The sequence below is a fragment of the Oreochromis niloticus genome, linkage group LG19 (assembly GCF_001858045.2).
Source record: "Oreochromis niloticus isolate F11D_XX linkage group LG19, O_niloticus_UMD_NMBU, whole genome shotgun sequence".
In the NCBI taxonomy this organism is placed as follows: domain Eukaryota; kingdom Metazoa; phylum Chordata; class Actinopteri; order Cichliformes; family Cichlidae; genus Oreochromis; species Oreochromis niloticus.
This window is the reverse complement of record NC_031983.2, coordinates 15,474,921-15,615,113: the sequence shown is the minus strand read 5'-3', so window position 1 is coordinate 15,615,113 and position 140,193 is coordinate 15,474,921. Positions and strand designations below refer to the sequence as shown.

The window sequence follows — 140,193 nt, the reverse complement described above, 5'->3', positions numbered from 1 at the left end:
ATATGAGTAACTGTATTCCGTTACAGTTACCGTTTAAAAAAGTAATAATTAGAATACAGTTACTTTGTTGAAATAAATGGATTACACGGCGGTCTTTTCCTGTTTCATATGTTAGGCTATCCCCTCTCTAATTTTGGTAATTCCACACATTGCCGGAAACCCAAACAAAACACGCAATAAGAGGCTCTAATGTAAGCCTCCTGTTAATGTTGGTGGTGTCAGTTACACAGTGGACCCGAAGCTAGCACAACAGAGCCAGCAGGAATGCATTTCTTACTTGGAAATTCCAACACTACTTCACATTTAAAGAAGAAAAGTATGGGTGAAATCTGACCATTCAATGCAGACTGTGTTTGGGACTCCAACCTAAAGAAACATCTGGAAGCAAGTTCTTTTTTAAAAACTAAAGTTAGTCTACTGCAACTACCTTGTTTTAGTTGTGGTAGCTACCTGGGTTATGTGTCACTTCAGTATCTTCGATGTACTATTGCTGTGTGATTTATTACTATTACTGAAGGCTACTCGCCACCAAGCTAACATTTTTAGCTGGCGTTAGTTGAGGTTAGTTCATAGACTGCAGACTGTTAGACTTGATGGATAGCATTGACAACCTGCTAGCTGTAAATAATCATGTGCAGTTCTGAAAGCAATACCAACTAGATTTTTAAATCTTAATACATGAAGTAATCCAAAGTATTCAGAATACATTACTCACATTGAGTAACTTAACTGAATACTTTACAAACTACATTTTGGTGCATGTGTTCTGTAATTTGTAGTGGAATACATTTTAAAAGTTACTATCCCAACACTGATTGTGAGAAAGTGCTTTTAGTGTGAGTTAGAGTGGGAGCTATAGCAGTATCAGTCCATTTACCACTTACCAACTAACTTGTCCTGGCCAAGAAAACCTCCAGCATATTGAGTTTTTTCTACAGAATAAATACAAGATAAAAACAACAGACTTTGTTAAGGTAGCTTGACTGTTTCCCACGTGTTTTCAGTCTTCAGCCTAAGACAGATTTGCTAAGGAGACTACATGCTGGGTCCAGCACCAGCTTTAGCACCTTTGCATCTAATTCTTTGCAAGAATATGCGTAATTGTAGTAACTGTAGTCTAATCTACTTGAAGAAATATATGCTAGTTAGTATTTTAAAACCAATTCATTGTGTTTTGCACAACATTAAGAAAGCAAACTGCACTCAAATTTTAATAACATACTATACAAATATAAATTTTCTTTATTGTTTGAATTTGTAAAATCAAATTCAAAATCATCTCTATTGCTTTTGTACCTGGCAAAGGTTGATCAGTACAATTTAGATGGATTCCATGCAATAAAAAAAAGAAGAAAAAAAAAAAGATTTGTAATCTCCGACAGTCAAGCTGAACCTGACACTTTGACACTTTCCACTCTTGAGTTTTACATTTATATCAGGATTTGTCATGGCTTTCAAGCCTGTTCCCTGATTTTGATCACAGGATTTATTTCTCTGCTTGAATAAATGTGAAGAGACGCAGCTGGATATGTGCACTCTTTGTGACAAGAAATCTATATAGGGCACATCTGCTGGGGAAATCCTCTCAGAAGTCTAATTGAGGGGAGGACTGAGGCGAAGGGCAGATCCGGGGAAGTCACAACTAGAGATGGCACGATACCACTTTTTTATGTCCGATACCGATACCGATATCATAAATTTGGATATCTGCCGATACCGATATTAATCCGATATAGTGTGTTTTTTAATCAATAAAACTGTTTTTTTAATATCTTGCTACGTTTTGTATAAGGTCATACTCAAGTTTAAATAAACAACAACACTAAAGCTATTCTGTTATACCTGTATGTAAAAAAATACACTGCACCCAAAATATTTCATAGTTCAGCAACACTGATCAATCTAATAAACTTAAACCTGCTCCATCCTCCCTATTCTGGTATTTTAAAGAGTACTTAGCAGAAATATTAAGCAACCTAACTAATAGGGTTGCAAACTCCCAGCAAAAAAAAAAAGGGGAACCACCCTCCACCTCATGATGCTTAATCGACGTAATCAACTTAAATTTGATGCAGTATGAAAAAAAAAATGCACAGAAATAAATCATTTTTCAAGAATAATTAAATGGATTCAACATCTTTCTTCTACAGAATTGCAGACTGCACAGATGGTATGTTCCCAAAGGAAAAAGTACTATAGCTTACTAGGGTATATTAGACTTAACAGTTACTATATACAGTAATGGACTTCTATACATTTTACATCAGATTAAAACTTTGGGTGTAAGATTCAGATAATTATTTATTAAAAGCTAGACATTTTAAATGAGAATAAGAAATAAAAGTATGTCTTTGTGCCCCCTTTTCCCTGTTCATGCCCTATCGGCCCCCCTGGCTAAACTTTGCTAGATCCGCCCCTGCACAGTTACCAGCCGTCAGCTACGTAGAAAAAGATCCTGGTGTAGAAAGTAATATTAAATACATTCTAACAACAGCTTATCAAGGTTAAACGTGCTGCTGTTGTTCAGCCGCTGGTTTCCTCTTTCTGGTGTAAAGTGGGCCAAAAACAAAGAAGAGAGACGGACTCCCGACAGAAAAGCCGATCAGCTGATCATTAAGCAGTTTCATGAAGTAGCGGCAGGAGAGGGAGGGAGAGAGAGGCAGTCGCTCCATATATCGGTTGTTAAGCTTAAGGTAGGTAGCTTTACAAACATTCAGAGATGAACTTACACACTTGCTTTACTTCTCTCTGGGATAACTTCCTCGGAGATGAAATGCTGGATTGCTAGCGAGGCTACAAATACACACAGCCGCTCTATCACGTGAGCGCACTGCTCCGACGTGCTACGGTTATGGGGCAAGTTACGCCGTGTCGCAAGTTTTGTGAGGTCCTTTTTTGATATTTAATGGATCGGATTACATTTTTTATTTCTCTCCGATATCCGATCCAGTAATTTACGTCAGTATCGGACCGATACCGATACCTAATATCGGATCGGTCCATCTCTAGTCACAACATCAAAAACCCGGAGCGAACTTCGACCTGGAGAGGCCGAAAAGCCGCTGCTTCCTTTCCTTATTTTAATCAACGATTTGGAGGTCACCTTTGTACTTGAAATCAGTATGACTCGGGTCCTTTTTTTCTTGTCTGTTCTCAGTTTGGATTTGACTCTGATGCAGATACAAAGTATACCGTGTCAAGATATATCATTTCCACCTGAAGTTTCCCCCCAGATGTCCCACTTTTATTTCCTTCAATACATTTCTAGAAATATTTCATTTAAGTGATATTTTTTTTTAACCGTCATGCTTATTCTTCTCTCTCTCAGACTGTTTCACATTCAGTTAGTGATTTCATACATTTCCCAGAATCATTTTTGACAACCACAAAGAATTTGCAATTGTGTGCATCCAGCTGTTGGCACTACATGTGTCAAGGAAAGGGGAATAACAGTGACAGTGGTATTAAGAGATCTGAGCCTTGCCAGTATAGAAAAACAAACCCATATTTGTCTACTGAGAAGAAATATTCTGACTCGGGCCATAAACATTAAACCTGAGTGTTAATGTTTTGTGATTCCGCTCCTCTATCGGTACTGGAAATGTTATTCTTTGTGCCAGACCAATCAAAACAACTGACAAGAGTTTATTATGGCTCTGGGTTTCCTGTTTTCCTTTGTGGTAAATAAGCAGGTTTTCCAAAATGATGAACTATTCCTTTGAATAGAGTCCTAATCAGGCATCACACGCGAGGTAATGTTTCTGCTCCCGGTTACAGATTTCTATTTGGTACCTGTCTCTTAGCTGACATGCCTGAGAGGCGACTATCACAAAAGTGAACCAGGATCAGCTCTGTTTTCATGTTTTCTATCCAAAATCAGATCAGGTGACATCTAAGAAATAACATCAGGATTTTTTTTAATCAATCACTAAATCCATTTATAGGTGGATGTGGATTTGTAGGTTGTATTTAAGAAGAAAATAACCATTATTATTTATTCAGATTTTCACTTTTTCCAGTCGTGCAAAATTATGAACTTGTATTTAAAAAAAATTATCTGTGATTTGTTGATAGGATTTGTGGAAAGTTACTGAGATATTCTGGAAACCGTGCTCTGTAAAGTGGCATTAAATATTAATGCGTGCTGCTGCCACAGGTTGAATTCCCTTTTGAGTAACAACAGAAGCAGCCTGGCATCGTCAGGCATGAGTATGTCGTGTTGATTCGGTGTGGCTCGTGTGCTGCTTGGAGTAATCGTCCGCGAAGCTTTTCTGCAAAACCATCAAAACGGTGTCAGCTCAGCTAGATAGAGATGGGACAATCTGCTCGGTTGAATCATCCATCTGGGATGCGCCACAATCCTGCACATTGTTCGCCAATCATCGTTCAGATACAGAGGACTGTGGTTGTTCCTGAATCCAGGTGAAACAATAGCTTAGAGCAGGCTTCTCGGCATGTGTGAATTTAAGCAGCTGGGGTTCCTCAAACAGCACAGTTCCCGCTTGGTTCGTTGCCTAATCCATTATATTTAAAGAAAAAGCAGAGTCAAGCTGATTTTAGTCCCATTTTTCCCTGCAACAGGATTATTCCACTGTGTTACTCGTCATAGAGCACTCTTAATGGAGTGGAAAATTATTTTGACACGACTCTCTACATGTGACCCAAAAGATACAAACCAAAAGGAGATGAAATAAAAATAAATTTGTTTAGAGGAATATGGTTTCTGTCTTTGTGCTGCTAGTTCTGTGCTGTCTCCATTTTTCTCCATCTTTCAGATTGATTTGCAGCCGGATGGATGTACGTCTCGTAGGATGTAACGCTGTAGACTCGTAAAGATTTAGTTTTCTCATCCATCTCCTTCTTCGAAGTTCTGTTGAAATCTCACAAAGCTGTCAAATGAAAAGACTTTAGATTGTAAAATATATTTTTCAGTGCTGATAAGTGAGGGGTTTCTCTCTCTGTGAGACAGAAAAGGAGTATTTTTTTTTAAAAAAAAGGTCTTAAGCAAGAGGTCTTCAGGCTTTCTGAAGGTTAGTTTTATTTTACATTGGCTACCAGTGCTAGACACTTAGCCCTGTCCTATGAATCACTCAAGCAGAAATGCAACCTGCCCCAGTTGATCCATCTACTCTTTACTGAACCCTCATCAAAAATGGTCTCAGTGGAAGGGCGGTGTTCAGAAAGCCATTCTTAAGGAAGGGAAACACAGAGAAAAGACTGATGTACGCCAAATTACACAAGAACTGACATCAGGTCTTATGGAGTGATGAGTCCAGATGTTGATTTGGTTCAAACTGTCATTAATATGTACAGTGGAGGTCAGGAGACAGGCACAACAGTGTCTACAGCCATCTACAAAACACAGTGGAGGCTCTGTCGTGACGTGTGCGACGTTTCAGTGAGTGCTGTTGGAGAGCTTGTTAAAACTGATGGAATTATGAACACAGAAAAGTAAATTGTCCGATATTCAGCCACCATGCAATATTATTTTGAAAGCAGCTGATCTGATGTTTTCAGCAAACACACTGCCAATGCAGTAAAAGCATATCAGATAAACACACAGTTGAACACTATCAGTCATGGATTGGCCTCCCCAGAGCCTGGACCTCAACATTACTCAAACTCTGTGGGATCATCTTGACAGAGAACAAAACAAAAGGCAGCCAAAGTCTAAAAAAAGCTTTGAATGTCCTTCAAGAAGACTTTTTAGAGCTTACTAGAATGGTATATATTTTTTATCTTCATAGCCTGTGTTTCTGTGTATATTTACTCATATTTCAGTAATTTCCTGCACCAGTTCCTGTTCCTGTTTCCTAGCAAAATTGAAAGAAATCAGGGGTGGCTTAAGAATTTTGCACAGTATCGTACCTACATATTATTTAATATGTTGACGGGATCTTTCAGAATTGATGGATATCATATTTAATGAATGTAGCTGCTTATACCTGAATATTTAACCACTGATCCTTATCCCTCTGCATTAAGATTATACGACCTGATGCAATCACTTTTAGATGTATTTATTTCATATTTTTTAACAAAACTGCAGGCTGAAAAACTGTTAACCCTTCCATTTGTCACCCACAAGAGACTTTACAGTGACTTTAAATAGATTTTGCATACACACAAATAAATCATAAGGATACATCGGGTTACATAGCTTTAGGAAAGATAAATAAACAATAAGAATGAGAGGAATAATCAACTTTTACATCAAATATAAATACATTCATAAGACTCTTCCGTGTGCTTACTAAGCTTTCATTTTAAACCCTTTCTGTGAAACAAAGGAGCCCCTCAGCCCAGACAAACAATGACTGGCATCGCTAACTATGCTATGTGGAAATCCAGTCCCATCAGGACATGTTTTTCTGCAAACCTCTTCCACTCATCTGGCTGTATGACAGGCGATCTATTTTTCTTTCCTTCACCTCTCCACTGGTGAGGTCGAGACATTTCATCTCAGGCACTTTCTGAAATCAAGAGGTTGTTGACTGAAGAGCACAAACATGACATTTTTTCTCATAATAAAGCCTCCTGTCTACCCTTACATTCTCTACAAACTGTACATCGTTATTTGGAGGCCTTTTCTCATCTCTTATATCTAGTTTTATTAGAAGAATAGTGCAACACTTTGGGAACTTACTAGTTTTCTTGCTAGAAGTTTCATAAGAAGATCAATATCACTTACATGTCTGACAGCTACAGCCAGCATCCAGTCATTTTAGCATTAAGATTGGAAGCACAGGAAAAAAGTACCTACCATTACCTCTAAAACAAATTGTTTTTCTCAAATATTTATCTCCCTCCTTCAATGCAAATATAAAAGTGACCAGAAAAAAATTTCTTGAATTTCAGTGCTTCTTAAATTAGGATGTTACAGAAAGTCACTTTTACTTCAAACTGTCACATAACCTGACCTGATTTGATTTTTACAAGCTGGACCAGATCAGTCAGACTCAAAAATGTGGAAAAAAGAAGAAAAAAAAACTTGACACACTTTCTTCTCATGTTTAAGTGCAAAATGATTCTTAATTCCAGTCCTGGGTCAAGTAGAATTAATTGGTTTTTGTCCTGTGTGTCTGACAATAAGCCTGTCTCACGAACATTATGGTTATATGTTAATATCATTTTTTTTAAATGCAGGCGTGTTCCTCACTACAGTCAGCATAAGGAAGTCGATGTAGACAACAGGACCCAAAATTGGACCGTGACACCCCAGCCTGGGGTTTACTTTCTTATTCAGCCTTACTGGCTGACTCTGGGCTATGTCACTGTTTTCGTTCAGTGGTAAGAATCAGAAGATTTTAAACATGAAACATCAAAAGTGTTGACACAGAGTGTCAAAACAGCAGTCTAATAATTTTGTAGCTGGTGCATTTATATATTCTTTTCCCAAGCCAAATATTTTGGTGGAAAAATGAAATATGCTGTCACTACACGTGTTACACTTAAGTTCATTATCAACATTGTTGTGTCATGCTTAAAGAAGATTGTTTCAATAACAGCATTTTTTTGTCTGGGACCGCCTCATCTTTGAGTCTGCGTTTACAAATAGTCATAGACAACGTTGGAGGTGAAGGTGGGTTGCCAAGCTGCTTGGAGGTGCACAGCAAATGCATGCATGCTAAAGCAGCTTGAACTAACTTTTTCAACTGGATGTGCAGCTGACCTCAACTTTGTGTAAACCTGAACTAAACCACTTGTTCAATAAATAAAGAGCATTTCCTTAATATTTAAAAAGAAAACATAAGTCAGTAAGCAACACACTCCCTTCTCGTTAAAATTTTGTTGTATGTAAATATAATTTCTAGGAGACAGAGTTGCTCTCAGATGGAACGAGGCCTTAAAATAGACACAGTGTTAGTTTAGTCAGTGTAAGAAGAAGAATTATACCAAAAGCTCATCTAAAGGTTCTTGCCGCCATGTAAATTTCCTACAATTCACAGTACTATCCAGTGTCGTACTCTGAAAATGGACACAAATGACTCAAGGTAAGCTGTTTTGGCCCAGGTCTGGAAATATCTTGTAGTAGTCACGTTGGTTAAGACAAGAGTAGGATGCTTTTATAAAACATTACCGCCAATAAACCCATAAAATACGAACATTATATGTATGTACAACAAGGGTTTCACAAAGGTTTCACAAAGTCTTTATAACCTGATAAACACTGCGGAAATAGACATTTCCTCATGTTTTAAGGCAAACAGTAATCATGGACAAGTTCGATTTAGTGATGCACAAACTGAGAGTCCAAGCTGTCGCTTTCCCTTTTCTACTTTGAAGAGTGAGCTTTTTATAGTAATAAGTAACATAAAGATTATGAAACATTTTGTACATGTTGACAAATGTATGAAAGGCTTTATGAAGTTTCAAAGCTGCATCGGAGTAAAATATGCTTCTCAGTTCTTCTTTTTCTATATGGATGGCCTTTAAAGGTGGAAGTGATAAATTAAATACTTAAAGGATAATGACATTGCTTTTAACTAATTTAAGTAACAATTTAAGTATTCTTCCATGGTTTAATGTTCGGTACAATGTCAAGTGTAACCATTATGGATTCATTTCAGCACGTTAAACTCATATTATACCATTTATAGACTCAGTTTTGACCTGTAAATGTACAAGCATACAACCTAAAACTCTGCATGTATTTAAATTTCAGGAGTAATAGTCTCCGTAAATGTCGTCCGGTCAATACTTTGCAAACGCTGATGACAAATACAGTCTTAAAGTGAACATTAAATCAATCAGAATAACATTTTCTTCCTTTTGTCTGTTAAAATCTCATAGAAATGGAAATTTGTTGTGTTAAAAAAAGCAGCAAACCAAAAGCTCATTTTTACTTACAGTTTGAACTGTTATCCCATGGATGTAAAACAGAACAAAAAATCATATTTCGTTTAATAAAAACATTTGAAAAGTATTCAAAAATGTCCACTCTGCCTGCTGTTTGAAGTCCGTGTTAGTGAAAGCTCTCATCTTTTCAGTCTCTCGACTTTGCTTCATGCATTTATATACAAGTCAAAATGACCAGAAATTCTGGATAATTTTACCTGTAAAGGGAGAGGAACACGCCAGTTTCTTATAGTCTCAGCTGTTTGAAGTGATGCAGGACTGGTGCCATATGGCAACAGCACAGTTCAGCCTCTTCCTTTCTCCACCCATCTTTTTCTCCTTTTCAGTCAACATAGTGTTGCTGAAGCAGCTCAGATGTGCTCTGCTGTGTCCACTGATGAAGCACAATAAGAGTTCAAGACCTACAAGGTGGTGTAGATGTAGACAAAAATGATGACGACCAAGTTGAGAATGGTCCCAATGATTCCCAGCATGGCCAAGATGGTCTCCTCCTTACTTTCCTTGTCTTGGATTCCCTTTTCCTCATCACTGTAGAGAGTGTTTACCATTTTCCCTGGAAAAGCCTGCAGTTTTCTTCTCAGACCAATCTGGAGCAGGCAGATAAGAAGAAGAGACAAACACAATCCATGTTTTAGTTAATGCAATTGGTTATTCATTTTCCTTGAATAGGGTCCTTGCACAGTGTGTGGCGGACAGTGATAATGGCAATAAAACAGGAGATCTAGTCTTCTGCTGGTGAGGTGTTTGCTGAGGCAACAATAATTTACAATCATTGAAAAACAGAAAGTAAACAAACACCATTCTCCTGTATGTTTTCTCTTTAATACATTAAAAAAAGCTGGAAAGTTAATAATGTCAGATTTAAGTGATAAATACTACAATGGAGGGAAGTAGCTGGAACATTTTAGCTTTAAAGAAAAACATGATTTTGAGTTAAGAATGGGATTTAAAACACGTACAAACGTCTGAGAGCTCATCCTTATTGTGTCTGTCTTCATCTTCTTTATAAGCTTCAGTAAAGTTATGTTTTATTATAAATATAGGAGAAAGTTGTGTGTTAGTGACTTTTACAGTTTTTATTTCTTCAATAAATTACATAAATTATGTTGATAATATACCCAAAAAAATGTGATAGCACACAAAAGGCAGAATATGATTTCTGTTAAGAAACATACAATACATTCTTGCTAATCGAATGTGCCATTGCTTTTAATAATTATTACTGAATGATTTATCTATAATATGTTTTCTTTTGAATGATCTGGATTTTGAATGCTGTCGGGAAATCACAGAAACAAGTAAATACCAATAGTTTAGAAATCTTTCAAAAGAAAACTGTTTAAAATTAAAAGTCGTGTTGTTATTAACTCGGCAAATAACAAACTGAATTTGCATTCTTATACCCAAATTTGAGCATTTGGACTGGACAAGCATACCATTCAACCAATTAAGCTAATTTTTCTGTTCAGGAATGTAAGTAAAGAACTTTAATTTGGCATCTTAATCAAAAAAGTAATTATCATTTTTACTATTTTTTCAACTTTTTTTGTAAAACAGTACATTTTAAATGTCATGGATAACCACAGTAATTATATTTTAGCACTAAAACTCATAATTACTATAAAGACCTTCTGCATATTGGTGGATTAACCATTACACAAACATTGAAAATGATTTTGGTAATTACCAGTGTTGTTAAATTTGGGCAGCTGTGATAAGCCTTACATTGGGGGGTAGTTTAACGAATTTGCTAAGTACTGTATTTTTTTTTTTTTTTTTTTTTTTTTGCAGGTTATTCCAATACGGCTCTCCAGTGAGATGTTCTTCAAATCTGTGTACAAAAATAACACAGTTTCGGTACATTTAGTACACCATGCTTTATCCATTTTACAGATATTATTAATGTACTATAAAACATGAATTCAATAGAAGACGGGGGAATTTTACCATAAATAAAATACTAGCTGCTTTGTTCATTGCTAACATCTGGTTGAACCCTTTCTTTGGCTTGTCTTTGAAGCCTGGTGAGTAAAAAAAAAGACAGCAGATATTCATGCACTAGCCTCTATTCAGCAGTGGTACTTCTTCAACACTGGGACTGAGTGTGCTAGCGCTCTGAAGTGTGAGTTTTTAGTGTGTGTGTGTGTATTGATTTGTGTAGCCTAGGGTGCAGTATTAGATACTAGCAGTATGTTTTTAGCCTGTAGGCGCAGCAGCTTGTGCAACTTGGCATCCAAACACCTCTCAGGAGAAAAGAGCTCCTTTTGCGGGTCAATGGGTTTTATACACCAAATAACAACAGAAAAGCGTGTAACCTAACTAAAAATAAACCTACTAACAGGAAGCTGTTCCTCTAAGTAAAAAAGCTTTGATGCTCAATAAACTACATGTTTCTGACTTCCAGAAGGTAGAGGTTACCTAAAGTTCAACCAAGGTGCACAGTGTACCTCGTTGGCTTATGGTCTTTTTTGAAAAGGAACAGACTTGCAATATTAAATACAGGCCTGAATAAACCTTTATTATTTGTGTGTGGTAGCACTTCCTATTTGGATCAAAGCACACTGCCAAAACAAAACATCAGATTAGATTTACATTGTATTTACGTTTGCATGTTTATTGCTTTTTGTGCTTGAGAAAAAACTAATTCACAGCATCCATGTTAGCAGATATTTATATTTTTGACTGCCATCAACTTCGTCAAATAAGAGGTCATTTGGTGATCACAGTGGTTGGTGTTTATTCATTGGGTTGAATCGGTTTTACTTTCTGTATACTTAAAATTCCAATTGTTCTTCAAATTAATCCAAGTTCACACAGAGGTTTTACTAAATGTAATCCCTTATAATCCATGACTATTATGGCTAAATTACAGAGTTTGTTTACCTCTAAACAGAATTTATGTCCTTTGGACAAAGAAGGTTTTATATCAGTGTTGCAAGCACTGTGCTTTTTTCTCTGATTTGCATTCTGTGACAGTTTGGCTGAGAAAAAAAAAGACCTTGGCAGAAATCATCACCTGCCAGGAAACACTTACAGTATGTCAAAGTCTGTAAGGCTGATGTATTACAAAGAGAGGGAATCTGAGGGAGATTAAACTGGGTTGATTACAATAAAATAAAGTCAGATACTTTTTTTAAGAGGTTCAATTCAATGTACTTGCTACTGTAAAAAAGTTTGATTTTATGAACCAAAAAAGTATGCATGAATGTTTGTTTGGGGGGGGGTTGTACTGCATGTAAGGATTACCTGTTGGGCTTTTTAAAATGCCTTTCATAAACTAAATTTCACATAACGTTTGCTGCAGGATTTTTTATAAGACCATCAAAATGATTGTCTTTTCTAAAGCAGAACATCCCACATGGATACTCTGAATTGCTGCAATCATCCACACGCTGTACAGTGTGCTCTTGACGTACATAAAAATACGTCATGCTCGGTTTCTATGTTAACTTCATCCTCCTCCCCTGACCTGTTACAATGGGATTTGATTGCCTCTCCCGGGGAGCACTATAAACAGGGCTTCCCTCAACCTGAATGGAGATCTTTGTGTGGCACGCTGGATGTGCCCTCATGCATAAAGAAACCTGCTCGCTGCTGATATAAACATGCTCAGCAAAAAAAAAAAAACAGGAGAGAAATGTGCCTGAGGATGATGAGGGAGAAGAAAGGGAAGGCAGATGAGGTGGTCGTGAAAGTGGTGGTGAGTTCGAGGTCCCAGGCTCTGCCAAAACCTGTGTATTAAGGAAAGAGCTTCACCGAAAGGTACAGCTGTGCATAGCGCAGCAAAACCCTCTGGATGCCTTCCAGTGAATCCTCATTCAACAGCTCCAGTCTGTACAGCCATCAACCAAGAGCGTTCTGTTTCAAGAGGCAGCCGGTGCTGGCATCGTGCGATGTGCTATAATCATTAACTGCCCATAATGACTTCCTCTGCCTGTTTAACACTCAGGCCGGGCAGCGTGTTTTAGAGATCTATCATTCAGAACAAGCATGAAACAGAAGTCATTAACAGTATACACATGCTGAGGTTAATATATCAAAATAAGAGATTATCTTAGTTTCTAATTCTCTTGATTATTTTGACTGTGCACTAAGGCGCAGGGCATTCAATATTTCAGAGTTGATTTCTATTCTTATACTCAAGCTCGTTTTATGTGATTATAAAATTTTAACGTCTTCACTTTTGTCTCTGTAATTAATCCGGGCAGGTCTGTCACTGGCAGGGCCACTTAAGGTCCCGACATTATCCAACGTTATAAAAGCAGAATCTCTGGATCAACAAATTTTCCTTCAAAATTTGAAGCATCATTTTGGGAGTTTTTTTCTTTTTTCATTGCAAACTCACACCTTGCTCTTCAGTCGTGCACAGCCAGATACACAGTTGTATAGAAAGAACAGACAGACACAAAGACAGGAACAGAAAGAGGGAAAATAGCAAGAATCCATACCTGGGACAACAAATCTGGACGCTCCTGCTACACCTAACGGAAGCTAACATCCTCAGATTAGATCAGTGAAGAGTAAAACCTTTTGCCACTTGAATAATCCCGAGCATGTCAAACAACTCCAGATGCTAACTGAGTCTGACAGGCAGAGTCGCTTTTGGCATTGTTTTAAAATGGAATTAAATCAAACGGCTCCCAACCCCTCCCGAGTGTGTATGTATACACACGCACGCACACGCGCGCATACATGGGTTTGACACCCATCACACGCTGACAAAAAACACACAAACTAGTGAGCGTCACGTAGAGAACAAAAACTGTTTAACAACGAATGAATGTAGACCAATCAAGAAAGAGGAAGAGTGACAGAGAAAGAAAATCAGATGAAATAGTTTCTCAAGTGAGCGTGACCCATTTTCCGTAACCTGTACTCATTGTTCTGTGAGTGAGAAGAAATTGGCAGGCCTATTTTTGAACTGACAACATTTAAATTAGCTTTTTTTTTCATTTCAAACACAGGAAGTCACATGCCAAAGTGAGAAACAGGAAAGTTTCTGCGTTATTTTCATGGCTTGTTATGTAATTGTCTTCTCCATACCATGCTTTGAAAAGCTGGAATGCTTTATTTTTTAATTATTTTTAAAAATGTAAAGATTTTTTTTACCTCTTTAACCCATTTATTAAATATTTAAACGTGATAACACTATAGATGAGGTGCAACTCCACAGCTATTAACTATTAAGGTGATTTTTCATAGCAAAGGCACAGAGACAAAAAGACAATAGTTCAATTGTTACTCAAGATTCAAGGGGTCTCTGGTACCCTTAATCAATATTTCATGCAAAGAACTCTGAGGCTGTAAATATCTAACATTTATAAAGAATATATCATGCTGCATAATAAATTCCTAGCCATGCACTGTTGTGGAATAACTGCAATGAAATTGTTTGTAGACAGTTTCCAGATGTAAATCCTTTTGAGTTTAATGGATTAGAATGAGAGTGGAACTGCAACAGACCTACCTTGCAAAGCATCAGGAATAACATAGCATTGGACATGCTGGAAGGGGATGCCTTCCCGTAGTGCACAGACATCCCTGGCCACTAAGGTGAAAGTCGACCCCTCTCATCCTTCTGCTGTTGGGGGTGGAAGCGGTGGACGGGATCCAGAGACTGCTGGCTTGCCTTCCAGGCGGTCCAATTTTAGGGCTCTCTTTAGATGTCGTCTCCTCGAGCGCTGCAGCGTCTCCTCTCCAAATTTCATCTCACTAGTGTGGCCAAGTTCTAGCTGCTGTCACTTTCTCCTCCTCAGCCTTGCGAGAGCTGAAAGTGTGCTGCCCACCTCCTCTCCGCTCTTCCTCCTCTTTCCCGTCTGTTTGCCTCCCCACCTCTGCTTCTCTCTTCTCCTCTTGTTCTTCTTCTTCTTCTTGTCTGTGTGAAGGGATGATGTCAAGTTGAAGAATGGAGTCAGTTGATGGGCAGGATGGGGGTGGGGGGTAACAAAGCTGTTTCATGCGAATATTTCCATCCTCCTTTGTCTTTAATCCGCAAAGCTTACAAAAAAAGAGAGATTTTCGGGCTTGTCTCTCCTTCCAAGACAACCTGTCAACCCTTATTAAAAGCTCATCTTCTCAAGAAAACTTTTAGTGCTCAGCGGTGTAAGACATGTTTAGCAGACACCTTGGCTTTTAAATGATTCACACATAAATTTTAAAAAAAAAGATTTTTAAAAAAGGCACCCCCGCTAAAGTGGTGGAAGCCCCTGTTTGCTCTACATGATGTGCAACCTAATATACCTTTTCTCCTGCTACGGTGGCTGTGTGTGTTTCCCCAACTAACTGAGCAGAGCGTGAACGCTGGACGGCTATAAGAAAGAGACAGAGGGGAGGGGGAGGGGGTGCTGAGAGGGAACCAGTCGCCTCACACTGACGCTGTCGTGGCTGCTTTCGCTCCACAGGCAAGAGGTATCCCCTGCTCCTTTTCCACCGCACATATTAATGCAGCCACGGTTGCTCGGCAACCGACTCAGGGGAGTCACACACCGCCTGACGACAAGTAGCGTTTGTGACAGGGGCCGGGATGAGGGGTAAGGGTCTCCTCCAGTGTGTTTTGGGGAGAATTTTCTGTGTGCATGTGTGTAGAGTGTGCGGTGTAAAATAAAGAACGCTGGCCAGCGGTCGGCGTGTGTGTCAGGCGATTATTTTCTGTGTTTTGTGTGTATGCAAAACACAAGCTCCTGCCAAAGTTGGACAGGGGAGTGAGAGAGTTGGTGTCTGATTGAATAATGTAGCTATTCATGCAAGAGGCGTGTGAAAAGGGAGAGGTGTGCTACTTTTAATGCCAGGCATATGTATGTATTTAAAGCCTGCATTTAACCAGGTTTTTATTGTAGATTGTTGTCATCAGTGAGTCTAAATCTTGGGAAAGTGGAAGTTTTTCATGGTAATTGTTAACTGTAGTGAACCAAAAGGCTGTATATAAGAAGCTTAAAGTCTTATTTATTTATTTATTTTTGATTTGAGAGTTTTACTACCTTGTGATTGATGAATGAGGGAACCTCAGAATGAAGGGTTGCCATGCCCCAAATCCTATCCTGCTTCTTTTTTTTTACTTATGTTTGCAGCCAGAGCAATTAAGAGGCCATTAAGAGAAAAAAAAAGGAACTTGTGCATTGGTTTTAAATTTTAGATGCAGAAGCTACGCCCCTCTTTTATATACAGTCTGTCAGTTGAACCATCTTAGCACTGTCCTTTGTGGGTATGGAGAGTCAGGACGATGGCAGCTGTCCTTCTGTTGGAGTTGAAACTACTCTATAGAAAAGTCTTGTGTAATAAGGCTTAAAGTCAATTTTAACATTAAATTCAGGTTCAGTTCTTCTTCCAGACATTTGGCTGGTCTCGATGCTAGAGTTCCATGTATTTACATGTTGTGGCTAAAACTGCAGTCTTCACTGAGACCGTGTTGTGACATAAAACTGAGGCTCCTTGCAGAGCATGCTAATAAGCTATTCTCTCTAAATGTTTAAATTAAAAATTATGAAAACACAGAGATTATGTAGGTTCAGGTTTAACGGCTATCACTTGAGAGTGTGTATATGTGTGTTAGACAATGATTTGTTGTTATGCACGTAGTAAAAACATATATCTGCTTGTGCTCAAGTGTGTGTGTGTGTGTGTGTGTGTGTGTGTGTGTGTGTGTGTGTATTTCCACATCCTAGAAATCCACAACTTATACTGCCTTCGGACATCCGTGACACATCAGCGCCGGCGACAGGAGCGCATAATGGATACACTGATCAAACGTGAATAACCTCCGGGACATTTAATGTGCAATCTGACACCAGGATGACGGACCTTCCCTGAGTGATCCATCCCATCCCTTCCTCTCCCTCTGTTCCCATTTTCTCACTTCACCTCGGCCAGAGGGAAGGACACAGTCTTTCAGCGTTTGAACTGAGAGTAAAAAGACTTATCCCTATGCCTTTTAGAGTAAGTGACTCACCGAGGCCATGCCACCCATTGCTAATTTAAAGAAATAGGCAGTTTTACTACTTGAATATTTATAGTTACTCATCAATTTACATTTCGGCCTTTGGCTTTCTGCAAGTGATATATCTTGCAAGTAAAGAGGACAGAATAAATGTTGCATCCTAATAAGTTTCGTAATGACTTTTGGGATCCCATCCTGCTTTTGTTTTTATTACTGCGGAGAGTGAAGATGTTTTAGATGTTTCTTTCAGCATTTTCCATTCCCCTAATTCTTAGAGGTAGAAACAATTTGAGAAGTTAACAAAAATATCTTGAACGACATAGAGTGTAGTGAACGGTTTATATTTCAGCAACATTGCTGGAAATTCAGAAGAGGAAATTAAATAAAATACTTGGAAAATAGATTTTTATTTGTACAATATTTCATTACGTGGATGAGTTTGGCTGCTAATGGAAATGTTTCGAATGTGAAACAGCCAAGAAATTAGTTTAGGCTTGACGTTGCTTTGCACATGAAATGACCCGGAATGGACAGCAATAAAAATGGAAATGTAAAGAAAACATTCCCTCCAAAGTGAAATGTGCATAATTTTACTGCCGACTCTCTGTCCCTCCGTGCTTCAAGATTAACTAACTTAGACTGTCGTTGCCTGCGTGGGTATTTATAACAATTAATCAGGGCCCATCGAATTTGTTTTTGTCATCTGTTTGAATCCCACTGCGTGATGATCATCTCTGGTCTCACATCAATTTCCATTCAAACAAGCAAACATCAGACTGTGCACAGCCTCAGGCAGTTGTACTCATCTAAACTGTTAGTGTGTCTTCACTCTTTACACCGTCCACAGAGTGAGCTGACAGTGTTTAATCCTCCAGTCAGCTCAATGTCCCATTGTTTAGGCTGCGGTACGAATAACTTTGTGTTAGCAATGGACTGAATAATTATTAGTGTTCATATCCACCTCAATTCTACAATGATTTGAAGCTGTGAGCGTCACACACTTGCTGCTTTCAACTTTGCTTTGTTTCAACAATATAAAGTCTATTAAACCAATGACACTTCATTAGGTAGACAGGTTCAAATGCTCGTTAATGCAAATATCTGATCAGCCAATCACATGGCAGCATTTAGCCTTAAAGATGACCTCCTGAAGTTCAAACTGAGCATGGAGAATGGAGACGAAAGGAGATTTAAGTGACTTTGAATGTGGCACTGTTCTTGATGCCAGGTGGACTGGCACGTAACGATCTCTAGGGTTTACAAAAAAGAGAAAATATCCAGTGAGTGGCAGTTCTCTGGGTGCTTCATTGATGCCAGAGGTCAGAGAAGAGTAGCAGACTGCTTTGCACTGAATCGAAGGTAACTGTCACACAAATAACTACTCAACAGAACCAAATTATGCAGAAGAGCATCTCTGAATGCACAGCATGCCACACCTTGATGCAGTAGGGATACAACGCAAAAAGGTGCCATTCCTACAATTCAAACGTTCATTCAACAAAATTGGAGAAGAGAGATTGGAACATTGGAGAAAAAAAAATGTTCTGATAAGTCTCCATTTCTGCTGTGACATTTAGATGTTAGGGTCATATTTTAGGGTGAATGACATGAAAGACATCCCGCCTGGTTCGGGCTGCTGGTGGTCTTACGGTGCAGGGGATATTTTCGTGGCTCACTTTGGACCCTTTAGTATTAAATGAGGATCTCCTACCTGAGTATTGCTGCTCACCATGTCCATACCTATGACTGCAGGTTATCGATCTTCTGGTTTGGTTTTTTGAACAGGACATTGATGTCATTGTACTCAAGTGGCCTTCACAGTCACCAGATCTCAGTCCAGTAGAGCACTTTTAGGATGTGATGGATCATTCGATTTACATCATGTGCAACTGACAAATCTGCAGCAACTGCTATAACAACATAAAAGATGGACGTAGCCACCGCGATCCAATAGGTCTGACTGTAAAAGCAATCACTCATTGACTGATTGATGTAGTTGACAACTTGTTAGCCAATCGGCATAACAAAAATTGGCAAAAGTTTTTGTTTAATATGAGCCCAAATGAATGATGTGAAAATGTTTTAATTTTCGCATAGACTTCTACAGGACCAAAGGTGTTTTTGCAACCCCAACTATTGCCATCGGGTGGCCCCAGACAGATGGGGGATGCTATCACATCAATATGGACTAAAATCTCTGATAAACACCTAGCTGAACCTACGCTCAGAAGAATTAAGGCAGTTCTGAAAGAAAAGGGCGCGTTCAACCTGGTACTAGCAAGGTGTAGCTAATGAAGTGTATACAGTATATACACAAAATAAGCCAGAAGTTTGTGAACAGAGTAGGGCATTTAACCGCTAAAGAGATCTTTTGCCAGGGTTCAGCCGAGACCCACACGGATGCACGCTGATTAAACTCATTATGTGAATTGAAACACAATTGATACACATCATGTTGCCAAATGTTTTTTGGATGACTAAATAAAACGACCTAAAATGCTGATTTAGAGTGTACGTTAATTAAGGCATGTTCAGCTATTTAAGCAAGTTTCACTTTCACACAGAAAGAAATGACACTGGCAAGTGAAAATAGCAGAGGGTATCATAGCGTTATCTTTTATGTAAAGTCCGCTTCAGACTTCAAACACTCAAAGCCTTGAGAGTTCACTTTAATTAATATCATGCAGTAAAATACTCCAGCTTCAATTGCATGAGGCAGACCTAAGGACACAAAGACCTTGTTGCAAATTGTTGTGAGAACATATCTCACCCACACGAGCTTAATGTTCTTAGTGTTTTGTTTTAGATTCAAGGTTAAAGCTAATGGAATCTGAGGGTCCTCACAATCGAGATTAATGGAGAAGTAATCAGCAATTAAAGCCTTTGGGTTTTTTTTCTTCACCGCGTCTGTTTTTCTCCGTTTGTATTCACTTGTTCAACCTGTGCCTTCCAATTTGTCCTTCAGTGAATGCAGCTCAGTGCTGCCATCTCATTAATTATTGAGGAGCCAGAAAGTTGCTGTATGAACAAAGTTTTCTACAAACACTGAACACGCCACATATCAGTCCATATCAAAGTCCAAAAACTTCAGATTTCAGAAGAAATGTAGAAAAAAGTTTAGTCCAGTAAACCTTTTCTATTGGTGTCAGAAATCCTTGAAGAGACATCAAACACTGGCAGGTTTGAAAAACCACAAAATGTTGGCTGGGCTTGAAAGAAGGATGTCTAGATATCTTCCCTGCTCTTCAATCTCCACTCTTGCTTTTGTCTTTCTTGCAGGGTAAAGAGAAACATCTGAAATTTAAGTGCGATCGTAGGAGCGCATGTTTAAAGAATAGAGTAAGGCAGTATCACGGCAGCTATTAATCCTAATTAGAAGAGAACATGACAGTAGCATATGGGTGTCTTCTAGTCAGAGAGCCTGCCATCCCAGTCCTTCACGTGTTGCTCATACAGATGCCAGAACAAGTGACATAAAAATTCAAACTTTGAATCATGTTTTATTCCCTCATTCTCTGAGAAAGATGGATGGGTCGCAAGCAGAGGCCGGACAATGTAAAAGCATTCCTGTTGAACCTGCAGTAACCTCAAATTGGTGCTGTGTGTAGCCTAAAGAATGTAAAATGACAAGAAAAGCCATTAAAGATTAATTTCAAAAGTTTTGTGATGTGTTTTCTCCTGCCCGGGTGCTCAAAACGTCTGATAGAATAAAAAAATGGAAAATGCTTGACCTACAGAAAAAAAAGCCGAATCGCTACTAGTAGTAAAGCTTTTAGGCTTGATTGGTCAAAGCTTGCTTACTTCTCATTGGCATTTTCATTCAATTATTTCATTGTGCAGCTTCATAATTAAATAAGATCCTATATATTCATTGGAAGTCTGATTTGGCCCCTAGGTCAAGATTTTATCCTCCACATATGGCTTTGAATGAAAAAATTATGTATCCCATTTAAAATGATGGATGTGGTGCAAATGTTATGATTAGGAGCACAATATTTCAATATGAATAAAAAATAATGGTTTAACTGGGACAGTACCACAGACTTATTAGTTATTCCGTCAATGTACACATTCATTTTTTGTTGTTATGACAGAAGTCCTGTCAGAAGGGACGTCGGAAAAAATAAACTGTTCAAAGCATATTTTTTTTGCACAGTTAAATCACTACAGGAAATACTGATTTGATACCAGATGCTAAACTGGTTTGTCAGCTATTTCAATCAGCAAGAATGACTTGATGCAATTTATATTTTCCTCACTAAGTATATAAGGGATGGCATGGCTTAAGTCTCTTCTGTCTTTTAATATAGATATATCATACAGATGCAGATGTATGCAGTCCAGAGCCAGACTTTTCTTATAATTTTTAAGTGGTTTTGACTAATAGTTCTTCGGGCTTTCTAAAGGTCGTTCAAAGTTTTTGACAATTTAGCAAACAGACGATTTTAAATTTTATCATTAGACACTTTGTTACCGGTGGCCATGTAAACATGCCAGCAAAAACGCAGTTTAGTATTTTTTTTTCACAATGGTAATTTCCCAAAGCTAGTAGCTGAAAACGTGACCTATTAATGCAACAGCTTCCTCTTTCAGCATGACTGTGATCCTAAACAGTCCTCAAATGCAAAAAAAAGCATATCTGGATAGAAACACACTGTGGAACACTATCAGACATGGATTGGCCTCCACATAGCCTGGACCACAACATTACTGAAGAAGTGTGGGATCATACAGAGAACAGAACAAAAAACAACTACCAACCAAAGAACAGCTTTGAATGTCTTTCAAGAAGCCTGGCGAACTTATCCTGAAGACACTAGAAGAAAGCTTGCCAAAGAACATACAGGAAGAATGAAACTGATCACAAGAATTGCTGACTTTAAAGCACATTAGAGCTGGGTTCTGTTTTTGTGTATACTGACTGTATTTTCCCATATGTTTGCACATGTTTCAGTTTTGTTAGCAAAATATAAAAAAATGAGGGGTAACTCAAGATGTTTGCATAATACTGTAGCATGATACAAAGTTGTTTTTTTGTCATTTTAAATTGTAATTTTGTACAATAAATGTAACATATTTACCTGTTGAAGTCATCCATATTTTTATTTACCTTAAAAAAAAGAACAATCTGCTACAGGTAAACATCTGCCAGAATTCTGTTCCCATAAAAATGTTTGGGTTTTTTTAAACTTCCCCAAACACACTAGTGTGTTTTTCTCCCCAACTCCCTGCCAGGTAGCTGCATGTTAGTCTCACTGAACACCCATCCATCCATTTTCTTCTGCTTATCCAGTTAAGGGTCAGGGTTGGGCTGAAGCATTTCCCAGCTGTCACGGGCTGAGAGGTGGGGGTCACCCTGAACAGGTCGACAGTCTGTTGCAAGGCAGTGAACATCTGCTCAGCTAGTGAGATAGCCGAGGACAGCCTCAGTGGCTTGGAAACGTTCGTGTTTGAATTTGTGGCCTGCAAACCAAGCACAGCTTCACAATGCTGGTGGTGAAATATGGTGATAATGAAAGTGATGCTGCAGCTGCTAAATAGCAACAGCTATCTTTGAGTTAGCCTAAAGGTGACTCTACAAGGGAAATCCATGAGCTACCAACATCAACTTTCTAACACATGAGCAAGAAGTAATAGACTTTTTTTTACTTGCAGTAGTCTTATCATGCTCCAAGTTACTTTTAAAAGTCACAACACCCAACACCGATGCTTAGACATAGAGAGTGGCATAACACCTTAAAAACCTGTACATGGCTACACCCCTTAAAAGCAATCCCATCTATAAAGGACAGATAAACACGTGCATCTCTCTCTGCAATAAGCAATCACAAACCTTTGTTTTCGTCTCTGTCTGACCTTATCAGTCTTTCTCTAAAGGCTAGCCTAATATCCTCAGAGCCTAATCCCAGACGTACATCAAAAACCTATGAGCCTGTGCACATGAAAGTCAGTTTTTTGAGAGCTTCTCATCATCAGACTGCAACACTCGATGCTTTCACTTTATTCTCAAAACATGAAAAAGAAGAGTGCGCATGGTAGCACAACCTGAGACACCGAAGCCTCAGCACACGCAGGAACATTTCCTAAATGTTTTCTTCTAATGGAAATGCATTAAAATGTATTTCCCTTTATAGATGCATGTATATAGATAGCCCTTTCAGTCTAAGCCAAAACTATAACGTCTGTACTCCTGCGCCGCAAACAAAACCTCCTTATCAATCAGCATGAGTCTTGGGATAAAAGGACACGAGGCACTCAGCTTTGATGTTCAGCTCGTTGAATATTGTTGTCAATTTTCAAAGTCAGTTAAGAAGGCCATCTTTGTTTGCCAACGGGCACGTGCTACATTACGACTTTAACAGATACGGTAAACAACATCTGGCTTTGTGAGAAGTTCTTCTTGCAGTTACGCATGTGTGAAATATTGCGCATATCTGCTATCATATTCCAAACTAATGTAGACGGTGCGCATAAACGTCCTGTGAATCTTGTGAGTACAAACGACTCAGTCAATGAGTATCAAATTGTTAAAATGTCATAATACCACCAGCTGCTGGTAGAAAATAGCCTGTAAATTAATCAGCCTAATAACTTTGAGGCAGCTGATTAATAGAAGAAAAACTAGACAAAAGCAGCCTCCTTACTGGCTTTACTTTGCTGAGAAGAGTTTCTCTAACAGCTCTCGTGTCTTGTGGGGCTCTGATGGTACAACAGAAGGTGCAGTAATAAATCATGTGTTTCATTGCAAAGCATCATAATAGCTCACGGGTTATTCAATATTGAAATGCTGAGGCCTGAATGAGAATGTAGAGAAGAGTCTTTGTTTCTCTTTGAAATCAATGTTTGCCAAACATGAGTTTGATACTCGGGTGGATTTTTCACCAGCATCAGGGCGCGTTTTATTCAACAAATGCCCCATTTAAAGTCTCACATATAGAAATGCAATAAAAATCATCTTCTTTAAGAAAACTGGCCTTAAGCCATTAAATAATAAGGATAACAATCAAGGACAGAGAGGCATTAGCATGGCTAAGAAGCATCCTCCACATCAAGTGATTATTTTTTCTCTCCAACTTAGATAACTAGGCTAAGTAGGACACTGTGGAACTGAGAAATAGATCATTATCTCACTGGAAAAAAATAATGTGTTGAGAAATGATTCTGGCAATTCAGAGATACAAAAGCCTCTTTTATGTTTGGTCTTCTGAGTAGTGACAATGTGATGTTCATCTTGCGCTGTGCACCCTGTTTCAGAAGCCTGGAAAAATGTTCTGGGGTAACTCTCTGGTCCTGCTAACAATGCATCCTGTACCCTATTTCGACACGCTAATGCATGCATTTATTGTTGTACGGGCGATGATTAGACTGTTGAAAAGCACACAGAGATTTCGAAAAGACGTGTTGATACATCTGTCTTTTTCTGAAATGGTTACAAGCCCATCTGCCAAGTCTGTCTGACGAATCATGCATTTGGTGGGAGATATTAACATATTGAACACAGGGATATCTAGCCAAGGGATTACAGCAACAAAATCCTGCATGGATCCGATAGAGGTATTAAAAATGAAATAAGAAAATCGCAGCCCTGCATCAATCTGTTCTGTTTTGCTCCCCTAACTGCGGGTGATTTAGGAGGTTTAGCAATAGTACTGATCCAGCCTCAAGATAAGTCTTCCGCTCGCTCACCCTCAATTTTTTTCACACACACAAGAGAAAAAAACATCTTTGAACCTTCAGAGTTTTTTAGTCAGTACTACATACTTGCTGTATGCAAGCTCAGTATCCAGTAACTTACAGTACTATTATCAAGTTTTGTGTTGAACGGGGATGTCAAACATAAAGCTTGGGGGCCAGAATCAGCCCAGCAAAGACTCCAATGTGGTCTGCTGAAAAGCTTTAAAAAATATATGAAGGAGTGCATTGATTTTAATTGTATTTTCATACATTTTACAGGTTTTCTTTTTGATAACGACCTCCCCCATTCCCATTCATACACAAAACTAGGAGTTGGGATCATGGAGTAAGATATTCTTACCAGTGCTTTTTTTTCACTGTAGTATCCAAACTTATTCTTTCTTTGCAGGTTTACTTTCCCATGTCATTTGGTAAGTACCGCCATGACAAAGTAACTCTTGTGTATAATATATTGAAGAAGAGTCGATATAAAATTCTGCCTTTATAGGACTTTGTCCCACTCTTATTTTAAATGAGCTACTTTGCTTGTCAAATGTCAGCAGTGTTCCTGAAAGAAAATCAACATGTATGAATTTCAACTGAAAGTTTATTCAGTTTCTTTGAATATGAAAAGACAAAATACTTAAAAACAAAAATAATCTATTGTCATTATCCTACTCTGATCCTACTCTGACAGCAAAGATGGAGGAATGAAACTTGAGACAAAGATGAACACATAGGTACACAGGCCACCTTACACCATAAATCTGGAAAATAAGTCATGCTTGTTCCAGCAAACTATAAAGTATGTGTATTTTGGATATTGCAAATGTATTTAACAATTATTTTATGGATTTATATGGATATTATATGTAGACATGAGGCCCCTATGATGGGTTGGTGACCACTCCAGAGTGCATCGTGCGTCTTCCATGTGAGACAGACAAACTCCAGTCGACTCCTAAGCTGTTTAAGCAGAAAAAGGATCAATGTGTATATATATGCTGTTAACAGTGGTTCAGTTTGAGCACCAGTTTATTCCCTTCAAACTCTGAAAAGCAGTTTTTCAGTTTCTCCCTCAGTATCAAAACCATTCTTGTGCTGTTAAGCTGAACATACTGATCCTAGCAGGAAATTACAAATTTTTAGTGACTCCCGATAACAGTCATATTTGAATATCTTCATACAGGCTACATCGACTTTCGTGTGCTGCTCAGTGAAAAAGGCTAATGTGGAGCGTGTCATTTTTTAGATGATAAACTTGTTTAATTCCACTGTACTTGACAGAGCGCTGAGAATATGCATGAGTGAGTATGCATTATTAAAACAGCCTGTTCAGGCACCCCTAATGTAATAAGAAGAGGGGTCTTCCATGTTAATCTTACCGGCATTCCCTGCTGCTGACTGTGCGTGTCTCAAAAGTTGAAGTGGTTTTCCAGATCTTATTTCATAATTATCTGCAGCATTTGCATATTTTCCTGAAGATTTCAGAAGAAGAGAAAATCTCACACCCACTCCTGTTAATTTCTTTTGTAGAGAGATCAGAGAAATAGTCCAAAGTGACAAATGTCAGTCGGCTGAATGTATTAGCAGGAAAAAGGCATAATAAGAGGCCAATTATCCTTGTGTTTATAGATAAAAGCTCAAATGGATGTCTATTAGAGCTAATGTTGCAACTGTCATTTCGACTAATTGGTTTAAAACCCAAGATGCTTCTTTCTAGTCTCAGTAGAACTGTAAATGCTTTCTGCCCCTGCACTGATTCATATCACCGTTAGTTTTAGCAGAAACATATTTCTATGTCTGCCCCTTTTGGTTGCACCTCTTATTGATTGCAAATATTTTTTAACAGTCAGACCATGGACGTATCTAAAACTATGGAGAACAAATTTTGTGACACTTTGTCATATCAAATGTGTTTATCAGTCTCTTAACAGCCCCTGAAAATAGACATACCGCTGGCAGGCTTGGGCTTTGAAAATGTCCCCAATAAACGTTTATCTGATTTGCTATTGTCACCCCTCGTTAGCCATCATTTCATTCACCTAAGAGCCGAGTATCAGCAAATCTTCATCTGCAGGAGTCGCAGCACAGGCACTTGGAGCTAAGGGAAGCACATGTCAATAACAGTCAGCCAATTAAAATCACTCTTCATTAAAGCTGTGATCTCTATTGATTGGCCTCTTCATTTCTCATCTATCAAGTCAGTAGCCTGCCTTGAAGGGTTCACGGGATAGACTGTCTGACTAAATCAGTTCTAAAGCTGCCAATCCACCAACTACAGGAAGCTTGAAAAGTGAAATAACACCAATAAGAAATGTCCACTGTATCAAGAGGAAGCAAACTAAAACTTCTGCCCAGCCAATCAAGAGAGGAGCCAGGCCCCACGATAGCAGCGGGTCAAAAAGCTTGGTTATCTTCTGAAGACATTCCCTTAAAGTCACTTTCAAGAAATTCTTCCAAATAAGGTTGGCCGAATGAAATCAAAAGAGTCAACGTGTCACTTCAACTCGTATAACCATGTCCTCCAGGTCTGCTTCCTGCTTCTACCTCCTCTCACCTGTGATCCATCAGCAGTAATCAATAAGACCTACTCAGACTTCCTTTCTCCACCAGATCATCTGCTGCCCCATTATGTTTCCACTGCTTTGGACCAGCGGTCAAACTCACCCGTTGCTTTTCTGTTTTTTTCGCTGACACTGGTCTACTCCACCATTACGCTACTGCTGAACACTCACCTGCATGCCTCTTCCGCTCAGTGCCTCTCCACGCCACATCTCAACTGCCTGCCCTCCTGTTCGCAGTTTCCCCCAGAACACTGGGAAAGACAGTGTTCTTTCGCTTATTAGTTGAAAGTGAACACACATTTCATTAGCTGACTAACACAATGTACTGATAGCTTGGATTTAGGCTTAACATTCCTCAATGACCCATTAATCTTGCTTAGCAGTGCACCTCTCGGGTACAAGTTCAAACAGGCAGTCTTTACTTGATGTTACAAAGGTCAGGTACAAGGGAATTTAACATGAGGAATGTCTGAGCATTTCATTCAGTCAGCAAAGACAATCTGGCAGAGTAAGGATGTAGTCATAGCACAGTTACACTCACCCAAGTAAGCTTCAGTTTGTCTCAGCAGTTCAACTTTTCTGGCTTAATTGGGACAATCTTTGTAAGTGGTGAAAATATCCTGTCACCTGCTTAATGGATTTATCACTCAAGACAGCTATTTTGTATAAGCAACTGCTGATGAGGAAGTGTCCAAGTTCTATTAACAATCTCCCTCTACCAGGAGCAAAGTGGATTTAGTCAAGCACAGTACGAACCACCTGGTGAGAGTACACTTAGAGTGGATCCCACACACGTCACATCAAGCAGTCAAATGCTTGCAAACAACAAGAGCAAGATCTTAAGTATCAAAAATAAAAGACAAAAGTAAGAAACTAGAAAATTACGCGCAAAAAAAAGGGCCTTTTGTTAGATTCATCTGTACGAGGTGTGGTGAAACCTAAGATGCAGTAGACGAAGGGTGAATGCAAAATTCAGAATTTATTCCATGAAAAGAGCTCGTAACGGGCAGTCCAGAAAAAAGGTTAGGGTCAGGGAAAACCACTGGGAACACCAGAGGTAGTGGGCCAACTTGACAAAAAGCGAGAGGAAACAATGACGATAAACGTAACCAGGGAAGAGGAAACAGGAGAGGAACACAGCTGAAACTAATCACAGCAAAAGCCAGACACTGAGAAGTAAACTAAATACCAAACACTAGACACAGGTAACAAAAATTAAACAGGAAATAACCAAATAAGAGGAAGATCACTCAAAATAACTTTTTCACACACAAAGGGCCATAAAACCTTTAAAAGAAATACACTTATTATTATTACAGAGCAGATATGCTTTTACAATACTTTGGCTGATTACCACAAAAAATCTATTACAAACAATTAAAAACTGTCTAAAATCTTTATTCTCAGGTCTGAACTTCAAGCTCACCTGGATTACTTATGCATATACTAAATAGTAGAAGCATGAGTCAAGTAATATGAAGTTAATTAGCGACACCAAAACTGCTGTTATATTTTTAATCACTGACAATAGTGAGCATGTGTCATCCATCATGCTTTTTTATGTCAAATAGATACTAGAAGCTGAAGCAGTTCAAGCACAGAACAGCTCTGCTTGTATTAGTACACTGGCATCGGCTGTTTCACTCTTCACCATCATTGGCTCAGACAGCAGCTGTACGGCAATCAGCTGACTAGTCACATCCAATCATGTTCACGCTGTGTACAGCATGGCCTGACACTTCTGACTAATATGTTCATGCCAACACTATTTACTACCACATGTCTCTGTTCCACATCTTCCACCTTGTGTACTATATTTTTGGAGCGGCAATTAGATTAAGATGTACTTGTTGTTTTTTAAGCTTACCGACTCTCTTTGTTTTCTTTGAGCTACTTCAAAGAGCAAAGCATTTGTAACCAGAACTCTTTTGGAAGTGTTTCTGACAGAAATTACGGCTTTTCTGGAAACCCTCACTTTAACCTTGACCTTTAGAGCAAATATTTTCAATCTAAAGAATTCCTGTTTTAAGATATCAAATGCAGAGACAAGACTGTTTTTGTCAGTGACATCAAAACTGCCAAAATGTCATCAATCTAAACAGCAGGAAATGTGTTAGGTCAAAGCCAGACTGTGGCCATAACTACTGGTCCACTCTTTTGAACCATGGTGCTGTGCCTTAAGCGAATCGTGATGAATAGAACAGCATCTGTTGACATGACTTCAGAATGGGTTCTTAAATGGTGTCAAAAATCAGTCAAAAACAGTCTGCTTGATGATGACTTTTATGTGAAGGTCAAATAGAAGATCTGCATCGGCCCAAAGGCTTTTGTGTCCTCTTTTTTTTTTTCTTCTTTTGACTCTCTCTCTCTCAAAAAGATGGAGGGGGTCAAGCAGCAGGGTGGGGGTAGGCGGTAGTGACTTGACATGAATTGTAAATGAGTGAATAAAAGTGTGGATGCGAGTGTCCATCTACACAGCACTGCTTCAGCCCTTTTCCCCCTTTTTTGCTTACTTCGATTTTATACTGTCTTGTAAGCATACCTAAATGTTAATAATTCTAGTGCTTGCAGATGCATTTCTACCGAGCTCCCTGTTTTCTTGCAGACTCAAAGGCCTTGAACTGTCAGTGTCTTCCCCCCTGAGCACATATAGCGCACTGTATCAACTTTCTGGTTCAGCAGCTTTGATAATAATCTGACCTCACCTGTTTGGTTGACTTGGGGAGTTATGATTTTCATTCTGCATGCTGTATGAACACCGCAAAGTGGGAGTAAGTATTCATCTCGCGGCCGCATCCTTGCTTTATTTTGCAAAGGTTATATTGTGGCAACAATCCTCCTGTAATGCAGTGTCATCTGATGCTGTTTTGTCCTGGACTGAAGCCATTTTCTACAGATCACTGCCAATTAACATTAAAAGCTAGCAAGATATGGCACTCCGCTTTTATTAATGTCGCCTGATAAAGAGCGCGCACACACACAAGCACACACAATGAACAACACGTGAAAAGGTCACAATGACAAGGTGATAAGCCGGTGATAGATATGAACTTTGGCAAAAAGCAAAAGCCAAAATAACCCCAAATATTGCTGAATTTAATAGAAAGCGGAAGAATGTGCTCGCTCCATACATAACAGTATAGTGAGTGTCATGAAATAATGATATTCCTCAGAAATAAGTCGCTATTATGGATCTGATTTATTCAAAGTGGCATTTCAGAAAATGTGTGCACAGCTGACAGACCTGAAGTAGGTTATTTGTACTCCTACACCTAATACACTGTGAAAGTCTAGGGCACATCTGGCTCTCTTTCAGCTTTTACTTCTGCCTGGAGGCTGCCTTATCATGCTTCATCTTTTGTACACTATGTTTTACTGCCCTGACAAGACACCAGAGGTAACAAGTACATTTACTCAAGTAAAATGTATTTAAATGCGGATCTGAAGTTCTCTAGGTCTTTAATTAATTAATTTAAAAGGAGCGTAAAATATTTAGATTTACTTATAACTGCTAGAAACTTTTACTAACAATTTTCCCTTACCTAGATTTTAAAAAAGAACTGATTGCTTACATCTGAGTATATAATTCTTGGTCAAATGCTGCCAGAGTGATGCAGAGGGAGATTTGTAGGACACAGGAGATACTTTAAACTATCTTGAATTTATTCTTTAAATAAAATAAATGGATGCAAACTACTATATGCCATAAGGCTGAATGCACAGGTTTTGACCTGAGTGCTTTGTGTCTTCCTCCTCTCTCTCTCCCTACTTTCTTGTATCACTTGGTCTAGTCTCGTTATCTAATAAAGGTGAAAATTAGTTATCCATTTTTTCTCACTTATCCAATTCAAGGTCTCCGGGAGTGGTTCACACTTGACACCATTAAAAAAAGACAAAATCAATATAATATTGCTTTATTTGGAAAACTGTCATCTAAATATGGTCATTTTGTACCCTACACTCCTGCCTCTTACGTTTAAGCTCCACCCTGAGATGCCAGCAGATGTTACAGTGGGATGATGGTCCTCCATGCTGCAAAGGTTTCACCATGGCAACGCTTTGGCATGTGCCAACGAGGCCCCTGGCAGCACTCGCTCTCCTCCTCAGCGATGTGGCAGCCCCGGTGTTCCAGGCCACCACATTGTTTCAGCAGTGATTAATTACTGTCCTGATGAAATGTGAAGGCTCTGGAAATGTCACAGGGATGACACGAGCTTGTCAGTGTGGGCCAGCAGGGAGCAGCGTATCGCACACGGACATTTGGAAGGGTACAAAGTACCAACCATTATTATCTGAGTCAGTTTTTTGTAACTTAATTTTTAAAGGTTTTTAATACACGAGCAACATGTGCGCCCAAATTTGAATGGAAGCTCTGAATGGAAGTGAGAGCAGTAAACATCTGATTGTACTGGTTATTTTAATGCCTACAAATACTGAGTACTTTGGTTTCTTTACGCTGTAAGAACACAATACCATCTCATGCAAACATACTGTATGTTTGAGATGTCTGCATAAGTCTTTAATCCATATTTTTTCTAGTGGAAAAAAAGCAGAGGAAGGTATCGCTTGATGAAAAACACAAATGACATACCAAATTTCCCTGATGAATTGGTCCATTTACTGAAATAAATTGAATTGATGCAAAGGATCCCAGAGGAGCAGAAAATTGTTCAGCTATGGATGAAAACCTTCGCCGAGCTTCAGCACCTACAAGCAGCCAAGCTTATTTTGTGTTACAGAGCTACTTATTACACGTAAGACTTGTAAAGATGTGCTGACAGCCCCTGTTTATCCCACTTAATAAGAGCAGATTTTTTTGTCTCTGAGCTAAAATGTTTGCTAATTAACTTGGGACAAAAAGAGGAACAAACGCAATTATTTAAATGAAAGACTCAGATTTCCTTTTGCCATGATATGAAAGATATCATGTGTTGAAGCTCAAATGACGAGCCTCCATCACAACAAGTATCTGTATGGTAAAGAAGATTGCTAGTGGTGTTGAAATGAGTACTTCTGTGACTGAGCAGACACAAGCATTAATTCATGGTTTACCATATGTTCAAAAAAAAGCTGGAGATGCGTTGTTAGACTAATTACTCGTTGGGGTTACAGTTTTCAAAGTCACTTTCAAGAATCTTTAAACGGCAAGGCGCGTATGCTTGAGCCTGCGAGAAGCATCATTGTCAGAATTTATTGATTTTGATCTTGTTTTGTTAGTTTCCTCTTTTGGCAACAAATAGTTGTATATCCATCTCTCGTGAGCGCTTCACCGAGGTTGCGAAACATATGGCAAAGCACCAGAGTGAATGTGGGAGCAGATGCTTTTGGTTAATTGAAATGCATTTGATCTTGAATGATTAGTGTCCATCAGAGCATTTCCTTGTTTGGTGTGCTAATGATCGGGCTGCTGTGGCAGCGTGTTTCCTCATGCTGATTTTATGGGAAATTTATCCACACACCATTACCACTTCCAGATCACTGATGTCAGCATTGTAGGTCAATTTTTGAGTAGCATCAACTCATCTGGATAGACCGAGAACAACACAGTTCATTCAGCAACATCAGTGCTGTATGTTTACTCGGGATGCATCTGTTTACTTATAAATGGATGCACCACGGCAGTCACTCAAAACAGAAGGGATCAAGCTGGATAAACATGTTGTGTTTGCGGGGTTTTAAGGTTTAACAAACAAGTATTTATTTATTTACTTATTTATGATACACCTGTGACTCAAACACATAGACCAGAGATGTCAAACTCATTGTACATTGTAGACCATACACTGTACACTTTGATCTTAAGTGGGCTAGACCAGTCAAACTCCCCTTTATGTCAGTGTAAAGAAGCTTAACTACACGTTTAATCTCTTAAAAGTCTTAATGTGAGGAAAAGAGATGCAATTTCTACAGTCAGTCTCAGTTTTTCTACATGAAAAATTCATGTTTTGTTGGGTGAGGATTGACAGTGATGACTTGTAGTGACTCATAAGCCTCTTTTCCATTATTACCTCCTCGGATCGACTCGCCACGACTCGACTCGGATCGACTGGTTTTCCATTACAATTTAGTACCCCCTAATGTGCATGGTTGTTGTCATAGCAACACGTCCGGGCTTCCCAGGTGGACGTCGGGGCACGAATATACCTGCTGTTCGGTCTGTGGCTTTTCGGCAGCGTCATTTTTTGTAGCCATTTCCCTCATTGCTGGGTTTCAAAAAGGGCGGTTTTGATTTTCGTGAATACTCTCACGACTCATCGAGACTGACCAGCCAATAGGTGGCATGCAGTCTGATGACGTCATATTTTAGTACCTGTTCTGATCGTTTCGAACCCTGGCCGAGCAGGTACTAAAAAAGTACCTGGTACCAGGTACTATGACATAATGGTCAAAGTACACTGTAGCACGATTTGCACGGTTTACGTCATTTATCTTTGAAGAAGTCTCCACTAGTTTGAAAGCTGCCCAGCTATCATCGTGGACTTTAAAACTTAAATTAGTTTGATGTTTTGTTTTTGTTGTTTCAGTGTTCTTTCATTATGCAGAGGTTGAGTGCGTTCCCTTAAAAATGTACAACAGTCAGTTGAAAGACATCAAAAGTCTGAAACAAAAGACAGAAACTATCTAATCAGCTAAATGGCAAATTACCAACTAAAGCAGGTAATTTCAATAAATATCTGATGGAGGATTTGCTCATTAGGCCCTTTAACTGTTACAGACAGCACCCATCTATTTCTGACTTGTTCATTTCTGACATGGAAGAGGTGGAGCGTGATATTGCAATTAGATACAGTGCGAAAGACTTCGAAGACACTAACAGTTTTCACTCAGTTTTCACAGCATCCCTGCTCAGTGTCATCAAAACTGAGATTGGCATCAAACCATAAAGAAAATGAAAAGTCTTCAGTATCGAGTTTTTCAGTTATACAACTGATCAGTCACTATCAACACATGTTAAGCTGTTTGTCAGTCAGATACCGGTTTCCAAAGAAAATTAGGTTGCTGACAAGTGATTTTTAAGAAGACATAAACAGCATACTCGAGGCAGTTGCTGTTACATGTTAATCATTCTCGCTTCAAACCTTCTACCAACATCAAAGATAGCGTGTGAGGCAGAAGTCAGACGGATATCCACAGATCAGAATAGCGCTGGAGCTGATTTACAGGAGGAATATTCCTGCCGAATGGTAATTTGCTGTCTCATTTCTATATTGGCGGTGACCTCCTGCCTCTTGTGCTTTTGAAATGTTCATCTGATAGCGAGGGTGATGCTCAAAGAAGGAAATATGGACTGCGAGTTCTCCAAACACACATAGGATTATACATGCTTCCTGTTTCATCAGCAAATGAGCGGGCCTGCGGTATAGTGTGGTCTCCAGTGGTTTTGTTTAGGCTTTATTTTTTTAGCACGTCTCTTTAAGTAATTTAGTTCAGACTGTGCAGTTTTCTCAGTTTCACGCTGGTCATCAGCATCAGCTCCTCTCATCTTGCTTTATCACGTTGTTTACTTTAAAAAAAAATGTTTGCAACATTTTTTTTTAAAATTCAGACTTTGAGGAATTTGTAATAAAGTACACTGCTGAGTATGCAAACATCAGCTACATTAACACACTTCACCGGACAATTCTAAACAAAGCAAACATCAGCGGCTGTCCTTGGGCTTGGTTCAGGCTGGGCAGAGGGGTAACCTAAAGACTCAGAAAGTGTGTAATGAGGATTTTACTGCTCGTGGGGACTAGAGGAAAACAGTAGTCTGCTGCCCTGGTGGCTTTTGCCGGGGATCAATGGTCATTAATCTTTCTAAAGAGACTCTGGCTGCACTTTTTAGGGGGTAGAAGGATTGCTGACCCAAGTACAGGACGTCTTTCTGGGTCCAACAAGCAAGGTTTTCTCTGTTTGGATGCCACAGCACTTCTCACCTGTTTTGCCTAGCTCAAAGCAGAGCTTAAGGTGGAGACAAAGAATTAAAGCCAGGACACAACGTGAAGTTATTGACGCTTTCTCTTTTTTAATTATGCAGAAAAGGTTTTTTTCATTCAAATATTTTTCTGCAATTAATCAGGTCGTAGAGCAGTTTACTGTCACTGCCACTCCATTTTTGTTTTCAGCTATTTTAGAGGTTAAATCATATAATATAATAAAACCTTCTTGCCCACATAATAATATAATTTCCCCTTTCCAAGAGGATCAGCAGCTATAAGCTTGACTGCCATGGGTTATGGGTGACAGTATGATTGGACCAAAAAGCACTAATATCATTATTATACTCACCCTTAGGAAAGGTTTTTAGAGTGCTGCAAAAAGCAATAACCTGACAACTCGTGCAAGGTTACTAGAACTAGGTGTCTTGGTTTCTTATCACACCATTTTAGGTTTAGGCAACACAATTATCAGTCTGTCCTTTATATATGTGTCCTTTATGTCTACATCACCAGAGAGGCCTCTGTAGCATCAGCATAACACAGCAGTCTACTGCAGCTCAATTGGTGCAGAACTAGATGCCTGCGGCTCCTTATGGAATAGGTCATTGCAACTCCCTAGGTACCCACAGCCCGCCTCAAGCTGGGCAATCCATAGCCAACAGTGTGCTGCCTTGCCACAATCCAGGAACTGACAGCATGTTGCCTCTCCAGCTAAACTCATCAACAGGAATAAATGTCTTAATCGGTCCTCATGAAATTTTGACTTCCTCTACAGAAATGGACCAAAGTTAAGTGGTGATCAACACCTGGTCAAAATGTTGGGATGATTTTGGCTTTGGGAAAAGTAAGATGACTGGGAAACTGCTGGTGGAGCTTTCACTGTGGTCACTGGAAACACTCTGGATTCAACCACTAGCACTAGCATTAACTAATTCTTAGAATGAGCTCCAGGATACTAATTATCAAGCTCACACTAAGCTAACAGACTGCTGAATTTGACACAAATCACTTCTCAGAATGCAATAAACCAAAATATGCTTACTACATAAGTGTCCTCCAGACCCATCCAAATATGGGAATACTTTAGGTATGTTCTGTATAATGCTTCCATGTCTACCTTTAGCAAGAAGATTCAGCCAACAGAAGTGACATCAATCAGGAGAAGAGAAAAACCCTGTCTGCATAATAAGCTTGCTCTAATGACTAAACCTGCAGGGCATCCTAAGTAAACTTCAGCGGCATGCCAGGCGATGCACCACTGGCTATTAGTTCAGGCTCTGCCCCCAGATACAGATCACAGCTGACATAGGCATCACCAGTAGATGTGTCATGGAGTCAAGTAGGCAATGGGTCTGTCACAGAGGAATACTGATCCTTTGAATTTTGCTTTAGGAAATTATTGCACTACTCCAAGTGAGGAGTGCACGAGGAGAACATGGTCATTGAACATGTCTTCAGTGACAGTAACTGCCTGCGTAACCGCCCCCCTAGCCACGGTCGCCCGATGGTGAATGGTGAACTTCTTCTTGCCTGAAAAATAAACCTGCTCAAACTTCACCTGTGCCCAATGTGCAGCAGGCTGTCACTTCCAAATCGGCTGATAGAGCAACACCCATTGCTGCACCAGAATTCAGAGCACAACTATAAATTCTTCTAAGACCTTATTGTAGCCTCTTTTTTTATCATAATAACTGTCCAACAGCATCATGGTTCAAAAAGCTGATTTCATATTTAAACCAGTGATCTCATCTCAGCTTCACATGTGCTGTTATAATAACCTGTAAGTACTATAATTCCTCTGGCCTTTAGTAATGTAACTACAGCATAATAGCAGAGCAGAAACATGAACAGGCGATCACATAATGCATAAAATTACTGATAAACACTTGGGAGGGGAGAAAACAGACCTCCCCACCGCTGTGAAATATATTTGAAGAGTACTTTTCACTCTCAAGTTTAATGACATGAAAGTAGTGTTTAATAGTTTAATGAACTTGCTCGTACAATATAATGCCTGTGTGATTTAGCCACCCACACACGACTTTCACAGAGCAGCTAATGTGACATTATAAAGAATAATAAGCAGTCATGTGTGTAAAATAGAGCCGTCATCACAGAAAGACATAGCAACTATATTTTACAAACTCTCTTGCCAATATTACTGTAATACAGCGTTGGGTATTATACTGCATATGACATTGTACCATTAATGTAACCATGCAGACTATTTCAGTTCACATTCTGTTGAATATTCTACCATAGTCTGCTCAGTAAGTACAGAAATGTACAATGTTATAAGGAGATGTTTCGCAGATAAGCAAGGGACTCGCAATCTTCTTTAGCTGACCTCAGATGAATAACTAAACACCTGTCAAATGAGTTTTTTATTTGATCTTCTCAGCACTGTACAAAGCTGCATTTTAGGGAGGGAGACTGTAAATACAACCCAGACATCGCCAACAGGCGCGGCACTGCTTGACTGGAGTCAAGGGCACTTAGTGACATGATACTAATAGGGGTTGGCACTGAAACATAAAAAATACAAACACATTTAGTTAAGAGGGCTTCAAGGATCTCATAGGGCAAAGCTATAACTCTTTGGCTACAACCAAATAATAGCACCGTTGCTTTTGTGGAATGATAAATTTAAGGTTTTATCTTATAAGGCAACATAAGAAATGAGAGATTTCTCTAAATGATGCAAACTTTGCACCAAATGATGGAAAGAGACATGCAGTAGTTCTCTGGTAAATTCCATTAATTGCATGTAGTATGAACTACATAGTAGTTTTTCATAAGGTTAAATACAAATACAAAATCATCACATAGTTATGATTACTTATTGTCAAACTGAATATTAATGAAACTCTTCAACTTCTACTGAACATTACATTGTGGAATAATAACCTCTTAAGCCCCAAGCCTACCTGATCTCCTGCTGTTTGCCCCTGTATCAGGGGGCGTTGGGGCTTAAGAGGATAACTCTCTCAAACTGACCATATTTAATATGCATTTTATCTGCATTATTGCATCATCTTCCCAATATTATTATAATACAGCATGGAGTATTTTATTCTGTATATTATACTGACTATATGTTTTTGTTCTAAAAGGGCGTGACTTACTTAATTGCAATCATTTATGAGAGATTTCACCTCCTATATTTCCAGTAATTGATAACTTTTATCCTCTGGTTACAGTGAATGTCGGTTTAAAATTGTATCCATTGCACAGTGAGGTATTTCAGTCAGGCATAATGTGCTGGAACTAAAGATTTAATTACAAATCAGTGCATGACTAAAGTTGTATTTTTAGACCTTTTATCTTGCATTATGTTCATATATTTATGCGTCTTTTTCCACTTTTATTGAAATGACATTAAATCCAATGCAGATCACAGTGAACAGCTTCCTTGATTTTATTTATGCACAGTGGCAGATGGCATCCCTAGTCAAAGAGCAAAGCGGGCTTTATTGAGACCTGTTATAGGCAGACACAGGAGCAGCGAAAAGGCAAAAACTCATAATTTAGACCAAATGCTGGGTTTATATAAGCCTTCAACTTTTTTGCTGGCTTCCTCACGACACTCTACATTTTTTTTCCTTTGGTCAGTTTCACAATGGCACCAAGGAAATATTTTATACATTCAGCTCATTATTCACTATGTCTAATTAATGCTACACTAGAAATAAGGAAAGTGCAATTTAGCATCTCTTGCTTGTCCCTGCAGGGGAATCCATTTAGGTGCAATGTAAAATCCTCTTTGATGTAGAAATCTATTTTCATTGGTATCCAGAACGGTTGATGCACAGCACAACAGCAAACTTTCTATTTTATATCCTGGAAGGGATTTATTTTGCCGCACCCCCTGTAGCTATTTATACTTTAATTTCAAGTTCATAATATTTTTCTGAGGTTTAATTGAGTGTATTCGCCTCCTTCCTGTCCTGCATTCACTGCCCCTTGTACTTGTCATCCATGTTGAAGGAATAAAGACTGGAGGAACGTTACAAGCATTGCTGAAAATCAAACTTTCAATATTAATCTGTTTTTTAATTAATCTATAAAGTCATTGAATGTTTGATGAACAATAAAGCTATTATTACAAGTAGCTTCTTCTTCTTGTTCTTCCTTATTTTTTAACCTTCCTAGTCATTCAGTTAAATTTACCCAAATTCTTTTCCCCCAGTTTTAGACATTTTTTACCCGCTTTCTGGTTTAAAAAACACACTTTTTCATACGGACAAAAAATTGTGCTGAATAGCTTTGGTACTACTCTGTAGTTTTTGCTATTTCAAATAAGAATATACTTATTTATTATTGTTTTATAGGTGTCCTTTTTTGTAAAAAGAAAGCAAGCAAACATTGTCTTTTATTTAACTAATTTTATTTATTTTTGACAGTGAGTAAAAAGTCATTGATACCTATCCTAAACCTAAACCTAATTGTAACCCTAATACTATGCCATCAAAATGAATAATCGTGAATAATTGTTGTAACTTACTCAAAAAACTATTTAAAACCACACCCTGCCCTACCCTAACAGGTGTTTAGAGTCTTATGACACTATAGTATTGATATAGGGTTCATAGATGTATACCAGTCACTTATTAAACAATTAGTAAACATTAATAAGCATTATTTATATTTTTTTTTCTTTTCATTACTAGTATAGTTTTTTAAAGTGCCCACTGTCATTGTCTATGTCGTTGTAGATTAAGAGTTACAATAGTTGCCTTCTGGAAATAAAGCTGAATAAAGTGTAAAGTAGACGAGAATGTCCAAATAATTAAGCACTTCTATCTCAAGTAGCACTTGATTAAATGTATTCAGTTGCTCTGACACTTCATTGTTGCAAGCGTGCAGGACGACTGACAGACTCAGTTCATTCAGTGTCTGCCTTTGTCTAGATGAGTTTGATCAAAAAATAATAGTAATAACAGAAAAAAATGAGGCTCCCCACTGAAAGATGAGGGTACGTAAAAAGGCTTTTTGTTACTGCATGAACTGAGCTTTGCCCTGCAGCATGCCACGGTGGTTTAATATTTAATTTTGTTCTCCAACTCCAACAGCAAACCTTGGCTAACTAAACCTGTAAATAACCCCCAAATATACCATATTTATCAACGTAACATCAATTGAAGACAGACTTTTAAAAGATCGTCTCATACGAGAAGTTGGAAAAAAGTACGTCTGGCAAGGTCGACAGCTGTTTCACTTTCAAATTATAAATAGTGGGTCTGTTTGAGTTTTCTTTTTTCTCTGTTTCTTGGCCCTCGGCCATCTGGTAAAAGGTCCAGATGACCCGGATCAGCTGAGCAGAGCAGAAAGCATAGAATCGCTGCGGATCTCATCTGGTCTTCGATGTGGACACATGAAGGACCTCAGCTGGATCTGAGTTTGCCACAGCATGCAATCACAGTAGAGCCAAATATGCTAATTAGTTACATAAAGAGTTGCTTTCCCAAAGTAGGTATCAACCATTATATAAAGCACTGTTAACCCTTTTTAAATGATTGCTGGATCACTGTGACGGCTAATAGCCCGCGCATTTCCTGTGGTTGTGCATGAAGCAGAAGACGCAGGGAAATGTGTGTCTGTCTATATGCAAATTTGGTCACATGTAAATGGTGTTTGTGCGTGTTAGTCTTGAGACTGTGTATATACATCAGAGTGAATTAGCATGTCTTAGGCTTTACAGTCGCCTATAAAATAGAGCTGATTTGTTGTCAGAATAAATATGTTACAGCTGCATTTTCTTGTATAAACTGTCATTTTAAAAAGCTGAGAATCCTATTAAATCTCTCTCGCCGTTCTTTATGTTAATCTTTGCTCCATACTGCAGGTCCTGCCCTAAATTCCTGACAGGCACTATTCCCAGTAATTAGGCTGATGCCAGCTCCCGGTAATGCTCCAGCTTCGAAATTCCCTGTGACAGAACCGCGAGAAAGTGTCAGGTATAAATTATATTTACAATAAACTCAGCCAGTGGACCGTATTCCTAAAGCAAGCCAGACCTTCAAATGACATCATTTAGTCTTTTCTGTCACACAGGCTAGCATTAGCAAGAAAACAGATTTTTTATTTGGTGGTTTTTGGCCTACATATCTCGACTTGAGCTTGAGCTGGACATTTATCGAATAATACTGCCTGTACCTCTACCTCATTTTGCTTTATGTATTATAAGGACACTTCCATTCTTGTCTTTTAATCGTGCGTCTGTTTTTGTTTAAATTAATGCATCATTGGTACTTTGCAAAAGTGAACAAAAGGAGAGTCCTTTTGTAGGAATCTATCATTATTTTTGGACTGATAAACACTATACAAGTAAAACAATAACCTTCCTGATTCGTGTTGCCTCTGGTTGAATTCAGCATTGTCACAAAAAGTAAAAAGAAACTGTGTTATGTGGACTGAGGCCAGAGAGAGCGGTTGTCTTTCAAAACATTTGTCATCCGAGGTAATCAAGTAGAGGCAGCTACATTCATTAACTCGCCTCAGTTCATGCCCACTTGTCTGCAGACTTCAAGCTCCATTATTGTTATGGGGTAGCTCGGTGACATTTTGCTACTGCTCTGAATATTCATAATGCTCAGAGTGCACTGTGAATGATCAGCAGTCCTGACATGCCGAATGTACAAACACTATAGTGACTGTGCTCAGAATTTGTGAATGAATTCCAGTGAATGAATGAATCATATGGGATCTGCTCTTGGAAGCTGTTTACAGTGACGACTACTTCCCTTAAGTCGTGTTTTGTTCTGTTTTTTAGGGGACAGTTTGCCCCCAAATTACATTTGCATACAGTACTAAGTCTTGAGCTACCCCTTGTTTCTTTATATTTTCCTTCCTGACTTTCTTCTTTAGAGTGGTCTTTAGCAATAGTTCTCCAGGTCTTTCAAAGTCTTGCTTTCTTCCGCCTTTTCACTTACCATTTTCTCTGACCATTTTCAGAGGTTTGTATTTTGTTAGTTTGCTTGTTTGTTTTTTTTGTTTGCTTCAAAGTTACTTAACACTGACCTATAAATTATTAAGTTATAAAAATAGATGAACCAGTGTTGTGTCTACACATAAGAGACAACTTAGCAAAGGATCAACTGCAAATTGTATCTTTGGGCACCTCTGAAATAGACAACTGGAAGGGGATGGATGGATGGATGGATGGATGGATGGGTACATAACACATATCTGGATAGAAAAACACACGATGGAACACGCAGTCATGAATTGGCCCCCCAAAGCCTGGACCTCAATATTATTGAAGCAGAGTGAGATCATCTTGACAGAGGATGGAACAAAAGGCAGCCAAGATCTAAAGAAAAGGTTTTAATGTCCTTCAAGAAGCCTGAAGAACTATTCCTGAAGATTGTTTAAAGAACTACAAGAAAACTAAAAAGGGAGCTCAGGCTGTGTTGAAGAAAAAAAGTGATCATACCAAATCCAAGACTTTCAAGCTTGTTAGAAGTCTACAAATTCTGTTTTTGCCTTATTTACCATATTTCCATGTATGTTCGCACATGTTTCAACAAATCATCGCACCTATTTCCCATTTTTTTGGTGTACTGGAAAAGAAATGAGAGGTGGTTTAAGACTTTGGCACAGTACTGTATTTTTCTCTGACTCCTTCTGCTATTTATGCACCTATATGGTTTTGTTGTGAGTTTCCCAGTTTTTTGAGATATTGGCTGTAGAAATGTCGGCCTCCCTCTTGAATTTAATGGAACTAAATGGACTTGTGGTGCTCCAAGCACCGAAAACAACAAAAAGAAAAACATTTTAAAAGCTCAGCAGCAATCGCTCTCTCCAGAAATAATGACCCAGTTACTCAAAGAAAAGTATTCACAAACCTTGTTGTGAGTAGTTTCATTTAGGGGTTATATTTCTCCCAAACGACATCTGCCAACTGCAGAAGGAAACCTGCGTCTACCTGTGATGAGAACTTGTTACACTGCCAAAGGCATGGCATCCCCCTCAGCTGAAGTCTAATGGTAGCTAGCTGCACATTTCTTTTGGTTAGCCGGTGTAGCTCATTAGAAGGACCGATAACGCAATACTTTAGATAAGTGTGAAATTGTACTTTTAAGCGCTTGGAAAAATAATCATATTATCAAATTTTATTTTATTTTGTCTTCATTGATGTTATTTGTCCTCCAAGCCCCCATCTTAAACAGCATCCCGCTGTTTAGTTTAGGGATTTAGCAGGAGACCTAACCTTAAAGCTAAAACCAAAACTTTGTGAAACATACTTAAAGGAAGAGTTCAACATTCTGGCTTTTGAGCATTTTTTGCCATGAGTAAAATGAAAAGATTACATCTTTACATCATAGAATCATGACGTTAATGTCAGCTTATTTAATTTAAAAAAAAAAAAAAACATACTTTAATGCCGGCGCTGATTTTATCCACACACGTTCAAATGATGCATGACTTTTTGGTGCAATCGGGGCATAAAGCTGTAGCTCCCATTTTCCAAAAACAAAAGTAGAGAGGAGGTGCTTGTCAGTCCAGACGTCTCTCAGCGGAGGACTTGCTAAACACAGCAGAAATTCAGAGGTGGGTGGGATGCTGGTAAACAACAACAGTCTCCTTCTCCTCTTGTAGTGAAGATGAAAGTAAGTGTCTCTGTCAAAATAAGGGAAGACAGTCTTATGATTTTCTTAGTAATGATAACTGCAGGCAAGATGTAAAAGATTAATGAGTAGATCCTGTCAGGAGCGAATCAGTCAAGTAAAGCTCATCACAGGCACAATCAGTCTCTTACCTTCTTTCTTTCCTGCTTTTTTAAAAAACATGCTAACTTGTCTTTCTTTCAGTCTGTCATTGATAGACTCAACACTGAAGGTGAACTGTGTGGCTAACATAAAGAAGCTGCTGCTCCTTTATTTATAAGGGGTCACCGCAGCAGTGTCTATTTCTGAACCCTCTTCCTCTGCAGACTCCTCCCCAGTGTTTCTGTACTCAACCAGACGAGGGTAAGCTTTGATGGGGATGAGGCCCACATGTTTGATTTGGTGGATTTTTTACACAGGACCCCCTTCCTGATGCAACCTCAAAGAGGTTTGGTGTCTCCTCCTGAGACCAAACCAGGGAACCTGTATTTGTGATGTAAATATGTAAACCACTACACCATGGATACCATGCAAAATATAGCCAAGATTTCATTATGTAACCTTACATGCAATCGGAGTGATTGGTGTTATCCTGCAAAGTGACAGACAGTGAAAGGTCAAGCACAAAAAGTCCTAGACAGCATGTGGTTGTAAAAAGCTGCCATGACCTTCAGAATTCTGGGAAGAGGAGCACAGCGTTATGATGTGGAGGTAATTGAAACATGGGGCCATGATTAGTGGAAGTATTTATTCCTGGCTTCATGGCAGTGAAAGGTCGCCAAAAAAGCCAGGGTTATTCATTTAGATCTTAGGCCTTGCAAGGCTACAATGTAACGTATAATCTGTATCACAGGTAGAAAAGACTGCAAAAAGTGAAAGATTAAGATTTAGATTTTAGGAATTAAAGATATTGTTGAATTAAAGTGTTAAACATCCCTTAACTTGTCCTGGGAAATTGTTTTTGACCTTATATGGAACTAAAGTTTATATGATCAATAGTTCACAGCTTGCTTCTTATCAAGAGATAGTCAAATGCCTGAATTGCCTGCACTCCTAATGTTTTTAAATGTATTCACTCCTCCAGAGTCATAGCCTTAAGTCAGGGTTAAGTAAGGTTATTCTACAGTGAGTCTATTTTTTTAACTGGAATAAAAAACTTTGCAGGTAAAACCCTTTTCACGTCTGAGAAGGCCAAACATAAAAAACATTAAAAACAAAATTATTTAAACTTTCTGTTTTGGTTTTTTACTTTTTACATGTTAATGTTGTGTTTTCTTATCAGTTTACTTATTTTAATTATGTTTAATGTTGGAGTTTTTTGTTTTGTTTAATTTTTTGCCATAAAGAATAGAAATTTGTGCAAACAGCTAGCCCGTTTTTGCCACTGCCTGCAAAGTACATATGCAAAAAAAAGAAGAAATGTATATTTTTTTGGTATGATGCTGAAAAAGCAGTAGATACAGCTAAATTGTTCATTTTTTAGCCTAAAAATAAAACAAAAAATTATTTGTTCTTTTTTCTTTTATGTCCAACAAGAGAAATCTATGTACAAATCAAAGGCTTGATGAGCTGAACTACAACAGAAGGCTGGCTTGCTGTATTGCTGCTGACACCCGGGGTAATTGCCCTGCTCCACTGCTGAAATGTCATGGCTGCTTTTATCCCAGGTGGGCTGTTCCATCAACCAATAAATGCCAATGCCCCTCTCTCAGCACCAGAGCACCATAACATACTATGACACAACACTCGTAAAAATCAGTGGATGACACACACCTCGGAGGAGATGTAATTACTTATCAAGCACTTAGCACTTAAAAAAAGATCTAATTTACTGACTGCTAATATGGGGACTAAGTTGAATGTGACTGGTCTTTCAGTGGGGTTAACAGTTTACTAGCGTTAATGTTGTCATTTAATGGTTAATACTTTAGAATAGAATCCTATTTATGTAAATATTCTGCCAAGATGCTTTACGTAGTACAGTAGATTCTGCATGTTTCAACAAATAGCTGCAGAATAAAGAGCGGTAATCTAGGAGTCACTTTACTGTAAAGCATCACGATTTCCTCCCATGCAGACAAACTGTCTCCACAGCCGGTCATTTCGCTTTAATTTCAGCCAGCAATTACCACAGACCTTATCTCATTTATATGGTAATAACACCTTTTGATGTGAGCTCTGGCAGCACAGATCAGAGCTAAGCAGGGCTGGCCTTTTGCGGCTGGGGCTCATTCACTTCATTCCCCCGGCTGGCTGCACTGACCGGCAAAGAGGGGTCAGTGTCTGAGGGGCTCAAGCAGCAGCTCTGGCCTTCGTGGATCAGAAATTTAATTTAGTGTGACATATTGTTGGTTGCACTTAAAGAGGTAACATGTCGTCCTTTGTTTTGAGACGTGAGCACAAGGGGTAGTTTGACCTTCAGCTGTGTTTATTAGCAGCAGAGGTGTTGCTGTTCATTATGCCGTCAACCTGCATTGGCAATTGCAGAATAACAATACATGTGAATGGCATTAGCAAAACATGCTAGTTGCAATGCCTGCCAACTGAATTAGTCCTCTCCTAAAATGTTGTTCTTCTTTAATTCTCAATTTAAACTGTGTGTCAAATCAGGTAAAGTGTTGCTTTCACTCATTCTCCATGCTTCCGTGTGCTGTCTGCATTTGAGTCCATACTCCTGGTGGCCACAGGGCTGTGACACTAATGCTTGGTGAATTCTGCTTCACAGCAAGAGGTGACATCAAAAACTGGGTTTGCTAGTCGATTATCCTTGTGATAACTTTTCTGACACCTCCTGCTTAAAGCTAGGTTGACCCTGAGAGGTCAAACACACTGCAACTTAAGAAAACACCAATGAATCAAAAATGCTGCAAAAGCACACAAAAGTTGAATAAAACACAAAGTAGAAAAAAAACAAAATTGTTTTTGGGGCAACAATAACGTGAAAGAACAGCTTGGACACTCTTAAAAGAAGCTGATGATTCATCGGTGTTGTGAGGGCGAAAAAGATGCAGGAACTGTGTGTTTCAATCACATCATTAATGTTTGCTGTTAGCTTTTGACCGTTAACCTGTCACTTCTGCAGTTGTTCCATCACATTATTGTGTCACCAAAAACACTTCTGTTCTGTTTTGTGAATTGCTGTGTTTTTGTTTTTTAGTTTAGTTTTTTTTTTTTTATTCTGTTTTATTGAACTTCTGTTGTGTTTGTGTGCTTTAGCAGATTTTTTCTATTTGCTAGCGTCTTCTTAAGTTGCAGTAGGTTTGACCTCTCAGGGCAAAACCCCAAAAGTCAGAAGGATCACGAGGCCCTGCTTTATAAAGCTGGTATAAAAGGTAACATTTGGTTATGTGAATCTAATCAACACCATCATCTTAACATTTGGTTGTCTGTTACCTTTGATGTAACCTAACACTGACTGTGAATACCACATCCTGTCCAAAAGCCTGTGCATTACAGGAAACTTAATCACAATACGGGAAACTAACCAGTTAAGCCTTCACCAAACTGTACAAACTGCCTAGCTCATTTTCATAAAATGACTAACACAAAATTAGTATTCTTCAGTTTGGCTCTAAAAAGGCATTTTACAAAAGCATTATTCAGCAACATCATATAGATATCAGAATCAGAATACTTTATTGATCCCTAGGGGAAATTATTTTTGGTTACAGAGCTCCAGTATAAACAAACAGTAACAAAGACAGACGATACACTAAGTAAGATAATATATATAATATCTAAATTAAAATCTCTAAAATAAATCAGGGCATTATGTGTAAGATTTAAATTCACAATTATAAAACTTTACTTGGTGAACATCCCTTATCTTTGAAAATTATCTCTCATATAAACTCTATGAAACGCCAGTGAAGATCACACTGTGCCATCCCCACAGTCCAAGGTCGTAGTTTTCCTAGCTTCCTGCTATCCCTTTTATCAATATTTATAATATTGTAATTTATCTTCATTGATTTATTTTATTTTATGTTCTTCTGATTATTATTGTCATTAAAATTAGTAATAGTAGCTGTGGTGGTGGTATTATTACTAATGATATTATTATTATCAGTAATAACAACAATAATAATAATATGTTGTTGAATAATGTGTATATAATAATTGGATAATAGTGTATAATGTATAATATCTATATACTTATATTATAACGTTTGTGTGTTTTTATGTAGTTATTGTTATTTGTGTGCGTGTGCGTGTGTGTGTGTGTGTGTGTGTGTGTGTGTGTGTTTTGGCAAATTGAGGAAAAGACTTCGTTTTTGCCCAGAATAGATTAGCAGACACTTGGCAGGATAGACCGCTCCACCACATTCAAGATGTGATTTGAATATTAACCTGAAGCGTGATATCCGTGTCACACTGTGAGAGCTGCTGGCAACGGGAGGTCAGCCAGAGGTTAAAAGAAAGTGTGAGCCATGCCATGAAATATGGGACATTTCCTAAATGTCTCCAAAAACTAAACATAGTTTGTGGAAAGTCTGAAGTTAAAGGATCGCATTAAATGGAGAAAATATAAATGATGTCCCCAACTGCTGTTTTTGTAACAACAGACCTTTTTTCCCCTTTCCTGGCCTGAAGTGGCTGCCAGGTGCTCTGGTACAAACTGGCTGCACTGGGTTTGATCTTTTTCCTTCAGTGAATCTGACCCGCCTTCTACACAGCAGTATGAGGACAATAATGAGAAGCACAGTATTGATTTTCTATGAAAACACTACACTGCTTTGTTGCATTTCCTTAACCTTGGCTTCCCTGAACTCAGAGCTGCCCAATTCAATTTTTCTCTGTTGGATTTTTATGTCTCTCTCTCGCTCTCTCTCTCTAGGGAAAATTTCATTAACTCTTTTTTTTCCAGTGGTTGGCATCTGCCGTCCTGCCCGCAGTTTAGTTAGGGGCAAAAAAGAAAACACAGCTAAAGTCAGCATAGTTTTTCCGAACTGCACTCTGTCAGTACTCAGAGGGATGTGAGAAGGTTAAATTTACATGTGCAGTTCTGACAACTTCCAAAATATGACTTTTTACGTGACAGATCTGCACTGTCACTTCTCAACAACTCCTGAATCCAGAGCTCGCGGAGAGCAGCCTCCCGCTCGCAGACGAGCGTCGACAGCCTGTGTTTCACGCTGCGTTTTAAGCTCATTTGGGCTCAACAGTCTTGGCAGGTCAAAGCAGAGCTGTAAGCACCATCAGACTTGTCACTGAGCAGAGCTTTTGGGATGTTGGTGGTCTGTTTAACAGGCGTAACATTTATCCTCTGTCAGCCTGGCAGGTGGTTGAACCAACACTGTGCCTCTGGATGGAGCTCAAAGTTAAGTCCTGCAACCTGTTTGCCTTTTGTCACCATGATCGCTATTGTTATATCAACTATGATGGATTCGTTTAGGAATCTTCAGTGTTCCACGGATATGACACATCCAATAAAATTGAATTCTACCTTCTAGCTGAAATTTCCAAGGCTGTCAGAAGAGAGCGGTGAATGCAGGAGTTTCTCCCTTATAGTCCAGACTACAGAGCTGCAAGTGTTCAGCCCCCTGCCCAGTGTGTAAACTCCTGATGTAAACTAGGTCGGTGCAGAGAGAGAGCGTGAGCGAGAGAGATGCTGCTGGGAGCGTTGAATAATTCAGCCAAGTCCACTGAGCTCTGATAACACCAGCAGAACAACAGCAGCGCATGGGCTCTGTGCAAGACAGCCGGAGAAGTGAATCGTTTCATATGGACAATGCATTGCACCCCGTGTGCAGTCAGTTAGCTTCACTTGTGTTTTCAAATCAAAAAATGTGCATGCAAAGGCTCAAAGTGAGCAAAATAAAGACAATCATACTTAGATCTGTATGTTACAGCCTGATTATATTGGTATTAAAATCCTTCCTCCTAATTTTTGAACAAGCAAAGGGCAAAAAGTGAAAAAAAGCTTAAATGTCCTCCTCGTCTAAACCACAGCATAAGGCTTTGATCAGCATAACCTGCCATATGTCAGAGTATGTTTACTGCACTCCTATTATATGCAGAGGTTGTTAACTTTTACAACCTCTTTTGAATGATGGGGGAAGTGCATACGTCTTCACAAAAAACTGTTGAGGAAATCTCCTTTTTTTTTTCTTCATCGCTGACTTTCTGCCATGTCTGCCAGATCCAAGTGAATTAGATGTGGATGCAGACGTGCTCATAAATCTTACAAACACTGAGGTAACGTGTTTCAGACTTGCTTACCAAGTGTAATTTGTCAAGAATGGGTAACTCTATTCTGCACAGAGCGTGCGCCCTTCCACCTCAGTGGCGTGCTACAGCCGATAGGGCTCAATGTTCAGTGTGGCATCTCTACATCAGGCCATGGTAGAGATGTCATCGAGACCAAGACAAGACAATCCAGGCTTTTCTTCTGTATTTTCAGCTGTGATAAGTTGTTATTGGGTTTTTTTGTTTGTTTGTTCGGGGGTGGGTTTGTATTTTAATGATTCGGTTTTGCAGATAATATTTACTTGAGTAACATTTTGCAGATTTCTGTATGTTAAAATGTGGTATTGCAACACGTGCAAGACTGTCTGTGATAACTTCCTGCGCTGCTGCCTTCCAAAGGACTGCAAATACCAAGATTCAAATAAAAAGCTGATGATATGCGTAACTGTGTGTGAATTGTCAAGTATTCTTTGCAGAATGAGCCAATCAGGGAGTCAGTAAGGAGGTAAATCACCCCTATTATCTTCACAAAACACTAACTGTAGGGAAAACATCTTCAGGGTTTAGGGATGCTGCAGTGACAGTAAGGTCTTATCACTGACTTTAACTGCATGCTAATTAAGGGAAACTTTCAGCCAACAATGCTGCTCTAATCTTAAGTAGATTCCCTCCAAGGAGTCTGATCTGTAAGCAGAACACAGCTGAGGGAGCAGAGAAGACTGTCGCTCTGATAAACAAGGAATTACCTCGATATATCTGCGGGCTGCTACCTGATGGTGACGATTTACTGTATGTGTGATGATGTCAGAAAGCAATGCAGAGAAATTACTTTCTCTTTTACTTTCTTTGCAGAGAAATTACCATAAGGTAAAATGATGAGGTTCTAGCTTGAATCACAGGTCAGATTTGCCAAGTTTACCTTTCTTCTTCTTCTTCTTCTTCTTCTCCTTCTTCTTCTTCTTTTCGCTGCTTCCTTTGTGGATTACTACAGCAGATCATCTGCCTCCATCTCACCTTATCCCTAGCATCCTTCTTTGTCACACAAACCCTCTACAAGCCCTCTTTTACTAGAACCATGAATTTTCTCTGTGGTCTTCCTCTTTTCTTCCTGTCTGGCAGCTCCCACACTTAACATCCTCTAATAAACGCAGCTACGGGAGGCGGGGGGACAGTTTACTCCCAGTGCCGAAACCAAACCATGAATAAATAGGGAGGGTTGCGTTAGTAAGAGCATATGGCATAAAATCTTGCCCTAATCAAACATGTTCATAAGAATGAAGTTTGTCATGTTAACACCTAATATTTATGATATTGTGAACAAAACAGAAATATAGAGGTTATCCCTTGTTGAAGACTGGTGTAATCTGGGATACAACAAAATAATGGAGTAGGTAAAAACTGTGCTCTTTGGCTCTGCAAGTACTGTTAGGCTGCTACTTTCCTGTAGTGTTTATCCAGCAAACATAACCTTTAACCTGTATCTTACATCTCTGCTCCTGTGTTTTTTGTACTTTGAGAAAGGCTGAAATAGCAATACACATACAAAATTCACCATCCAGTTTGTGTTTTGGAAAGTTCAATGTCAGTATTACTACCTGAAAATTCAGTAACTGTCTGGATTGCTTTGTTCAGATGTGATTAATGCCTGAAGTGGCCTAGGCACACAACACAGCTGCAGGACCATGGTTCAGCTGATGCTAAACTCTGACAGGCGGAGGAAGTTTCACAAGGTTTAGGCATAATAAAAAATGCTTTACTTGTTTAATCGAGGCGGGGGGGGACTTCTTCATTAGTTGTAGACGTAGATGAAACTAAGAAAAAAAGAAGCTGAATGAGAAAATTTGTATTTGGGGGGCTTTAAAAGCAAAGATTGCAATTTTTCATTTCTTCTTCCTTTAATTTGTGAAACTTTTCTTAGATGTTCAAATTTAATTGAATTCCTCTCTCAATATCTGTGAGAGTAGTATTAGTTTTTAATACACTTTATTGGAATAATACCTTTAAGGACTATAAAATTAAACAGCACGAGGCTGTTTATGCAGCGTAGTGTTGCAATAGATGAATCACAGTTTGAAGAAATTCGCTGCAGATGGGTGAAAGTTTCTTTGCAGGTGGCCCTTGCAGGGATATCTGAAGTGTGCATGATAATGGAGCTGAGTTACCTCCGCCGCCTCCACACCCCCACCGCTACTCTCTCTGTGGCTCTCTGCTCAACACTCTCCCACACACTCCCTCCCGCTCCCTTTATACTGAAGTCTGAATCTTTTCTCCTCGCTCGTCCTCTCTGTCACATCGGCTCTGGACTGTCACAGAAACGGCTTGTGATCCAAACCCTTCTCCTGTTCTCTTCACTTATATAAATGCCACATACTGTTGGAACCCTGAACCATATTTTTAGACTGGCATAGACAGGGCCGATAATGATGCCAGCCATCAACAGTCCTATTATGTAACATGGACAGGGAGAGGCGGTTGCACATGCATGACACTTTTTTTCCCCAAAACCACACTATACTTTTTCTATATCTGGCAGGTTTGTTTGAGGACAGGTACAAGCCTTCGCATGCACAGTAAACACTGAGCTGTGTGTCTGTGTACTGCTTCCACACTACAGTGCTAAAAGCGATCTTTCAGCAACCCACCACATGCTATGTTGTCTGGAAACTCTGCAACAAAGCCCAACATGGATGTTACTTTAGTGTTCAGCCACCTGTGAATGTTTTCTTTATGACAGGTCAGTTAAAAGCCAAGAGTTTGTTTCATAAAAACTTTCAAAAGGCAAGACAATCTGTCAAATATACAATGCACACAAATTTTAAAGGATTTAGGGATCCAGGAAAGTCTGTGAAGAAGGCCTGTGGGCTTTTCCTAAGGCATGAAAGATGTGACATATGTAGCTGTCTGGGTTTTATCAATTAAAGGCTACTTTTTTCAGGACCACGGACAGCATCAAATTGGTGTTGCTTCCTCTACTGGGCATTCTGTACTTTTTCTGTACCTTCAAAAAGTTCTTGGAAGTGAAATACCTGGGGATGGAATCAGATATACTTTCACATTCTCTCTGTTGTTTTGTCAGAGAGTAAAAGAGAAAAGGCAGGAAATCACTGACAGAAACGTTTCGAGGTCCTGTTCAGCAGCTGTTTTTGGCAGGGTGGAAACAGTATCACAGCAATAGAGGCTCTTTCAGTATTGAAAAGGTAGTTACATTTACCATTTAAAGAAGTATTTAAAGCATTGATGAAGCAGGCAAATGCTGATGAAACACACAGGAGGTAAGCAAAATATGAAGCAAAACTGAAATGTTTAAGAATCTGTATTATCCCGGCATCATTATTCCACTGTTGTCTGTAGTTCACTGAAAGCTGAATGAATTAAGTACGAGTTCAATGAATAGAACTATTTGGGAAAATAAAACTTGAATAGAAGTCTACATGATCAAGGACCTTCAAGACTTTATTTCTCCACAGCTATGTGGAGAAATGTGTAGTAACACATTTGGAGTAACCAAGGGCTGATTTGATTTTGTCAACCTATAAATAATAACTTCAGCATTTATAATTACATGTATAAATATTACATTAATATTACAAGACAGTATAAAACATGCATATGTTTCAGCTCATGTTTTTCCTCAGGACCAAATACCCGATCTGTGCAACAAAACGCCACACATAACTCTGTATGAAACAGAATCATAGCAAGAAAAGGTAAATGGACTGACACTTGTGTACTTGTGCTTTTCTCTCAGCTGGAGCATTCCAGTTGGAGTGCTTTTAGCTAACATTATCACACTTTTGCCCTAATGAATGCATCAGGGGCAACTTTAGGAGTCCAAGGATACGTCAACATGCAGACTGGAGAAGCTTGGGATCAAACCGCTGACTTTCCAATTAGAAGGGGTGGGTGTGGCTCAGTGGTTCGGTTCCCCATCTGCTCATACACATGCATACCTCAAATTGCCCCAAACTGCTCTTCAGCAAGTTACGAATGTGTGAGAATGTTAGTTGGTTAATACCATTTTTATTATTCATAGCTTAGCATATTAGGATTTCTCAAACATTCACTAAAATGTCTTGATGCATGTTCAAAACTCCAGGTACGTCCAGATGAACAGAATCAACTTTTTGGGATTCCATAAAATCACTGTAGTCTTTATGCCCAGCTGGGAAGAAGCCCCAGCATAGATCCAAAACCCACTGGAGAGATTATATTTCTTATGTGGTCTGGTCGGGGAACACCCAGCAGGAAGTGGAAAGTCTGGCTGACGAGAAATTTGTCTGGAATATCTTGATTAGTTTGCTGTCACTGCAACATGACCTTGGATAAGTGGAAGAGGATGGATGCTGTAGTCTTTCCACGATGAAAACAAATGTCTGCAGTTAAGTTATTAGCAGTCCATAAAAGATTGCAAAGTTTTTTTAAGATTTTACCTCCTAATTCCCACCATTATGGCCTTGATTTTTAGCCTTGACTGTTTACAGCATGCTAGAACATGACGACAGTGAGACAGTGGAGGTGTGTGGTATGAGTTACAGATAGGCTCAAGGCGGGCATACGGTTACATCAGGGATCATCTCTGAGCTCAGGGATGAATTTCCATTGAAATTTCCACACAGATGAAAGTGCGTATCTGTGTTGAGAGTAATGAGCAGGTGGAAGAGAACCTGGAGAGGTGGAGGTATGCTCTGGAGAGAAGAAGAATGAAAGTCAGTAGGAGCAAGACAGAGTACATGTGAGAATAATAGAAAGAAAGGTGTAACAGTGAAGCTGCAAGGAGTAGATGTAGTGAAGTTAGATGAGTTTAAATACCTGGGGTCAACCATATAAAGCAACAGACCGTGCACATAAGAGGTGAGGAAAAGAGTGCAGGTGGAGACAAGTGTTAGGGGTGATTTGTGACAGAAGGATAGTAGCAAGAGTGAGTTTATAAGATGCTGATAAGATATGCTATGATGTATTCTTTGGAGATGGTGTCACTAACAAAACGACAGGAGGTCGAGCTGAAGATGCTAAGATCTTCACTGGGAGTGACCAGAATGGACAAGATTAGAAAGGAGTACATCAGAGTGAAAGCTCACGTTGAGCAATTTGGAGACAAAGTTAGAGAAGTCTGGCTGAGATCAATAAATAGTGAATGCACTGGACAAAGGAAGTTGACACAGATAATGCTCATGGATGTAGTGAAGGAGGACGTGGAGAGGGTTGGTGTGACAGTTGCAGCATACTTTCAAATGCACAAAGACATGCAATGGGACCATTAAAAACAAGAGTGGGTGTGCAGGGTGACACATTCTTTCCACAAAATACACAATCCTTTGTAGAAAGTAGAAATTTGGAAAAGAAAGAGGGAAAAAAGCACTAAACAAAGGATACACGTAAAACCCATGCTCTAGGGGGAAAAGGTTAGCACTAGCCTGGGAGCAAAAGAGTGAGTAAAAGAAGGGAACCGTAATATAAACATGAACAAGAGGCACATTTAAAAGGGAATTAACAGCAATAAATACAAGATCCAATAAACAGAATGTAGGTCAAGCAGAAGTTAATCAAACAAAACTGAAATGAACAGAGGTTTCAGCGTGACACTTCAGGATGCTGACAAACAAACCAAGTTTAATGCAGGGATTGATTGCCGTGTGTTTCTCTCCAAATGAAGCTTCTTACCTAGCAGGTAATTAGGAAGTGAGCAGATGCTAGTATTGAGCGCTCCGAGCGCCTGAGAGAGAGGCAGTAATTGTTTTCTGTTGATTACATGGCCTTTTGACAGAAAAATGGGTCACTGCAGCAGTGACCACTGGCTTGCCTGAGAAGACCTCCCAGCACACAGTTATAACAGTTAATAGTGGGGAAGTGAGAGGATCTCCAAAGGTGATTTCACATCCACATGTAAAACACATGGCTCTATAAAGTGCCAACATGCTTTGCTTTTAACATGAAGTAGCATTTATGCAACTTATCAACTTTTCCATGCTTATTAAAGTCATGTTTATTTGCTCTCACATGACCAATAGTTTGGTATTTATAATAATCTGACAGGTTACTTGTGTCACTGTTACACTCACATACTTTCACTTTAAACTATAGAGTTCTTTTTTTGTCCTTTCCTTTCTAATTTTAAAGTATAATTTTATGAAATCCCATATAAGGACCTCTAAGCTTTTCTTTTTGTTCTTCTTAAAAAATAAAAAATGCAGTTAGCTCATGAAGAGTAACAACTTGTGCTGTGCATGGATCGGCAAGGAAGACACCCTAATTTGCTTTTGTTGAATACTAGCTCCATCTGCTGGTTACAGTTTCACCACTTCTAGATCTCAGCAGGCAGTCCTCCCTTACAGCGACCTGTCAGACTGTTATGTTAAGGAGAATTCGTTAACTTTAAAGGTTTGCAGGCTTGTCGCAGCTTCATCTCTGTGACGTACTTTTACCTCCATCACAAAAGCAAACGCTTTAATTTATGTTTGGTGATGTAGCAGATTAAGAGCTCAAAGATAAATACAGGCGCTCCTTGTTCTTTTACTGCACTTCAACTCCTCTTGGTTGCACTGACTGTTGCCCTGACAACCTTATGTCACCCTGTGAAAGTTACAATATCCCTCTGTCTCAGCTCCGCTCATCTGCTCAGCTGATTACGTCTACAGTATGTGACCCTGAACGGCCCTTTTATCTGACTGCGAAGGAACTCACTTGGCTTCCTTTCCCTGTAGAAAATCTGTAATGTATCCATGACTTCAGAGGGATTATATGGCCTTGGATTCATTTCCTGCAGACTTACTCTAATATAGGGAACTACTACATCCCTAACCTTAACCTTAAGGCATGCCGTCACCTTTAAATTTAAGGATTTATGTTATAGCGACTTGTTTATGTTCATGAAAGGAAGCCATGTGCCCAGAATGTAACAATGTAAACAAAATGAGGTCCCCACAACATGAGTAAGACCTGCTCACCACACACATACACACACATTTTCTTGTCTATCTTTGTGAGAACATTCAGCAGTGTGATATATTTTCTAGCCCCTTAACCAAGTCTTAGGCATCCAACTAAGAAGTGTGTTTGGTTCACTTGTTTAGGCTATACTTTAAACCTATTAAATTTACTTCTAAAACAGTAAAACCATAACAGTGCCTCTCAGTATTTTGCTTATGTTGGAACTGTTGGAGTAAGCTCCCATATACAAATGTGGATTTTTCTGTTACTGAAGGAAAGTCTGGATCTGATTATTGTGAGGCAAAATCTGAAGTTATATAAAAAAGAGGATTTTTTTTTATATCGTGATGATGAATCAATTTATATGACGTGGTCTTGCCAAAGACGGGTGTGGTCTTTTGTGAGTCTGTAGGGAAATATTTACATAGTCATATTTTTTCGATTAAAGAAAAGGGTCTGATTAAATGTGGTCTCCATTAAGACATCATTTAGGCTAAGAAAAAATAAGAAGGAATAAATTGCTTTACAGTGTTGTGGTGTGTAGATCCTGTTGACCCTGTCCTATTAATGCTTGTCTTCCGAGGAAAGAGGTCCAGGCAGTTTTACTGGGATGCCTATCAGCGGGCAGCTGCCTTGTTAAATACTCTCCAGAGATTTGGTTTGGGTTTTTTTTTACAAACATATGGCAGTTTCTTTCCTTTTTTACTCAAACACAACAACAACAATGCTTTTATTTGTTGTCCTCCAAATGGAGCAGCTGAGTCATAATAATTAACATTTTTCACATATGCTGTTCTGCTGTTGGGAGGGAACAAAGGACGTTTGTATCCACAACACTGCAAAAGCAACTCACATGTCTGCTGATTCAGAGTTTGCATAGGATATGATGTACAAAGCTAAACCGAATCCAAGGTCAGCGTTTCATAAACGCTTTTTCCAGTCTTTCAAACTTCGTCCATACTGGAGGAATATTCTTGAATCTGGAAGAAGTAAGAGAAACCACAGTTATGTAGCGAGCTGGGCCGTGGCTTCTATTTTGTGGCAGATCCTCCCCCTCGTCTGGAAGCTGTTGAATTTTTCTCCAGATGTGGCGGCCCGATCTCTTTAATGATACACCAGAGTGCAGTGCAGGCGGAGAGTTAACAGAAGTAGAGGTTGAAAATAACATAAACGAGACTGCTCGAGAAGCAGGGCTGGAAAGTAAGCTTGTTGTTTAAGTTTTATGTTTGACTGCTGACTACTAGCTCTGAATCTCCATTTTTTCCCCTAAAAGGCAATCTCTGAGATTATCCAATCTTTGGACAGCATCACTGAAATGGAGAGAGTCAGTAGTAGGAGGTTTTCATACTAAATGTGATCAGGATGCCACACAGGCTCTTGCGTCATGATGAGATGTAGCTAACTGCAGCTGAGAGTGTATGGAAGAAGAGCTATTTTTATATTTCAGTATCATTTTACTTTTTAAAGTTTGCAGGTTAAGTAAGATTTGCCGACATGGTGCGTGTGTTTTTTAAAAATCAGTCACCAATACAGGAATTTCCTCAATGAGACATTTGAGACCTGCAGGCCGACTTGCTTTTTTTCCACTCTCACATTGCCAATTTCCTAAACGACAGGTGTCTTTGACTTGGTCATCCTCCAGAGAGAACAGGTTGCACAGCTGTCTGGCACACACTCGCATGTGCACACACACACAAGTAAGAAAAGAAAGAGAGAAAATGAGGCACTTAATGAAAGACGGCAAACAAGTTTTTTTTTCTTTTACTTTGGTGCACTCTGGGTTTTTGTTGGACGGCTTTGGCACTGAGGTGCTCCTGTCATGTCTTTTGTATGCGCAAGTGGACCAAACAAAAGCTTATTGAGGAATCTCTGGGAAGCCCGAGCTGTTGGAAAGGAATGCCCTCTCTCATGGTCCAGCACTTTAATCTTAATCATTCACTGGAGGAGCGGGGCTCCTGCATCAGGGTGACAGGAATTCACTCACTGTTGGCCCCAATAAAATCTATTAGGTGAAGAAGGGAAATAGGCTGGTCATGTTTCTGATACAGACAAATTCGACTAATTGTTCCTGTTAGCCTTTCAAAATGACTCCCTATCATTAAAGGGAACACGTGAATATTTACGTATATTTCCCTTTTGGGGGATTGGTTGCTTAAATCCATGAGACTACACAGGCAGATGTTATTTTTTTAGCAGTAGACACAATGGAGGATGTGTGTTTCCCCCTATAAGAAGGCGGAGTTTTCTCCCTGGGGTCCTGAGCCAAACTTGGTTATGTAAGGGATACACAGTTTCTCATCTTGATTTGGAGTTACTCGAAAGTTTACTGCAGTTTATTTTAACAACCTGTCTGTAGAAACATTTTAAAGAAAAGCTTACTTTTTTGCCAAAGAACTGCCTTCCTATCGTAAAACTAATTGAAGACTGACCTTAACCACTGCCAAGGACCACGCTTTTGTTGGTTAATATTCAACTGCAAAAGCGCTTGGCGTGCCTCAGGAGCAATTTGGAAATGAGACTCCACTAGCAGCCCAGACACACGGACATGGGCTCGGGTACAAGCCGAGGAAAAAGAGTCGCACCTGCTTGTGTCAGCGAGGTAAACGTGACCAAAACGGGGACCGATGTCGCTTCGCCTCAAAAGGACAACCGTCCGTTCAAGCCTCTTAAAATTCAGTCCGTTTTGCGCAATGTGCGTAACCGTGCGCAACCTGACTGCCACAGCGAAGGGCAGGATTCGGACTTTTCTGGGAATGAGGAGGATATTGATGGAGAACTGGACACAGTTATGGCAGATTACACAGAAAGAGAGAGCGCTTCCGTAAAGAAGACCCCTCCGAAGAAGACGTTCATCAGATCCAAAACATACGGACTGTGTCATTTCAGCCAGGAGGACGCTGAAGACGACTTCAGCTCTGCTCCGAGGCTCCGAGCGTCAGGAAGAGACCAAGAGCCACGTGTCGCACACAGTGTGTCAAGAGATGTAAACAAGAAGGGCAACGCTGCCTTCGCACACGTTAAAAAGCACACATCTGGCTGCCCCACCGAGCACAATGTAAGGACTTTTATGTTTCTACTTTTAAGTACTTTTGCCAGGTTGTAATCCAGTTTATTAGAGCAAGTGAACAAAAGTATGCTTTATCCATCCTTCCCTCTCTGATTTATGTCAGTCCTCCTCACAGGGCTGTTTGACAACAGAGGCTTTGTCGGAAGACGTCCCCACATCAGAACAACAACCGTAAGTAGGCAACTTAAATAAATGATTAATTCCTGAGCTCAGTGGAGGAAAAAGGCGCAGAGCCAGATCAAATTAACCTTAAAGGGGTCGAAATACCAAATTTATTATTCTCAGAGCGTATCAGATACGCCAGATGTTTGCAAGCCGGGGAGAAACAGACAAGTGTCTATTGTTGAAGAATGCCAATAAGAAAAACATTCATATTTCCAACTTTATTCCAACTTTCTCACAGCGCCATTTTTGTTTTGTGAGTTTTGTTTTGTTTGGGCCTCTACACACTGAGCGTTGGGTTAAACTGTTAAAATATGTGTCACATACATTTACTGTTTTTAATCTTCACCTTCCTGATGTGGGTCTCTACATTTCCCAGGACGTTTGATAGCTGCCATGGCTCTTCTCTCACCACGCCAGTCATCCTGTACGATGGATCAGAAGAGGAGCTGATGGATACCATTGAAAGAGAGTTTAGCTGACCCTCCGAGCTAAGAAAATTCTTCTTTTAGCAAGCTCTCACGACAGGAAACCGTTTGTATTCAAAGAAAGGGAACCAGGGTTTATTCTGACAAATTTCCTGCTAGCAGGAAAGGCTGCACAATCTGTATTTATGCAGGGTTGCCAGGAAAAAAATAATTAACACAGTCTGTGTTGAACTTAAAACAGCATCACTCCCAGTCTTTGCATTTAGCCAAGTCTTATTTAACAACATGAAGCAGTAATTGCAGAGTTAAAACACCAGCTTGAATATGTGCCAGGAAGCTCTCCTCACACTCACCAGGGTTGGGTTTCTGAAGCAGGTAGGGTGTTACTGTCCAGGTCGACTCCTACTGAGCACTCATTTGTTACCTATTACTAACATGGTTTAACATGTCTGTTTGATGAGACAACACAGACCCTTTCTGCCAGTTCTGTAAATGTCAGCAGGAGAGGCACATGCTTGTGATATTTTAGCAGTAAAGATGAACATGTTTCCACCAGCAGTTTTGTGTGAGCATAAAGTGTTCAGGGCTTTAGTTTCTCATGTAGCAAACCCTGCCAAGGTATGAGCAGAGAATGTTTACCTAACATTTCCTTCCTGACCACAGCTCCTGCACTTTCTCCACCCTGCGAGAATGTGGCAACAGAGAGACTTTTAGTTGGGCAAAGTCTCTGTTTCTGCTGACACAATTCAGCCATTGAAACACTTCAAAATAAAAGCCTGCTGCCACTTAGTGGCAGAACGCAGAAGTTGTGTGCATGAATACAAACGTGAAATTTTAAGTGGATACTCTAGGTATATCAAACTTTTTAGAGGAAATTTCCAATATGAAAATTTGGAAGCAGAGTTTAAAATTTTTTGTGTGTTTGAAATAAAAAAGCAAAAAATGTCGAGTTGTTGGTCATGTGACTACTCTGGGAGAAAACGTGTCTGTAGCTGCTCTGTTCTGCTGAATGAGACTTATCTGTGTAGTGTAATAATCTGCATCAGGCAAATCAAAGTGTCAATCTGTCATTTATTCAACGCAGTCATCGCAGGGACTGTAGGCAGACAGTACAAAATAAAATATTAATTTGTAAAACAATAAAGGAGAAATATAGCACTTTACACATAGCATGGCATTCAAGGTCTTTTTAGCTAGTCATTTGCTTCTTCGAAGGCCTGTAGAAAGAGATCCTTCTCTGTAAGAGCTTTAGTAGCGTGGGAGGCAGGAGAGGAAGTTGATTTCGGAGCACCTCGTTGTTTCTCACATTCTTTGCAATGTAATCCTCACAAATCCTGTCAGGAGGAGAAAAAAAAAGCCTGTCAATTCTCATTTCTATTTTGGGAGACGAATGCATATTTAAAGTAACGTGCCCTACAAAGCAGCAGATACTTTGGACAGCAGATATTTTTACTTGTCTCTAACAGAGCTGCTGCAGGACAAATTTGTTTGTAGCAATAAAGCGAGAATAACGGTAGGTCAGGCAAGGCTGATGGCGCCTGTGAAAACCCCACCTCCATCCCACTTTACTTCCTATTCATTTTGCATCGGACTTAATAAGTGCTGCAATGCTCTGTGTCGTACAAGGAATCTCGCTTTTACTTTTCTTGCCTTAGCTTTTTCATGCAAGTTCCCAAAATTGGGCCATGCTCCCCCTTCTTCTTGAGCTGCTCCCTTTAGGGGTCACCATAGCAGATCATCTCACCCTATGCTTAGCATCCACTTCCGTCACACCGACCCTCTGCATGTCCCCCTTCACTACATCCATCAAACATATGGGTCAAACTCAAATTACTGCAGATGGAAACAAACATCTTTTGACCTCGGTGGTCCTTCCTGAAGTCATTTATTTCACTTTTCTTCAAGTCAGAATATCTGCTGTGCAAAATTGTTAGTATTTACTTTTTTTGTAAATAAAATGACATCTTGGTGGTAAAGGTATCACATAGAAAGTTTTTTACCTAAACAGGGGATATGGTTGCATCTGAAAAACAAGTGCATCATTGCAGTGACCCTGAAAAGAAATACACAAGGTTTACATAGGTTCACATCCGTAGACATATTTGTAGTCTTCATCTATTCACAAAACTATGTTCATTAGATCAGTTCCTTTAACAAACACTCTCCGTAGGTTTTTTAATGCTTCACTGTCAGGTGTAGACTGCTCTGTAGAGAGAGAGAGAGACCTGATGCCTTTATTACAAAGCAAGATTAAGGGCTTAGACAGTTAACTTCATGGTTAACGCTGAGTTTTCAGTGTTAGAAAGGCAGTTCACTTCATGTTAGGGTAAACTGCCATGGCAACTTGTACTTCAGACCTAAGGGGAGTACTACAAATCAGGATTAATGGGTTAATGAGCTGGTTTATGAGTCTGCTAAGTCTCAAAATGGGCTGACTTTTTTGGTAATCTATGTTGAAAACACCCAGACAGGAACATGTTCAGAGTTTCGGTTTGAAATCATCACAAAGTTCCAATTTTTTCCCTATTCTATTAATTCAGTTTGCTTCCGTTTTATTTATATAAGGTAGCTAGAGTACTACAAACAATCCCACAACACTCTATGAGCAAGTACATGGCGACAGTCGGAAAGAAAAACTCCCTTTCAAGAAGAAGAAATCTCCGACAGAAACCAGGCGTAGGGAGGGGTGACCCTTCCACCATGACCAGTTGGGGGAGAGGGGAAATTTAGAAGGGAGCCAATATAGGGCAGCTCATAAGGGAGAAATATGGTCTCTCTTTCAAGTCCCTGTCAGTACACTCTCTGCACCACTTTGGATCAACTCAGGGAGCTTTTAGGGCGACCTGATAATAATGAATTAAAATACACCAGCCTAGAAGTAATAAAGCATTAAGTGAAATGTAAATTCTGGTGATTCAGAAATTTTACAAACATTTTATACTCAATTTTAATCAGTTGCTAACACTCGTTTGCACATTGGAAGCTACTAGAACACAGATCAGAAACTGTTTGAGCTTTTTACAACCAAGAACAGCTATTCAATCAAAAGAACCTGCTTCACTTTGATCTGCAGACAAACTAAAGTGATTTCCATTTGTCCTTTATTTGGCTATGGGACAGTAACCCTTAATGTTTAAATATGTCCAGTTTAAGGATTCAGCTCTAATGTGTAGCTATCACCAAGAAAGCACTCAGTGTTAAAATAGTTAACTTTAATTAAAATGTTTGATTCTTCATTCATTTCTTGTCTTATTTGCAGTGTTGCATTTTACTGTGCTGTTATATATTTTTTTAAAGTTCTTCATAGTCTTTTATCACCATTATATCGTCATTATTTGTCTCTGATTGGAGTAGGTACACTCACAGGGATCATTTTGTGCAGAACATAGAGTCATGTGATGCGTGAGACACCCCCACTTTATGTGAAAGCACACGGTGCCTGAGGCAGAAACTGCTTCTCAACAAAGAAAGTGGATAACCATCTTGGTGATACCCATTACCTCTGATATAGCTGTGTTGAACTTGCTTCCTCATATAGCACTCTGACATGCTCTGCAGGTTATGTTTCAGTTAAGAGATAAACAGTACAAAAACACCACCTGATCACAAATCAATTCTCTGGAAAACAGTGTCACCATTCCTGGAAGAGCCCATGTAAAGGCAGATCTATAGTTTAAAAAGACAGTTTAAAGTCTGTTTTTTCATCAGGAACAAGTGTAGTCATTGCTCTTTTTCTTTTTTTTGCTGCTGGCTAAAAGCAATTTTATCCAAGTAAATTTATATGTTCTTTAAATCTTATTATATATAAACCTTAAACGTGTTGCTCTGGTATAACATTTACAAGTAAACCCACTTACTGGTCTGAAATACAGTTTTATTCTTTACTTGCTCTTCCATCCAACCATTCTCTTCTTATCTAATTCAGAGTTACAAGGGTGCAGGAGCCAATATCACACTTTTTTATCAAACCCACTCACACAGTGCTGCCTCGGCTGCAGTTGTGTCACCTTTAGCCGATATTATGTGTTCAGATTTTTCATATTTTCCTAATATGAAAAAAAAAGTTTGCCCTTTCTTTCTGAAATATGAAACTGTGCTGCCAGTAGACTTGTCCATGTCTATGATTGTTGTCTTTCATGTCATAGCTTGGAAGCCCTTAGTTAATTACCACCTTTGTTTGTGTCAGTGGAAGTGAAGCCAGATAAGCAAACGATAACTGTGCACGTTGAACTTGCTTTGAAGTACAAGCCCCTGCAGTATAAAGTAAACCCTGTTTAAATTTTACATACCATACATGTAAACGAAAACATAGTTTTCATGTTGCACCTGTGTCAGTGCAAAACTGGGAGGCTTTAGCATTGCCACATGATGATTTCCAAAGACGTGGAAAATTAAACTAACTTCACCTTTGTTTTTAGCTTCTGCATGCGTCTCCCTCTGATACTTACAGTGTCGACAAGCAAGATGTAGTCACAACTTCCACCAAACACAATCACATCATCATCTTTGCCTGGATTAGCTGTGTGCCACAACCTTAAACAGGAGAAGGTACCACTTAAAATCTGATCACAGTTTAAAACAATGCTTTATAATGTTTGTTCAGAGTAATAAATATTACATTCATAAGTTGTTACCTTGGCTTATTCTTAAAGGGATGCTCTAACTCTTTCCACTTCTTTGTTTCGACATCAAGCAACCACCCATCACCTAATCGAGAAAGGTTTGTTTTACTAAGAAGAAAACAACTAGAGGACATAAAAGGACCAAAGCAGCGAAGGAAATAAACTTGAACAAGAGGGTACATTTTCTTACTCATTGGTTTGCAGTCAACACTGAGACCTCCAAACAGGAACAAGGTGTTGTCTGATACTGCTGTGAGTGTGTGCCATGATCTCCCCACCGGACTTGGGGACAACGGGATTCTGGAAAACCGATTTGACATGACAGACACAGTTAACTTGAAAACTCAAAATACTGTTCCTCACTGTGAGCTCAGGTTCTGCATATACCACGTGAAAAGGTACAGTTTAGCAGTGACACATGGTTACATACATTTCTGACCATGACCATGATTCAAGGTTTAAGCAATGGATGTCATTTGTCCTGGTTTCCTGCATTTAAAAAACAGCACAAGTAACTTTCTCTGATCAACACAACATGCATCCATAAACACTACATTGAAAACCAACTGGGACTCTTACCATAACTCTACCTCCACAAATGTATCCTCTGCAACCGAGCGCAGCACTGCCATGGGCTGCCCTCGGAGCAGGAGCTCGGCCCTGCAAGCAAAAACAGTATTGTGTATAGTACTGTGCAAAAGTCTCAAGCTACCCCAACATTTCTTTATTTTTTTGCCTCCAGGGACCCAGATGTTCTGGGAATTTTTTTTAAAGTTCTTGATGAGGAGTTCTCCAGACTTTCTGAAGGTCAAAGTTTTTCTTTGGATATTTGTTGCATTTTAACTAATTTTTCAGTCCTTGTACCTGACTGTTTCAGAGGAATGTTACATTTTCTGTACAACATTGAATGTCTACAAGCATTTCAACCAATGGTGTTTTCAAAATAGATAGAATTATGAACAGAAATGTACCATCAGATTTTGTTTCATTTACTTATTTTTTAGCCACTCAGAGATAGACTTTCTAATGTGATCATTGTCCCTACTGCATAACCCAAATATGCTTGAGCTTCAGTGCACAAAACTGATGATCTGACATTCTCTATTCAATCTGCTCTCCATTAGTTTCGGTAAGTCATCCCAGTCCCCAGACCGTCACACTACCACCACCATTTTTGACTGTTGGTATGTTCTTTATTGAAATGCTGTGTTAGTTTTATGCCAGATGTAAAGGAATTCAAACCTTCCAAAAAGTTAAACTTTTTTTTTCATCAGTCCACAGAATATTTTACCAAACATCTTTGAGCTCATCAAGTTTCTCCTTGGAGGTCTCCCATGAATGCTGTTTTTGCCCAGTTTCTTTCTTATTGTTGAATCATGAACTCCTAACTGAGGCCAGTGAGGCTGGCCTCTCTCTAGATCTCTAGATGTTTTTGTGGCTTCTTTTCTGACCTCCTGGATGAGTCATCAATGAGCTCCTAGAGTAACTTTGGTCAGCCGCCCACTTCTGGGAAGGTTCACCACTGTTCCAAGTTTTCTCCGTTTGTTTTTAGCTTCTACATGCGATGAGACCCACGATGGCTCTCATCGTGGGTCACTGGATTCCCAAAGCCTTATAAATGGCTTTGCAACCTTTTCCAGACTAACATATGTCAATAATTTGATTTTTCAGTTGTTTCTGTAGCTTTCTGAGATCTTTTAGCCTACTTCACTTTGTTAGACAGACTCTATTTCAGTGATTTCTTGAGCCAACAGGTCTAATAGTAATCAGTCTTGGGGTTGGATAGTGAAATTGAACTCAGATTGTGGTTTATCACAGTTAATTCCTTCTTAAAAAGGCGAAAATCTTGTTTTTCAGGTAGGTTTGGATAGCTTTTTTCCCTTAATAAATGAAATCATAATTTAAAAACTGCTGTTTGTGTTTACATTGGTTATCTTTGTCTGAAATTACAATTTGTTTGATTGTTTGATTTGTTTCACACTGTACATGGTAGCATTTCTTACAGATTGCACTGGATAAGAACATATTGCATCAGCTGTTTGTGTTCAGCTGTGTAAGCATGCCCTGCAGGAGCTGCAGTCAAAGATGTTCCACATTTCTTATACACTGTCTTATCAAACTGTTGTATAAAGATTGCATGTGCTCGATTTTGGAACACTTTGAGAGCAACAGTCAAACAAGCCTAGCCTTAAGTCTTAATAATAGTCTTTTATTTATATTTCCACTTGTGAAGTTAGTAATTAACGTTTTATACCGTCGGAGGAAAAATCCCACACATGAAATTCCTGACTTCAGTCAATACCAGCATGAATTAATCTCAAACTGACTCACGTGGGTTCGCGGTTCATTCCAGCTGGACTGCATGGGGTCAAATATGTGAACTTCATTGTTCCATCCCCAAAAGACATCTCCCACCTAGCAATAACAAAAGAGCTAAGCAGGTGCAAAGAAGCTAACTTTTCTAACAAAAACTACTGAAAACTTGAAGTAAGTTTAACCAGATGCTGAAATGTGTCAATTTTTTCCTTTTAAAAAATCTCACAGAGACAGCTAAAAGATTTGTAGTGAGTAACAAAAAAAAAAAAACTACCCATGAAGTTTCATCCACAATAAAGCTTCCAGTCCTCCGGTCGAGATCACTCAGCAGTTTGTGACCATAACCACCAAAGTAGGTGAGCCTGGAAAAATATCACACAAAAAGATCATTTCCATATCAACATAAAGTTATACATCCAATCAAGAACAGACGTAACGCTGAATAAACTCAACACAGGTTCTGATTTTGTTCAGATGAAGACTTTAAGATGAAGAATGCTAAAAAGATGTTGAAAGTTTGACAAAACCTGCATTTCACGTCAAATCCAAAACAGTAAATCAAAGATTACACGATTAACTTATAAGCTTATAATTATTGGGGGTTAAAAAGGGAGTAACCGCAAAACTTTGGATATAAATTTAAAGACAAAAAAAGTTAATTGTGTGGACGTCCAATTCTGTTCAGAAATTGGTGCAGGAAACAAAGACACATGGATAGCCTCTTCACTTCATGTATCAAAGTAAGTATCAAACAACAGGCATTCAATTAAAAAAATGAAAAAGACATGGAAACCTAATTTATCTATTTATCTTTCCATTTTCTTTCACTTATCCAAACCAACGTCATGAGTGGAAAATTCAGTATCTACTCCAAATTTCTTTAGTACTAGTTTTTGACAAGTAATCTTAAAAATAGATTTTAGTTTACAACTACAGATTGCCTGTAGTGATTTATGTGGTAACAAAATGCTGAAAATTAAACTTAATTAAAATTTCACTGTGCTCACCGTCCGTTATAAACCCAGCAGGACAATTTGTCTCGGGGAGAGGGAGCTGAGCCAAACTCATGCATTATCCTCTTCCATGTATATTTCCCATCTTCCAGGTTGACGCAGTACATCTGTAGGATGAGAAACACTGATCAAATCTTCATTCCTTCATCTCTTTGCTGCATTTATTTATCAACATTTAACATTTTCTTTCAGCGAGGTCTTTCCACCTTAAGTTCAGGCCCATAGATACTTCTGTTTCGCACATAATTAAAAGGTTTATGTGGAGTTTTTGACCACTAGAGGCACTACAGAGTAACCTTTAAATGATCAAGAATTCCAGCTACTGATCATGGACACAACAAACACCATCTCTGCAAATGTTACATGAGGAAAGAAAGCATCAAGAGTGCTTGTTGAACCTGAAGCATTCACACAATGTAAACATAACTTTGTTTACAAAAAAAACACTGTCATTAACAGTCACTTCCTAAGATATCAGTCGAACCTGATTGGTCTGTCCATTGTCATCACAACCTCCAAATATATACATGTGTCCATTCATGTAGCTGCTGCAGGTTCCAGACATTGGGGGAGGGACATCCCCATCCATGTGAAACACCTTCCTTCAGAAAAATGGAAAAAGGAAAAAGAAAATGCAGAAAAACTGCTTATATTCACTCACAACTCAGAAGTCAAACAGCCCCAGGAGAGTGCTTGTAAATCCAAACATAGCTGAAATGTCATATGACTCCAACACAATTCCCATGAGTTGAAAAACAGAGTAAAAGTCAGGGCTTAACAGGCATTGGTATTTTTTGTTTTGCAAACAAAAGCAAGCAGGAATTTGTTCAGTCTTCTTACCAAATACCTGCGTCTAGTTCATACACCCAGATTTCTTCATTAGGTAAGAAGACTTCTTCATCAGCAACAGACTGGAAAGAACAAAATAATTGAATAAATTAAGCACTTTAGCATAACGTCTCATTTAATTTTTATATTTTCATCTAAAGAAAACCAAAAACATGCCCATTACAAAACAGCGCTATTAAATTCATTAGCAGTTACTTTCCAGTTCATGTGATAACATTGTTATGTAATGTCTCCAGGGAAGTGTTTGAGTCAGAAATGAAAAACAAAAAAGAAATTAAATTAAATTAAAAAAAATATTTTATATTAATAGATGATTCATCACTACTGATTCATTAACATATAAGAAGCATTATAATACAGGTGTAGGCGTTGGGGTTAGGTCATGTGGTTTGGGAAATTAAAGCAAAAAAAAAAAAAAAGCAAGAACCTGTCATATAAAATAATGCACAGCAGTCCTCTTTTATTTATGAATTTATTTTTATTTTTAATTTTATTAGGTATAAAGTGGCATATACAGTTAATGCCACCATTTAAATATCACAAGTTTAATACAGTACTGGAGAAATTTCCCTTCTGTTCCTTGTCATTTGCGTCTGTTATGTTTGAGTGTTTTCTCACCATATAGCCTCCCCACACATACAGGAGGTTGTCATGCAGCACAGCAGTATGTCCGCTTCGCTCCCGGGCGACCAGCTCCGAGCAGTGCCTCTCAAAGGCGGAATCCATAACTGACTGCTATTTAAACACAGAGACGTAAAGGTATGCACTTGAACCTAAAAATCACACAAAAAAGGAAAAAAATCGTTAAATATGTCAACTCAACCATATGTATTTACGAGAAGAAAGGCAACAGCTGTGAGCAGAAACTCGAACCATCCTACTGTCTTCGGTTTATGCTAAAGATTATTTGGGTATGCGAAAAGAAAAAATGGTAGTCTACTAATTCAAATGGCCAAAGCTAGGAACAGGTTTATACATAACCACAGTACAAAAACACTGAAAACTAATGTTTAAATAACCATACTTCGTACATACTCACGGGATGCAGCACGCTGTTAGCTGTCGTATATTATTTCTTCATGTTTTTAAACCTACATATTTTGGACAAGAAAGCCTCGGTGCCAAATACTGTAAACATAGCTACAAAATAAAATACAACTTCCGGCGAACCTCTTTCAGCATAAAATTCCGTTGTTGTTGTTTTTTTATTACACATATGAATATATGTTTTGGAAAACTGAACTCTAAATACAAATTTTCTTTAGTGAAGTATGGAAGCTTGTTTTTTCCACTGAAAGAAATGATAGGCAGAGGTAAAGAGAAAGTTACTATTTGTGTTTTTTATCTCAAAATTTCAACGTTATAACACAATAATTATCTCGAAAGTAACTTCGAGTAAGCTACAATACCTAACTCGAAATTTTAAGTTATTAAGTCAAAATTTCGAGATATTAAGCCAAGAACTTTACTCACGGACAGCATTTTGTCTTCTTATTTGTTGCGGGTTCCATTCTCTAGGGCAGGAAATACCGTGGTAACTCGTACTTCTCATGGAGGAATAAACCACATACACGTTGTTAGAGTTTTACATCAGAGGCACACGCCTTCCTTTGCGCCATCATTTATTGAACACACACACTTCCGTATTTATACCTTTCAGATTAAGAGCACATACAGATATGATAGGGCAACACCCCCACTTGCTCTTAACACTGTACATTACACATTTACATGATATACATATTTACATGACATTCACATATTAACATTTATGTCCCAAACAAAATAGGCGTAAACTTATCTATTTTCACTTTACTTACAGACTTAGTCATGATGTCTGCTACCATGTCTTCTGTTGCACAATATTTAACTTGCACTTCCTTCTCAGTTATAGCAGACCTAATAAAATGATACTTAACATCGATGTGTTTACATCTTTGACGGTTTATAGGATTTCTGGACAATGCAATTGCACCTTGATTGTCTGCAAGAATGGTAACTGGTGAATATTGCCTTTTAATGTCCATGCCATCAAGTAGCTGTGAGAGGTATAAGCTTTCTTGTACCGTGGCGGCCATCGCCATGTACTCTGCCTCGCACGTTGATAAAGCTACTGTAGCTTGCTTCCTGGTTTTCCAGCAGATGACTGGCCCATTTTTGGATAGTACAAAACAATAACCCGTTGTACTTCTCCTGTCACTCAAATCTGTGGCCACTCAAATCTGTGGCCCAATCTGCATCGCTTTGTCTTTATTTATGTATAGTATAGCTTTTTGTTTGGTTTTGTTTGTTTCAGAAAGCTTCCACAGGGTAAAGTTTGCTGTTGTATAATTATATTTAAATAATAAGCTCCCTTTTAAATAATCGTACACTGGATCTCCAAATGGGAGACTGGCATTGGTGAAAATCACTTGAGAAATAATCCCAAAAAATATAGATATATTATATCTAGAAGTTATAATTGTTTAAGGGAAATTAGTGCATAATTACAGGGACCCTGAAAAAAAGCAAGCCAAAACATGTGTGGAGGTTTTTGTCATCTTTTCAGGACTCTTGGACAAAACCATAAATGTCCCACTATTCACAGAAAAGTGCAAGGTATGCCAGCTTTGATTTAAACACACATCTGTCAGTCAGGAACATCCCAGAAAAGAGGATCCAGAAAGGCACTGCGCACGCCACAGTTATTCAGCTTGTACAACATGCAACAGTTTCTCTGTCCATCCATTCATAAGCACTAATAACCAGTACTTATGACTAATTACACTATATATTCAGTAATATATTCAAAAGGATTATTTATAAACTTGAATTTAAAGACAAATATTTTTCAAAGTTATACTCAAAATCAATTTCAAAATCAAAAACTACCATGAGACAAATACAGTTTTGGAGCAGAATTGTTTGTGTCATCGGTACAGTTAACTAGTGGCAATAAAGAATTACTAACGTGTGGTTGACTAGGGTAGCTTACTTACAAATAATGAAACTACTATGTTTTATGTTATTATCACAGTCTATAAATGGCAATAAAATATAAGGTGGCTTTAAACACGTGATAGAGTAATTGTATTCTGTTTTGTCAAATCACTATTAACAGAAATATACAGTATAAACAATACAACACCTTCTGCGCTTCGTCTTGATAACTTCTGTTATTCTTGCTGTTATTTTTGTTTTTCTTACATAATGTATCTTTAAAAAGCTATGTGATGTTTTATGCATCTTTAGCCTGTATTTAAAAAAACAAAATAATGAAAATTAGCATACACTTAAAAGAGAAACTGACAGCCAAAATACGGTTTTAAAAACATAATTTTGTGAAAATTATTTGTTTTCAAGTTTTGTTGAACGAAATAGAGGCGGCCCCTAAGACGGAAGTGACGACACTTGCGGAAGTTTGCGGAAGATGACATTTAGCGCCAAAGCTTGAGTTGGAGCAGATATAATCATGGATGTTGCTCGCAGAATAAAGACGAAAGTGTCTTCTGGCTTCAAGATGAGAGGGCTTATACTGCGCCCGTATGTATTCTTGTTTAGATAAAATGTTTTTTTCTGCTTTGAAAACTTTCGAAAACACAACGACGTCTTTTGTGTCATCTTGAAGTTACGAACAGGCAGCTCGCTCTGCAAGCCTTCTGTATTTTGCACTATTAAATATAGAAAAAAATGTTTTTAAAAACAAACAAAGAAAGCTTTTTACACTTTTGTTAGACTTGATTTTTTATTGGATGTACACATATAATTAGATTTAGTTGGACCGTGTTTCTTCATGTAGTTGTTATCTTTGTTTATTTATTTGTTGATTGGCTTCTTCTTGTTCTGTGCTCCAGTGAGGCCAGCAGGTACCTTGTAGAGGTGCTGGAGTCCGTCAATCATTCTGAACTTGATGATGTTATTGAAAGGGTCTTGGATGCAGTGGAAAAACAACCATGTGAGTGTAGTACAGCTTGTTGTGTGCTCCTATGTTTGTGCTCCTATGTGAGTTTTTTCAGCCTGTGACTGTACTGTTTTCTCACAGTGTCCTCCAGCATGATAGAGCTGTCCGTGGTGGAAAGTGCCGTGCAGGATTGCACTCAGACTTGTGACGAAACAATGTAAGTTAAAAAGAAATTGCATTTTTCTAATATTTTTGGAAGGACACGGGGTGTCCTTTGTACATCGACTGAAATGAAATATCCACTGGACTTATTACTCATGTAGAAGCTGACACAGTATGTGTAATTAATTGAACATAAAGCATTTTAATATAATTAATGGAGGTAAAAACTAAATGCTGGGACAGAAGTCATTCAGTTTCAGGTTCTTTGTAGAGTAAGGTTGGTATTAACTTGTTAACTTATATGATCCGTCCTTTCCAGAGATAATGTTTTCAACATCATTGGAGCTTTTGATGTGCCCAGATACATTTACAGTGTGGAGAGGAAGAAATTTGTACCGTGAGTAAAACGGCTGTTTGTTTGGTTGTTTTTTCTCTTTTGTTTTAAAGTTAATGTAAATTATTGTTTAAATAAAAAAGTTTCTGTTGTTTTGCAAACCGCAGTGTGTTTGGCAAAGATTGTAAAGCTTTTCTCTTGACTTCCTCTTTCAGCATCAGTATGACCAGTCATCCAGCCCCCAGTCTGTGTGGCCTGGCCAGAGTCAAAGCGGAACTCTTCAGAGAGCGCTATACAATCCTTCAGCAAGTCAGTATAATCTGTCTCATGATTCCAGGCTGACCTGCTGTCTTTGCTGCCATTTTTAATATGTATAGGGTGCATGTCGTATTCATTTCTGCAGCGAACACATCGCCATGAACTCTTCACCCCACCAGCGATAGGAGCTGCTGTTGAAGAGGGTCAAAACAAATTTCAGGTATCACATCTAAGCCACTGTAATGGAGACTGTGTTAAACATGTGTATTACCTCACGTCAGCTGGGTTTTTTTTTTAAAATAAAAAATTTAACTAACCATTTTAAGCGTTATTTGTGTTTCCTAGCTGAAGACGGTTGAAGCATTGCTCGGTAGCACAGCTAAACTGGGAGAGGTGATTGTACTTGGTATGATCACACAACTGAAAGAGGTTAGTGATCCAGATAAATGTAAGAGATTATGTTTTGTTTTGTTTTCCATTTCACTGAATGTGATGAAAATTGTGACTTTCTGTTCAGTTTGAGGATTTTGTTGTTGTTGTTGTTGTTTAATCTGGTTCATTTAACATTTGAAAACCATTTTTTTCAGGGTAAATTTTACCTGGAGGACCCAAGTGGAACAATACAGCTGGACTTGTCCAAAGCAATATCCTTTGATGTGTTAATTGATATTATGCAAAATCACATGGAATATAAAAGATATATTCCTTAGCTCCACTCTCACCAGTTTCATAACGGCCTCTACACAGAATCCTGCTTTGTACTGGCAGAAGGTAAGATAAATACCTCAACAGCTTTAGTAAAAATGGCAAAAACATGTATTTCATACACACATCCAAGCCTGTTTGTGATGTTGAACCTTACGGTTTGTCTTCTAGGTTGGTACGAGGACTCTGTGTTCCACGTCAATGGTTTCGGGTTCCCACCAACAGAGCCTTCATCAGCCACAAGGTTAGAGGAAGAGTCAGTTGTACTGCAAAATATACATTTTGACATTAAATTCTAGTATAAAGTATGAGTTTCTGTGTGTGTGAGATCATGTTCAGACTAAAAGTTAAGGAGCTTCCAGTGAAGTGAAGTCATTGTAACTTGTCTTCATTGTTAATTAGTGAAAATGCCACTGAATTAATATGAAGGCAAATACTCTTTAAGTCAGAGATCATCGTCATTATAAGCTACACAGACATGCCAAGATCGCACTTCTGAACAGCAGACTATAAAGACTGAATACAGTCACAGTATGTTACAGGAGTGCTTAGTTCCCCAGCCTTATTGTAGTCAGAATGCAGGACTTAAAAATATTTTTTTAGAAAACTCTTAAAGTGTATAATTTTAATTCAGTTACCATTAGAAGATTGTTAAGAAACAGCATCTTATGAAAACACGATGAGCAATTGTGGATTTGGACTGTCCTGCTAGGGTCCACAGTATTATTTCATGTTTTACTTGAATTCCTTGGTAACTATGGCTCTATTATATGAGGTCCCCAGAAAATGATTCTGATTCCTTGGTGTAATTGTTATATTATTTCCAGAGCATACTACGGAAACATTAACTTTTTTGGAGGTCCATCTACCACTTCCGTGAAAATGTCCGCGAAGTTGAAGCAGCTGGAAGAGGAGAATGAAGACGCCATGTTTGTTATCGTCTCCGATGTCTGGCTGGACAGTGTGGAAGTGATGGAAAAGCTCAACATCATGTTCTCAGGTCTGATAGTGAACTTTACAAGTCAACAGCACACTTTTGCGTGACACCAGTAACATTTTTGATGTCATTTCTAAATTGCAGGATATGCCGCCATGCCCCCCACCTGCTTCATTTTCTGTGGAAACTTCTCTTCTGCCCCGTATGGGAAGACACAGCTCAAATCACTCAAAGGTAAAGTCTCATAACACATTGAACATCTTGAAATCTCTGCTTGTGAGTTTTGACAGATGCTCTAAAATTTTATTGACATAGTTTTTTGTGTAAACACTGTACGGATCAATTGACTGACCATGATATGGAGCTCACGCTGAACGTAAGCACAGAGATTTCCTGTCACTTATGTCCTGTGACAATTCCAGGAAGGTTTATTTAAACAAGACAGCTGTGAAACGACGGGTCCTCTGCTGTCCGCTATTATTTTGGTGTCTGAATCCTGGTGTGTGTCCTCAAAAAATTCCTCCGTGGAATGAAAACATTAGTGTCACTGACATTTATACTGCATACTCTGACCATCTCATACTTCAGTGCACTTTATTTATGGAGCAGATATGGCTGCTGTGCAAGTCATTAGCTGTTATAGGAAATAGAGAGTGAATGAAGAGCCACAAGCCAGTGTTATTTTTTTAAAAAGATAAGAAGAATAACAAGCTGCTGGAAACACTCCTCAGAGATTCTGGTCCATATTGACATGATAATATCACACACTTGCTGTAGATTTGTTGGCTGGACATCCATAATGTGGCTCTCCCATTCAACCACATCCCAAAGGTGCTCTATTGAATTGAGACCTGGTGACTGTGGAGGTCATATGAGTACAGTAAACTCACTTTCATAATCATATCTTGTTGGAAGCAGTCATCAGAATATGGATACCCTGTGGTCATAAAGGGATGGACATGATCAGCAATGATATACAGGTAGGCTGTGGCATTTAAAGTTGATGCCGCAGCAGAAATCGAGACTCAACAGACCAGGCAACATTTTTCAAATCTTCTGTTATACAATTTTAACGAGCCGGTTCCATTGTAGCCTCAGTTCACTGTTTTTAGGTGACAGGAGTCGCAATCAGGGAGATCTTCTGCTGCTGTAGCCCATCTGCTTTAAGGTTTGACATGTTGTGTATTCAGAGATGCTCTTAAGGATACAGGGTTGTAACAAGTGGTTATTTGAGTTACTGTTGACTTCCCATCAGGAAACAAGCCAGTTTTGTCCAGAGTTGGTTGTGTGGGAAAATCCCAGTGGATCAGCAGTTTCTGACCAGCCTTTTGGCACCAACAATCACATCTGCTTAAATCACCTTTCTTCTCTATTCTGTTGTGTGGTTTAAGTCTGTTGTCTTAACTGCTTCCACATGCCTAAACACATTCAGTTGCTACCATGTGATTGGCTGATTAGATGGATATTTTGAATAGCTATACCTAACAAATCGGTCAATGCTAAAATCTGTAGAACATCTGAACAACTTAATAAAGGGACAAAGACAAAGATTTTCAGAGGTTTTACTCGTTTTTTTTATTATTAATTTTGTTTATTGTTTTTTAGAGTCACTGAAAGCCCTTGCTGATGCTATATGCTCATACCCCAGCATTCATAGCAGGTAAGCTCTAATAGATTTTTCACTCTGTTCTGCTATTGTTTTGTTTTCTACTTATTCATATTTCAGTGTGTTCGACTTAAATGTGTTCATCTTAAACCCGCAGTAGTCGCTTTGTGTTTGTTCCCGGTCCTGAAGACCCTGGTCCAGGCACCATCCTGCCACGGTAAACCTTGATAGACACTTGGATTTAAACTTTATTCTGTGAGATTTTGATTCAAGTGTTTTGAACAAATGTGGGTAAACTATGTTTCAGACCTCCCCTGGCAGACCACATCACAGAGGAGTTCAGACAGAGAGTGCCATTTTCTGTGTTCACAACTAATCCATGCAGGTGAAACATACATGTGGCTTTTATTTGATGCACACGTATCTGCTAGTGTGTTTAATGAGGCTTGCAGTACAAGTTTTACATGTGGTTTTGAATAGTTTTAGTTAAAACCATGCAGACACATAATGTCATAATGTAATGATGAGTATTTATCTGACAGGATTCAGTACTGCAGCCAGGAGATCATCATTATCAGAGAAGACCTGGTCAACAAGATGTGTAGGAATTGTGTCCGACTGCCCAATAACAATCTTGACATTCCAAACCATGTGAGTTTCAACTTTTCTTAACAAACCTGTTCATACAGGAAGAATCATCACTTCAGCATTCATCATGTTGTCAGAGGTTTATTAGCCTTTGTTAATCATTTTTTGCTAATATTCTTAAAGCAAAAAGTAGCTTTTAGTAGTGATAATAGTATTTTTCTTTTTCTTCCCAGTTTGTTAGGACAATCCTATCCCAGGGTCACTTGACTCCACTGCCTCTGTATGTCAGTCCTGTATTCTGGGCCTATGACTTTTCCCTGCGAGTCTACCCAGTACCTGACGTCATTGTCTTCGCAGACAAATACGACCCCTTCAGCATCACTAACACAGACTGCCTCTGTGTCAACCCGGTATGAATGAATGACCGATTGTTTGTCAGAAAATTGTAGAGGATGCTTTCTTCTAATACAAGTAAGCAATATATTTTTTAACCTGTTTACTTTGTCAGGGTTCCTTCCCAAAAAGTGGATTCAGTTTCAAGGTGTACTATCCATCCAACAGGACAGTTGAGGACAGGTGGGGTCTAGTCTTAAAGTTTTTCTTCTCTCTTTGTTTTTGGCGTATGTAACAGTGACAATAGTGGTTTTAATGGTGATTGTGCTCAAACTAAACAGTTTTCTTATTTCTTCACAGCAAACTTCAAGGGCTGTGAAGAAAATCCCGGATTTCCAAGTTGACTGTACATTGCTTTTGTATGATATTAGATGTTGAAAATTGACTGGTAATCAAACCATTTTATGTATCTGAGTCTTTGTTCTATGAGGAATAATAAAGTTTTTATGCTTTGTACTGAACTTTCTGACCTTTTTGTGTCAATGCATTGAATTGCAACTTGAACCATCCTGAGTAGTCGGTAGCATTAAGTTAATAAAATTATCAGCTCCTATCTGTTTGACCCTCTATAGTCACTATACCATAGCTTTGTAAAATATGTTTTTCCAAAATTGTTTGAAAAGGACTGACACATTTTTATCTGGAGTGCAACCAATTTTACTCAACTAATGTGCAAGTTAAATACCAAAGAGTGGCTCTTGTGATAGATGCATCCTGTACTTGATACAGGCATATATGCTGTTGGATTTTGCACAGTCAGAGCTTTATAAGTTCTGGTGTAGCCACTCCCATTCAGCTTGGCATTTTTTAAAAATATAATTTTATCTTTATATAACATCCATTTCATAGAAACTTTAACGAAACGAAAAACGTTGTTGCGCTTTGTTCTGCGTTTAGGAGTCTTAAATTTTGGGGGTACTTTTCCACCCTACAATGAAAACAATTAAATGTGAAGACTTTTATTTTGAAAAGAAAAACGTCTCTCCATTGGATTTTGACCTAATTGTGCGTACCTGTTTCTTATATGAGAGTTGTCCTGTAGCAGTAGTGACTTCTTCTTCGTAGTAGTAATTATAATAATAATAATATTATAAATAATAAAACCTTTATACAACGTGGGATGGCCTAGCTCGTTAATTCCGACCTTATAAAGATGGCGGATTTTAAAAGTCTGTCATTTCCGGTCGTGCCCCCCAGAAGATTGTGATGACCTTACATAAATGGCGCATTGCTACTGAAAATTGCAAGGAACCCTAATATCTGACAAGGTAAAGCGATGACAGGATTGGCTAGATTTTGTGCAGGGCAGTTGCATGCTGGTTAGTTTAGACATAAACGAGGTAGATATTATATCTGAGCTGTATTTAGCGCCCAGTTCTCGGTGTGTTTTTCTTCTGCAGAGGGAAATAACTGTTTGGTGCTTGCTAGCTCGAATTACAGCAAAGAAATTAAGAGCGTTTTAGACAAATATATGAATTAACAAGCATTTTGTTAAGCTGTTATTCACTATAATACCTAACATAGTCTTCCGTGTAATATTAGAGATATGCTTAAATGCCAGCGTTGGGCTAGTAGCCTAAATAGTTAAGGTTGCAAAGTAGGTCAGCATTTGTCGTGCTACTTGCTAACATGATACAATCCGCTGCCATGGTAAATGATGATGTGACTTTGGCCTAGAAACAAGCAAATCTCTACTTGACACAAAGAGAGCATGTCCTATTTTTATGGCTAACTTTAAACAAGGCATTTTGCTCACGTCCACTGTTTTAAATGTGGGTCATTTCCTTGATTGTTTATGTTTTTGCTTGTTTTAAAGATTATTTTTGGCCCGGGATTAATGCGTTAATAGAATAATCCTATTAGCAATAACCTAGCCGATTTCTCAGTACCTCACTTCTTGCTTTGATAGGAAACAAAAGAGGCTGGCATGGCAGAGGGGAGGGCAGAGATGGAAGAAGACAGGGGAGATCTGCCCAACGGAGAGGATGACAACGACTCGGATAGAGATGAAGATAACAGATTAGTAGGTTGGATATTACATGAAGATATGGATGAGGACGAGGAAGATGAGGAAGTGGACGATGAGCAGTTATTAGACGCTGAAGCAGTTGAGCAGGACACCCCAGCTGAGCGCAGTGGTCATATAGCAGTGGTTGACAGAAACATCATGTATGTGTGGGGTGGATACAAGGTATGCTCCTAAACTGCATTCCCATTATGTTTCTGTATCTTTCTGCCGTCTCCATAATTGTCTGAATTTCACTGTATTCATCCTCCTGAACAAGAATGCTGAAAACCACGGATTCTTCGACTTGTATCTACCGAGAAACGAGATCTGGACCTACAACATGGAGTCAGGAGTCTGGTGAGGACATCTGGCTTGCAAGCCAGTCATACCTCTACTTTGTAATTGTGTACAAAAATAAATATATTTTATATATTTATTTTTTTCTATTTACAGGACAAAGCATTTAGCTGGAGGTAGCCTCCACTCATCGATGTCAGGCAGCTGTGGGGTGTGTGTTGATGGAGTTCTCTACCTTTTCGGGGGGCATCACGCCCGGGGAAACACAAACAAGGTAGGGTGTGACTAGGGTTAGACTAAATTTCCTATCTGCTTCTGGTATTTTTAAATAGGTGCTTGCATCACATTACCTTAAAAACATAACAGCCAGCTGTGTGAGCGGACAGTCTTTACTAAATTCTTTGCTCATATAGATCTATCGCCTGCCCTTGAGAACTCCCAGCCTTGTGTGGGAGGAAATGAGGGATCTTAAAGGACTTCCGCCATCATCCAAGGACAAGCTGGGCTGCTGGGTTCAGAAAAACAGGTAACAGGATAAGGGTTTTTGTTTGTGTGTTTGTTTTGGAGTTTTTTTTAATGCAGGTTTTTTTTTGTTTTGTTTTTTTTTTAAATGTACTCATTGTGCTTGAGAAAATAAGGCTCAATTTCACCAATCCTTCGTTTCTTTTGACAAACATGTTTTTAGATCAACTGTGAAATGTTTTTATTTTCTATAAAAAGGGTAAAAACAATAGATTGATCTTGAGTTTACTTGAGAATAAATGGCATTAATTTTGACACAAAGATGGTCATTGTTTTAGAAGTTGTATTATTGTATAGTTATGGTCAGAAGTTTACATACTCTAATTGTAGAAATGAATGTTGTGGTAATTTTTGGCTTTTAATGATTTCTTTTTCCAGGATGGAATGATTGTACGGCATGCATCATTAATGACTCGGTGCACAAATTTGAATTTATTTTGGATTTCCTTTAATCCACACAGGGTCAAATACATACATATACATTAAAATTAATAAAAATTAAAATTTGATAAACTCTCCCTTAACTAGATGCTGTTTCTAGTCATCAATACTTGCTTCATTGTGGACGGTGACACTAGCGCTCCAGCAGTTTCCAGTTCATGGCAGGCTTGAGCCTTGGTGGTTCCGGGGTTGTTCGTAAACATCCTAACCAATTTCCTCTTATCTGAAGGTGACAGTTTGGTTCTTCCTCTAGACACTGGACAAAGTGGTGACACATCTGAATGTGTGTGAATCTAAAATTTTCCTTCTTATATCTTCGCTGATGTCCTTGAAGTTTCACAGTGTTCTGAGTATTATCCAATCCAATGACTCAGGCAAATCCTTTTCAATGCTGCACATAGAAACTACCCGTTGTAGTCAATCACAATCACTAATGAGGCCTTTGCCTTCAGAGCCACTTATTAAAAGATTTAAGTGAGTTCATATATATATGTTTGAGCTTGTATGTATACTTTTGACACTGTGTGGATTAGAGATTTGATTGTTTGTTTGTTTTTTTAAAGTCATTAAAGATACACGTACAATCCTTCCACGCTGGAAAAACAGTCCAAAGAAATCATTAAAAGTCCAGAGTTCATGCTCGTGATAAATCTATGGTAATTTCTGATCACAACACAATGAGAAATGCATAAGAGAGATCATTTCTGTAAGATCTTAAATATGTATGTAAATAATTTGTCTGGATGATTGCAGAATTATATACTTTGGGGGCTATGGCTACGCTGCACAGGGCGCTCATCGAGGGACTTTTGAATATGATGAATCGTCTTCTCTTATGGTCTGTAAAAACAAAAATCTTATGATAAATGATGCATTTAAACAAAACTATTATAAAATTATGTCTTGAAATCCTTTACATGCTGCTTTTGCTAATTAAATGTACTTTTAATAGCTGGAGCTTATTGAATAATTATGGCTTAATATCTAAATGTATCCCTCTGCCTTGTCCCCTTTGTTTTCAATGCTACAGTGGGACAGCCCTGGGCGAGGCTGGAACAACCATATCCATATCCTGGATCTGGAGACGTCAACATGGAGTCAGCCAATTACCACGGTAAAAACACTTCCTTACAACTTCAGCACATTCGATTTTATGCATACACACAAATGCATGTATCACATTGCCTGCAGTAAAACTTCCTCTTTAATCAAACAGCCTCTCCCTTTTTTTATAATTTAAAAAAAGAGAGATCTTAGTGATCTTTAAACATTATTTTCAATTTGTCTTGGTTTGGCCTGATGCAGGGGGACACCCCTTCACCCAGAGCAGCTCATGCCTGTGCAACAGTTGGCAACAGAGGCTATGTGTTTGGTGGCCGATACAAGGTAAGCATGGGCAAAAAGTGAGAGGCATCACTTTTCTTCTTTTTTCCACTCCTAAATTATGTGCATAAGTGTGTGCGCTCATTTGAAGATAAAGATGTTTTCAAAATAAACAAATGTACTTTGTTTTGTTCACAGAACTACAGATTAAATGACCTGTACTATCTTGACCTGGACACGTGGGAGTGGCATGAAATGTAAGTGCTTCTTAATGTGCTGTGGTATGTAATCCACACTATAAAGGTTTTTATTAATCAGATCATACATATTATACAGATTATAGCAAAGGTTTTGAATGGAATCTTTTTCTTTTTTTAATATCATGTTTCTAATTGCTAGACTATCTGATCGTGTGCACGGAGTTATCCATTTCCACCTTTGCTCTGCACTGTTATTCCCCTGTGACCCACTCTGCCTTGCTCTAGGAGCGTTCCCCAGCAGGGTCCAGTGGGCCGTTCCTGGCACTCCTTCACTCCTGTGTCACTAGACCACATCTTCCTATTTGGAGGTTTCACCACAGACAGGGAGACGTTGAGTGAGTCAGACACTCGACCTCAAGGAGCAAATAATCAGAGGTCCTAAAATAATCCCCGATCTCAAAGAGATTATTTTTCTGTCCTTTAGGTGATGCTTGGCTGTACAGTGTGAGCAAAAATGAATGGAAGCCTTTCAAACACAGTCACACAGAGAGCCCCAGGTGACCATCTCACGTTACTGTGAACAGTTGGCAGTGTGCTGGCAGTTTTTCCTGAGCTAAAATGTGGACAATGTTTGACTTGTTTGATTTTTAGGCTGTGGCACACAGCGTGCGCTGGTCCAGACGGCGAAGTGTTTGTGTTCGGAGGGTGTGCCAACAACCTGCTGTCGCACCACAGAGCTGTAAGATGGTCATCATATCTCAATTGAACCTGCAGTGAATGCAAATTTTCAATTGGTGAATTTGATTTTTTTCCTCCACTTCACAGGCACACAGCAATGACCTGCTGGTTTTCAATGTTCAGCCCAAATCATTAGTTCGGTGAGTGAAGACAGATTTGAAATCCATTTCAATTTATTTTGCCATCATGTCATGTTCATCTAACTCTCCGATCTCAAGGTTCTGCATGGAGACCATCCTTCAGCACAGGGAGCGTTTGTCTAGCTACTGGGACTGTTTGCCTAAACACCTCCTGCACAGCCTCAAACAGAGAATGGCACGTGTCAACACACTGGGCTCTTAGTTTAAGAGGACAATTAGAGGACAGTATGTATGCGTGGAAGGGATACATGCTTTCTGAAAGCAGGTAGTCCTTTTCATGTGAGTGGATACTTTCATACATAAAAACCTCTCCAGGGAATGCTGAAAGGCTTCGGATTTGTTAGAAATGTGTCCCGCCTGACGCATGAAGGTTCACAGGCCATCCTCAAAACTGTTAATCACCTTATAAATGTTGCCGGGACAACCATCATTGTTGAGTGATGGTGATGCGATAGCACATAAGAGGAGAAACCTCTCACTACTTTTGGGTTTAGCGTTTTGTTTTTTCTCTCTAAGCGTTTTTTTCCCATCTTAATTTTGATGAGTCGTTTCAACAGTAGTGATGAAAAGCTTAAATGATGGCGTGGTTTTCTGTCCAGGTTAGATGTGTCTTATAACGACAAACGTGAACTAAAAGGACAGAAAACCTCTGCTCTCATGTTTCAATCTGAGAAACTGTCCATGTTAAATGTAACCTCAAGGTCTGGGGAGATGGATCAAATTCTCAAACAGGACTTTTCAAAAAAACAAAACTTAAATTCATTAAGAGAGTGATTCCATATCAAACAGTAAATTAAAATAAGTTTGCTGTAATTGTTACTATAATTTTTGAGAATATCTTGAATACAGTGTTTATTGATGTTGAATGATTTTCCTCAGTTCTCACAGACCTAAAACTCGTGCTTTATGTTACACGTGACTATCTACTTTAAGGCACAGAAATGCTAACTTTAAGTTTTTATCTGTATATATGATTATTTATATAATTGTGAGGATGTGTGTGTGATTCTGTACTTTCAAAGAGGCTTTTAAAGCCTGAAATTGGAGGAAATAAATTGTTGAAAGTGGCTACTGTAGCATATGAACTTAATTTAATCAATAACTCACTGCAAGTTTATTGGGGCTGCGGCTTTGTTTGGAATTGCCTGGTTTGCACAATTGATTTTTTTTTTTTTTAAGTGTGGGATTAAAAAGGCATATTATTACTGCAATGCATAATTTGTACTCAGAAAATAAACACATGACATATTCAGCTTTGTTACATGTTGTGGTTCACCAAATGCAATCTTGAAAATTCTGAAAAAAGGGCACGCCACTGACAAGTAACCACCCATGTCTGAAATACAGGTGAAGTCGGCAGAGTCTCAGTGAACCGGACTGAGGTGCAGTTCCGTGCTGAAGAAATGCTGTAAATTTCAAATGTCTCGCCGTCTTCTATCCTTCATTTTTTCTTGGCAGCCAGCAGGTTTGGAGCAGACACCTTGACTTTTCCCGGCATGTTTCTGGATAGGTCAGAATCCTGCGGCACAGCGTCGTGAGAAAAGGGACAGTTTGAATTGTAACACAAGGGAAAACTGTGCAACCATCCCATAACAGTTATAGATTAGATTATTCTATTTTTACAGTTTGTTGGGTGGAAAATGTGAAGCAGGTGAGATGACAGTGTGCTCAGGTTCATTCATTTTAATCTCATGAAATGGCTACAAGTGAGGTGACTTTATGCTTCTTATTTTGTATGGCATTCTTTGATAAATGACTGGATTGTAGTTATCCTCTAATGGATACTAACTTTATAAATTTAGCAATACAAATTTACAGACAGCACTCTTTTTAAAGGCAAGAATACATTGGCGGTTTTTTTGTTAGTTTTTTGTTTTACCTTGACGCTGCGGAAAAGGTCTTTTTCTCTTGGTGACACCTCTTTGGCTTTCATGAAGCTGAACACTGCAGTGCGTGCAGCTGGTAGGAACACGAACAAGAATTTACCATCAGCTTTAAAGAAACTTTACAGTAATAACATCAGTCAAAAGCTTTCTGAATTACCTTTGCCTTTCTTCTGAGAACCTGGTGTCAGTTTCACTTTGTGTCTGCAGAAGACAAATGGCTCGTTAAGCTTTGGTCTCTTCAATTTGACTAATACAAGGAAAAGCTGATAACACTCACTTGTAGTTGGAAAGAGCAGTGTACGGAGCGCAGACTGGCACTGCAAACAGCAGCACATCCTCGGGATGTGGCTGGCCTGTTAGAGAGGTGAGCAGATTCTCTGCTTCCTAAAGTAACAGACAAAAAAAATCCTTTAAAATAAAGCTATTCTTTTTAGTAGTATTTTTAAAGAGCACACAGATTTCTTTTTTAGGATTAATAATCCATATTTAAATATTTATACTGCAAACTTACCTCTGCTCCAGGATTGTCCTGGTCCACCTCATCTTCCTGAAAGAGAAGAAAGCATTGTTGAACCTTTCCAGCTACCAGTCTGCAGCCATGAGTCACCAAAAAGCCACAGATGGGTTCGTTCTAAATACAGTATTGTGTAAAAGTCTTGAACTACTCTTAATTTCTGTTAATGTTTCTTTTAAGGAGGCAGAATTTGATTATTATTTTTTTGAGTAATCTCAAGCAAGCAGTTTTTTTCATTCATTTTCAGGCTGGACTTTGTACCAGACCATTTTTGTTTGTTAAGCCACTTAATGATGACCTATGAATCATTTAAGCACAGAAAAACCAAACTTAAGGGATGAACCACTCATGTGTCTACACATAACAGACAATTTAACAAGAAGAACTAATTTTGTTACAGATCTTGTTAAAGACAAACAAACAGCATCTGAAAGTCATTTCCTTTTTGAGGTTTTTTAAGACCTCAAGGTCTTTCAACAACCTTAAATATTCTTGTTTTTGCGTATATATCCTATATATATATATATATATATATAAACACCTATTTCAACATCAGTATTAAGAACCTGTGTGTTGTTTTATTTGCAGATAACTCTGTAAACATAATCAGATATTATACATACACATACTGAATCCTTTCATTACCTTATCCTCCTGTTCCGCAGCACCTCCCTCCTCTCCGGGCTGCCTCTTCTCCTCTTCCTCCTCCCCTCCACCCTGCTCTGCTTTCTTCCCTGCAGTCTCCACATTACGAGCTTTCTGATGTTGTTTCTGAGCGGCCGGTTTCCTGACGGGCTCCTCTTTCCCCTTCCCTTTCTTTCCTTTCTTCCCTTTATCTTTCTCCTCCTTCGTGGAACCAGCTGACTAAGGAAGCAAAGCAGCTGAAATGTTATTTACTGTGACACCATCGAGAACCACGTGCACTGCAAGTACCAGTGCCTGCTGCATGTAAGGGTTTTTCTATTCATTCTCACCCCAAGCAGCTGCATCATCAGCTCTCTGTCCTCTTCATCCTGATCTTTGTACTTTTCTTTGATTTTCTTCAGTTTGTTCTGCAATGACAAAAGAGTGTGGCTGGTACCTTTAGCCCATTTTTTAAACTAAATGTAATCTTATAATCTTCTCATTTAGTAAAACTTCAGCTCTCAATTAAAAAAAAAATACTAAAAGGTTTTAAAACCTCTGATGCTTGCACAGCACAAAAAACGCTGACTTCATCCGTCTGTCTCACCTTTTGACCTCTCTTTAACGGCTGCTGAGAGGGTCCATTGCCACTTTTGGACCCCTGATCCCCCACCGGTCCACCGGATGACTTGTCAGGCTTCTCCTCAGTCTCACAGCCCTCCTGTTTCTGCTGCTTCTTCTTCTTCTCTTCTCTAAGGGAGGAGGCAAAAACACAGCCACTGGTCACCCTTCTCTGCTCATGCCTTTGTAAACTGCTGTCATCATCCGCTTGTAATATAAAACTGGATTTTCATTTGGGTTATATGCTCACCTTCTCTGCTTGGCAGTCATGTGTTTTTTCCCCTGTGAATCTACGTCATCCTGAAAGTGAATGAATGAAAAATTGCTATTGATTGTACTTTAAATGAGATGGAAAAAACTGAAATGTCCAAAGATTGTAATAATTGCCTGAGTAGTTGTTTCTTTTTTGAAGCCGGCATTCTGGGAGCTCCTAGAAATAAGGAGAAATGTTATTGAAGTGCTTTTAATTCTGCAAATATAAATCTGGCTTTCTTTTTTGCTTGGTTAGTGGTACTACCTGCTGGGTTGTAAATGAGAGAGGGTGATGGTCGTATCTGGAAAGCTGAATTCTTCACTCTCTTCATTCTCTTTTTCCACACCACTGTCACTCCGCTCTGACACCTTCTCTCCTGTATCTGCTGCAGACTCCCCAAGAGCAGAGTCTACTTCTCCACTCGCGCCATCCTCCTCCTCCTCTGTGTCGTTCTCCTTTTTCACCTCCACCTCCTTGGTCTCTCCATCGTCTGCTCTTTCTTCACCCTGATCTTCATTACTGCTGTCATCCCCTAGAAAGGCAGCAGAAATGGGTCAACACATGCATATAGATAGATCTAGCCACAGATTACATCATTGATTGCTTCTTCCTACCTATGAGCTCCTCTCCCTCATCTAACAGCTCGGCAGTTCTGGATGTGGCCTCCTCCATGTCTTCCTCTACGGTTCTCACCTTCCTCTCCCCTTGGTGCCGAAACACACTCTGATCATCCACCTGTAAAAAGCAGAAGAGACATTAGTGAATTCTTCAAAGATGATAAAGGCTTGAAAATACACTTACAGCTAGTGATGGTACTCACCTTGAAGAGGAACCCAAAGCCCATAATTAAGTAAGAAGGTGGCAGAAAATTTTTCTTTCCTGAGGGAAAAAAAATTACAAAAATGAGTCCCGTCTGATCTCATCGTAGTCGGTCTTTTGTGCATTCGAATTCTGCTTTTTGATACCTCTGATCATGAAGCTTCCAGTTGTCAAGTACTCGCCAGTGGGAGCGGTTTTAGACACCTGGGGGAGAAAAAACATATAATACCACTTATCAGTAATAATAAACAATTATACTACAAGAAAAAAAAAACACCAGATGCCTGTAAGTTAAAAGGTTCCAGAGTCTTTAGACTTTAGTATGGAGCAGTTTTATGAGTGTATCCCTGATTTAATTACTGCAGTCATTTGGCTGCTAACAGGATGGCTGCTTTAAACCTTACTTAGCTGTGAGTAGCTTCTCTTTGGACAGCCATGTCCAAAGACATATAAAAATATATCAAAAGACTGTTTTGATATAGTAATTATTGGCCTGCTTCAAGCAAAGGAAACAAGGAAACTACAGAAACTACTAAAATGGAAAGATAGTACTTAACCATCTCTTAGGAAGAGACAGATTGTTATCAGTGATCACATATCAAATAAGAAAAATACAACAGCAGAGCTCACAGCTTTGATTAATAGTGAAAGTAAGAACATTTCCATGCGGACAATGCAAAGACAACTCGAGACTAAAGAATTAAATTAGGAAAACCACTATCAGTGTGGCTAATAGGGAAAGGAGGCTTCAGAGTGCTAGGGAGCATAAAGATTGGACTCTGGAGCAATGAGAAAAGGTCATGTGGTCTGATAAGGCCTGTCCTGAAGTGATGGGTGCGTCAGGGTAAGAAGCAAGGCGGATCCAAAATGATAATGTCATGATTCATTGGGGTGAATCATATCACTTCCCCTCAATGATAATACATACATACATAAAAAAACATGAAGAGTTTTCTAGACTCACCTGATGATGATGAACCCACCAAGCACTGGTGACAATCTTGGCATCCCAAGCAGCGCTGTAGCACACAGCCATGGTGCCAGCTTCTGTCAGAGTACGGGGGGGGATGGGATTCCCTGGAGCAAGATGATGAGCAAGTAGAGGGTATAAGGAGAAACTAGTTTAACTCAGAGAAACCTAAACTAATTAAGTGGGGAAAAAATGCATTGAAAGCTGCATTTTAAGTTTACCTGAAGGGTTTTTGATGACACAACTAGTTGCTCCATGGAGGTCAGCATGAACATAGATGTCACCTGAGAAAGTATAGAACAAGTGATAAACCGGATTTTGACGGTATTTATTTTCCAAGAGAAGTGTGTAGAAGCTTCCTTACCAGCCCGGAGGTACCGTTTAACGATCATCTCGTTCTGCTGCTGGTCCCTTCCTGCAATGACGAGATAGTTCTCGGAGCTGATGAACCACAAGAACTTTTCAAACCTGCCAAACGGGAACAGACAGTTAAAGCAGAGTCGACAGATCAAGCACATTATAAAGTTTGCACACATACGCATCCGTGTCTTACCAGTAGACTTTCCTGGCCTTCTGAATGGTGGTCACTGTCTGGACTTCTTTCAGGGTCTGCTGTGTTTTTTTCTCAGCTGATTTCATGGCCTTCAGTGACATTAAATTAGAAGAATTATCAGTAAAATCTTAATTTAAGTATAGGAGTATAAAGTATGCTATTCTGTTATTTCACAACAGAAGTAGCCTCAAGGCACTTTATTGTAGCGTAAAGACCCAGGTTCAGGGAGGAGCAGCCATCTGTCGTGACTGGTTGGGGGTATGGGGGAAAAAGAAAGAAAACTGTGGGAGAGAGCCCCAGAGTTTAGTGATAACTTATGACAGCAGTGGTGTACAAACACATGGGAAGTAAAAAGAGACGAGTGAAGAAGAGCTGAAGGTGACTGCTGGTCGGCTTGTGTACATTCCATTCTCCGGTCGCCTAGGTGACCCTCTAATGCAACTACCAGGTCATATGTCAATCAATGGTAGCATTTACTTTCAATGGTGGTCGCTTCAGTCGCCCCGTCTCAGAGGCGATAAAAGTGTATCTCAGGTCACGCCTACTTCCCATCACCAGTGGTATCATGCGCTTTGTACAGTCTGTGATCGCTTCCAGTGTGGACACAGCTTAGTTGATGGTTCAGGGTCACCTGATCCAGCCCTAACTATAAGCTTTACTGAAACAAGAAAGTTTTAAGTCTAATCTTAAAAGCTGAGAAAGTGTCTTGGCTCCCCCCCAAAAAAACTGGGAGTTGGTTCCACAGGAGAGTTTTTTAATCCATAAGAAAACAACGTTCCTTAGAAGAACAGATCCGGATCTTGCTTCCTGCTAATCGTACAATCATATCATGGCATATGGAAAAATGAAAAGACAGTTTTCTTACTTTATCTGCTGCCTCAATGGTTTTCTGTTCCTTCTTTTCAGCGCTGCGTTTGGAGTCGTAGTATCTAAAAAAACCCACAATAATAAAGTTTATCAACTTTCCCCACTAAATGCATTATTTTGTGCACATCACACATCAACCTACTTTTTGGCATTGGCATAAGCAGACAGCCCAAGATCCACATCCACCAACATGGGTTTGTTCCTCTGCAGCTTCTTGTTCTGTCCTTTCTCTTTATTTTTGTTTTTCTTCCCTTTCGTTTCCACAATTTCTTTCTTTTCTTCCTCTTCCTGATCCTCCTCAGAAATATACGGATTCCTGGACGTGACACAACACAATGCCGCGTATATCAATCTGACTTCACATAAGAATTACGACAGTTAAGTTCATTGCTTTTTTGGGGTGATCTCACTTTAAAAGCATTGTGATGTGGTTGGTCTGCAGCTTGAGCTCTTTGATGGCACAGGCCACGGGGTCTCCGGCAGCTTGTGCTTCTTTGACAAGAACACCGATCTCAGTCCAGTCCACCTGATTGGCCAGTGCGCTGCGCACCACCTGCAGCGCCCTGTCCACCACAGGCAGGTTCATCTCCACTAGTTCACCCTTTATTCTGTCCACCTCCTGCAGCACACAAAACGAGATTTCAGCAAAGTCACGATCAGCTGAGTGGTTATTGTCCTCAACATCTCCTTGTGCAAACAAGCAAGAATTATTATGTAAAGCCTCTGCTGCTAACCTGTGCTTGGTGCAGGGCCTCCAACCTCTGCTCGTGGTCCTTCTTAACATTTTCCAGCTTTTTCAGAGCCTGTTTCTCCTGCTGCAAGGCCTTCAGGTCAATTTTTTGACTCTCCATCTTGGAAAAAAACTCATCCACCGCCTGTGTCAGATTATTGTGGTGGATTAGTCTTTATTTTTCTTGAAAAAATAACTTAATTATTATCCCCCAGGTATGTAGCTGCGCTAACATGTACCTTGTCAAAGGTATCAAACTCCAAATAGGGGCTCTTTGCATGCTGGGCAAAAAGGAAAGGATGGAATTCATCGTATCTGCAAGTAGACATCATACACGTGAGCTAAACAATCCTTCACTTCACAACCAGATGAAAAAGGTACTCCTTGATGTAAAAACAGAGTCATACGTGAGCAGCTCTTCACTGGGTTTGCCAGGAGTTAAACTTGGTTTCTTCTCAGTCTTTTGAATGATGTAACCCTTGATATAATAAAGAAGAGTTAGTGAATTCAATCAGACTACTACAGAATCTTAATCTAAAAACTGCTTACTTTGCCACTGAAATTCTCAGTTTTTTCCATGTAAGTTTCTGCAATCTGCAGAGCCTCCAGGATTTTAGGAGCAACTGAAGAAAAAAGCAGGGAGACCAAATTTAGTTGGAGATTTATAGAATAATATAAGAGAAATAAAATAGTCTCTAACTGTGCTACTATACCTTGGGCAGAATCAACTTGACTGTCAATTTTGATAGAGCCCGACAGTCCTGCTTCTATCAGACTGTGCTCTATCAGAGTGGCTCCGTATGCTGTGGATGCGTTTGGAAAGGAAGTAAAAGATTCATAGTCTTTCTACATGTTGAAACAAAAGATTAAACTCGTGTATCTTTTGCCTGCATACTTACGAAGGTGAGGATTCAGGACCCTTTTCACTTGCTCCCCATTTGGTGCTTTGCTAAGGATTTCAGTCAGCCTAAAAAAAACAACAACAATAAATCACTGATATAAGGTTCTGAGGGTTCTGACATTTTTTCTTGCTGAATTTGGAACCATGTTGAGTTTATCCAGAAACTAGTAAAGAGGTCCTTGCCGCTCCAAACTGATGAGAGGTTCGGGGGGTCTTGCACTCTCCACAGGATAGCGCTCTCTCACAGCAATCTTAACGTCTTCTGCCTCTGCTGTCCGAAACCTCAGCAGATTCAGGATCGTGTACTCATGATCTGCAAGGATGATGTTACCCTGAAAATGGACATGAACACCCCGACAAATAGGCATAAACAGATATGCAGCTGCACGTAAGTAACAGGTTTTGAATATGAACATGAAATGTAAAAAGCATCTGAAATGTTTTCTGACCCTGTCATATAGTTCGATAATCAAGTGGTAGGCAGCTTCATCTGAGCCAAACTGGATATCGACAATCCGGTCAATCCCAAGCTGTTTAATCTGGGTCAGTCGGCGTGTCTTCAGGTGTTTTCGACACTGAAAAAAACCTCTTTAACATCAGTTTCATCACACCAAGTGATCCAAAAACAAACAAACACAAATGTAGTATGTAAATAAATCACAATAACCACAAGTCATTGTAATGACATTTACTGTACAGATCCATCTATTAGGGACAGGCAAATCAATCCAGTCACTGAATTTGTGCAAGTAAGGATACTAATTAAATCATTTATCCACAGTGAAGCCAATGGGACAATAAACTGATTACATCACAATAAAAATCCTAAAATATCAACACAATTATATTATTTTATGTTTTTTAAATAGTCTTACTTTCATCGCAAACCCCGAAGGCATCATGTTCTTGGGCCATTCAAAGTCTGTGGAATGAATACGAGTCCCAGACTCGATCAGGAGAACAGCTTTGCTGTCAGGCCTGCCGATGCAACACTCTGTTATTCTCACTGATTCAAAGTGCTGGAAACAATTCAGTACATTTACTGTTTAATTTTAAAGTACTTTACTTGAGTACTTCCATTTCCTGCTCTGGTATATCTCATTTTGGAAGGAAAATATCAGTAGTGTGCAAAAGTATTGAGCCATCCCTTATTTCTATATACTTTTTCAAGTATAGCAGGCTTTACTGACTGACCTAAGGCTTTCTGGAGCTCTTTCAAAGTTTTCCTCGGAGACTGGTTGCCTTGTTATTCATTTTCAGTCCAGTCCTTGTACCTGACCATTTTCAGAAGAATGTTGGTTTTTGTTGGTTTTGACCTAACAGGCCAACACATAACTCAAAGGATAAAAGAGTGATATGTCTACAATCAATTTTAAATTGTATTTTTAACTCTGTTACTAGCAACCTGCCACAATAGCACACATTTGTTCCCATTTCTGTAGCTGAAGCTATGAAAAATACAGACATGATTTCAGAGGGAAAACATGAGATAATTCTTTTGACTTGGAAACATTTATCTGACAGCAGAAGATACTAAAAAGACTCTGACACACTTCAAACATGTTTCCGAAGACGATGTACTGTCGTAGATTACAATACTTAAGTTTACAAATATATCTTATGATTCACTTAAATGTGGCTACTTGTGCATGACTGCATCAATTGTCATTAGAATAAATTAAACGCAAAACCTAACAGTGTCATTGTGCTGCATAACTATTTTTTTTTTGTGATATTTCTGTTTTATTTACTAGCTTCATTCATTATAAAAGAGAAAAACTTTCAGAGGACAGTTTTCTTACTTTTGCAAACGGATGAGATACGTCTTGTTGTCGATGTCATACACATTATAGACTCTCATGCCAATGTAGCTGCGGAAGAAAGAGGTAAAACTTCATGAATAACTAGAAGTGTGTGAATAAGCAGTGGACAGCCAGTCAGACGAGAGTTAATCTTAGCTTAGCTTAACAACAAGCACCTACTTGGCATTGATCTCGGCAATAACGGCCCTGATATCCACAGTGGTAAATCGTGTTTTCATCGTGATTTTAATTCAGGGTACAGCAACAACAAAAAAAAAGAACTGTTCAAAGTGATAGGGAAAATATTCACATTTCTACAGCAAAATCAGCAAAGAAAACATGCAGGTAATTCCTGAACATGCGCACATATGGCAGTTTTACGGAAACCGGTAAGGCACAAAAATGATCAGGTCCACGCCTTTTGCGCACAGTGGTCGTGAATGAATAGGACTCTTATCTGGTAACGTTATTCTTGTTATATGACTGTAGGTGAAGCGGCTGCTTTGCTCCAAAGGGACCAGTTTCTGTATGCTTTTAAGCCAATGGTCGCTATTTTACCAATAAATGTGCACCAATGATGCACTACTCAAACTGGCTCATTGACGTGAAAAACAGGGCAAGCCTTCGAAATGAGTGCAAAACACCACCTAACACCGACTGGATTAACAGGGGGAATATTGCGGACATGCAGAACAACAACCCGCATCTTAACGAAAAAGCATCCGAACTAACAGCTGCCACTCATCTCTTGAAAAAAGGTAAGAAATCGAATTATTGTAGCTAAATATCTGGGCCTGCTGCGAATAATTCAGCTCGAGTGGCACTTTTCATACGTGACAGGGCATATTTTGTTGTTTCTTTTAATTCAAACCACGTTCGGACTGATGAGGGAAGCAGCTAGAGTTTCCAGTTTCCTCCTTCAGGTCAAAGTGGAGGGCGAAGGCGTGCTCCGTTACCAGGGCGACGGTCAGCTAACAGGACTCACGCTAATGGCGCTAGGCTAGCACCCTCAATGCGACTTCAATGTCCTTTTGACACAACAGTACGCTAAAAAATATATGTATTTAAACTCATGAGCGAAATGAAGCATCCACATATGCATGTTGTGGATAGTGGATGCATAGGTGGTGTCTAAAACTCAAAGGAATGCATCGTAAGTAACTAGTTAGGAGCTGAGCGGAGTGATGACAGGTCTGTCTGGGTTACACATCGACGACGTTTCTTTACAAATGTCTTTTATGTATTTGCTAACTATAAGCTGTTTTAACTGTAACTGACTAAGTAAATGTTATTGTTACTTATATATATATTTTCCCATACATTAAATCAGCATTATACCGATAATTGGTAACGTTAGAGTGGTGCGAGCGTCGTACATACCCGCCAGTACTTGCGATTTCTATTGCCAGACATATACAGCGAGAGAGAGAGAGAGAGAGAGAGACTATAAACAGTAGTCAGTAATTAAAAGAAAAAAATAAAATAGACAGCCTATATATTAAAAATACTTTTCTTATTAATTTAGGATAGTTAATACATTAAAAAGCAGCTTTCTTAGCAAGAAAGAGCATTAAAAAATGATGTTATCTGGTTTGAATTTAGCTATACGGATTTTCAAAGCTGCAGTCACACAAAAGTAAATCTCCTTTATAGATGACACGAAGTGATTTTGCTCTTGTGGGTTCTTTCGTGTATTTCTTATGTGTGTGAATTAGAAAAAGACAGGTACAAAACTTGAGACTTCCACTTTTAACATTTCCATACTACAGACGTTACAGCTTTTGTTATACAAAATGAGTTGGTACAAAAGATGAGGATGCAAGGAGTAGAGGTAGTGAAGGTAGATGAGTTGGGGTCAAGCGTCCCAAGCAAGGAGCAGTGACCAAGAGGTGACCAAGAGAGTTCAGGCAGGGTGGAGTGGGTGGAGAGAAGTGATAGAAGGAGTAAAATAGTTATTACCAGTTAGTTAAAATCATTAAAATTAAAGCTACATTTGTAAGTAACAAATTCTGAAAGACCCTAGTTTCTATATGGGTAATAGGTTGACCTCTACATTCTTTGACAGTACACTATCTTTGGGTTTTGACTGTTGGATGTATGAAGAAAATGATTTTATACCAACTTACATGTTTGATAAATTAATAGTCTTCATTGTTTTCTCACAGTTTGAAGACAAAATGTCTTCAATTGGATGTTGAGGGCTATAAATTAGAGAATGACAGCTCCCTGTCTCCCACCAAAATTATCATGGGCTTTATTGTCCAGTGGGGCGTGTTCTAGTTTTTACTGTCTGTGGAGCACAGGATTTCCCTCTAGATTAGGCAGACTTGTTTTTTTCCTGTGCAATTACACACACAGTTTAAATGATTCATAATATTAATATGAGAAATAATGTATTCTTGTTTTTGAAAAACTTTTGTATGTCTTTTTTTAATGAATTGTTGCAGGCTACAAAATAATCAAGAAAATTGGGGAAGGCACATTTTCAGAGGTCCTGAAAACTCAGAGCTTAAAAGATGGGAAGTTTTATGCATGTAAAACCATGAAGCAGACAATAAACAGGTATGTACTCTGGTACTAACTGTCAGTTAGTGATGTGCAGTTCCTCCATACTCTGCTTTGTAAGGGCAATTGATACATAAGTCAGCAGTTGAGTATTCTGTTCACAATAATGCACCAGTTATGGCCATTAAATCTGGTAAGCCTGGTGTAGCTCACTGAATTAAGAAGGCAACCCATATGTGTGGGCGTAGCGCCCGAAAGCCATTTACTGAGTGTCTTTCCTCTGCACTCCCTCCCAACATCCCTGTATTATCACAATAAAAGCTAAAAAAAATACTGTCAGCTCTAAGGTTTTATGTGTCAGGACATAATAAAAATTCATCTGGTCCTCGCGTCTTAAAATTGGGTAAATACAGCCTGAGATGAACAAAAACACATGATATATTACAATGTGTCAATACTTATTTATTTAACCAAAGTTAAGCCAAAATGCAGAAGCACTGTGTGAAAAACACCCTGTGATTCAGTATTTTGTACAACCACTTTTAACAGCAGTCAGTGGAAGGGACTATTTCCTGTGTGACTTGAATTCTTTTGCCCGCTGTTCTTCACAGCGTTGATTCCCATCATTGCATTTCCTCATTTAAGCACTGCTGTGGCCAAGCATCTCCACTTTGGTCTCATCTGTCCATAGCACATTGTTCCAGAAGTCTTGTGGTTTGTTCAGTTGCGACTTTGCAAACCTAATCTGTGTGCACCATATACACTGTACCAATGCTTTTGTCATATATACCTAAGATATAGAGCTGCATGCATTTTATCCAGTTCCCTAAAATGAAATTTAGCTACCTTATGACTTTTTTTGTAAGCAACCTTTATTTATACAATAGCCATATTAAATGTGCTAATGGTTTACTCTGTTAAGTCTGGAGCAGGCCAACAATCTGCGGGAAGTCCAGGCAATGAAGAGACTGAGCCCTCATGCAAATATTGTCCAGCTACATGAACTGATCTTGTAAGTGTTGCCTGTCACATAGTTAAACCTCTGTATGATATGGCACGTCATGTTAATTTAACATTAAATGTTTCAGTGACAAGGAAACTGGAAGGGTATCTTTGATATGTGAGCTGATGGAAATGAATATCTATGAGTTCATACAAGGTGAGTTTAAATCTGACAGGGAGTCACTTTAACTTTTAGGCTCGCTTTGTAGCTGCTTAAGGATCAAAACTGTTTTTATTCCTTGCAGGAAGAAAAACACCTCTGCCTGAACATACAGTAAAGCACTACATGTACCAGCTCTGCAAGTCGCTTGAACACATGCACAGGTAAAAACGAAACAGTCAAGTTCACATGAAATGATTAAATAAAGGCATTATTTGGGTATCCTGAGGCTGTGTTCTCTTTTATAGCTGTGGGATCTTTCACAGAGATGTAAAACCAGAAAACATTCTTATAAAGGTGAGATGCATCATTGCAGTAATCAGACTTTCAAGAACTTAATAGTTGTACTTTTATTTTCAGTGTCATTTTTAACATTTATTTGTGAAACTTGCAGCAAAACATTTTGAAGCTTGGCGATTTTGGCTCGTGTCGGAGCGTGTACTCGAAGCCGCCACACACAGAGTACATCTCCACACGCTGGTACAGAGCCCCCGAGTGCCTGCTCACCGACGGGTATTACAGCCTTAAGATGGACATTTGGAGCGCCGGTTGTGTCTTCTTTGAAATCATGAGGTATCTTGTGCGGCACAGAATTTCACCTGTAATACTTGAAGTTTGGCTAGAGGGCATCGCATTTCAGTTAAACTTCATTCCTTGTACAACAGCAGTGCCTTTGCCCTTCTTTGCATTCTCAGCTTTCGGTGTAATTCGACCTCCTGTCTTCCCACCCCCAGCATAAACAAATGTGAAATGAAACCTGTGTAAATGGCTTTGCTGTGTCATTAATACCTGTGTGTTTCAGCTTGAATCCTCTCTTCCCTGGAACCAACGAGTTGGACCAGATTGCCAAGATTCATGATATTTTGGGAACACCAGATCAAAGTCTGCTCCAAAAGTTCAAGCAGTAGGTGGTCATTATGTTTATTACGGTTCATTATGGTCATTACATGTGACCGAAAGCGGCACAAATAAGTTGTGAATACAGGTCCTTCCATTAATGGTTGAACTGTATGAATATTTTAGATTCAGCTGATTTTTTTTTTTACAACTTTAAGAAATGTAATGAAGTACTCCAAGTACACTGGGGAGGGATCTAGGGCTGAAAATACATTTAAACTCTGTTACAAACTTTTCCAAATTACACACACAATTTTAGACCCACTCCAATTATCACAAAATTCTGCATGGCTTCATTAAATATGCTAAGGTTATTACACAAAACAAAATCAGCTAATCAGACTTCACTTTTTTGTACAGAAGTTTAATGTGCTCAGCTATGCTTGTCCTGGTGTTGTAATGTCTGTGCAGGTCTAGAGCGATGCATTTCAACTTCCCTCCAAAAAAAGGCACTGGCATCTCACGGTTAATCCCCAAATGCCCAGCTCCAGCTCTGTCTCTCCTCTACCAGATGCTTGCCTATGACTCCGATGAACGAATCACTGCCGAAACAGCCCTAAGGCACACATACTTTAGGGAAATAAGGTGAAGTGCTTAATTGTATTTATATATCTTAACTGATAACTAATATTTTCCAGAAGTTAAATTATAGCCGTCCTTGGTATCAAAGTCACAGTTTGAGTGTATTGCTGAAGGACTTTAAATAAATACAAATTTGCTTGCTCTTGTGTTTCTTCTCCTAGGATGGCAGAAAAGAAGGCCGAGAGTCTTCACAGAGTTTCTGGGACTATGGATGTAATCGGAAGTTGTGTGACACAAAACTCAGTTGACCATATCTGTCGACCAGCTCGAGTTGGGAAACAACTGAGAGGGAGACACACGAGACAAACACCTTTAATGAGTGTAAGCTCAAGCTCTAAAAGTTAGCTCCAATAAAATCCCCCAAATTACATCTGATACTTTCTCTCTCTCCAGCACAACATGAAGCATGTAGCAGACACCCTCATCCGACGGAACATCCCTCATTATCCAGCAGAGCTGCCCAAGCTCAACGTGGTTGTACCGGGACCGCAGATCTCCTTCCCAGTCTCCACTATGCCCACATTTACCGTCACTCACAGAGGCACACTGCCAACTATCACATCCAAAAAGTGCCAGTCACAGTTGGCCAAGGTAAACACCAGTATGACACAGACATCAGGATTTTCACATTTTTGAATTCTTCATTATAGCTTCTGGGAATAACATCTAGCAAGAGCATTACACAAATGCAGTGAAATAAAAAAATAAAAGGTATATTAATGGTCACTAGAAAAATATATTTGAAGAATCAAATTAATACCACTAGCCAAGTGCCCTGATGATGTTTTTTGATATGGCCTTTCATTTGGTTGCATCTACTCTCTTCACAGCCCCGGGATGACTCACACCATGCAGCTTTCAAGACCTACTATATGCCACCTCTGGATAGAAAACATGGAGGCTGCTGAGAGCCAAAAAACAGGAAGTATTACATTAAAAAAAACCAAACCTTTTAATACTGGCTAGACCTGTACTGAAATGGATAACTTGAGAAGACACGTCTGTAAAACATCACAACTGTGCTTGAGACGTGAGTCACAGAAGACCATAAAACCTGTTATCTCGACACTTAACTGCTGCCCCAAACTGACAACGGAAATTCATAAACGGCATATTTTTTCATCCGTTGGATTAAGAGTATGGAGGTTTAGTTTTACTTGACTTTGTCAGGTTTTGTTTGTTTACAACTCTTAAAAATTGAATGGGAACTTCTTGTAAAGCAATACGACACCTGCAAAAAGCAGCCACACCACTTGGGCTTGTTTGAGATTGTACAACTTTGAATCAAAAGATTAAGCCAATTTTAACATTGACCCCCAAAAAAAAAAAAGGAAAAGTGCACACAGACGTCTTCAATTTGCTACCCTGCTCTGACCTCCCAGCTATTTTTACAAAAACCACTTTGAGAAGTTTAAACATTACTTGAATGAGACTGAGACTGCCTCTACATAATTATAGTTCGACTTCACTGTAATACTCTGGAAGTTCTAACAGCTGGATTTTTTTAAAGACAAAGGGACATTTCAAATCTCCACTAACTTTGTTGACTCACATTTTCCCAGAAGCTGACAAAAAGATTGAGGAAAACCTGAGATCAGGGAATTTTTTTTCCCCCCAGTAAAATAGGAGAGGTCCAGTTGGAGAGTGCGCTACCTTACCTGGAAATCTTCACATTCCACACAGTAGCTTTAATTAATCTGCTGGGATTTAAAGTTGTAAAAAGTAATAAATGTGAAAACATTCAGAGCTGGGGTTAATTTTTTTTTTTTAGATTTGTAGAGATGTGATGGAAGTCCTTGAAATACAGAATTTAAAAAAGGCCCAGTCTTCCTGTACAAATGTCAAGAACCAGAACTTCAACAGCCCTCAGCGTCAGTGTTGTGTTTGGAAACAGATTTTGCAGTTATGCTTAAAAACCGACTGCAGATTAGGTTTAAAAAGGATATTTGTATGTTTGTTGGATGCAAAAATGTAGCTTGGCCAGTACCTCCATACCCCTTCACTTGAGGGACTGTTGCTTTTCATTTCTCTCAGAGCTGTGAGCTCTTTAAATCGGACTGTGACTCAGTCTGCACATCATTGTGAAGCATTACTGGAGTGAAAAGAAAAACTCATCAAGCACCATTTGTATAATGTTGTCATTAAACTCTGTTCAAAGCTGGCATATTATCGACAAACTCCTGACATGTTAACAGAATGAACTGATGAGAAAGTGGGTAATCTAAGCTCTATCAGCTTTCCATCTAATGCAGGGGTCACTTATGACATTATTATCAGTGCATTAAAAATGCATTACTGTCAAATGGGAATGCCTCCTCCTTTGTTGTGTTTGTCTGTTTTTCGTCTTTCATTAGTTAAAATTTCAATCTGGAGAAAAATAATAAAATAAATTAAAAACAGCAGTTCTGAAGTTGAGCAGCATTAAGATTCAAGTATCTGCCACACTTCCACTGACAATTCCACGCGACAGACATTACAGCTTTTTGTTATACCAAATGAATTAGGCGTGAGTGCAGGAATGAATGAAAACAGCAAACAGTGTATTCAAGATTATTTTAATATTATTAATATGTATACTTTAGGCTTTAGAAATATAACTATCAATGACAAAACTTCCACTGGAGTAATGGTAGTTTGCTTAGGCCCCCATCAAATCAATTAATTACAATATACACATTATGATACAGAGCAGATTTAAATCTGAAATAATATTAAAATAAATGCTCAATAGATAAAGGTTTTAATTGTATTTTTTATCATTTTCTTGACCTACTGTTAGCCATCTGTGAGTTCTGAGCACACCCAAAAAATGTAAAGCCATATTCTTCTATAAACTAATTTAAGTGCAAACCTTTTTTTTTTCTTTAAAAAGACTATGATTGCAGCATCCAGCTATATAGATTCAGATTTCAAGACTGAGGATGGTAAAGCCAAGTGGAACAAGGCAATCCTCAACTCTCTTTTTTTGTTCCATTAGAGAAGTTATAAAACAAAAAAACGACAAAGTAGCTAACAAAAATCAGTGCAAAGTCATCAACGGGGAGATTCTATTCAAGAAAAGAGAAGTGGTGGGTGAATGTGGATGGATGCAAAAATTTCAGATGCTTACGCACTTGGTCATAAAAGGATAGTTCTTCTAAAGTTCAGTTTTAGTCAGTAACCCAGAGTTGGGTTAAATGACAACATTAAAATAAAAAAAGAGATTATTATGAAAATTAAATGAACTATCCCTTTAGTCTCAAGCCACAGTTGTCTGGTTTGCATCTAACAAAGCCAAGCATTAATTCCAGAAAAGCCTAATGAGATTTGACACGCGCGCACGCACACGCACGCACGCAAACACACACACACACACACACACACACACACACACACACACACAAACAAAAAAGATTAAAAAAAAAAAAAAATCTAAAATGTATTAAAACTCAAGAACAAAAGCACAATAGTCCACAATTGCACCACACCTTTTCCTGTTCCATTCCTCCTCTAGGTCGAGTGAGTGATAAAACAAAAAAACAACAGAAAAGCCATTAACAAAACTGGGAGAGGGAGGGGTAGAAAAGAAAAGGAAAACTTGCAATGCTTGCAGGGTGAAGAGCAGCATCAGACTCTGGGTTGCAGGGTTCTTTAGCAGCAGAAATATTGTGGCTATACTACTGTTCCACTGGGAGAGCTGGCTTGGTTTTGGGATGACAATAAACCCTGAAAAAAGGAAAACAAGGAGATTTGCATTGGGAAAGTCCACATACTGAAGCAAAGAAAGGAAAAAAAAAAAATTAAAAAAAATCAAACAACAAACAGCTCATTAGAAAATGCGTCCATTCTTTCCATATTCCAACCGCTGCGAGAAATGAAGAGCCTGTGCACAGCGGTTTAAGTAAATGGTTGGTGTAATAACATTAGTGATCAAGGCACTTCACTTTATAACTAGCCTTATCACCCTCCTGATGGGACCTTTATTAACATTTGACCTTTTTTTTTAACATTTCTAATGCACCTGATCCTTAACACAACACACTTCTCTGTAGCCATGGGTTTCGTATTAAAAAAATAACTTTTCCACAGCCTCAGCATTAAAGCATTTTTTAACCATATGAATGTCTTTTCAATAGAAAGTAGACTTTTAATTATGCTGCATATTCCAGACTATCTGCGCCATTCTGGATATGCAAGTGTGCACAAACATATTTTGCTGTAAGCGTGTGAGGAAGTGCAGAGAGCCTGAGCAAATACAGAGCCATTAGCATAAAGGCTGAAATATGAGCAGGGTTGGGATTCAATAGCAGTTTATCAAATCCAAACAGTTTAGGTGTGCGATCAGCTGGCCTAAACTGGTCGCAGCTTTAATGAAGACTAACAATGATTAAGCCAACCTGTTCACAACCTGCATCTCAAACCTGAAAATAAGATCTGATGTTGATAACTGGTATCACAGCTGAAACATACCAACACAAAATCTTAATTTGATAGCTAATTGTTTTCCGGGCAACAAAAATCAACATAGATAGTGGTTGCATAGCGATAATGTCTTCATCACAAAACAGTCAGTGGACTGAAGGAAGCACATTAACCAAGAGACAGCTTGAATGGAGCTTTTACAGAATTAACAATTTAAGTGTCACTAATGGCAGAAAATTAAGTCATTTTAACTGGAGAAATCAACAGTGTAACTATAACTGAGAAGCTGCTTATATCACCTGCATGATTTGATCATTGCTTTGCTAATGGAAAATAAAAACTAAGAGATTTAAAAAAACAAAAACAAAAAAACAAAGTGTGTCCGAGATTTGAGTGTGTCTGAGCTTGATGAAATTTGACCATCTTGTTGAACAGGAAATGCATCCGATGACAAGAACCCAACCATAACCCTCTGAATGTGACCACATATGCAAATGACTTGTTGGCTATGCATTGTGGGATGATTATGTTGAACCAATGAAAACATCTTATGTCTTCCTTATTCTGACAGGTCCACAGAAAATTCTATCTTATTGGATTATATAACCACAAACTGTATTGTCATAGCATAGGATGTGTTTTTCTCCCCCTGAAACTTGGGCATTGGAAAGCAGGTGTACATTAAACAAAGTCTTATAACTTATGTTTATTACTTCAGTGGCAATTTGACTATAAAAGCTATAAATCGTATTCCAAATATCCACAATTTAATGTATGCATTCAAAATAAGTTTAGTTTCTTAACTGCTTTATTGACTCATAAGCGCCATCATTTCAAATTTCCTCCCATTTCCTACATTAAAAAGAACTTACCACTTTGCCTGGCCTCGCCCATGTGCAAATAAATCCCTCCTGACAAGCAGTCACTAAACAGTCCTCTAAAAATATGAGTACAGTCAGTCTCTCGTGTGCTATTTTTTTACAGATGAGGGGCTCGAGGAGGGGCACGTCCTCCATGCGCGGGCACAGCAGAGTGCCCAGAGTCTTGGCAGGGTCTGTTTTGGTTTTTGTCAGCAGGTTGAGCTTGTCACTGCTCTTGCTGCTGATGTGACCCATGCTGTGGTTGCGTTTGTGGTCCTTCTCGTGGTGCCGCTCCTTCCGATCATGGAGTGACAGCGTGGCAAACTTACTCACACCTGTAGCGATGGCGCTGTCCATAATACCACTACTGATTCCACCGCCACTGCTGGCTTTGTTGGTATTGTTTGCCGTCGTTGTTGTGGTGCCAGCAGAATGGGGAAGGCTGTTGGAACGTGGTAAAGTAGCAGCGATGGAGTTAATACCAGGAGTATTGGCACCACTGTTATTTCCATTAGTAGTGTTACTAGAGGTGTTAGTGATTATTGTAGCACCCGCAGGAGGGCTGGTAGCATTCATCACGTTAGTATGTGTCCGTGTCCGTGAGAGGGGAAGATGCGGGAAAAGGATGTCCTCGGTGAGGTCCCATAGGCACAGCTGAGTGTCCTGCCCCACTGAGCCAAACCGGTATGTAACACTAACAGGCCGGCTGTCTGTGGAGTTACGCTTGGAAAGTCGAGACTGTGTACTGTTGGCCCGGTCTCGTCCAAAATGGATCATCTGATCCTGGAAGTCCTCATCGCTGCCACTGAACTCCATCGGGTCGCTCTCCTCCACACTAGTGGTATAATGGTCAAAAGCCACCACACTCACCCACGACTTGTGGCCGTGACCTCGAGCAATGACCCTGCAGTCCAAGAACGACCACACAGTCACTAGATCGTCCTCTCCACCCGCAACTATATATTTTCCATCAGGGCTCCAGCACACGCACAACAAACCACCAAAATAGCTCTTCATGGTGCCGTGAAGCTCAACAGCATCAAAGTTGAACACCCGTAGGAAGCCGTCTTGGCTTACACAGGCGAGGAACTTCCCATCCGGAGAGAAGGCAAACTCATTCAGAGCTCCCTCTCCTACAGTCCATTTAAGGAGAGGGTTCCTCGTGGATTTACTCTTGCAAGTGTGCACAGAGTAATTCTCTCCCTGTTTGAGTAGCTGGTAGTGTGGCGCTGTGGTGCCGCAGGTATGCTCCACATTGTACAGGTACATATTCCCACTGGCATGAGACACTAGAAACAGACTCTCTGAGCCTGGCACCCATTTCACACATGTTACTCTGGACTTGTCTATTAATCTCTGTCAGGAGAAAAATTAGGTTGAGGTTTGAGAGGCAGGAGAGGTAGGAAAGAGCAGAAGAGAAGGGGAAGACAAAAAAATTTATTTTAGTACAGTAAAATTGGTATGCTCAACAAGCTTTAAGTTTTTACTACAACAAGCTTTGGGCCATTTGGTAATGTTCTGGTCAAGTAACCAAATATATTGGACAAATTTCAATTTTTTGTCATTAAGATGCCTTAAATACATAAGAATGTCAATGCATTTAAAATACGAAAAATCTTATCAGTTGTAAATTAATTGTAAAGTAGAAGATAATCAATTTCTGTGGGATTGGATGACATGCAAGCACCACATTTCACTTCCTGGTTCCTAAAAAAAAAATATGTACAGTGACAATAAGGTGCAACTTAAACAATACTACAAAATAGTATACAGATGTTATTCTAACCTGTGTCCTTTAGACTTACCTCCTCATTGAAGAGCTTGCTTGTCTCCTTCTTGATAGGGTCAATAAGCTGTACCTGTCCTGCTGAGAAACCCACCAGCAAGGACACGCTCTCTGCTGTAGCTGTGAGGTGGTTGAAGTCATGACACGTGGGCTGCGTTCCCTTGTAAATGCGCTTGTCTATGGGCTTGCTCAAGTCAGCGGCCTGAAAACAGAGACCAAGATTGCAAGAGGGGAATGAATGCATATGACTGCAGCAACCTTGAAATATCTAAAATGACCATCTACTCTACTGCATGGCAAAGTCTATACCTACTCACACTATCAGTAATAAACCATAGCAGCTGAGAGTGCCGTGTTTTATATCAAACTGAAAAAAGCCAATCAGCTCTGCCTTTAAGACTCTGAGCCAGTGCGTTTTAAATCAAGCATCTTGAACCAAGCGTATAAGACAAGTGACTGGTAGCAAAATACTAAACATTGAAAAACACACAGAAGAGCATAAAGAGCAAGAGCATGCCTTTTCTCTATAGAGAAACTGATCCAAAAGCAGTTGTTTTAGCCATTCCAAGGAAACAGAATTATACTACTGTGAAGAAGCTGCAGTACATACATTGCAGATAGCTAATATAACACAACAGTTAAATTTGTTAATGATTAACAGTTTGAACAACTGGTAGAACGGAAAATTCTTTTCAGGGTAAGGTGATGACTCAGGGGTTCCTCTATTTCCATGACATGCGCCTTGGACTGTTTTTGTCTTGCCTCAAAGAGCAAACATGTCAGTGGAGGTCTTGATCAAGAGTCCACTAAAAAGTACAAAGTCACAAGACTTCTGCTTCACAAGGGCAGAGACAAAGGCTGAAAGAAAACTTTATCACCTTATAATAATAATAATACAACTAAACATACCTGCTGTATTACACATTGGCTTCAAGGGTAACAATGCAGATGTTTTCCAAAAACCAGTATGTGCCAACAGTGGTGGAGGTAAGACTTCACAACACTAGCTGCTGTACATTTTCAAGCTTGTTTGTTTTTTATTTTCAAAAAGTATGCCTGCTACAATATATGAGAATAAATCTCTTACAATTCCTCACTTACCAATCCTTCCAAAATATATGACTCGAAGTAATTCCCAACTGTTAAGTAACCTGGCATTTAACATTTTCTAAGTTAACTTGCGCCTATAAAAAACCCTGAGGTCACAGGAGTTGTTTCCTTTTCCCAGTTGCTTCAAACAGCCCAAATGTATGGCAGACTTTCAACCAGGATACAACTATTTCAATCTGAAAATTGGCTACACATGACATGTTTGTGTGTGAATATGGAAAATGCTTTTATACACAGGTTCAATTTAACAATCGGCTCATTCAGTCTGTGATGTGCGACAACATATTTTTATCAACAGTAACGTGAAAAGTTTATTTTGATACCGAATGACAGCGAAGCCCTGTATTCATATTATTTGCGATGTGATTTCCACGTTATGCTCAACTACGGGGTAGCAGATCACAATAACAGTATGTGCCCTTTGATTGTTATTGAATACCAACAATATACCAAATCAGCTCAGTTTGATTAGCTCAGCCTCTCAAGAAGAATTCTTAATCCAAAATCAGAGTGCCATTACGGCAGCAGTTACTGCATGTATCCGCATCACCGTGACTGTCGACATCTGTCAGTCAAAAGGTCTTCCACAGGTGTCAAGGGTGGCAACATAAATCTGTCAATGCTGACAATGACAGTTTTATCACAAACCAAGCCCGTTATAATCGCAACTTAAGCTCTGACAACTTGAATCGTTACAGTAGGTCAACTTCACCAACATGATATTTGCAAAACTACAAAAACCCGCCATCAAGTGAATCTAAACAGAGTGGCGGAGAGGAGACGGGAGTTTTAGCCCCTGGCCTCGGGGTAGCTACTGGCTTGCTAACGTTAGCCAGTTACGCTGGCTAGCTAACTAATATGCTAGCTTTGAGCTAAGTAGCTAGCTTCCAGCTAATTTCAAAGTCAAGTACCTGTCAGAGTGACTTGACACGCATAAGCTCCTGCAACACCTCACGCAGCAGTGTGGCATTTTAACTTGCAGCATAGCGAATTTCCACAGGCATAAGCCACATTAGCATGCTACCTTTCTAACGCCTTTGTAGATGTAGAAGTAGAGCTCACGGCCCACATTGAAACAGATCCTGTCGCCGTTGCCCGACTGGTCGTTGACGTTCACGAAAGAGACCTTGACGGGGTTGGAGCCTTGTGAATTGAAAGGCACCCTGTTAGGACGGCTGTATTCGGAGTGAGTGAGGAGTTTGTAGACGCCTTCCCGAGTGGTGAACTGAGTTTTAATTTCGTTCATCTCCTTCCCTCCTCCCTCCGCCGCCATCTTTGAAATTAACATTCATCCCTTTCCCCCAGGCCGGATCTTACGCACGGATGCGAGCGGCCGACTCTCCCGTTCCCCCCAATGGTTCACGGTGGAACTGGTGGAAGAGATGCGACTGGTTTCAACAAGTTTTGACAGTTTTATCTAAGACCTCACAATATCAGCTTAACACAGAAGTTTGAGTCAGCCACATATTTTGATTTTAATTTTAATATTATTTTTCGAAATTTCGAAATTTCCACTTTATTCAGGAATAAGTTTATTTATTTTGTTTATTTATTTTTGTTGTTGTTAGTTTTTTTCAGAGACGGAAACAAGCTCCCATAAACAAGACTTGATTGTATTTAAAACTAAATAAATATTTAAAATTTGAAAAATAAAAAATAAAAATTTTAGATACTGGCACACATTAAGCTGTGCAAATATCTAAAACTTTTATTTTTTATTTTTCAAAAGTAAGTTAGTATTGATCAACCCCACGTTTAAGCTTAGTATCAAGTTGCTGTTTTTTTTTTAAGTACAGTTTACAATATATATTTCATACAAGAAATACAAAAATATGTTTACATTTTAGTTAGAATAAGCTTTAAATCTTAAAGAACCGTAGGACCGGTTCACGTTTTATTTTGAAAAAGCAACTACCGGACGTATTATTTTGTCACAATCTTGAAATTAGCAAAGTCTGTGGTGTTTAAAACTTGTGACTGTGCAGTTGTGTAGATTACTCACCTGACTGTGGCCACACTTGGCTGTTTCCTGTTTAAGGCACCTGCTCTTTAATTAAGCTGCCAGCATTCCTGACCATCTTATCTCGACATATTTGCGTTATTTCCAAAGAAAATTTCTTTCACGCGCCAAATATCATGGCACACAGGAGAAGACGACAACGTTCACTTCCAGGTATTAGTGATTGCTATTGAATTTTTTTCCTCCTTGGACGTGTTATTTTTCTAGTTAATTCCTGTCATTTGTGGTGTCAACTTAACATGTGCACAATCCTTTCCAAAAAAATAAATAAAAAAATCACCCATATATGTTATTGGCTGTCTTTTGCACTGTAACCTACCTACATATAGTTTTCTACATTCAGACAGCACTGATAGGCAAGCACCCAGCAGTATGGACCAGCTTACTTTAAATTACACGGTAAGAATATTTACCCAATACCCATCTGCAGGTGCTCTGCATTCTTCTTAGACCACTTGCATACTTTTGGACTGGTATGACCTTTCTTTTCTGTTAGGAGATGTGCAACATGGAGTCCAGCACAGATTCTGACTCCGAAATCAGTCCAAGATGGTCCGACACCAGTACCATGGTACTGCTTGAATTCATCATTTGGGCAAAACTTGCACAGAGACACTGAAATATTAATCAAATTAGGAAGTATATAGTATAGTTTAAGCATTTTTCAGATAGCAGGGAAAAAACAGTTTCAGTGATCATTTAACACTTATGTGTTAAATGACACATAAGTGCAGCCAGACATGCACCGATCTTTGTAAAGATAACTGCCAACTTGTTGATGTTGAACCTCTGGTGGTTGTGTGTAGGGATGTGTGAGCAGTGCACCAGAGAGTGGGGCCTCAAGGAGGGTGTTGCCATTAACGCTTAAGCCTGCAGAAAGGCATGGCTGTTATTCTTTGGTATGCGTTCTCTTCTCATTCATCCATTTGTGTTGAAAATGCACTTTGCTGATCATGAATTAAAATGTGTGCGCTTGTTATGATTGTAGGATTTGGACCCGTACGATGGGAGCTCTGAGGATTCTGACAAGTCAAATGTCAACGTCTTCAGCAGGCAATCGAGGCAGCAGGGAAAAGGTGGAGGAAAAGGAGGATGTCGACTCTTGGGCCGAAGCAGGCGATATATCTTTAATCACTCTGCTTCTGTTGCTCTCAGAGAAGGAGCGAAAAATGACAAGAGAGACTGTCTGAGAGAGCAGCCGAATCTTCTGGATGTCCAGATGAAATGTGGAAGTGACTCTGACCGGTGGGTCTGCGAACTGGACACTCTTCCCTCTAACAATGACAGGGATGCTTGTAAAAATCTTCCAGAAGAAAGGGTAACTGATTCAATAACACACAGACAAACCTCGGATATGGAGTTGCAGCTTGATGATTCAGGCTTGGATATTACAAGATCCTCCACACTTCACCCACCTAACCCTCAAAGCTCAGTGGAGGGGAGTTCATCTCACAAGCTGGGTTGCTCCTCTGAGAGATCTCCGTGGTTGTGTAACCTTGGATCTCTTTACAAGAGAAAACTGAGTCTCCCTGGAACAGACATGATTGAGTTGGGACACAGGAAGAAGCAGTGTGTCTTCAACATGGAGGATGAGCAAGAAGGAAACGATTCTGCATCTGAACCATGTTAGAGTTCTTTAACAGTTGAGATTTAAGGTGGACTGAAATACTGTAAATAGTTATTTGGAATTGCACTCTGTTTACTCATGAATAGTTCACTTTGAGCACCTCCTGATCGTTAAGATGGCATTTGGTTACCTTAAAATTTAGTCACTGGTGACTCATCAAAACCTAATTTTTGTTCAAATGAGCTGCTCAATTCCAAATTAATGAATAAAGTAAAATATTTAAGTCTCCAGGGGTTCCCATTATGTTATTTATTTTATTTTTTTTTAAGCCATTCATGTGTTAATTTCCCCCATATGTCTGCAGACTGCAGGTTTATTTTGTGCAGCCTATTCAGAAACTCTAAAGTCCTTTTGGAAATGAGCGTCTACAGTTAGGTCAGGAAGCATTTGAACAATGTGATGTTACCTCAAAAAGTTAATATGTGATTTTAAGTGCAAACCTTTAGCTTTACTTAAAGGGTTTTAGCAAAATATAATACACAGTCCCCCATTTTCAGAGGTCAATCTACATCCCTACCCTCACCTATAATCACAAACTCTGGATGGTGACTAAAAGAATGAGATCGCACATACAAGTGGCGGAAACTTTAAATATAAGGATTAGTTTAATATTTGGATAAAAAGCCTTTGCCTGCAGTCTAGAAGCCTGGTACTTCTATCAGCAGTCACATCATAAATAGACATGTCATAATACTACCTCCACATGTGATGTAGCATGCTTCAGTTCATAGGTTGTTTCTCTCCATACTTTTCCCATCATTCAGATAAAATTAATCTTGCCTTCATCTGTCCAAATATATATGTATTTTCCAGAACTTTGCAGACAGTGTTCTCGAGTTGTTTGCACCTGCTGTAAGCCCTCTGTGTTTACATTCATGAAGGCATCTTGTGATTTTAGTCTTTGACAATGATCCATTTACCTCCTTGAGAGTATTCTTCACTTGGTCAGATGTTGTGACAGGTTCTTTTTTTTTAACCAAGGAAAGAATTCTGTGATCATCCACTTTAGTTGTCTTCTTTGGTTGTTCAGGCCTTTTGGTGTTGTGCTGATTGGTGCATTCCTTCCTTTTAACCAGATGGTTCAATTGATTTGGCCACTCCTTAGGTTTTTGAGTAACAGGGAAACTAGGCTCTCCTGGCCTTGTCAGTCTATTGTCTTCTACTTTTGACCTTGTAAAAGTGAGTGAGTGTATAAAAATGTTTGTCCCAATCAGTTATTGCTGTAACAGATATTTTATACATATTGTCATGAAACTATGGCTCATTGTCTGCTATGTTGAGTATAATATTGTCTGTTGGGAATATACTTACCCCTTCAACCAGCAGGTGGCAGTAATGGATGGATTATATAGTTTTGCCTGGCAGGTCAGTGAAGGTTTCATTACTATAACATTAACATTTTGGATCATTAAAAAAAAGTAACTAAAAAGAGGACTGCAACAGAGGGCAAAAAACAAGTTTACATTTGTTATTTCTTGGTGAACTTTGCTTTTGTGTCCTGTTCACAGTCCAGATGTCTTTATATCATTCGGTAATGAAATAACTGTCTAAAGTGACAATGGTGATATTTAATTTGGGACAATCTATATCAGCTTCACAAGAAAACATTATGTCACTGATGTTTCCTTTGGCATGTGTGTGATTCACTTAAGTTTCATTTAAAATACGTCCCAGTCGAACAGGCTCCTAAGAAGAAAAGAGCTCCATAACAACAACCATGTACGACATTAATTAAAACACAAAGACCAAGCAGTTCATTCCAATGAGCTTTATTCCATCTAAAAACAACAACGTGCTGGTTCTTCCATTAAAACATCTTTTTTTCAACTTTCCTTTCCAAATTTCATTTTCTTTTCATTAACCATCAGACAACGTCTCCTCAACCTTCCAAAACACTTTCTAAGAACACTAAGAACTGTTACATGTTCACTGCGTTTCCACAAACATCTCTAACCAGGTTTCATATTGGAATGCAACAGACTACAACTACTATTACTATTATTACAACTACTATGTAAGTGATTAAATGTAGTTTGATTATAATCAAGACTTAGAGTGCGGAAACGTCTCGTTTCAATTACTCTGTGCACAGGATGGCAACTCCGCGCTCGTAGAAGCTGTGAGGATCTTCCTTGGTGGCGATGTCGAAGTCGACGGTGAAGATTAGGTCAGACCGGGTGAAGTTCAGGTACACGGGTAGAGTGACCTGCAGCGAAAGGAAAACAAAAGGTGAGAAGGACAAATCCATAGCTATATTTCAAAATCTAGCTTTTTAGATCCCAATGGGGCTTTTTTGTTTTTTTTACCATGTGTCTCTTCTCAGCATTACTCTGCTTGATCCAGCGGAGCTGAGTGAGAGGCAACTCAGTGGAGATGGAGGTGGACAGAGACAGCTTGTTGTTGGCACAAGTAGCTCCCTGGAGCTTCAGACCTGAGGGTGCAGCAAGCAAAAAAAAAAAAAATCATGTCTTTACAACTCACTACATTAGACCACAAGTACAGTTAGTAGCATGTTTTAGAGTCCTGTGAGTACATTTTTTAGGTTAGATTTCAGTTCATATTAAACAAACAAACAAACAAACAAAAAAAAACATGTTAAATTCATATGGATATGATTCAATTACAAAGCCGTCTGTTCAGTCTAATGGCCACATTGTTATCAGATTTGTGCAGTGCTTTTGCCCCCAACTAGATCAGATGATGTGTGTTTTGTCTGACCTTTGATGCCGAAGCTGCAGGCATCCAGTGAGGCGCCCTGAGCAGTGGTGACGTTAACCTCGAGACAGAGCTCTTCCAGGGACCAGCTGTTTGCCTGTGCCACATACTGGCGGGTGGCGGTAATGTAAGCCTCTGGCACAAACAGGCTGCCCAAGCACACATGGATGTTCTGGAAATGATGAGAGGAAGAAACGAGGAATTAGAAATAAAAAGAAAATGAAAACACTACATTTTGTTTTCATTTTTAACCAAACTATTTAAGAACCAGAGCTTGTTTGAATGCGTGCACAAACAGTACCTTCAGTTCCTTTGCACCCCCGCTGGCGGCTGCCTGGGAGATCTGCTGCAGCTGTTTGATACGCTCACTGAAGTCTGACACCCATTGGATTACAGTCATGGAGACAGGGACTGTGTACCGACACCAGCTGCGAGGGAGGATTCCTGAACAGACAGGTGTATACCACAGGTATTTAAAGTATTCAAACAAATAGACAAATTCATTAAAGTACATCAAAAAGTCTGAGTGAAGAACCTTTGACAAGGTCACTGATGAGTGTTCGCAGGTAGTTGGTCTGCTTCTTCTTGCCCTCGCACACTTGCACCACGTCGGACAGATCCTGACGGACCTCCTGAAGCATCTTACCTCCCATTTTCACTTCACGCTCAAAGAACCTGAACAGGGGGTCCTGGTATTTGGACAAAGATAATATAAATGCCAAAACAAAACCATAAAATAGAAGCCAGACAGATGTGCTTTGGTGAAATTGAAAAATGTTCATTTACTGAAAATCAAACTTTTTAAAGTCAGTTATACCCGATTACCTCACAATTCAGGCACAAAGATTGAAAATCACCCAACGATGAAACAATTCCTTGGTTATAAATGAAAGAAGGATATTTTAAGGCTTGTCAGCACAAGCCTGCTTGCCAGCCCTCTATTCTCTGTCATTACCTTGATGTTCTCCACTGTGCGTTTGAGAGGATTAACCGTTTGCGGCATGAGCTGCAGCCAGTTGCAGGCGGTGGTGTGGAGGGTCCTCATCCAGGCTGGCTGGGTGTCAGATGTGGATGAAGTGCGCTCCTTCTTCTCAGTCTCGTAGGCAAGGTCATCCTCATCCTCCAACATCTGCATTTTCAGCATCTTACCCATCATGTCAGTGCCTGCGCAGCCCGGCAGAGGGAGTGATTGGACAAGGAGGGAGGTGGAAGACAAGGCCATGGTGGAATGTAGGAAGGGGAGAAGAAATTAATCACAGAAAAGAAACAAACACCTTACCTCAAGGATGGGTTAATAAAGGGTTTGTTTTATCAAAAATAAAAAAATAAAAATAGGACTACACTGGGTCAGACAAAATACACAGGGCTTCAGGCAATAATTCCAACACATGTAACCTTAAACGAAATTGCCAAGTGGATAACGATCCACATTTCTGAATGACTGGATCTGTAAAAGAAATCAGCACAACCCAAAAAACAAAAAAAGGGGGCGGGTTTTAAGGGAGAAAGTTTGGAGTGGAGTGGGGATGAAGGAAGGGGAGACTGGACCATGTGCTCAAGGGATGGATGCTTTGGCAGCCATGACTGTGGAGGTCAGAGAGGGGGAGTGAAAGGATGGGAAGCAGGCATGGTAGGATGTTTGAAGTCCTAATCTGCAGGTGGGACAAGATAACATCTAAGCAAAGCAACATGATGGCTGTGAAATACAGCTGCTGAAGGGTGAGGAGACCCACACCCATCCTTTGGGAAGAAAACCTTTTAAAGCAAAATGGCTATGACTACAGCTATGCTGCATATTATAGCTACGCTGCAGAAGTCTGCTTCTGAAAACTAACTGGTAAAGAGGGGAGACAACTGATGGAAGGATGAGAGATGAGGAAAAGGAATGTTTTTAACATGTTTTTTGACATCCGGCACACAGTATTCTGTCCAAAGTAGACGCAAAAAACAAAATCTAAGATTTCGACCTCTCACTGCACGGCGACAGCCTGCCAAAGTACGAGTTATGACACTAGAATAGAGAGAGAGTTGGTTAATGATCTACCCAGTGAGAATATTCAATCTCAACAGGTTAAGTATAAATGGAACGCAGACGAAAAACAAGTTGTAGTTCAGTAACAGCAACAGCAACAGCATACCCTGAGTGGTAAGCAGGACCTTCTCTGCATTGCTCGGTAATCCGAGCCAAGATGGCGTCTGAGTGTCAGGAAGCATCTCCACCCAGTGCATGAACTCCTCACGCCTGTAACAAATCAAAATGATCAGACGCTTAACAGAGAATGTTTTTCAGAGAACAACAAAAGCTAAAACTTAACAGATACTGACCGAATGCCGTCGGGCATCTTGATGTCCTTGTGTCCGTCAACTTTGAGAGCCAGTTTGAACTCGCTGTCAAAGCTTCCCTTGGTGAAGATGCGGTCCAGGAAGGTGTTGAGCAGCCGCTGGTCAAACTCGTTGTCGATACGACCTCCGTAGATCGACTGGGCCATCAAGGTTTTCAGAGCTGCCCAGGGGATCTTGTCTGGAGCAATGTTCTGACGACCCTGTGTGTGCATGAGTGTAACGATTGGAGCGGAGCAAGGTCATGTTATTTAATACTGACCATTATCTAATAGATTTTTAGGCAACAGCTACAAGGAGGAAAGGATTAGTCATACAAAAACTAGAAAACATTTCAAGTATTAATTCTCCAACCTTAGCAGTGTCATCGAGCCAGGTGTCAACCGTGTCGCAAGCAGAACGGAGGTCAGACTCTCCAAACTCGTATTTCTTGGACCAGCCCAGTGGTGCGTAACGCAGGCGCTCCTGGATGACCGCATGGAACCAAGCAAGCAGGAAGTAGAGACGCGCACGTTCGTTGGGGGCCTGCATGGATATGGGAAAACATGATTTACATGGAGAATGTTTGGACAGCACTGATTGTTTATTCTTAACATTTGTGTGTGTGTGTCCATTATGTTACTTTGCACATGCGAGCCACTGGGATGCTGCTGAAAGTTCTCAGCATGTTAGCCTTGACGCCGGGAGGAGGCTCAAACACAAAGATACGCCCAGCACGAAGCAGATTCACTGGCACCTGGTGGTAAAACACAGCAGTATGAAAAAACAGGAACTAGTGAGAACTGACAATGAATTAATCCAAGTCTAAATCACAAATCTAATGAATGATGTGAAATACCTTGGGGTTGATCTCCATTGTGAGGAACAGCCTGAAGCTGGCATGAGGCTGCATAGAGTGAAGCTTTTTCTCCAGCTGCATCAGCCACCCAGGGGCCAGATGGACGTTCTCCAGCATCACCCACCTTCAGGACAAGGAACAGTCAGGATATCAGTACAAGAACACAAACTGTACAGTCTCACAAACACAAAGAAACCACATTAGTCACCTGCCAGACTTGACAGCAGTGTTGATGTCTCTGTCAGCCTTATTGAAACCTTCAGCAGAACCTGTGGAAAGCAGCAGTAAGCAGTTATTTACAATATCCTCAAAATTTCTCATTAAGCACCTGATCTACATTACTGCTAAACCAAATGTTATGTTTATTTCCTTCTTACCGATAGAAATTGAGGTGATTTGTTTGTTCTGCTCAGCAGCCAGATCTCTGACAAGCCCACTGGCATCATAACCTGGCACAGAACACATCAATACTGGAGTGCTGGGCTTCACCTACAGACACACACACACACACACACACACACACACACACACACACACACACACACACACACACACACACACACACACACACACACACACACACACACACACACACACACACACAAAAAAAGAATTATCAGCAAAATGTACAAGCGTAACAATGGGAAGCTCACGGATGTGAAATAAATAAGTGATCATTACCTCACTGTCGATGATATTAGCTAGATCAAGAGGCTGCTCAATGATGCTCATGAATGTGTCTCCCAACACCTTTGATACAAAAATGTGTGACATGGCCAGGAGACGGTCGGGACGGAAGGCCTGAATCAGCAGGAGCTGGTGCAGAGATTGGCCAATGGTAGCTGAACAGATAATGGACAGTTCAGGGCAGATATGATTTATACAAATATATACACTGTAGTTTGTTTGTTTTTTTTGCTTGGCCTTAATGTTTGTACACAATGTATATACTCACTGGACTGCTTCTCCTCTGACCACAGGTATGGAACAGCCAGCTCTGGAGTGTTGCTCTCAATCCACATGAAGAATTGCTGAAGTAACAAGCAAAACAAATGATTACTGATACAGTTTCTAAGAGTCAAACTACAAACTACAGCACCCATCGGCCTACCATTACTCACCTCGTCAGCCTCGACTTTTTCAACCAAGTCTTTGAAAGCTGGCAGGCGGCTGAGTCGAACCATGGCCTCACTCTGCTCAGCGGTCAGACCCTTCACCTTGGGAAGTGGTGTGCCTGTCAGTACAATCTCCTTACCACGTAAGAAGTGCTGGAACTCTGGATCATATGGCAGCTCACTGGAAAAAAGGAGAAAATAAATAAGTAACGGTGCTTCATGCAGTATACCATGACTGCTCGTGCTCCATTAGTGTAACTCAGGTGTTCTCTTACCTGGTCATGCCCTTTAGGCTGATCTTAGCCAGCAGCATGGCAAATGTAATGTGGTCGTGGTGCAGCATACCTCTGGCAACCCTGTTGAACGCCACCTAATGCCACACAAATCACATATAAAGCGCATGACTGTTACATTCACCCCCCAAAACAACCCTTATTCATAGGAGTTATGTTACAAACCTGGAAAAGATCCTTGGTGATGACAGCAAGCCTCTGTGAATGATCACTAATGTTCTTGAGGTTGGCGTTCTCATACAGCACTGTGTGATACGTGTCCAAGAAGAAGTGAAGAGAGTACTGGTAGAGGAAGTGCATCTGAAGGGAGAACATTTGCTCAGTTTAAATCAGAGTTCCTATCTCTGTGTGCATTGATGTTATAGCAATTCTGAGAAAAGAAGACAATACTACCAACAGTACTAGTTTAAAGAGCAAATGAGATGTGCCCAGACCTGGTTCAGAGCCTCCATAGTGAAGTAGATGCTGCTGCAGGCAGAGGACAGAGACAGGTACTGCTGTGACACGGCCTCCACCTCAGCCATGATAATATCAGTCTCCTCCACCTTCCTAGTCACCTCAGCTGCCTCCTTCTTCAGATTCTCCAGTGTGGTGATGATGGTGTCATCGTCAAGGATGCGACCCTTAACCTCATTGAGGGCCTGCAGCAGAGATTTCTCCAGCTGGCGAAGACGCAGCTGGAACTCGCCTGAAAGACAGTCATAATATAAGAGTTGAGTCATTAAAATTTCACCGATCTCTTTTCCCACCACCTGTGTCTTATCATTTTATCACAGAATCTCAATGTTTCTGTCTCACCCTGCAGTTTAAGGAGGTCTGAGCGTTTCTCATCCACGTCAGGTCTCTCAGCCTTTAGGACCTCGTTGAGACACTGGCTCTGAAGGCTGCTGCGTGTCACAGTGAAGTTGACAAAGGTAACACGAGAGCACAAGTCTGGTGGGAACTCAACCTGCAGACACAAGAGACCATAACAATGCAGATAAACTCTTTTGTATAACTGTTTTGTTTTTTTTAAACAAAGCAAATAACAATGTTAGTTGATCAATACTGATACAATAAACGATGCCCTTACCGTTGGGTCTCGGGTGGAGAGGAAGATGACAAACGAAGGTGACAGATCAATGTCCTGGTCTCCAAGGGTGATGAGAACACGCCCTCCAGTCCTGCGGACCTCTCTGTTCAGCACCGGGTTTAGGATGGGGTCGTAGCTTTCTACGTCCTTTGGAAATAAATATTTCAAATTTAATCTCCCTTGAGATTAAAATCTATTTTCCAAGTTGTTTTTTTATTTCCCCCCAACTCTAAACAAACTAGTCCTTTGATTATGGGAGCTTTAGAAAATTATCAAGCAGCAAGCACACAAGGAAAACACTGGCAGTTGGAGAAGGTAGCTCTTACCTGAACCAGCAGTGGGTTTCCAAAACGCAGAGCACTCTCCAAGTTCTTCCTAAAGGCATCATCCAGGAAGCTGGTTCGTGTGATCTTGCGGTCTTTGTACTCATTCATGATGAACTGTGTGGCTTGGCCTGATGGATCGATTATTAGTGGGTACCTAATAAGAAATAAAGAAAGATCAAAGATGTTTAGAAGTAAGTTCAACTGAACACACAGCCTAAAGGAGATAGGTGAGGTTTGCGGACCTGTTGAACCGTTTGAGCATGATGGCATTTTCAGTACAGAGGTCATCAGCTGGGAGAGAGTTTGCTTGCCAGCGGAGCCTCTCATCTGCATTGGACAGGTACTCAGTTCTAGCAATATCTGTGCGGAACTGGGGGAGAAAATCAAGTCAGTGAGCACCTTGAAATTTGATCTATTGACAGCACTCTTGCTGGTGACTATGGTTTATATTAGTAATCACAATGAGGCTGACATTTGGAGGCATGTTGATCAAAAATGACTGGACATGTGGATCGGAGTAGGACATACCTGAATGTTGGCCTGCTGCAGGTGATGAGACCATGTAGTGAACAGGTTCTGCCTCATCTGTTGTTCAAAGTAGCCGGCATATGTGATGAATGCTGCAGAAAGCAGACAGTCGCCTGCGATGGTGGACATCTGGTTCTTGAACGTCTCACTGGTCTTCTCCCAGCGGTCTCTCTCTGCTGACAGACTCTTCAGCAGGGCTGTGCTGCGGTTCACCTGGGAGTAAAGAACATAATAAATCAGGTTTTTTTTCCCCTCGAAGAACCTTCAGTTTAGTCCTGAACAGATGATCTGAACAGAACCAGGCATGTTTAATGGACAATTACCTTTGCCTCGACTGCTGCCAGATCAGCCTTGATGGCCTGGGCCTCGGAGATGAGGACAGCGTATTCCTCCTTGTACCGAGCAATGCTGGCCTCCAAGTCTCTGATCATCTGCTCCACCTCTTCTGCCTTCGTCTTATTGTCCGTGGCATCATCCTCAAGCTTCTGCAGCTCATTACGCAGAGGCTCCACTCGCTTCAGCATGTCAGCATAATTAAGCTAGAGGAGTGGTAGAAGTGTACATTAGACGGAAACCCTCATTACCCAGTTATAGTCCTTATTTTCATATTGTTCAGGCTTCTCTACCTGAGCAATTGCCCATTTCACCATGGGTCCACAGGCCAATGATGCCCTATTCACTTGGTCATAGTTGTAGCTTGGGTTGGACAGATAGTTCTTCTTCATCTTCTCACGGATGGAGTCGCTGGAAATAGTAGAAATAGTCCAAGGAGTTACAATACAGCAGCACTCTGTGCAGTCAATAATCATTGAGAAAAATCAAACTTGTGGAATAGTGTAGAGGATTATTTTGAATTGGGTTTGGAGTTGGGGATGGGAACAATTTCTACCAATTTCTGGCTGCAAGAAATCACAAGCCCAGAAGTTTTTACCATCAGCTTATTCTTAGATTTAAAACCAGCCGATTACACTTTGTTCCAGTAGATTAACACTGATTGCTAATCACAGGTGCCACTTGTACTGATTAAATGGCATTTGTGCTTCCATTAGAAAACAAAAAAAACAAAACACACTGACACGTATACCTCATTTCCTCAGAGGAAAAGTTGACTATGCTGCTGATGAAATTATCCCTGATAATAACTTGTCTGATTTTTTTCCAGTCATTGGTCTCCTCGCCCAGCATAAGGCAGATAGACTCCAGGGCCAGTTTGACTGCAGCTGGGGGGTTGGTCATAGCCCGTACTTCTACTAGGTGCTGCCGCTTAATAGAACTCACGGCTAGTTAAGTGAAAGGAGGAATGTGTTTGCAAGATACAAATAGTAGTGTTTGGGGCAAGAAGTGGGAAGAATTTGGAAAGAGGTTCAGGGGGGCAAAGACAGAAGAACATGAAGGAGGGGGAGAGAGGGAGACAGAAGGGGAAATTTTTAGTAAACAATTATAAACAAAGATTCTCTCATGTCACCTGATCTCTTCAGCAGAGAAGTTAACAATGGTGGGGATGAAGTTTTCCCTCATGATGATGGAACGGATCTGCTTCCAGTCCGTTGTGCTCTCTCCCAGGAGCAAACAAATAGACTCCAGAGCAAGCTTCACCGCTGCGGGTGGATTGGCCATGGAACGCACCTCCACCAGGTGCTGCTTCTTAATGGACTTAACAGCTATCAACATCAGGTGAGCAAGGATGAGGTTTTATGATGAGGGAAGGTGGCATGATGATAGGAGGATGTAAGCAGAAGATGTTAACAAAGTCTACATAACAATCCAAGTGCTGCTGTACTGACTCTGCTGGTTTTATGACATCAAATGACTGAAAGAATAATCTTAAATTTAAACTTTTTTTTTTTTTAAAGACACTGATGAATAAATGAACAAGAATCACTATACCATTCTGAGCCTCAATAACAGCTGGCTCCACTTGGTCCAAATCCTGTTTGACACTCAGCTGTTTGTCCTTAATCACCTCCTGCTGCTTGTACACAGCTTCCTGAATCTCCTGGCTCATCACCTTGAATCACAATGACAGAGTATATAAATTAAAATCTTAAACACTTAAACACGTAATTGCAGGCCTAAGCAACAATGTCTAAAGCCTTTAAAAACTAGTCATTTCAAAGTTCAGCTTTCCTACCTTTTTCTTCTCGGCCTCCTGCTGGTCTTTCACCATCTTCTTCAGCTTGTCATTGGCAGCAGCATTCTTTGCCTCCAACTCCTGGCTCTTAATTCTCAGGTCACGACGAAGTTCCTCCACCTGTGAAAGGAGACAAACACAAGCACTTCTAACAAGCTGTCAAAATTTTCATTGGGGAAACGAATCTGATGGCTTTTTAAGATTTCATGAAACGAAAAGGCTACTTCACCTGATCCACAGTCTCCTTGATCTTGCGGAGACCAACGTTGAGGTGCATCTGCTGCTCCTCCAACTCGCTGCGTTTCTCATTGAACAGGTTGGCATACTGATTGATGAAGTCAAGGTAGTGACGAGGAGTAATGGCCATTGTGTGACCGCCACGCTTGGCCAGACGGTTGTTTGCCTGAAAGAAGTTAAGTTAACAAGTATTATTTATGTACGTCTCAGAAAATTTTACAATGATTTGTATCTAAGAACGTTCCCAAATTTGCAACTGCTGTTGAAATAACAATAAAGTAGCTCATTTGCTGGAAACAGCTCTACCTGATGAAGTGTCTGATGTACAAACACACAGCCATTGACGATAGCTTCTCGGTGAGATGGTGGCTGGGGCAGTTTGTCGTAGACGATAGGCATGTAATCTGGCACCTTGTAGTTGGGCTTCTCCAGATCCATCTTGCTGGTGAACTCCTTACCCACCTGATACAGGGCCTCTGTGGACCAGTCTCCAAACCAGTTCAACACACACCTGACGCAGAGGAATGTTTTCAGTGAACATGGAAACTCTGTGTAGTTTCCTTTTTCCTCACATTTAATACAATCATCCACTCTAAGTGTCTGTACCTGTTGAACAGGGCAGGAGATGTGGCAGCTCTGTCCTTCAGGCCCTCTGATGAGGGGTTCATGGTGAAAACCACATGAAGGTTTCTGATAACCTGGCTGGTGAACCACTTGTACAGCTCCTCATGTGTGTCAAGCATCAGACCCTCTTTCTGGGCTCCCTCCTTACACTGAGTCATCAAGGTGGCATACTCATCTCCCTCAAACAGGCCAGGAACCTATAAAAAAAAGAAGGGTAACATTAACACAATAAAAGCCAGAAAACAATAGACATACATGACCTCAGAAAACTAGAGGCGGTGTTGTCTTTTTGCACTCAAATGAGCAGAGCACCACAAATAGGAAACTAGCTATAAGTTACCTCTCCATTGGCCAGAAGTGTGTTCATTCTCTCAAGGAAACCAGAATCCAGCACATTGGACTCATCCATGATGAAGGCGATCTTCTCGTTCTTACAACCTGAGCGACGCAGCACAGTGCGCAGGTCTTCATCAAAGTCCTCCCCGGTGTATTTCCTGTGTACCTGAAAACACACAAACACACTCAATAATCCATGTAGAAGGCAGGGAAATGTTCTATGACTACAAATCACTTGTATCTACCTTAATCTGGTAGACACTCAATCCGTTCATCCAGGCTACAAAGCGGGACAGCGTGGTCTTTCCTGCTCCACTCACACCAATTAACAGTAGATGTCCCTGAGGCTGACGGAAGATTCTAACAAAGGACACAGATTTTAAAAATGTAATCCAAAATTAATATTTATTTTTGTCATTTTTTATAATTAAAGTAACACTGAGATGACAACGCTCAGAAGCCTTTACTCACCGGTCAATTCTGAGGACGTGGTCCAGAACCTCATTAAAGAGCACCAGAGGAACATCCAGCTCCTCCTCATAGAAGACCTTCAGACGGGCCTTCACGTAGTCTCTCAGTTCCTCCTGTTCCACTGGGATGTAATCCTGCATATACAAAAGACACACAACTCAGTAAAATTCTTACTAGAGCCATTAATGATGAAGTCAATTCTTAAAACTCTTGAGTAATTTAACAGCAGCAGGATCAGAGTTTGGCCATCATATTTCTAATGTACCTTGGAGAGCCAGTTACTGTAGAGGATAGGCCTGTTGAGAGCCTTCTCCTTATCAATGTTGGGGAAGTGTTTGAGAGCGACCGTGTCAATGTTTTCATCTGTCCACCTTCTCTCTTCATCACCTACAAGCCTGAATGACACAATCAGATATGATCACATTTTAAATATTCCTATCAAAAATCTTCCACTTTATAGCTGATGCAGAGCGAGCAAAATCAGCCTCACAGCAGTGAGCACCCACCTATCCTGGAAGAGACGAAGGGCTTCGTGGGCCCAGATGCGGATGAGCCCTTCTACAGGAAGAGTCTCAAGTGGCCGCAGGGCCTCGAAGATACCCCTTACCCAGCGGGTCATCTCTCTGGGAGAGTAGATGTAGTGGGGTTGTGTGTCCTGGGTGAAGCGCTCCTGAAGTGGAAAAAAGGATAATATACAATATTTTTATTTATATGAAAAAACTCTCCAATAAAACATGAATATTAAGAGAAATGTAATCATCTTTACCTGAGACATTGTGTAGAACTCAACCATAGCGGCTGTAAGAGGTTCAGCGTAGGTTCGCAGAGAGGGGATAAGGCGCAGCATGGCACGGTTAAAGGTTCCATAAATCTGGGTAAGGGAGGCTGGGCCTGGATAGTCCACATACACCACAGGGACGTGACGCAGGAACCTAGAAAGATTATGTGGTAATATGACCACTGTTAGTGCCTGCCTTTTGCATTAAACATTAATTATATTACAGTTCTAATCAGATGTTCGGTCTGAGTACTGTACCTGTGTGTGAGAGGCTTTCTGCCAGGGTCAGTGGGAGGATTACAGGCTCCAACAAATTGAATCCTCTCCAGTTTGACCCAAGTCTGGTCTGAGGTGCGGTAGAAGCCTCCATGTTCCACCATCTGCAAAGACATAGGCATTTGATGCAGCAATGACTTAAATAAAGTGCTTAGAAATACTTAAAAATACCAAGGGCTTAACACAGAATCATTTTGTCATACCTGTCTGATGAAAGAGATAACTCTCTGTGTGCCGTACTTGTCCATGTCTGGCAGATTGATCTCGTCGCAGAACAACACCAGCCACTTCCCCAGCTGGACAGGGGCGAGGACCACACCATTTGGAGTCCGCCGGTACTCGCAGTAGTGGTCAAACGTCTTCAGCAGCAGTTCTGGGGTGGTGGCACTGGAGAAGTTCAGACCAACAACCTGGTAGAAAGCAGCAGTAGAAAACAGCTTAGTTACAACAATAATGCCAATATCTGATTAGAATTGATTGTAAATATTTCAAAGATCAGGCAATTAACGTGAAAATGATGTCATAGCCCAGTACCTCCATATCAGGCAAAGCCCTGAGGGCACTGAACAGGGTCATGGTCTTTCCAGAACCAGGTGGTCCACACAGCACCAGTGGTTTGTGCTCGGCCAGCCATGTGTAAAGCAAAGCTTCATGGCGAACAGTGTCCAGGGTAGGAACAACAACATCTGGGGATGCCACCTTGTGGGTCTCCACTTCAATCTGGGGCACTTTGCCCTGCCAGGATTGCCACTCCCCTGAGATGCACACCTAAACACAAATAAAAACATAATGATTCATCTTTAAAAAAGTGGCTATAGGGAATTAATAGCAGCAACAACTCTTTGACAAAGAAAGGACGTACCTCATAATCAATGATGGGAACATTGGGTGCAGTGGGTAGTGGCACAGTGGTGATGCGACGGATATACTCCCCAAGCTCTGCCCTCATCTTCAACCTTCCATCACCAGAGAAGGACCAGAGCACAGCGTAGATCAAATACCTCTGCAAAGAAATTCCATGAAAACAATTAGTTTTAGGAAAGCACAGTAATCATGTTGATGCAACACCTCAGCATTTATACGTCTTTCATTACAGAGCAAGAAAAAGGAGAACATTACCTGCATGTACTTCTCCAGCTGATCAATGGGCATGGGGAAGTCAGGGTGGTTGTTGTTGTACAGAGCCACATTACGGCAGGCCTGGTGCAACATTGAGAACAGTGAGCCCAAACAGCGCATGCGGGTGAAATCCATGATGTGTTCCATCTTCGAGGCATGCTCCAAGGCCTTGATCACGAGGCCAGTGGAGGTAAAGTACGGCTGAAGGATCGATGCAGCATCTCTCTGGATCTAGTTTAAAGCAGAAAGTAGGGACAGCATTAGAGTGTTTTTTATTTGTTTGTTTTTAAATACAGCATGTGTTCTTCTCTAGATTTACCTGCAGCATTGGTGAAGCAGTCTCTTCCTCATCCTCTGTGCCTTTCCTCTTCCGCTGAGCTTCATCCTCTCCCTCGTCCAATGGGATGCTGCGAATGCGAGCCAGGAAGTTGTTGAAGATCATGTCAGTGCTGAGAACATCCTCACTGAACCAGACCATACCACACCGGGACACAGTGGCTAGGGTGGCATACTTCAGATCCTGCACTTCAAACATCACACGCACCTGGACAGAAAAAGAATAATTTGGGTTGAATACTTAATGAAGTCTCCAGGCCAGACTTCATTAAGAAAAGAGAAAAAGAAATTTGTGTATAAACTGCCATGCTCTTACATTTGGTGGCAAGCTGAGACGCTCTCCATTGGGCAGGGTGAGCAGCTTGTTGTCATCCAGAACAGAGTTCAGATTTTCAACCCACTCTGGGTCAACGTCGCCATCAAAGATGATCCACTGGCGCTTCTGTAGTTCACCTCGGACATTGTCAATGATCCTGAAATTAAAAGAAATTGTTCATTTAAAGATAAAAAAAAAAAGCATTATTACAACAATTAGACTAGCTTGGAAGATGTGTAATTACTCAATTATTACAGAACTCACTTCCTGAGGATGTGTGTGAACAAGCCATCAGTCCATTCACGAGTGTTGGGGTCCAGGGTTCCGTACAGGTGGTCTTTGCTGATGGCCTTGGGATCAATAATGTGGGCCACGCCCTCCACACCCTCCAACCTTTCCAGGGCCTTGAGCAGCACCCTCCATGCCATGGTCTTCCCACTTCCTGAAGGTCCCACCATCATCAAACCGTGGTTGATCTGTGTGATCTGGTACAGCTGGAGCACCTGGAAAAGGTTGAACGACAAGTTAAATGTCAGTATATGTGAATCTTATAACAGGAAAATGTTTAAAGCCCATTGAACTAAAGGTATATCAGTTCCATTCAGCTTCATACCTTCTCTACCCACATGCTGCCTACATCGTCCCCGTCTCCATAAGTGAGGTACATCTCTCCGCAGACCTTCTTCAGCTCCTCCCTCAGAGCAGTCATCTCTCCCCTATGGTACTGAACTCCAGGGAAGACGTCCGACAGCAGGCTGAACAGCAGAGGGATGTCTTCTGCCACCAGCTTGGGAACCATGGTCTCACACACACTCTGGATCAGGATCTAAAAAAAAAAAAAAAAAAAAAAAAAAAAAAAAATGAGAGACAGACGGAGTAAAACAACCCATTTTCTAAAATAAGTTTGTTAGAGTTGCCAAAACTCTGCCCTGAATAAACATGACCTCCATGTCCAAGAGTCTACTTTACATACCTCCTGTTCTGGAAGGTTCTCTGCAATCTCATTCTCATCAACATCCTCTCCACGCTCAAGCTTCTCTCTCTTGATTTTCTGGATTCGCTCACGCTTGACATTGCCAGCACTGATCAGCACGCTCTTGAGTGCTCGGAGACCGAAGTCGTAATGGCTCTGGGAGGAGAGCTGCTCGTCGCACAGTCTTTAAAGAAGCAAAAGATTAAGTCAGAGGTATGACAACTTCAAGTCCTGTCAAAGTTACTAAATAAAACAATACATACTTGAAGAAGGGCACAATCTTCTTGGCGAGGGTCTCAGCTGTTCGGAAACCTTGAGAGTAGAGCATGACCTGTGCAATGAGCTGGCGGTCAGGCTTGGTCATGGCCAAGCTACGGAAGAGCTTCTTCAGATTGTCAGGCAGGTTGGAACGGCCAGCGTAGCCAGGGTTCATGGTGATGAAGATGGCCATGTCTGGGCTCACCTTGACCTGCTTGTTCAGGAGCTCTGTAGTGACAGGTACGCCTAGAAGAGTGACCAAAATGAAAAAGAAGGAAAAAAGACTTAATTATAATACACTCTCCTGGAAAAACCTAATCACAGGTGATGAATATAGTGGCATATTCTGGTGATATTTTTCTGGTGTTGAAGAATATTTGTTCTGCTGTGTTTTACTCTCACAAATGTCTAAGTCTGGATATTTCTCATTAAAAGGACAGCCATCTTTCACAAATATTATGCATACTTCTGTCTCTGTTGGGGTTGCTGTGCTCCCTCAAGGCGACCTGGATGTACTGGACCTGCTGGGAGACGGCCGACAGCATTCTCTCTTCCAGACGGTTGAACTCGTCGAAGCAGCCCCAGGCTCCTACCTGGCACAGACCCACGAAGATACGGCCCATGGCCTGAAGAAGAAAACGAAAAATGATCACTGAATTAATAAGCAATAACAGAGCAAACGGTGTTTAATCTCTGATGGTGTGCTGGTGTCCTGTCATAAAATTGCTTAGGAACTAAAATTATAAATTTACCTGGAAGTCAAAAGTCTCGTCACAGTTGAAGACCAGGACAAAGCGTCCAAGCTGGTGACCGAGGGCTTTCACTGATTCAGTCTTCCCAGTGCCAGCAGGACCTAGATAAAGGACAAATTCAGTCAAGTTTGGGGGTTGTTTCCCTCTATGCCATGTTGTAAAACAAAAAGTTAAATAGTAGTTCCATACCAAATGGAGATCCACCAAGGCGAGCCTCCAGGGCCTGGGTCATGGTGAGATAGCAACGGTCAGTCAGTGGGGTCTGAACAAGCTTGTCCTGGACACCCAGGTACTCAAAGCCATAGTTGAACTTGGCATTAGCCATCTGAATGGACAGCTGCTGCAGGACATCTGTCTGCTTGGGATCAAAGTAGAAGCGCATCTGGCTGAGCCACTCAAAGGACTTGGGGTTGTCGATCTTGTTCTTGATCAGAGTCCTGGTCACATCACGCTGGTGCACCAGCTCTGTGATCTAAGAATGGAGAGTGAAATGGATTTTAGACAATTTTTATCCAACAACAATTTTTCACAAATATTTAAAACACATAAATGTCCAAACTCACCAGGTGCTCCAGTTTCCTCCTGCGGATTGGAGGCTGCTCCATCAGCACAGTGTCAGCCAACACGTTGAGTGTGGCTTCCACATTCGACAGAACTCCCTGCAGTGGCGTCATGTCCCCACCACCAGAGATGGTGGTCAAGGCAGACTCGATGTTCTCAGACCAGGCAATCTGGGCGGACAGGACCACCAGCTGGGCCTGTGAAACGAGAATAAAGATAAGGTGACATTAACACAGTTCCAGATTTCAAGAGTGTTTCGAAATTAAAACAGTATGGAATTAATTATTTAAATCCCAACCTGGTAGCGATCAATCCAGTTGATGTATTGGCTCAGGTCTATGGCTGTGCCCTTGTTAAAAGTAGTGACCTCTGTGACAGACTCTGCCAGCAGTTTGGCCAAGGTCACCCTCATCTCCTTCTCCACCAGTGTCAGCCACTCATTTATCTTCGGGTGCTCTGTGATGGAGACTGGTGTCTTGTAGATAATCTCTTCACCCTCACGTGATGAGATTCCCAGCACCTCAGTGTTGTCTTCATTGAGGAGGATGCTGGAGACACCAGCAAACATCTTTTTGAAGTGCTTCTGGAGTTTGGCCACGTTCTTGCTGTTGCCAATTATCTCAAGCAGGTCCTCGTCTCCCACAAAGTAGAACCTGCCAACAACAAGAAAGTAATTGATCAAATCAGTGCATTAATACATGCATTCAAAATATCTGATACACTCTTTCACTTCTAAAACACATATGAAGACATGTTACACATTCCTCCTTCTGTTTGCTCAGCTTTAGTATGCCCTTCATACCTGGGGAATGAGGATCTTTCTCTCTCCAGGTACTCTCCAAGGGCTTTCTGGATTTTTCCAAGAAGATCAGCCAGTCGCTCCAGGGACCTCTGCACTCCCTGTATGTTCAGGACATCCATCACCAGAGGAGACTTTGTCACCTTCTTCATCAGTGCCAGGAACTCAGTGCTGATACTGGAAAAAGACAAAGACAGATTACACGAGAAGTTAGTAGGAAATATTTTTATGGCTGGAAATGGGGACTAAATATGAGTGCGCCAAATACATCTGGTTATGATTCTTAACCTCCTAGGACCTGGTATCCACAAATGTGGACATCACATTTTGGGCCGTCTAGACCAAAATACAAAATTTTGCTCTACAAGGGCCTAATATCCACTTAGGAGGACATTATACTTCCACTGCGCTATCGAAATTTAAAATGAATTTCCTCATATGTGGATCTCATTTTTTTCAGAGACAAAAAAATCAGGTAAAAAAAAAAAAAAAAAAAAAAAAAAAATCTGGTAATTCTTTGGGTTTTTTTTTTTATATTCATCAGGTCCCAATCAGCCCAAATAGCAAAGAGAAATTAAAAATGCATGCCATGAAAGAGTTCAGGTCTTAGGGGGTTAATGTTTACTTATATTATTTTTTAAAATATCCTTAAAATGCTGACATGATTTGGCAGCATTTAGAAAGACTTACCTCTGGAATCTCTGAGTTTCTACAGGCAGAAGATGTTTGATGTCAGCACTGCCTGTAAAGATACCTTCCAGATAGACCCAGCGACGCTGCACATCAATCCAGACATCAAACAGAGCCATGATTCGATTCAGCTTGTCTTCCCAGCTCAGGGCATCTTCTTCAAACACCTGGGAGAAAACGGAAAAAAAAAAAAAAAAAAAACATGGTACTGATGTATGCCATCCTGACTGGCTGAAATATATATATGTATATAAAAAAAAAAAAAGCTCTCAGCTGCCACCTTAGTAAACTCAACGTATAGTTCTGTTTACCTTGTAGTAAGGAGACAACTTCATGGCAGACACACTGTTGATATGTTCTTTGACCTTGTTGAAGAGGTCATCCCAACCTCTGATCAGACGGCACTTGTTCTGGTAGTTCACCAGGTCGAGCTCGTAGGAGTTCCACACTTCACGGATCTGAAAACCAAAGGAAGCATAAGTACAATTATAGCATAACAAACCACAGAGCTATTTCTAATGATGTAGGCTATAACTGCCCATCTCTTGCAAATCTTCTTTACCTGTTTCAGGAACTCCTCCAAAGCCATTTCTCCCTGGGCTACCAGAAGAACATCCTTCACCACCATCTCATTCTTCTGCAAATCCACATCCCAGATCTGTCCAAGAGTCAGCTCTGACAGGACCCAGTTCACATGCAAGCGCTTCATCAGCTGCTTCCAGTGGCGATCCTTCAGAGCCTCTGATTTAAGCTCAATCACCAACATGTTGACCTGGAGTGAAAAGGAAACCACAGGAAATGTAAAATGCGAATTTGTCGTGTAAGTTAGAACTTTTGATTAGTTTGAGGGAAACTAGTTTACTGACCTTCAAGTAACCTTTAAGCATCCTCTGTACATACTCGTATGAAGCATACTGCCTCAGCCTTGCTTGGAAGTTCTTCAGCTGGTTCAGAAGTGCATCAAGACTCTGACGGAGCTACATGTACAAATAAATAAACTAATGTTACATTCTGTGAAGAATTTAAGGATCATACAGAACGGCGCAGGGATTTAATATAAATGTTTGCTCTGCTTTTGGTACCTTGCGTGGTTGTACAGAAACCCATGGCTGCTCTTTCATTTGGTCAATCTGCTCCCAGATCTTCGAGAGTTCAGACCACACCTCTTTCAGGTCATGCAGCTCCTCCAGCGCCACCTACAGGTCGCCACAAAGACAAAAATGGTTCAAAATGTTCAGTTAATGGTTTAATTTTTAGTTTATGGATAATGAAATACAGCCAGAAAACAGAATGTGTTAAACATTTTACATTTATCATTTTGTAATTTAGCCATTTACGTAAATGTGCGCTGGCATTACCTGCACTCTCTCCTCACTGCCACTGAGCAGACCAGTATCAGTAAGCTCCAGGGCCTCTTTGGCACGGGCACACTTCTCCCTTTCAACCTTCAGACGACCAAAGTTGCCTTCATAGATGGTCAGAGACTGAAGGGCTTCTTCAGGACGCAGGTTACCCTAAGGGAACAGATCAGACATTTAAAAAAAAAAAAAAAAGTAAGTCAGATTTTTAATAGCATTACCTCACCTTTAACAAATGTCTTTATCTGCCATTTCGTTATAACTAAGGTATCATTAAGTTATGCATCTAAAAATATTAACCACATCTAGCATTAAATGTGCTATAAATAGAAAACCAAATTTATTAAGATAAATATTTCTTACAGCAACTGGTTTGGTCTTCTCCCAGTCATTAAGCAAGTCAGTGGTGCGGTTTTCCACAGCTTTGTCCTCTTGGACAATCTTCATCTGCAGGTTGGCCACCTGCTGCTGGATAGCGGTGTCCTTGCGCTTCATTATGTCACTGAACGCACCCCATTCGCCTTCAATGTTGTCAATGTAGAGCCAAGAAGGAGGGAACTGAAATCTCTGCTTCTCCAGCAAACGCTGTCCGTTACGGAATAACTACGGGTAAAAAGGAGGGACATTGTGGTTAGAAAATGTTTTTAATTAAACTGATTTTAAAAACAAAAAACATGATTTAGAGTACTTACATCCACATTTTTCTCAAACTGTTTGATCTTTCGCTTCAGAGTCTGGACATACGTTATGAAGTTGACAGCATCTGAAGTGCTAGCCGTGTCCACAGAATGTTGTTCGAGATCTTGACGGGACTGGTGAGGAACAGCAAAGCATGAGTCATCTGTCCTGAATAACTATTACCCTGTGTTTAAGTGATCCATGCAACTATGATGGCAAAACAATACATTACCTTGGAGATCTGAGCATGGAAGTCCTGCATGTTCTGCCCCAGCATCTGACCAAACTTGCTGAGAACCTCCTTGTGCCAGGAGTCATACTTCAAGTTCACCTTAGACTGGACCTGTTATCATATAGAAATATGAAAATTTAATTTACAGCCTACAGATACACAAAGGGTTCTGGATTGTCAAAAATACAACTGCATTAAACAAATAAGGGAACTTTTAATGTAGAAATGTATTTCTCCTCCTACTACTTGAACAAAACACCACGAACCGTCAGTCATTACTACCTTGCCATAGTCGATGACCACTGGTCCAAACTCTTTTCGAGTTTCAGCATTGTCAAAGGTTCCCCTAGCTTTGCGGATCTGGACCAGCAGGGCTTGCCACTTTGTGAGGTCTTCACCAAGACGGTTGTAAATGTTTTCAGCTTGCATGTCCCACAAGCACTGGTACTGCAGCCACACCTGAACAGCAGTAACAAAAATAAAGCATATAAACAGTGAAATAACCACAAATGTATATCCTGTATGTCCGAAGAGTCATAAAAGCTAAAGACAAACAATAAAAAATAAATAATCAATAGCTATCAATTTGTAATAACACATTTTTAGGTAATGTTTTATTTTAAAATACGTGCCCCTTACCTTAACATACTGCTCCACCTCATTGACAATGTCTTCCACAGCATTGTAGGCCTCCTCTAAGGCCGCAGGTCCATCAGGCATCCGTGTGAGGGCATTACGGTAGAACTTTTCCTCCTCTGAAAGCTCATAGTGAACACCCACCTAACAAGGAGGGACAGAGTGGCTTAAGTACAATAGGCCAAACCATCAAATATCATTCCTGCCCCAGTACAATACAGACATTTTGTCTAAAAAGTGGTTTTACACTACATGATCACCTACACCAGCATTCACCAGTGCAAACAACTGTTTTAAGATGGTTACCTGGTATCTCTGACTCTGGATTCTGGGCAGAGAAAGGATAACCATCTTCCAAGCAAACATCTCCTGGTAGAGCTTGTAGCGACAGTCTTCAATTGGTGGGTTCAAGTAGATCACCTGGTTAGTGATCCTCAGCTCATGGACCACATTCTAGGAATAAAGAAATAATAATAAAACAGCAAGCTGTGCTTAGCTATTCATGGTTTTCCAAGATGTTAAAAGAAGTGTATCAACATTTGAAAAGCATGACAAAGCAACACAGTACCACTTCACAACTCTCACCTTGATTTTGGGCTCCCCTCCTGGTTTGTGGCTGACTTGTGGAGCCTCTGTGTCCATGTCCACATCAGCTTTGTCTTCAACCTGGCCACGGAGGACCTGAGTCCAAGCCTTAAGACCAGCCTGAAGACGCACTCCCAGGATACGCTCAATCTAAAAGACAACATCCATTTTAATAACACAGCAACAAGTACCCTATAAAATGAAACAAAGGTTCAACTATACACCAAAACATTCCGAGTATTTCTATTACTTTATATCAGTTACAGAACAATATGTAACTCTCAGTACAGACCTCAATGTCAAGCTTGTTGACCCAGATGGGCAAATTGGAATAAGAATGCAGGTTTAGGTCATCCACGGCTTTCTGCACACGGTTCAGGATGTCGGAGAAGGTCTTGTGGTCAAACATGCAGGTCTCCAGAGAACGAACCTCCAAGTCAATCTTCTCTTCAATCAGTAAGAGGTCGTCCACCTGAAAAATAATAGGACAAAATTGTTTGATACAACTTGTCATCTAAAAGTTAAATGACATTTTGGAGTCTGTGTTCTTGCATGTCTGTAACTGTTGAGTGGTGACATCTACTTCACACAGACCTTCTCCTGGAAGTTGAAGACCGTCTCAGCCAGTCTCTGAACATAGGGATCCAGCTTGTAAGACTCCCAGACAAGAGTAATGCCCTCAGTGATGAGAACCTGAACCTCTTTCTTCAGCCCAGCAACCAGCAGGGAGATGGAGGACCGCTCCTCTACTTTCTCACAAGTACGCTCGTAGGTGCGAACGCTCTCGATCAAAGAGATGGCAAATGGGTACAGCTGATTAGCTTGGTGGGCCTTGTTGACAATGGCCAAAGGAACACGGAAGCTCAGCCACTTGAGGTTGCGGACCTCTTTGGAGAGGGTGATGATCTCAGGAAGAAAGTTGACTTTAAGCTTAAGCATGTTTCCTCCCCTTCCACGGGCCCGGGTACTTTCAATGGTGAAGATCCGACCAGACACACCAAGGTTACGCTGCTGAACCTGATTTAGAAAAGAAAGGGATAACAAATATTTAGAATTTGCAATTAGCCCAAAACAAAGGAAGCAATGCGTAAGAATTACAATCTAGAATATTCTTCCAAATGTCTGAATCAGTGTTGAATAAAATACCTTGCGGGCCCAGTCATCAAATATCTCTTGAGTGTTGAGTTTAGCCCGGAAACTATCTCCATCCTGCTTCAGTTTCAGCCCTTCCACATGGTTCTCCCAGCCTTTTCCCAGAACATCCTCAACCCTCTTCATGTACGCAGTCAGCTGACGGTCTATCTGCTTGGCCCAGATGATGGAGCCAGACACGGGAGGCAGGTCCCGGACATGACTCATCTTACAGGCCTGGCTCTGAGGATACTGCACTTTGAACTTGTCGTGCAGCGATTCGATGTCATCTTTCACACGCTGGATGAGCTGTGTCTGATACTCCCGGATGGCACCACGGATGTGGGGGCGCACGAAGAGAGCATTGAAGCGGGAGAAGATGCGGAACATCTCATTGGCGTTCTTGGCAGTACCCAGCTGATCACGCAGGCGGGCCGTGATACGGGTCTCCACGCGGTCGATGCGCTCATCATAACGTTTCATGGCGGCTTCCCAGGCCTCCGTGCCCTCCTTGGACACATCCAGGCCATCGACCTCTTTCACATTCTCATATGCCAGGTTGACCTCCTCAATAGCATTGGCATCAGCAGCGTCAAAGAGAACTCCAGCCACCTTCATATCTTGAGGCTCAACTGTCTCTCCAGGGGCATGTTGAGGCACTGCAGATACCTGAAAAAACAAAAAAACCCAACAAGAATAACATTAAATCTCTCGATCAAGATGTGATTTAAAAAAAAAAAAAAAAAAGACCATTTAAAGGAGGCCTTTCAGATGCTGAAGAAACTTTACCTGAGGCCTCAGCACACGGACGATGACAGCCCTCAGCTGCTCATGCTGCCTTCTGAAACGCCTCATGTGGTCCAGTCGGGACTGAAGTTTCCTATGAGCAGGGCTCAAACGCCACACCATCTTCAGGTTCTCCTCTCTCTTCCTCTTCACAATATCCCTCAGAAGCACCTGCAGTTTCTCATACTCATCCTCCCAAGTCTGGAACACCTCGAAGCAAGCCACCATCACCTGCGCAGACAAGCGTAAGGGCATTCAGGAAAATGTATAATACTGTGAGTGGCTAAGGTGTGTGTGTTTGTAATTGTGGTGTTATTTTATGCTGGAGACAAAACCACACCAACCTTTTCAAATTCCTCATAGGCAACATGCATGAGCTTCCTGGTGCCCAACACCTTGAGGAGCTGGGAGCTCAGGTCCCTGGAGATGGCCTCTACTAGGCGTAGTGCTCTCTGGATGGGATACTTTGTGTTCCTGATCTTTTTCAGGTGAGTAAATATGGCCATTAGAGCCTGGCGGATCTTATCAAGCTCTGAGGCAGAAAGCAGGTCATTAAGAGGGAAGTCTTTCATCAGAGGATTGTAGTCATTGACGGTTTCCACTGCCTGTTTCAAACCTGCAGGAAGAAGTAGAAGAGAAGTGAACATTTACTCGCGCTTCTCTAAATGCAAACATGTGTTGAGCCAGCCAAGTAAAAACAGCAAAGTTATAACTTGTGTCACTTACCGGTGTCTGTGTCAAAACTGACAGTAGCATGGAAACGTTTCCCATGTTTCAGGATGTCCAGAGTGAGAAGAACCTCTGGGCTCTCTCTCTTCTCTTGGATCCTGTTAAGGGCTCTCTCCAGATTCAGCCAGAAACTAATTTCCTGCAAGGCTGTGCCCGAGGCTGGGTCACGATCGAGCTTAGTCACCTAGAAGGGCGCGAGCAATGATGGTAGCAACCATGAATCAAGTGTTTTTTATTAGAGTTATTTTTTTTCCAAAGACTGGTTTTGCTTTGTTATATACTTCCATGGTGGACTTTTTAAATTGGGACAAATATATAGAAATTCCTCCTACCTTTTGGATCTCCCTGATCCAGCGGTTAACTCCAGATTGCAGCTGGTTCAGGAAAGTAGGATCTTCCACCTTGTCGCCAAAGTCAGTGACTTTGGGCTTCTCCCCACGCTCATAGCACTGCTTGGCGATATTTGTGATGATGGGGTTGATGAGCAGGCTGATTTCAGGAATCTCAATATTTTGCTGCAGGTGGAGAAGGCCCATCTCCAGCTCAGCAATCTTCTTCTCAACAGAGGGGGCCATTTTATCCCCATCTCTAGAAAGTTGTAACAGATAACACATTGTTACAATGTTTCTTTCCTTCCATTACATTTGCAATTCAATGCCAAGTTCAGGATTTAGTTTATTTAAGGAAGGCTTTGCAAAGTAACATTACCTGTCGGCTTTCCCAGACTCACGAATGTAGGACTTGAAGAAAGGCGCGACAGCATTGCTGATGAAAGAGTGAAGCGTCTCGTAGGGAGAATCCTCGCTCAAGGTCAGCACTCGCACCTGGGTTGATATCGGTTTGTCTGCATCAATGACGCCTGTCCTCTTTATCAAAGCCAAGCTACAGGGTAAAGAAAAGGTGAATGTATTCATCCAGAATAGCCAGAATTTAAATAATTGAAGGATCATATGCAGTATTACTCTTTCCAGTGCATTACTTACCTGTTGGACTTGATCCCATAGTGGATGTCAATGCTGACATTATAAGTGATGCACTCTTTCTCCTCCTCACTTTCATCGCCGACCTCCTCTGTGAGGAAACAAATACATATATTAATTTAATAACTAAACAGATGACCCATCATTGAATGTGTGCATCAGGTTTTTCATACATATTACGTGTTAAACAAGGTCAAAGTAGCACATTAATACCTTGTCAATGTCAATATGAGGACACCACAGTGCAAATAGTCTTGCTTTATTACATTTCCATTTGCCTCATGTACAATAAGGTAGGGCATGTGACTGCTTTTATTTTTACATTATTTCAAACTATTTAAAGACTTGCATGAAGGAGAGATGATTGACTCCTTAAGCCCAGTGAAGTTGCAATGCAGCTAAAAAAAGAATGAAACCATTTGGACTCTAGATAGATGTGCACAATGAGAAATGCTGCAGCCGATGATGGTGCAGCTGTTCATGTCCCCACCCTCCCTTACAAGTGATGAGTGGGCTGCATTGCAGTATCAGTATTCTTAATGCAAAACCGCGAATAGGCCGGGGAAGTGACTCTTTGGGCTGGGAATCCGAAACCTCCAGGCTCAGACTGGTCATGTGTGGTATCAAAGGATCAAGATTCAGCACAGATATAGTAGGAAAGCAGGTCAGAAGCTGAGGATTAATTTGCCTGGGGAAACTGAAGATAATGTGTTTATTGACACAAGCTGGTTCACATGATAAAATGACTTGCAGCTATGACAATGGAGCCATTCTCTTTGAATTCCTATAATTATGCTTCATGTTTTTATTATGACTGTGTGTCTGTCTCGTTATTTGTGCATCAGGCCTTAACGTGATATGCATACATAATAGCTTTATATAAATGCAGAAGGAACACAAAAATAACGGAGTTACGTCAACATACAGCTCCATTTTTTTTATTGTTGTAATTGATTGTTTTATCGTCCCCACCCAGTGTGGCGCAGTTATCTTAGTAAGTAGATGGACAGCTTTAGCGACATCTGTTAATATCGTTGTAAAAGCAGCAGTTAACGATGGGTTTCCAAACGATTTGGCAGGTGGTTAACAAGAAAAGCCAATTTGCAAAGACGCCGACTTTATTCTAAAGTAACTGGGTGAACCAACAGTGTTGCTATTAAAATCATATTTATGAGCTAGTCGAGTTCTCAGATGTACCTTTCAGGGCGCTTCTCTCGACCAGGATGGTGTGAATTTGAGGATCGGCCAGGAATTTTCTCATCTGCTCCACGGAGCTCTTCTCTTCCAGGGCGGTTTCCAGTGAGGCCGGGGCCTCTCCGCCATCTTCCAAGAGCAGCGGTACCAGCTTCCGAATGTGCTTCTGCAGCACCGAGGTATCAGCCACCGTCTGAACGGCCGACACCTCCATAGTGCCGGAGTTTTCCTCCGTCCCCCCGCCGTCGGACATCCTTCTAAGAGCGTCAACGACAACTAGGTGTTGTGTGAAAGTGAACAAAGAAAAAAGGATGACGGTAACAAGCTGACTGCAGCTTCTACCAGCAGGTCATAGGTTGACTGACTGCCGCTGTCAAAACGTCGCAACCGACGCAATCTGTTTTATATGCGCAATGGATTCTGGTATTTGTCGTTCCTTAAATGGGGAGTTCACCGAGCTGTGGTCGTCAAAGACTACAATACCCATAATGCAGTTGAATTAATCAGTTTTTTTCTGTCCTTTTGTTAGTACCATGTGCGACAAATAGGGGGAGAAAGGGAGTTGTCTCGAATGATGCAGCTGAAATAGCTTTTAAAATACAAACTTTGATTTGTGCTATTGTTAATTCAATAATAATGTAATTTTAAGTAATGTGCAACCCTGTGACCTACTACATATTTATTATCATTACGTGAAACGTGGTGAATTGTTTTGTGTTGAATTACTTGTGTTAAAGTCTTTACTCAAGAAAAAGTTATAATCCTTGTTAGGTAATACTTAAAAACATGGTTGTTACATTTATTAATCTATATTACACCTATATAAAAAGTGAATAATCTCCTT

The 140,193-nt window shown here is 40.0% G+C and overlaps 9 protein-coding genes and 1 long non-coding RNA gene across 27 annotated transcripts; 5 read left to right on the top strand and 5 right to left on the bottom strand.

The window, feature by feature from the left end:
* Positions 1–6,004: 6,004 nt before the first annotated feature.
* LOC112843174 (uncharacterized) lies at positions 6,005–15,137 on the bottom strand. Its single transcript, XR_003215347.1, has 2 exons — positions 14,327–15,137; positions 6,005–9,446 (listed from the first exon to the last, which is right to left on the bottom strand). It is a non-coding gene; the product is annotated as an uncharacterized LOC112843174 (long non-coding RNA).
* A 43,766-nt stretch (positions 15,138–58,903) lies between these two features.
* LOC100701152 (uncharacterized) lies at positions 58,904–61,279 on the top strand. Of its 2 annotated transcripts, none has more exons than XM_005465130.4 (3): positions 58,904–59,732; positions 59,848–59,915; positions 60,286–61,279. In XM_005465130.4, the coding sequence occupies exons 1-3, from the start codon at positions 59,223–59,225 to the stop codon at positions 60,386–60,388; spliced, it is 681 nt and encodes a 226-aa protein (XP_005465187.1). In that variant the 5' UTR covers positions 58,904–59,222; the 3' UTR covers positions 60,389–61,279. The 2 variants fall into 2 exon arrangements, with proteins under 2 accessions (XP_005465187.1, XP_003459597.1); XM_003459549.5 differs by having other exon boundaries at positions 58,907–59,732; positions 59,860–59,915.
* A 106-nt stretch (positions 61,280–61,385) lies between these two features.
* Positions 61,386–70,771, bottom strand: LOC100701424 (kelch domain-containing protein 1). 8 transcript variants are annotated; one of them, XM_005465131.4, is made up of 14 exons: positions 70,608–70,771; positions 69,753–69,869; positions 69,126–69,196; positions 68,770–68,887; positions 68,280–68,392; positions 67,547–67,634; positions 67,288–67,371; positions 65,536–65,616; positions 65,387–65,445; positions 65,147–65,256; positions 64,969–65,041; positions 64,783–64,867; positions 62,335–62,387; positions 61,386–61,668 (listed from the first exon to the last, which is right to left on the bottom strand). In XM_005465131.4, the coding sequence occupies exons 1-14, from the start codon at positions 70,614–70,616 to the stop codon at positions 61,524–61,526; spliced, it is 1,206 nt and encodes a 401-aa protein (XP_005465188.1). In that variant the 5' UTR covers positions 70,617–70,771; the 3' UTR covers positions 61,386–61,523. The 8 variants fall into 8 exon arrangements, with proteins under 8 accessions (XP_005465188.1, XP_005465190.1, XP_025756882.1 ...); XM_005465133.4 differs by having other exon boundaries at positions 69,753–69,907; positions 70,608–70,766; XM_025901097.1 differs by lacking the exon at positions 70,608–70,771 and adding an exon at positions 70,159–70,563.
* Positions 70,772–72,509: 1,738 nt separating this feature from the next.
* pole2 (polymerase (DNA directed), epsilon 2) lies at positions 72,510–78,458 on the top strand. Its single transcript, XM_003459543.5, has 19 exons — positions 72,510–72,656; positions 72,968–73,068; positions 73,156–73,231; positions 73,496–73,573; positions 73,726–73,819; positions 73,914–73,988; positions 74,114–74,197; positions 74,356–74,412; positions 74,491–74,539; positions 74,645–74,717; positions 75,301–75,473; positions 75,555–75,644; positions 77,016–77,070; positions 77,174–77,233; positions 77,324–77,401; positions 77,559–77,667; positions 77,838–78,014; positions 78,113–78,180; positions 78,298–78,458. The coding sequence occupies exons 1-19, from the start codon at positions 72,586–72,588 to the stop codon at positions 78,314–78,316; spliced, it is 1,587 nt and encodes a 528-aa protein (XP_003459591.1). The 5' UTR covers positions 72,510–72,585; the 3' UTR covers positions 78,317–78,458.
* A 661-nt stretch (positions 78,459–79,119) lies between these two features.
* klhdc2 (kelch domain containing 2) lies at positions 79,120–84,434 on the top strand. 3 transcript variants are annotated; one of them, XM_005465147.4, is made up of 14 exons: positions 79,120–79,265; positions 79,907–80,188; positions 80,283–80,362; positions 80,459–80,576; positions 80,716–80,828; positions 82,019–82,103; positions 82,296–82,379; positions 82,571–82,651; positions 82,787–82,845; positions 83,074–83,183; positions 83,273–83,345; positions 83,440–83,527; positions 83,614–83,666; positions 83,745–84,434. In XM_005465147.4, exons 2-14 carry the CDS (start codon positions 79,925–79,927, stop codon positions 83,866–83,868), a joined length of 1,332 nt encoding a protein of 443 aa, XP_005465204.1. In that variant the 5' UTR covers positions 79,120–79,265; positions 79,907–79,924; the 3' UTR covers positions 83,869–84,434. The 3 variants fall into 3 exon arrangements, with proteins under 3 accessions (XP_005465204.1, XP_025756566.1, XP_005465202.1); XM_025900781.1 differs by lacking the exon at positions 79,120–79,265 and adding an exon at positions 79,392–79,647; XM_005465145.4 differs by lacking the exon at positions 79,120–79,265 and adding an exon at positions 79,640–79,769.
* Positions 84,435–84,652: 218 nt separating this feature from the next.
* On the bottom strand, positions 84,653–94,587 carry nemf (nuclear export mediator factor). 2 transcript variants are annotated; one of them, XM_005465143.4, is made up of 32 exons: positions 94,387–94,587; positions 94,207–94,275; positions 93,280–93,382; positions 92,854–92,979; positions 92,588–92,736; positions 92,403–92,470; positions 92,217–92,306; positions 92,053–92,126; positions 91,911–91,981; positions 91,743–91,818; positions 91,508–91,648; positions 91,184–91,392; positions 90,916–91,089; positions 90,772–90,835; positions 89,907–89,995; positions 89,718–89,821; positions 89,575–89,637; positions 89,348–89,460; positions 88,530–88,587; positions 88,385–88,443; positions 88,179–88,299; positions 87,829–88,096; positions 87,699–87,741; positions 87,562–87,611; positions 87,298–87,442; positions 87,041–87,118; positions 86,712–86,930; positions 86,064–86,099; positions 85,830–85,936; positions 85,710–85,753; positions 85,546–85,625; positions 84,653–85,185 (listed from the first exon to the last, which is right to left on the bottom strand). In XM_005465143.4, the coding sequence occupies exons 1-32, from the start codon at positions 94,443–94,445 to the stop codon at positions 85,108–85,110; spliced, it is 3,228 nt and encodes a 1,075-aa protein (XP_005465200.1). In that variant the 5' UTR covers positions 94,446–94,587; the 3' UTR covers positions 84,653–85,107. The 2 variants fall into 2 exon arrangements, with proteins under 2 accessions (XP_005465200.1, XP_025756564.1); XM_025900779.1 differs by lacking the exon at positions 94,387–94,587 and adding an exon at positions 93,599–93,678.
* A 40-nt stretch (positions 94,588–94,627) lies between these two features.
* mok (MOK protein kinase) lies at positions 94,628–102,710 on the top strand. 3 transcript variants are annotated; one of them, XM_005465138.4, is made up of 12 exons: positions 94,628–94,964; positions 96,654–96,768; positions 97,634–97,723; positions 97,800–97,870; positions 97,959–98,037; positions 98,122–98,170; positions 98,268–98,446; positions 98,676–98,777; positions 99,182–99,355; positions 99,514–99,673; positions 99,746–99,943; positions 100,183–102,710. In XM_005465138.4, the coding sequence occupies exons 1-12, from the start codon at positions 94,781–94,783 to the stop codon at positions 100,258–100,260; spliced, it is 1,479 nt and encodes a 492-aa protein (XP_005465195.1). In that variant the 5' UTR covers positions 94,628–94,780; the 3' UTR covers positions 100,261–102,710. The 3 variants fall into 3 exon arrangements, with proteins under 3 accessions (XP_005465195.1, XP_005465199.1, XP_005465198.1); XM_005465142.4 differs by lacking the exon at positions 94,628–94,964 and adding an exon at positions 95,004–95,397; XM_005465141.4 differs by lacking the exon at positions 94,628–94,964 and adding an exon at positions 95,005–95,359.
* On the bottom strand, positions 101,892–108,871 carry wdr20a (WD repeat domain 20a). 3 transcript variants are annotated; one of them, XM_003459545.5, is made up of 4 exons: positions 108,534–108,871; positions 106,419–106,601; positions 104,626–105,969; positions 101,892–103,057 (listed from the first exon to the last, which is right to left on the bottom strand). In XM_003459545.5, the coding sequence occupies exons 1-4, from the start codon at positions 108,795–108,797 to the stop codon at positions 103,004–103,006; spliced, it is 1,845 nt and encodes a 614-aa protein (XP_003459593.2). In that variant the 5' UTR covers positions 108,798–108,871; the 3' UTR covers positions 101,892–103,003. The 3 variants fall into 3 exon arrangements, with proteins under 3 accessions (XP_003459593.2, XP_005465207.1, XP_025756565.1); XM_005465150.4 differs by lacking the exon at positions 104,626–105,969 and having other exon boundaries at positions 108,534–108,869; XM_025900780.1 differs by lacking the exons at positions 101,892–103,057; positions 104,626–105,969 and adding an exon at positions 105,988–106,320 and having other exon boundaries at positions 108,534–108,870.
* A 550-nt stretch (positions 108,872–109,421) lies between these two features.
* LOC100702236 (uncharacterized) lies at positions 109,422–111,615 on the top strand. 2 transcript variants are annotated; one of them, XM_003459553.5, is made up of 5 exons: positions 109,422–109,682; positions 109,873–109,928; positions 110,026–110,100; positions 110,336–110,428; positions 110,518–111,615. In XM_003459553.5, exons 1-5 carry the CDS (start codon positions 109,646–109,648, stop codon positions 111,157–111,159), a joined length of 903 nt encoding a protein of 300 aa, XP_003459601.1. In that variant the 5' UTR covers positions 109,422–109,645; the 3' UTR covers positions 111,160–111,615. The 2 variants fall into 2 exon arrangements, with proteins under 2 accessions (XP_003459601.1, XP_005465208.1); XM_005465151.4 differs by having other exon boundaries at positions 109,859–109,928.
* Positions 111,616–112,909: 1,294 nt separating this feature from the next.
* On the bottom strand, positions 112,910–139,735 carry dync1h1 (dynein, cytoplasmic 1, heavy chain 1). 2 transcript variants are annotated; one of them, XM_003459546.5, is made up of 78 exons: positions 139,353–139,735; positions 138,159–138,246; positions 137,884–138,057; positions 137,508–137,763; positions 137,173–137,359; positions 136,791–137,062; positions 136,450–136,677; positions 135,676–136,329; positions 135,124–135,546; positions 134,822–135,001; positions 134,530–134,679; positions 134,251–134,397; positions 133,948–134,088; positions 133,591–133,767; positions 133,309–133,419; positions 133,091–133,210; positions 132,762–133,001; positions 132,399–132,554; positions 132,123–132,236; positions 131,907–132,017; positions 131,603–131,812; positions 131,352–131,498; positions 131,041–131,207; positions 130,354–130,527; positions 129,850–130,204; positions 129,554–129,748; positions 129,180–129,462; positions 128,991–129,091; positions 128,705–128,864; positions 128,244–128,484; positions 127,981–128,164; positions 127,621–127,833; positions 127,272–127,510; positions 127,008–127,164; positions 126,675–126,899; positions 126,356–126,586; positions 126,099–126,239; positions 125,771–126,004; positions 125,440–125,646; positions 125,219–125,340; positions 124,949–125,114; positions 124,689–124,852; positions 124,448–124,577; positions 124,183–124,316; positions 123,957–124,071; positions 123,716–123,877; positions 123,358–123,572; positions 123,058–123,262; positions 122,744–122,917; positions 122,515–122,634; positions 122,271–122,391; positions 121,849–122,044; positions 121,010–121,127; positions 120,707–120,922; positions 120,384–120,596; positions 120,098–120,225; positions 119,856–120,009; positions 119,530–119,676; positions 119,256–119,406; positions 118,892–119,145; positions 118,623–118,757; positions 118,440–118,534; positions 118,171–118,345; positions 118,005–118,080; positions 117,731–117,891; positions 117,427–117,538; positions 117,258–117,318; positions 117,050–117,173; positions 116,834–116,947; positions 116,566–116,736; positions 116,197–116,414; positions 116,010–116,113; positions 114,827–115,035; positions 114,407–114,560; positions 114,173–114,315; positions 113,875–114,043; positions 113,463–113,587; positions 112,910–113,362 (listed from the first exon to the last, which is right to left on the bottom strand). In XM_003459546.5, exons 1-78 carry the CDS (start codon positions 139,600–139,602, stop codon positions 113,234–113,236), a joined length of 13,923 nt encoding a protein of 4,640 aa, XP_003459594.1. In that variant the 5' UTR covers positions 139,603–139,735; the 3' UTR covers positions 112,910–113,233. The 2 variants fall into 2 exon arrangements, with proteins under 2 accessions (XP_003459594.1, XP_003459595.1); XM_003459547.4 differs by lacking the exon at positions 121,849–122,044 and adding an exon at positions 121,468–121,663 and having other exon boundaries at positions 139,353–139,602.
* Positions 139,736–140,193: the final 458 nt, after the last annotated feature.

Coding starts and splice junctions, on each gene's coding strand:
- pole2 (XM_003459543.5), top strand. CDS start 72,586: ATGGATGTTGCTCGCAGAATAAAGACGAAAGTGTCTTCTGGCTTCAAG. Junction 73,069..73,155: donor TGCAGTGGAAAAACAACCAT/GTGAGTGTAGTA, acceptor GTTTTCTCACAG/TGTCCTCCAGCATGATAGAG. Junction 77,071..77,173: donor TACCCCAGCATTCATAGCAG/GTAAGCTCTAAT, acceptor TTAAACCCGCAG/TAGTCGCTTTGTGTTTGTTC.
- klhdc2 (XM_005465145.4), top strand. CDS start 79,722: ATGGCTAACTTTAAACAAGGCATTTTGCTCACGTCCACTGTTTTAAAT. Junction 82,846..83,073: donor ACGTGGGAGTGGCATGAAAT/GTAAGTGCTTCT, acceptor GCCTTGCTCTAG/GAGCGTTCCCCAGCAGGGTC. Junction 83,528..83,613: donor TGCTGTCGCACCACAGAGCT/GTAAGATGGTCA, acceptor TCCACTTCACAG/GCACACAGCAATGACCTGCT.
- nemf (XM_005465143.4), bottom strand. CDS start 94,445: ATGAAAACACGATTTACCACTGTGGATATCAGGGCCGTTATTGCCGAG. Junction 89,638..89,717: donor TAAACGGTACCTCCGGGCTG/GTAAGGAAGCTT, acceptor ATACTTTCTCAG/GTGACATCTATGTTCATGCT. Junction 88,097..88,178: donor TGAGGGAGAGGAGCTCATAG/GTAGGAAGAAGC, acceptor CTGCCTTTCTAG/GGGATGACAGCAGTAATGAA.
- LOC100701424 (XM_005465131.4), bottom strand. Junction 68,888..69,125: donor GAACTAGACGCAGGTATTTG/GTAAGAAGACTG, acceptor ATTTTTCTGAAG/GAAGGTGTTTCACATGGATG. Junction 65,446..65,535: donor TTTGTGGAGGTAGAGTTATG/GTAAGAGTCCCA, acceptor TTTTAAATGCAG/GAAACCAGGACAAATGACAT.
- wdr20a (XM_003459545.5), bottom strand. CDS start 108,797: ATGTTAATTTCAAAGATGGCGGCGGAGGGAGGAGGGAAGGAGATGAAC. Junction 106,602..108,533: donor TCTACAAAGGCGTTAGAAAG/GTAGCATGCTAA, acceptor CTCTGTTTTCAG/GCCGCTGACTTGAGCAAGCC. Junction 105,970..106,418: donor GCAAGCTCTTCAATGAGGAG/GTAAGTCTAAAG, acceptor TTCTCCTGACAG/AGATTAATAGACAAGTCCAG.
- LOC100701152 (XM_005465130.4), top strand. CDS start 59,223: ATGGGCTCGGGTACAAGCCGAGGAAAAAGAGTCGCACCTGCTTGTGTC. Junction 59,733..59,847: donor GCTGCCCCACCGAGCACAAT/GTAAGGACTTTT, acceptor GATTTATGTCAG/TCCTCCTCACAGGGCTGTTT. Junction 59,916..60,285: donor CCCACATCAGAACAACAACC/GTAAGTAGGCAA, acceptor TACATTTCCCAG/GACGTTTGATAGCTGCCATG.
- mok (XM_005465138.4), top strand. CDS start 94,781: ATGATGCACTACTCAAACTGGCTCATTGACGTGAAAAACAGGGCAAGC. Junction 96,769..97,633: donor ATGAAGCAGACAATAAACAG/GTATGTACTCTG, acceptor TACTCTGTTAAG/TCTGGAGCAGGCCAACAATC. Junction 99,944..100,182: donor GCCAGTCACAGTTGGCCAAG/GTAAACACCAGT, acceptor CTCTCTTCACAG/CCCCGGGATGACTCACACCA.
- LOC100702236 (XM_003459553.5), top strand. CDS start 109,646: ATGGCACACAGGAGAAGACGACAACGTTCACTTCCAG. Junction 109,683..109,872: donor ACGACAACGTTCACTTCCAG/GTATTAGTGATT, acceptor TTCTACATTCAG/ACAGCACTGATAGGCAAGCA. Junction 110,429..110,517: donor GGCATGGCTGTTATTCTTTG/GTATGCGTTCTC, acceptor TTATGATTGTAG/GATTTGGACCCGTACGATGG.
- dync1h1 (XM_003459546.5), bottom strand. CDS start 139,602: ATGTCCGACGGCGGGGGGACGGAGGAAAACTCCGGCACTATGGAGGTG. Junction 120,923..121,009: donor TGAAATGGGCAATTGCTCAG/GTAGAGAAGCCT, acceptor CCACTCCTCTAG/CTTAATTATGCTGACATGCT. Junction 114,561..114,826: donor GCACAGTGGAGAACATCAAG/GTAATGACAGAG, acceptor TCCAAATACCAG/GACCCCCTGTTCAGGTTCTT.